General features: G+C 43.7%; 3 protein-coding genes and 1 long non-coding RNA gene across 4 annotated transcripts; 2 read left to right on the plus strand and 2 right to left on the minus strand.

Annotated features, from left to right (window-relative positions):
- The first annotated feature begins 7,567 nt into the window (after positions 1 to 7,567).
- Positions 7,568 to 8,515, plus strand: PTF1A (pancreas associated transcription factor 1a). The gene is made up of 2 exons (XM_072851519.1): positions 7,568 to 8,192; positions 8,313 to 8,515. The coding sequence occupies exons 1-2, from the start codon at positions 7,568 to 7,570 to the stop codon at positions 8,513 to 8,515; spliced, it is 828 nt and encodes a 275-aa protein (XP_072707620.1).
- A 14,530-nt stretch (positions 8,516 to 23,045) lies between these two features.
- On the minus strand, positions 23,046 to 70,952 carry C2H10orf67 (chromosome 2 C10orf67 homolog; the record flags this gene model as incomplete). The annotated part of the gene is given in 15 exon segments (XM_072851626.1): positions 23,046 to 24,904; positions 27,945 to 28,024; positions 29,904 to 29,998; positions 34,934 to 34,998; positions 36,258 to 36,265; positions 44,501 to 44,555; positions 44,906 to 44,970; positions 48,058 to 48,123; positions 51,737 to 51,795; positions 52,957 to 53,101; positions 62,174 to 62,323; positions 65,403 to 65,477; positions 66,269 to 66,412; positions 68,734 to 68,854; positions 70,705 to 70,952. Coding segments are annotated over 14 exon segments (1,329 nt in total), but the record flags the coding sequence as incomplete, so codon positions are not given.
- A 12,291-nt stretch (positions 70,953 to 83,243) lies between these two features.
- Positions 83,244 to 88,541, plus strand: OTUD1 (OTU deubiquitinase 1). The gene has a single exon (XM_072854439.1). It carries the CDS (start codon positions 83,469 to 83,471, stop codon positions 84,789 to 84,791), a length of 1,323 nt encoding a protein of 440 aa, XP_072710540.1. The 5' UTR covers positions 83,244 to 83,468; the 3' UTR covers positions 84,792 to 88,541.
- Positions 88,542 to 118,896: 30,355 nt separating this feature from the next.
- Positions 118,897 to 122,160, minus strand: LOC140647157 (uncharacterized). The gene is made up of 3 exons (XR_012040680.1): positions 121,833 to 122,160; positions 121,146 to 121,252; positions 118,897 to 120,511 (listed from the first exon to the last, which is right to left on the minus strand). It is a non-coding gene; the product is annotated as an uncharacterized lncRNA (long non-coding RNA).
- Between the last annotated feature and the right edge of the window lie 22,019 nt (positions 122,161 to 144,179).

A 144,179-nucleotide genomic window follows, 5' to 3' on the forward strand; every position in this document is an offset into this window, starting at 1 on the left:
TTGGGATTCCCATGGGCTGTGCCTGCTCTCCAGCTTGCCGCGCTGGCACCCCGGCCCGAGCGGCCGACAGAGGGGGGTTTGTAGACACGGTGACCTCCGCGATCTCGGCTTGAAAGAGCCTGAAAGGAGGCTCTTTATGGTGCATTACCAGCCCAGCGCCCAGGTACCAGCTCGGAGGGGAGGGCGCGCAGCCGGGCCGACCCCGGCTGCAGGTGCCTCCTCCTCCGCCGAGCGTGCGAGGGCCCGGGGCCGCCCCGCCGCCTTTGTGGGGCCGCCGCCCCGCCGCGCCGCGCTCGCCCCGGTAGCGACGCCGAGGGGGGAGCGCTTCTGCCCGCCTTATTGATGGGCCTCCCGCGGCGGCGGGGGACGGGGCGGGCTCGCCGCGGCCGGCGCCGGCGGCCGGGTCCGCTCCCTCCGCACCCCCCGGGCCTGTCCCTGCTCCGGGGGAGCCGCCGGCGGGGCCGCACGGGTCCCGGGCACCTGCCTCCGGGGGCCGGGGGTGCTGTGGGGCACAGCCCGGAGGCGGTGAGGGCTGGTGGGGCTTCGCTGGCCTGCGGGAAGCAAAGGAGCTCCCGCAGACGTCTCTGCAAAGCGGTTTTCGTCCCCCAGTCTCCGGCAGCGCGCAGACCTGCCCGGTGTCGGCGTGCGGTGGGAGACCCTGACCCGCCCAGCGAGGCGTGCGGGTGTCCTCCCATCGCCCTCGGAGCAGGACAGTCGTATAAAAGTTTATTACCAGGAAACACACGGTCCCCCAAGGTGGCACTGAGCAAAGCTTAATTTAAATTATGCTTTCAATGGTAGAAAGAACTGAGGAGATTCTGTCTTTTTCAATTAAATAGAGTGCCATTTGAGGTCAGGAATTGCGATAGGGTTTGGAGTTTTTTAATCCTTTCTTGGCAAAGTACAATGTGCGTAGATATTGGGCCAGCTCTGGTCCAGTCTTTCAAAAGCCTCCTGCTTCCTTTCTGCATCAACCCTTGCATCTCTGAAAGAGTGCAGCACACCACGGAATCCCAACAGGCGAGCTGATGAGTTTTATAATCTTGAGGAAAAAATGGCCATACTCGGTATTTGCCCCACCGTGGCTTTATGAACCCGAGACCTCTTGTTTAACCAGACACTGACAGGGTGGAGATGAAGATTTGAGAAGAATATTGGGTAGTGCCTGCATGGAGGAAGGGGGAACTCTCCCGGCTTGCCTTTCCATGCCTGTGGTTTCATGGCATTGTATCAGCAATAGGAGTTAGGAAAAATCTGCAGATAACATAAGAGCAAGAGCTGGATTTGAGGCCTGGATGGGAAACCAACAGACCTGGGGACCTTAGGGGACCTGGGGGGTTACCTTAGCTTTAGCTAACAGGTTTCATTACTCTGGAGTATCACATGAGTTTGGAGCTACTTCAGAAGACTCTGGACTGAAAGGCAGCGTGCGGGGTGTGGACCTCGCCCCGTCACCTGTGGCTCCTCTCCACCTCGGAGCTCGCTTCTGCTCACTGAACTCCACCTTTTATCCTTTCCCATCTCCTAACTGTTCAGGGCAAAACGTAGCAGGGAGTAGAAGCTGGGGCACGTACAGATGGGGAGTGTTGTAGGCGGCGGCGGGGGAGCTCCCCCGCTCCCCAGCCGGGCCCTCCCCCGCTGCCCCTTCCCACTCGGGGCCAGCGCGGGGCTGCGCTCCCCACGCAGCATCCCCGGGGGCTCTGTGGGCGCGAAGAGGCAACGAGGACGAGCGCTGCTGCTTCTCACCGCGGGGCTCATACCCCGGCGGAGGGGCTGGGGAGCAGCCCGGGAGGGTGCGGAGACGGCCGGTGCCTTGTTTGCGCGTGGGTGCCCGGTGGGAGCCGCTCGCCGCCCCGCCCGCCGCTAAGGCAGCCAGGCGCAGGGGTGTGCCGATAAAAAAGGTGTTTGTGGGAGTCGGGGCAGACCCCTGGGAGGTGCGAAGCCCGCCGGGGCCCGACCCCTCCGGCACGTCCCGCCGTGCTCAGCGCCGCCGGCATCGGGGCAGTCGGCGAGCCGGGACCGGTTTCCTTCCGCGCTCCGTGCAGAGAGCATCGCCGAGTGTCGTGCGCGCTTTGCAGCCCCGGCGGGGCGGGGGACTGCTCCTGCTGCCCGGCCCCGCTCCGGCCCCGAGAGACGCCGAGATGAAACCTGTCGACAGGAGGGAGTGGGCGCCGGTGGGCTGGGCACTCTTCTTGCCCTGGAGAAGCAGAGCCGCTGTGGATTCCCAGCGGTGCTCCGGGGCCCCTCGCCCGCGGAGGAGGTCCTTACCGCCTTCCCGAGCCAGGGTCGGGCCCCATCCCTCGCCGAGGGCTCGGTCTCCTTGGGCCGGGGCTCGTACAGTGCCGAGCACCCTGGCAGAGGCAGGGCCGAGGACCTGGCAAGCCCGGGTGCTCCGCGTCCCCTCGGTGCAGGGTGCGCGCCCTCCCCTTATTCCTTCGGGGGGCATTGCGTGGGCCCACGGAGGGTCGGGAGTGGGGGCCGGTGGGCCAGACCCCGCATGCAGCCCTGCCCTGGCCCCGTCCCCAGCCCCACCTCTGGACCTTTAGCGACTCCTGGTCCCCATGAAGGTGGCTGCCAGGTAGATTTGCCGCGTGACCATTGACTCTTCCTTCCCCCACCCCGGTTCCTGCCCTCGGGGAATTGAAATAATGAAGTGTCAGACGCTGGTCATGTACTTCCTTTGCTGGAGAGCGGTGCGGGGAGGTGTCGTTCCCGTGAGCACCCCGCTAGCCCTCAGGGCGGGCAAGAGGGCGGCGGGCGAGACACCAGGGCAGGACAAATATTGAAAGAAGGGCGTTTGCGACACAGGCGGTGCTGGCCCAGGTGCGTTGCCGTGGCCCGGGCTGCGCGGGTGCCGCCGGTTCCTGGTTTACGCAAGTTTCCTTTTCGTAACGTCTTAGGCAACCCGAGAGGAGCCTTCCCGCGCCTCAGGCTGTTCCTTCGGGGACGGTCCGTACTCATTTCTCAAAGGCAGATGTATAAAACTGTTCGTCTTTAAAGCCATCATTGCCGCAGGGGCGAGGGCTGAGCTCGGCACAGCGCGGGGACCGCTTCTGCCCCTGAGACGGGCATCGCACCGGGCACCGGGCGGCGGGGAGAGCCATGTTTCATCGCCTTCGCACCCCAGCGCACACGCAGAGCTCCAGCCGTGCCCGGCGAGGGGGAGAGGGGCTGTACGAGACCCGTCCCACGCACCGCTTACCTCCCCTGGGGCACTGTTCGCAAACTTTCCAAAGATCTGCTAGGTCTGAACGGTTTCAAGACAAGCTCCAAGACCCAGCAATTTGGAAGCAGTGGGTTCCCAAAATCTCCCATTGCTCCCATCCATCACCGGGAGCTGCCGTGCCACCCCCGCGGTGTGACATCCCCTGCCAGCGCTGCAGGGCTCAGCCCGGAGCAAAGCGGGCACCGCCGGCCCTGGGGAAGGGGAAAGACTCCGGGCGTGGTAAATGGGCTGGGCTCCCCCAGCCTCTCTGGACACATACTGTCCTTAGATCAACAGCGGAGATCCTCCTTTTCCTTCCCCATCACCTCCTGAAGCCTTCAGCCTTGGCCCTCGGGAAGATGCTTCACCAGCACGTTAACGAGAAATGCCCTGGTGTATGCCTCGCCCTCAGGGACAAGGACGGGGCAGGGACAGACCGCGATCAAAGAGCCGCGCTGGGAGAAGGCTGGTGGTAGAGGCTTTGGAGGAAAAAAGCCTGTTTCGGGGGGGTTGCTCCCCCTCTGGATCTGGCGCGCTTGATCTGTCTGACCTGGGGAACATGCTGCAGGCGGGCCGTAGGTCAGCGTCGGAGTGTGTGTGTGTGTGTGTGTATCTCGAGTGGGTGCGGTGGTGACAGGGGCCACTCGACGTGGTTTGCTCATCGCCTTTGAACTCCCCGGCTGCAGGCGCAGTGTGGCAGGAGCGAGGACTCGCCATCCCGTGTGTGATGACTCCTGGGGCATGCAGGAGAGGTGACAGAGCCAGCTCTGTGGCCAGGAAATCCCCACGCAGTCACCTCAGCGTTGTTAAGATTTAGGGTTTTGCTTTCTTCTTTTTCTGGGTGTTTCGGGGTAAGAGTGACACGGATCCGAGAGGGTTTCATGTACGATACCTGCAAGATTTATGCATGTGTTTCCGGACAGCTTGCCTTCACACGCAGCGTGCGTTCGTTCGTTCCCCGACTGCACTCATCCCGGATAAGGCCATGCCAGGCAGGGAGGGAAGGAGCTGGCTCACTTGCTTTCAGAAAAGGACATTCTCCAACCGCAGGCGTGCCCGGCATGCCCGGTCCGCCCGGCCGCGGTGCGCGGGGCAGCGGTGGGGAAGGACCGGGCACACGTCCAGGTGTGCCCCAGCTGAGCCAGCGGCACCGGGGACGAGAGGGACCTCGGGCCGAGCTCCTGTCCCCCGGGGCCTGCACAGGACTGGGGGCCGGGCTGCTGGCGGGTGACACGGCACAGCGGCGCGGTCCCCGCGCCCCGGCTGCGCAGCGCGGCTCTGGGAGCGGCTGTGGCTGAGCTGGCGGCTCCCGGGGGCCGTGGGGCTGCGGGGCCGGTCGTGGGCTCCCCCGGACCACCCGGCCCCTCCGCCCCCCACAGCAGCCTCAGGGGCCGGGCACGGCGGGTCCCTGCCCTCCCACCAGCGCCTCACGCCCGGCTGCTGTGGGGCCGCCACGCATCTACCCTCCCAGCGCCGGGAGAGGGGATGCCCGCGGTGTAAGGGCGAGCCCCGGGGCGGGGGAGGGTAGATGCGGTTCCCGTGCGCGGTCCGCAGGTGCCGAAGCTGCGTTTGCTCCCCCAGGTGGGTCCCTCGGCTCGGCGGGACAGGGCTGCTCGGGAGGAGCGGTCCGCGGGCGGGCGACGGCTCCGCCAAGCCGCGGCTGGGGGGGCCGAGGGGCCTCCTGCCCGCCGTGCTCCGTGCCGCTGGGAGCGGTCCCCGCCGAGCGCCGCTGGAAGGGCTGGGGTGCTGGTGGGCAGCGAGCTGGGCGGGAGCCAGCCGTGTGCCCCGGCCGCGCAGGATGCCAGCAGCATCTCTGGGCGGCGTGAACACGATCACAGCCCAGGAGGCCGAGGGAAGGGTTATTCCCCACGCTCGGCACTCGTGAGGCCGTAGCTAAGTACTGCGGCCGGTTTTGGGACAGCCGGTACAGGAAACACACCCGTGAGGGGCGAAGGACCGCCGAGGCGGTGGGTGCTGGAGCAGCTGCCCGGGCTCAGACCGGGACAGAGGCGGCGTCGGGGGGAGCCCGCAGCACCCTGCCAGAGCCTGCGGGGGGACATCCAGAGCCCGGCTCTTTACAGCGGTGCATGGTGCCGCGGTGAGGGACAGCGGGCCTGAATGAAACGGGAGAAATCCAGACTGGACACTCGGAAAACCTTTTCCACCGTGAGAAACAGGAGAGATTCGGACTTCATACCCATGAGGGAACACTTAACTAAACTTGGAACCCCGAGGAGGGTGAAGCAGCAGCACAGGTTGCCCTGGGAGCTTGTGCAGGCTCCATCCACGGGGGTTTCAGGACCCGATCGGATAAAGCCCTGGTCCGGCCTCGCAGCTGCCCCCGCTGTGAGCAGGAGGTAGCGCTGGAGCCCTCCTCAGGTCCCTGCCGGCCTGGGTTGCCTTCAGAGGGGAGTGGGCAGCCCAGCAGGGCCGCCGGCGCTCCCGGGCGCGCAGCTGGGCTGGGGCAGGCGATGTCCGCCGGGCTGCGCGTTCCCCGGCCGCGGAGCAGTGGAGGCTCGCCCGCGGGGCGCGGTTGCTCCTGCTGGGGTTCGGAGAAAGTCATTCACGAGCCCCCGAGTCCGGCCCCGTTTCACCGGGAGGCTGCGGAGCCGCGCGCGGTGTTTCCTTCGGCGGAGGGGAGCTGCAGAGGGGCCTGCCGCCCTCCGACAACACCGGGCAGCCGGGCCGGGCTCTCCCAGCGCGGCGGAGGGTACTGGGCGGTGATGCCCGCAGCAGGGAGCCGCGGCTGGAGCCGCCCGCCCATCCCGGCCAACGGCCCTGCCCTGGCCGGCCAGCGCTCCCCGGGCCCGCAGCCCCCGTCTCGCCCCCCTCGTCCCAGCCCCCCCCCAGGTCCCCGGTCCCGCTCCCCGGCTGGACGTGAACGGGGAGCCGCCTCGCCGTCGCTTCGCCCCTCGATCGGGAGACTCCCTCAGTTTCCCCATCCCGGGGGGGTGGCAGCGGTCCCCGCGCCACTCGTGGGCGCGTTTCTGGCTTCGCGCGAAGGTTTCCTCCTTCCCTTCTCGGTTTTTCGCGTGGTCCGTCTGCAGGCAGGACTTTCCAAGAAGCGGCTCTTGCAAAGCTCTTTGTTCCCTCCCGTGACTCACGCGTTTCCCTCCCGTTATCACGGCGTTGTCAGCGGCTTTGAAGTCGGGTCATTTATTACTCTCCCGGAGCTGGCCCTGTCTTGCTCTGCTGATAGAGCGGGGTACGTTTCCACTCGGGGTTTGATCTCTGTCCGTGCTGGTGGCACACTGGAAAGTCACTTTCGATAAACTTCGACAGGCTCGGCCGGACAAACTCTTGCAGCGCTAATGACAGAGATAATCCTCCCCTAATCTGCCCGGTAATCCATCTCACCCCAGTGAGAATTTTTAAGGCTTTAATCAGTGAGAGTCAGTTGGGGAATTATTAACAGACCCTCCGCCAAACGAGCTCGTCCCGAGGGGGCAAGGGGAGTGGGAGAAGGAAAAGCGCGACAGGGCCCGGCGCGGCCGAGGTGGACGCACGGCCGGGCGCAAGGAGCTGACGTGATTTATTTTGATGTTACGACGGAACTGTCTTCATTTCAAACGCCGATTTACTTGGACGTCGCGACAGAATCGTCTTCGTTTCAAACGCCTCGAGAGACCCCGCGCCATCCATCGGCCCGGTGCCCGCCCCGACAGTGGCTCTGCCGGCGGCGGGGGCCGGCGGGCCCGGGGGAGCGAGAAAAGCGCTGGGGGGAAGATCCGCGGGGGCGGCCCCTGCCGGTGCCCGGAGGGAGGCTAAGCCGGTCGCGGCCAAGGCGCGCGTTTCGGCCGGCGGCCCGTGGGGAGCGGCGCCGGGCGGACCGGCGCTGCTGGCCCGACGTGCGGGGCGCGCCGCTCCGCTCCGCTCCGAGCGGCTCCGCGGGCTCCGGGCCCGTCCCTGGGCGGCGGGGCCGGGCGGGGCCGGGCGGGGCCGGGCGGGGGGCGCCGTCGGGGCCCGCCCGCTCCCTCTCCGGCCCCCGCCGCGGCACCGCCCCTCGTCCGGGGAGCGCGCGGTGTCCCCCGACGGGGGGGCCCGGCCCCCCCGCCCGCCCCCCGGCGCGCGCTGATTGGCTGGCGGCGGCGGCCAGCGGCACGCGCCCGGGGATGTCGTTATAAGACTCCTCGCGTGCCGGCCCGCCGCGCCAGCCGGCTCCGGCCTCCTCCCCGGAGAGCGGCGGCAGCGGCCCGGCCTCCCGGCCACCCAGGGGCGGGGAGGGCAGGGCAGGGCAGGGGCGGGGGCCCCGCCGCCGCCGCCGCCGCCGCCGCCGCCGCCGCGGGCGGGAGCGGCTGCAGGGCGCGTCCCGGCGGGGCTGCCCCCCCGCCCCGTCCCGTCCCCGCCGGGGCCGGGCGCGGCATGGAGACGGTGCTGCTGGAGCACTTCCCCGGGGGGCTGGACGCCTTCTCCTCGCCCCCCTACTTCGACGAGGAGGACTTCTTCCCCGAGCCGCCCCCGCGGGACGCGCTGGCCGCCGACGGGCTGCTGGAGCCGGACGTGGACTTCCTCAGCCGGCAGCTGCAGGAGTACTACCGCGACGGCGGCGACCCCGAGGGCGGCTGCCGCTGCCCGGCGCCGGCCGCCACCTTCCCGCCGTCGCCCGCCTCGCCCGGCTTCGCCTACGAGTGCTGCGGGGCGGCGGGCGCGGCGCTGCTGTCCCCCGGGGGGCGGCTCCAGGCGCTGGGCTCGGCCAAGCGGCGGCGGCGGGTGCGCTCCGAGGCGGAGCTGCAGCAGCTCCGGCAGGCCGCCAACGTGCGGGAGCGGCGGCGGATGCAGTCCATCAACGACGCCTTCGAGGGGCTGCGCTCGCACATCCCCACCCTGCCCTACGAGAAGCGGCTCTCCAAGGTGGACACGCTGCGCCTGGCCATCGGCTACATCAACTTCCTCAGCGAGCTGGTGCAGTCCGACCTGCCGCTGCGCAGCGCCAGCAGCGAGAGCCCCAGCCAGCCCAAGAAAGTCATCATCTGCCACCGCGGCACAAGTAAGTGGCGGCCCGCCCCGGTACGGCCCGGCCCGGCCCGGCTCCGCGGCCCGGCTCCGCGCTCCGCAGCAATGCCGGCCCCAGCAATAACCCCCTGCCTTTCTCCCCCCTGTCCCCCAGGATCTCCCTCCCCGAGCGACCCCGACTACGGACTCCCCCCTCTGGCCGGTCACTCGCTGTCGTGGACTGACGAAAAGCAACTCAAGGAACAAAACATCATCCGGACAGCCAAAGTGTGGACCCCCGAGGACCCTCGGAAGGTGAACAACAAACCCTCCCTCAACGACATCGAGAACGAGCCCCCCTTCGACTTCGTGGCGTGAGGCGCCGCGCGGGTGGCCCCCGCCCCGCCCCGCCCTGTACATGCTGTATGTAGAGACCTATATTGTAAATGTAATTTAAGATCCAGACTCTAAGGGCAATCAACTTTATTTATCTATTTATTACGGAGTAGTGATAATGAGGTAGAATCGTCTGTTTTGAATGTGTAATTTATATAATTTATCCTGATTTTTTTTAAGATATGCAATAGGTTTGCCCCACCAGCACCTTTTTTGGGGGAAAAAAATAATGCCAGAACCTGTGGAAATAATTTATTGCCGCACGTGGACTCTTCCTGTGTTCGTTAATAATAAACCCGGATTGTACCTTGTGGAGTAGTGTATTTGTGGGCAGCGCCTGCCGAGAGCCACACCGCGTCCCGAGGAAGCCCTGCGGCAAACGCCCGGCCGGGTGCCCGGGCAGGTGGGGTGAGCCCCGGGGCCCTGCGGGGCCGGGAGCACGCCCCAGCCGGCACCCTCCGCCCGGATGCCGGCCCCACTCTGCCCCTCCGCCGGCTCGGGCTGCTCTTATACAGCCGGAGGGGGACGGGGACGGGCGGGGGGACACTTTCCCGTCTCTCCACCCCTTTTGACGTCCTCTCCTGAAGTGCTTCCAACTGATGTCTTTGTCTATCTCTAGGAGGTCCCCTCCTTTCAGTGCCTCCGCTCTGCTTGTGGTTTCCAGCTGAAAGACCCGAGTCGCGAAACACCAACCTTCCGAGGGTGTCCCGTCCCCCCGCCCCCGCCGCCACGGGGATGGGCGCGCTACCCGGAGCCGGACAAAGCTCTTCCCAAAAGTGCCGGGGAGCGGGGACCAGGCTGGGGGCCGGGCAGGCTTGGCCCCTGCGGGTGCGTGGCCCCGCGCTGGGGCTCTGCCGGCTGCCCCCAGCCTTCCGGGGCCGCGCCTGGGAAAGAGCCCCCGCACCCCTCGCCCTGGGGATGCCGCCGGGGGCGGGGGTGGCAGAGCCATCGTGCAACTGGTGGCAGAGTCGCTCCGGTAGCCCCAGCTCAGCGTGCCCGGCTGCTGGGGGGGCGGCTGGGCTGCACCTGCCCGGGGGCGAGGGGAGGGGGCGGCAGGGGCCGGCCGGGCCGGGGGGCTGCAAGTGCTACCGGCGGGGGCGGGGGAGGCGGCCCGGGGCTGGGGGCCGGGGGCTCGGCCCGGCGCCGCAGGTGCTGATTTTCCCGTGGCACCCGCGGCTCGGCCCCGACGGCTCGGCCCCCGGGAGAGCCCCAGATGCCCGGCCCGGCCCACGGCCGGAGCAGAGCTGTCCCCGCGCCGTGCCCGGGCCGATGGGAACGGCCCGGGTGAGCCAAGGTGTAATTATTACTCATCGTATACTGTACATCTCTCCCTCTCTCATTTTTTTTCAAAGCTGCTGCAAAGTGGGAGCAATATGTTGTATGCATGCTAATTGCATTAACCTAGTTAAACACATTTAGTTCCCTAGCGCGGATGGCATGGATCTATTCCAATAGCAATTAGAGGAGCTACTTACCCACACAAACACGCCGAGGCTGGGCCGGGCGGGGGAGCTTTGCTTATTTATTTGCTAAGTTTTCGTGCGAGCCCGGGGCTGCCCTGTTGCGAGCCTCGCCCCGTCCGGCAGCGGGCGGGAGGCGGGCGGCACCGGTGTCATTGAACTTAAACGGAGCTCTTTGAGCGAGAAAAAGAGCCGACCTATAATTCGATCTTGTCCTGTATTAGGACCTCATTAAACACAGAAAGTCGCTTTTGCACAAATGCTTCCATCAGGCATGTAATCTCATTACACTCATTAGAAAGTCAAATGTTAGTCGGACTTCAGCTTAATTATAAGTTATGGAAGTGTTGTACCGTTTCCTTCTGTGTATAGCCCCGTCCGTCTCAATTGGCTCTGGTGATGCGGTCCCCCACAATTAAAACACTACAATCATTGTTATGTGGCACCTTTTCTTTGGCGTGCCACTTTTTTTGTGATTCAATGCTTCAACACATCCTTTAGTATGGTGCAGATGAAGCGGAAGAGCCGGCCTTCGCATGTAAAACACCAGGGTCTCTATCTTGTCACTCTCCCGTCTTGACTTGGCAAGTCCCTTTAAACGCAACCTTCAAAGAGACTGACAGCTCCTTTTGACTGACTCATCATCCATTCACCCCAGCGCCGCGCTCCTGCGACAAAATCCCGCCGCCCAGGGCAGGAGGGAAGTGCCGGTGCAGGTCCCCCGGGCCGGAGGGACCCGGCGGCTCCCGCAAGCCCGGCTCGCAGCCTTTGCGGCAGCTTTGGGGGGTTTGCCGGCGGGGAACGCGGCTCGGCGCGGTAAGGACCCGCGTGGGGCAGGCGTGACTGACAGTCACGCAGCCCTCGTTGCCAGCCGCCTGTCCCCGCTCCTCCCCGCGGCCGTGAGCGGGGGGACCGCGGTGATCGCCGCCCCTTCCAGCGCTGCCCCCCGGCGCGCCCCGGGCACCGGCTCCCCGCCTCCCCCGCGCCCCTGCTCTGCTCCCGGAGCCCCGGTCGCCCGCCCGAAACCCCGCACCGGTCCCCGCGGGGGCTGCCCCTCCACGGCCGCGCTGCCCCGACGGCGCCCCGGGGGGCGGGGAGGCCCTCCCTGGCCCCGGGCCCGGCCCGCCCCCCCCCCCCGCCACGCATCCCCGCGGGGGCTGGGGCTGCAAAGCGGGGCAGGAGTGAACAAAAAGGGGGGGAGATCCCCAGCCCTGCTCGGGGGGGTGTGTTAGAGGCACTTGCAGGCGGCTCGCTTCCCGCAGGCTCCCAGGAGGGAGGTGCGGGCTCTGGGTGTGCGGACCGGTGCTCTCCTCCCGGGGCCAGCGTCACTCGCGATGCTCCAGGTGAAAAGACAATTTAATCGTCCGACATGGGCAATCCCCCGTTAAAGAAAAAAACCCCACCTCCAACAAAACCCCCACCCGAGCCCAAAGGGCTGGAGGCACCAGCCCGCTCGCCTGCACAGCCAGCGAGGCGATGGGAAGGCGTGCGTGCCTCCTCAGCAGCGCTGTGCGCAGGCAGGGGCTGCCGTGGGCACTGTGAACCCGTCCCGCCGCGGTTCCCAGGGCCTCTCATCTGCCGGCAGTCGGGCGAGCGCCCTGCGAGGCGCGGGGCGTGAAGCCTCCCCAGCCCGGGATCTCATCCCTCTTCCATTCACGCATCTCTCGCTGGCACCGAGTACCAGCTGCGAGGTCGAACAAACACCAGTTGAGTGTCCCCTGGTAAACCTCCCGCTTTCCAAAGCATCCCGCAGCCGGTGGGAATGGTCCTAAATAACTCCACAACAACCCGCGCTGCCGGGACCTGGAAGCGTGGGCGGGAGGCGATTCCCACGACGGGGCCGGGGTCTGGCCAACAGGTGCTCGGGTTTGGCGGAGGGCGCCGGGGGAGCCCGGGGAGGCAGAGCCTCCGCTGCCAGAAAGCAGCCTGCTCCGGCGCCTCCGGCTTTACATGGCGTGGAAGCCGCAAACAATCGCAATGATATCTTTATTGCTAGGTTCATGTCCTGGGCTATAACATATCAATCCCTGTCGTGGTTCTCTCGGATGCACCTGGTATTTCAAACTTGTTCTTTTTGTGCTTCTGGGTCCTGGACTGCAGCTGCCTAAAGCGAGCAAAGAGAGAGGCCCTTACAATGTGTCCAAGACGTGTTGGCATGGTTTGCTTGTCTTTAATGTACCATTAACTATTGTCTTTACACAATATGGGAACTGTAAAGCATGACATGTGTTATAATAAAACACATTTTCAACGATACACTTGGACTGGGCGCTGGGATGCAAGCAAACAAACAGGCCCAAATCTTGTTTTGTCTCCCTCGCTAAGCCTACTGGCAATTAAACTTAAGACCACTGCTTTCCCCTGATCAGCCAATTAAATTTTATGTCTCCTAATTTTTCACATAGAAAAAAAGTCTCGGTGCCGGCCCCTAAAGACATTGATTTTCTTGCTATCACCTGGCGCTCAGACCTTAGTTCCATTTATCAAGAAGGGAAACGTCAGGCGTTACATAAAGTGACTCTGTTACCATAAGGCTCTCACCATCCTGCCCCATTGTTTTCCCTTGTTAATAACTCATTACCAGGATTTAACAAATCAACCATTACATATGTTTTGTGTCTCCATATTTTGATCCGTACGATTAAGCAGATGTTACGATTGAAAATTGAAAAGTCCAAGGCTACTCTCGTCTGAAAGAAAGAGGGCAGCCTCAAACAACGAGCTAACAATGAGATTCAGAAGATCTTCAGAAAAACATTTACGACCAATAAACAGACTCCAACCTGCTCCATTTCAACCATTGTGCGCCGTGGGGGAATAATTAAGTTTAATAGGAAGAGGTCCGCGGGGTTTTCAATGCCAAGCCCACAGGTGCGGGGTGGCACGATGAATGATCCGCCTGATTTTTGCCAGGCTCAAGGGCCCTTCTCCTGGCCGGGCGAGCAGATACGAAATATTGTCATTTCTTTTAATTCACGGCGTTACTCTCAGGGCGAACAAAGGGGCGGGGGATGAATGGCTCCGGCTGCAGGCGCGGCGCCCCCGGCCCGCGGCTGCCCTCGCCGGACCCCGCCCGGCGGGGCCGAGCGCGCCGCCGCCGCCGCCGCCGCGCCCGGGGCCGCCCCGGCGGGCACGGAGGGGTCTCCGTCCCCCCCCGCCGCCGCCCGCCCCCCCGCGCCGCCCCGCGCCCGCGCGCGCCCCGGCCCCGGCCCCGCGCCGCCCCCGCGCCCCGCGCCGCCGCGCCCCGCCGCGGGCCGGACCCCGCGCGGGCGCGCGTGCGCCCCGCCGCTCCCCGCCGCTCCCCGCGCCGCCGCCGCGGCCCGGAGGAGGCGGGCGGGGCGGCCCCGCGCCGGGGCGGCTCCCGGGCGCAGCCCCCGCCGCCGCCCCGCCGCCGTCGGGGCCCCGGCGAGCGAGAGCGGGCGGCGGCGGCGGGGCTCTCCCGCCCGCCGGCCCGCGTTGCGCATGGAGGTCTCCAAGAGGGGGCCCGGCTGCCGGGCGCCCCCGGGGGCGACGGCGGGGCCGCCCCTGCGCGGCGGCGGGGCCGGGGGCGGCCCCGGGGAGGGCCCCGCGAGGGGCCGCCGCGCCGCGCCGCCGGGCCCCGTCTGGCGGCGGCCCCGCCGGGCGGGGCGGGGCTCCCCCCCGGGCGGCCCCTGGGGCGGCGGCGCCGGCTCCGGAGGCAGCGCTCGGCTCTCCGGCCGCGGCCGCGGCGCCCGCCCGGGCGGCGCGGAGCCGGCCTCCGGGGGGGGCCCCGCGGGAGCGCCCGCCCCCCTGCCCCCCCCGCGGCCCCCCCGCCCCGGGCCTCCGCCCGCCGCCCCGGCCCGCCGCCGCCCCCCGCTTTCCCCCTCCACCTGCTCCGCGCAACCCGTAACGCCGAGCGGCTTGGAGAGGGCGGGGGAGGCCCGGCCCCGCCGCGCCCACCCCGCTCGGGGCGCCCTGCGGGGCAGCCCCGGGGCGGCGAGACGCTCCGGCCGCTCTGCCCGGCCCTGCCCTGCCCGGCCCGGACGGGCCGTGGCCGCCCCGGTGCCCGCGGCCCTCGCCGCCCCGCCGTCCCCCGTTGGCGCGGCGCGGCCCGAGCCCGCGGCCCTGCCGGGCAGAGGCTGCCCGCTCCCCGAGGAGAGGCAGCGCGGAGGGCTCGCGCGGGCGGGCGGGCGCGCGCCGCCGCCGCCGCTCCGCGCCCCGACGGGGGCCCCGAGCCCTCTGCCGCCGCGGGGCGCGGTGAGAGGGCCGGGCGGAGGGGAGCCCTCGGCGGCGGAGCTCGGCGTCCGCAGGGCGGACGGAGGCGGGTTCCCCTCTTGGGAAACGTCTCCTCCGGGCGCCCTCACCGCCCCAGCCTCCCGCGCTCCGGCCCCGGGGAGAGCGGTGTCTCAGGCGAGAGCCGCCGTCCGGCGTCGGGGCGGACGGCTCCTCCGCGGATGGCGTGCGGGGACGCCCCCGGGACGGGACGGGGACCCCCGACGGCGCCGGCCCCCACCCGGGCGAGGCCGCGGGGAGCTGCCCCTCGCCGCAGAGGCGAGAAGGGGCCCGGGGAGAGACGGTACGGGTGGGGAGCGCCCTGCCGGTCCCGGCGCGGCGCCGACAGCCCCGCTGGTGCCTGCTCGCCGCCGGTGGCCTCGGGCCGGCAGAGTTTTGGAAAGAGAGGGAAAGCACGGAGCCCTGGGGACGTGTCAGGACCGGGCGTGCCCGCCGGCGTGGGGAGCAGCAGCGGGCGCGCCCCGACGGGGCCGTCGGCGGGGCCGGGGGCTGCCTGGAACCCTGCGGCCCCCCCCTCGGAGGAGCGCAGCCCGCGACGCTGACCTTCCCGCGGGGGGGACCGGGACCCGCCTTTCACGGAATTAGCCGCACAGGCGTCTCGCTATGACTTGTGTTCCCCGCCACCGCCCCGAGACACCGCGCCCGCTCCTCCGCCAGCCCGTCCCGTCCCATCCCGTCCCCGACGGCTCTCCCCGTGCCCTGCCCCGACAATGCCGCGAAATGCATCACTGTCACCGGGCGCGGGTGACAGATGAGGCGAAGGCGCGGAGCCCTCGCCAAGGTCAAGTTGAAGATGCCGGTGGCGGTGTGGCCGCCGCCGGTTGGTGCCGAGCAAGGCCCGGCGCGGGGCCCCCGGGGGGGCCCTCCCCCACGTTACGTTTTTACCTTCCCCCCTTCCCCTTCTCCCCTCGGGCTTTGCCAGGCGTTTCTGCGGGGGCCTGCGGAGGCCGGGACGCGGCCCGAGGGGACGGGGCGTTGCGCGGTGCTGCGCGGGGGGGCGCGGAGTGTCGGAGCTCCGGGCCCGGCGGGGCGGGAGCCGGGCCGGGCCGGGCCGGGCCGTGCCGAGCCGTGCCGGGGCGCGGAGCTCCGGCCGCCGACACACGCGCGGTCGCCGGCTTGAAATAAACTGTTGCAAAACGCTCCGGGGTGGGTTTTAGCCCGCGTTCAGCAAAAGTTTTCCGAACGGGGCCTGGCTAAACAAACACTTCGCCCTTCTCCCGCTCCCGCTCTCCCTCGCTCTGTGATGATTGATATTTTTTTTTCAGCCAACTTTTATTTACCTTGCAAAAATGTTCGGGACAAATGTGATAAATTACAGATATGCAAATTTCTTTGAATGGCGTTGTAAGTGTGTCTCGCTGGAGCTGAATAAGTCCTTGCAAGTCGGTCTGCGCGCACTCAGGACCCCAGGGAGCTGATCAAAGCACCCTTTCTCTTTCATCCCCAGTATTCTCCTCCAAACTATTTCGATACAATATGTTTCCATGATGCACTTAATGTGCTAGGGACACAGAACTCATTACAACCTAGCTAGTTCTGCCGACCCCTTTGTTCAGAGGCATAAAGTTAAAAAAAAAGGAGGGGCGGAGGGGGGGAGCGCTGCTAGTTGCCAGCTTTCTGAAATGTTAAAGCATGCGTCATTTTTCACCAGGTCTCGTCTTGATATCCTCAAAAGACAAACTATGAAACCGGCCTCAGCCCTTTCTGGCATTAATTACGCTGCTGTCCAGCCGATCTGTTTTTCCTATTATATGCATTTCTCAGCAGGGATTTTTTTTTTTTTTTTGCAAGACTAATGCAGCTGCAAGTCGAAGTATGAAAGCGTTTTAGCGGTATAGAAAAAAATAAGTGGAAAGGCTGAAAAAGATGTCAAAGTCTATGCTGGTGTTTTTTCTCGCTTGCCCCTTGTTTCAGGCAGTGGCTTTGGAAAAGCGTTTTGGATCGCCCTGTTATGGTAATTGTTTTTGCCTCGAATTATGCGCGACTTAGAAGAGAAAAATCTCTGCCGGCGCCTGCTGAAAGCAGGTTACGTGTTTATGGAACGCCGGTGCACCCCACAAATCTCTTCTTGCCGGGGAAACACTTCCCAGTATTTGGGGAAATAGCTGGAAGTTGGCAGCCCCGAGTTCAGGGCGATCCATTTCAAACCCACGGCGAGGTGTCGGCTGGTTGGGGAATGGCCCCGGCGGGATGACAGTAAGAAATAAACGCTATTTCAGCGGATGGCGCGTTTGTTTACGGGGTTGATTGGTTGACGGAAATGGCTGGCAGCCAGTTCTGGGAAAGATTCCAGACCTGACTCCGATTAACCCTCTCTGGTGAAACTCTGCTGGAAACCAACTCACCAGCAATTGCCATTAATCTACTTACTAATTAAGCCAATTCATTTCTAAAGGAGAAAAATTCCTTTCTTTGGCCAAACTGATGGGAGGAAATTTGAAAGAAGCGCCAAACTGTGTAACTGTAATTCAGCCAAGGACTGCTAAAACAAGGTGTTGATATATAGCTGGAGATTTAAAACAAGTTTCTAGGGCAACAATCCTTTGGAGACGGTGGTATATAGTGCATAGTAGATGAAGCTCGAATAATGGTGGACTGCAGTGTGCAATTGTACGGACATTGGTTGGAACCAGGACTGCTTTTCCCAATTAAACCGCTCAAGTCTTTTACTCCTAATAATTTATCTGCCCCGTTTAAACGTTTCAGCCTTGGGCGACAGCCACAAAGAGCATCTCTGCCGGGACCCAGCGAGCACAGTTGTGGAAAGAGCACCAGACTTTTGCATGGCGACACCTCAGCTCTCCTGGCTCCCGGGCATCAGCCCAGGCAGGCACACAGGGACACAGGGACACAGGGACACACGCTCCCTTACAGCCCCGCCGTGCCTGCGAGGACCTGCCCAGGGTCCCCGCGGTAGCGGTGCACCCCGGCGGGGCCGCTCCGGAGGCTCTCAGTGAGGCGGGGGTATATTTTGTTGAGGTTTCGTCTTTAGGCGAACAACACTGGGCTTCTAAAGACACGGTCTAGGCCCGGGAGGCGAGTTCCAGGGAGGCTCGGCCCGGGCCGCGGCCACGGTGAGCTGGCCCGGAGGGCAGGGTGCTGGTTTGGGAACCAGCCGCCACCTCTTGCGCTGCTGGCAGCAGGTGAGGGGGGAGGCGATAAGCGAGGGGGCTTCGCCTGAAGGAGGCACCTGAAGGAGGAGGAGCAGCCCCGGGCCGCCCGCCCCGTCTGCCGCCCCGCCGCCAGCATCCCTGCCCGCCCCCGCCCCCGGGGCCTGGCCCGAGCCCCGCCAAGGGCGCCCGCCGCCCCGGGCAGAGCCGGGGCACCTTCGCCCCTCGCTGTTGCCTCTCACACGGCCCCCCGCCCGTGTCCCCCCCGGTCTTCCCCTCCCCAGCCCGGTTGTCCGTCCCGCACCGCGCCCGGAGCAGCCCCCTCGGGGCCGGGGGGGGCCCCGCTGCCCCGCGCCCTGTCCCGCCGGTGCCACCGGTGACCGGCAGCGCTGACTTTCCCAAACCGGTGCCGAGGGGTGCGGGGCCGGCGGCGGGCACGGAGGCCGGGACGCGGCCGGGAGGGACGGTCCGGCGCCCAGCCGCGGGCCGCGGCGCTCGCCCGGAGCCGCGCACCGCGGGTACCCGCTCCCGTAACGCCCGGGCTGGGCGGGGGAAGGGCGCAGCCCCCCAGGGTGGATGGCGTGCGAGAGATGACAAATTCAAGGGCGGATAATTCGAAATAAGTGTAACCGTTCCCGCCTGTTTCGTTTTTTTTAAGGTGCACGGCGGCGAAGGAGAATTGCAAGAGCAACAAATTAAGCGTTCAGTGAATCCGTCCCGAACAAGGCGGCAGTGGTCAAAGCGCTCGACGGGAGGTAGGAGGATGCTGAGCCCTGGACATGGACAAACCACCCTCCTGGAAAAGCAGCAGCCTCATGTCATTTCACTGAATGACAAGATCTCGTGAAATACACGGTACCACCAAGGGATGACAGCAGAGCTATGAACACAACCTGGAGAGGAATGGGGAAACTTTTCCTCCAGCAGCTGATGGCAAAACTTAGTACGTGGCTATAGGTAACGCAGTGTGTGTTCATATCTCAAACAAACACTCAACTTCTTCATTTAAGTCTCTCTCTGAGATCATAAAAAATAGGATGCGATACCCTAAAAAGACTAATGACATTTCACAGGTAATGCAATTTAGAAAGAAACACTTCCATGTTTTCTTTTCCAACAATGTGCATTTTTGTAAACTGCTATAAATTGCAATTCAAAAGCCCTGATCTCGCCATCCCCAATCATTTTTTATACTGATCAAATGAATGCAGATACTCCCATTTGGGAGGGGCGACATGACATTTCACTTGGCAGTTCTAAACAGGTCACGGACCTTTCACAGACCCTAAGGCAGTGGGAGGGAGCTCTTTACGAAACCGTGTAACCAAATCAAACCAATGGTTACCCCTTTTCAATACCATTGGAATGGTTTGCACAATGCTATTCACATAGCAGCAGAGAAACTGAAAGGATGGTCATCCAATGGAAATTTCTTTTCTTTTGTTTAAACTTGCAGAGCTCAAAAAATACTAGAAAACAATTACTTTTTGTATGACAAAAAGATAAACACTTCTATGTACAGCCGTACGTGTATACGACGGCCCTCGGTGCGCCTAGATGTTTATACACATATAGGCACACATCTGTGTGTGGGGATGTACATTTATTGGAGATGTTGCTTTGTTTGAAACCATAGGCACAAAGACACAACATGGCTGCCCTGGAGATGACCTATTGCTTTCAAGTTGCTTGAACACATCAGAATTTCTATTGTTGAGGTTGATTAATTGAAACTGATAAGTTACCATGAATAAAGATTGTTTTTCTGTTTAATGTGGTGGGCCTGATTTGGTAAATGCTTCATTCATGTAGCCTTGCAGTGCAGCATATGGGCAAGATTCATTCAGTATCGCAAACATATACAATTTATTATGCTTGTATGGTCACAACCAAAAGGCCTTTCTATTTTAATGACAAAGTTTGAATGAAAAATTCCATTTAAAGAGTCACTAACATTAAATGCGGGTTTGTAATTTATTCGTGTTGCTGGCTGCCGGGGAACCGAGAGCGTTGGAAAAGCGGAGACACCGCGGGCTGGGGCGGCAGACCCTGTGCTCCAGCCACTCTGGAGCCAAGCAGCCGCTCCTCACAGGCCTTGGCCATTGCACGCGTGGGGAGGACGCTCTGCTCCGCCACCCCTGCATGTCACAAGCTGCTGATAAAACTTATCACCGTCGTGCCCTGGCATGACCCCGCCAGCACAGCTCCCGCCTGCCCCGGTCTACGCTGGACAGGGCAGACCAGGCTGCTGGTGAACACCCGCCCCGGTCTCCCGCGCCTCCTCTCTGCGCAAAACCGCCCACGGGCCCACGAATGCCTCTGCCTGAGGCAGGAGGTGTCAAAAATGGTGTGTCCGCCTGGCCCTGCACACACTGCCCGTGGAGTCGCACCCTGAGGGCCACGGTGCCCTCCCGGTGCCCTGCGGCCCCGCGTTACCTGAGCCCCGCCTGGGCTCGGGTGGCCAAAGCCACGGCACGCGTGGGCAGCCGGAGGGGCTCCCCGGGGCCCTCCTGCAGCCCCACGGAGTGCACCCCGGCCCCAGGTGGCGGCAGGGAGGGCAGCAGGGAGGCCCGGCAAGGTGTCTGCGGGTGCTGAGTGCCTCCTGCCGGCTCTGCGGATGCCGAGGAATGGGTGTCCTCTCCTGCCCTGGATGCCACCACGGGGGTGGTGTAAAGCAAAAAAGGGTTCATCTTCAGTATATAGGCTCACATAGGGGTTTGTGTTGATACTCAAGAGTGAAGTTAAGCACCACTGCGACCAAGGGGATTTTTGCCTCAAAATTTTAAACACTAACCCTTCTCCTCTTATTGGGTAATCACTGTTTTAAAAGTTGCCAATATGGATGACTCTCAAACTTGACCTCATTTCTGCTTAAAAAGCCCATGCCATTTTCTGCATCCTCCACTCTCAAGTAAGGTGGCTCAAAACAACAACAAAGCCTCACCCAACGGGGAAGAAAGATCAAACTTGAAATGAAGACGTGATGAAGACCTGTCAGGATCTACTGTGTGGCGCAAATCACTACACTTCAGTCCGCGTGTAGGGGGGTTGATCCTGTTCCTGCCTAGTTGAGGGGATTTGTAAAACAACATTCAGCAAACCCAGCATATTTGACAGGCAAAGTAGAGCTTATGCACCATCACAAATAAGCAATTAAGCATGGCGTTGAAATTTATGAAAAATCCCTTGAAAGAGCCCTTTCAAGCATTTTTTTTTTAAATATGACCTCTTAACCTCTTCGTCCTCGATTGACAGAGTAATTTGAAACAGAAACAATGTAATCTATCAAAATAAGTTGTGTTACTTCTGTAAATCAGATATTTATGTTTGAGCTTTCTCTTACTGACAAGCTGTAAAGGCTCACTGTTATTCCAAGGTTTTATCTCTGATATTCTTGTCTTTTCTGCTCATTAAGAGTCTGTCTACAGATTACAAAGTCAATAGATGCAAACACCGGACTGTGAGAAAACTCTCCCTGAGTACATAAAAATCAACAGCAGTGGATGCTATACAATGGAAAGCATAGATGTTTTTAGCTGTTTGATTTTATCATCTTTAAACAAGGAAGAGAGTAAATATTATGGCAAAACTTCACCTTCCAGTGTTGCACACTTCCTTTTGCCATTCCTAAAGGTGGATCTCTATGCATCACCATTTCTGAATGGCAGATTTAGCAAACAGTTTAAGTGAAATATAGTTTGCAAGTGTTCTGAGTTTTCTACACATAACTACAGTGCTAACTACCAGTCCACCTACCATACAGTGGACCTGGACAGGATGGCTACAGCTACTTTTATGGACTATCCTGTAAAGGGATGCCTGAACCCAGTGGAGCTCTTTCACTTCGTTAAAAGACTCGGAGGGATCCTGGGCCCTGGATGGGTTCCTTCAGTCGTTGAGAGGTGCCTCTAGGTGCAGATTTTCAGTATTGCCTGCCCCAATGCATCCAAGTTATTATATGCATATTTTGTTAATGCTGCAATTTGGACATTCCCAATATTCCTCTGTGCTCGCATGTTAAAGAAGGACCGAAGTTAAAAACCAGACCAAACCTTCAGCTCCGACCCAGTCCCCAGGGGAGGGCACTTAGTACGTGCTCAGCCGGATGGATGTTGCCAAGCTATTAAAAATCAAATATTAGTTTCAATAATACCCTTTTAAATATCTGCAAGCAGTATTGTGGACCATCTTTAAAAACCGGCAAAAAGAAAAATAATGTCCATAACTTTCCAGTGGATACCGGCAGGTCTGTGATGGGGAATTACTCAAGAGGAGTCTGACCGCTGCAGCAGGACCGCCGCTGTTGGTGAAAGTTGCTGGCGTCCCGCCACGTCCATCGGCCGCGGGGCCTGGACGCTCGCTCTCACGCCTTTAAGAGCCAGGCACGGCCAGGCCGCAGCGAGCAAGGTACAGCCTCGGAAAGAGCACTTAGGCAATCCTGTCACACGCTTACAAACTACGGCTGTTTATCGGGTATTTTTAAAAGGAAGAGGTAGCTAAAGTCACGAAATAATCTCCCGCTGCCCAGAGCTCAGGCAGCCCTTGCAGGATGTCGTTCTGCCCGTGGGCACACGGAGGCCAGCACAGGCCGGAGCCCCCTCCCGTGCCGCGTGTTGCGCACCGGGATGGCGTCTCTCCGAGCGGCCGCCGAGCCGAGGCGGACAGCGGCCTGCCGGAGGGACAGGACGGCAAGGCCAGGCCACGGCTGCCCAGGCCTAAACCCAAGCCCGCCCGAGGCCGCCGACCCGCCCGCGGCCGCGGGGACGCCGGGTCCCGCCGGGGCGGGGCCGGCAGCGGCGGGGGGCGGGGCAGGGGTGCCGCGGCCCCCGGGGGACGGGCGCTGGCTAGCGCGTCAGCAGCCGTCGGCTCCGGGGGCGAGGCCCGGCTCGCTCTGTACCGCGCTTTCAACGACCGGCTTAGGTACCTTTTACATCCACGCTACCTCAGCGCGTCCTCATTGCCCAATGCACACGCGGAGGGGGCGATTCGGCTGCAGACGCGAGTGGAATCGGCCCGTCCTCGGCTTTCCCCAGCAGCGGGGTAGACCTGGCATCTTCCCTGATGCGCCCGTTCACTTTTGGAGGGGAGGGAGGGAGGCAACGTTAGGACAGCCTGTGTAACTGCCTGTGCCTGATGCTTCAGAGCTGACACCTCATTTAATTCGCCTGAATTAACCCTCCCTGACTATCCTGTGCAGTAGTGTCATTCACGCCCCGCTCAGATGCGTGGTGCTTGTTCTCTTCGTGCACAATACCAAACAGTCACTTCCCTGAAACAGCCTTCTCCACGGCAGAGCTTCACGTGGGCTGTGCTTACAACTCACACTTGTTACACGCTACAGTTACGAGTGTAAGCTGTAAGTACTTGCTTTCCAAAAGTGGTGAAAAAGAATTGAAAAGTTTCTGTTTGAAAAAGAAAAGGATACAGGTAAGGTGAAGGCAGGTGCACGAGCTGGAACCTGTCTAGGGTAAAGAGGTTTAACACTTCTCCTAAGCATTTGTAAAATATCTTGTTTTGCAGGAGGTTAAACTAGAAGATGATTTTCTCTTTTACCTTTAAAGAGGTTTAACATTAGACATCATAAATTTTACATAAAAATATATTTGTATGGAAATAAAGATTCTATGTTGAAGCTAATAAAGTGACAATTACTTGTACTATACATTCTATTGAATTATTAAACTTGTATATCATACATTCCTAAGCCCCTGTTTTTTCACATCTTTGCTTAAGTAATTATTTATTTCATTAAATGTCAGCAAACATTCCCAGAAAAAACTATGCATTAAAGCATTGCGCCTTTTTCTTGTTTCGAGAACAATTTCCCAAGCTGAAAAACTTCCAAACAATGAGCTCACCTGAGATTTACTGCAATTAATTCTACCTCAATATACGCAATTCACTGGATTTATCTGCAGGTATGTGGATGCAACCAAGAGATGATTTCACTGGTGCTTTGACATGGAGCGCTGAAACTGTTCTCACTTCCATACTGTTTGCCAGTGTCATCAAAATGATGCATTTGACCATTTCACAAAAGAAATTAACATTCATTTCTCTAAATGAAAATTTACGAACTGATGTCAATAATCTTTCCATAAGTTGACAGCTTGCAATAAAATCAATCAAGGATGTTTTAAATAGGAATCATACACCTGAAGCATTTCTTTATGTTTTCACCAGTTATGAGGGCTTCAGTATCTTGAAAAGAAATTCTAGCTTGTTATTCTTGACATAAAGCTGATATTTTAAAAACCAATTACCTCTGGATCATATAGACATTTCTTTCTTGAACTGGGGTAGCAGTGTTCCAAGTATATTTCCTTGGAAAGCTCGAACATACTATTTTCAGAAAAACTCACCAGGGTTTTTCTCCCTGAACATCCGATCAGATGATTTGAAGCAAATCAAGCAAATTAATTCTATTATTGGAAGAGTAAATCCTTGCCCAGTTTTGGACAGAATATCTACTGTGTTTGATAGCTTAAAAAACTTATTTCAATAACCTCTATTTTCTGACTGGTACTTATTTATTGCTGTTGTTCGTTAAGATAGGCTGTCTCTCTGTTACAGTAGAGATACAAACCCAAGAACTCAAGACTGGGAATGTAAGGAAGCCCTTTCCTCATCCTCGGCTCACAGTTATCGTAAGCTCTGGCAAAAACATTCTGCGTGGTTTTTTTTTGTTTTTTTTTTTTGTTTTTTGTTTTTTGTTTTTTGTTTTTTTTTTAAAGTCTTCAGAGGACTAGGAAGGTGAGGTAGGAGGGCAGGTTGGACAGTAAGGACCTGCATACACACACAAAATAAATTAATCTGAAGACAAACAGTTACTGATAACTTTCTTCTTTTGGTATGTGCTTATATATACATTCATATGGTTTGTGACTCCAAGCAATGCACCTCCTAAAACTCCATATACCCAGAGAAAGGTCATGCAGTCAATATGGAATAAGGACTCTGGGACTGTTCTCCCATATGCAGCCTCATGTATCAATACTTCAGCAATAGCAATGAGACATTCTGCAAAGAAGCCACTTACACCACTTGAATTCTATCCATACATACTATGACAGCTGAATGTTCAAAATCTTCACAGAAAGCCTGTGGCAATAATTCCATGAGAGAGGAAAGGTAAAGCATTTTGCAAGTGTATCTTGCAATTAAAGCTAGGAGGGCCAATACTCAAAATCAGGAAGAGGTGTGAGATAGGGTTTTTTTCTTCTTTAAAAGTTGTTCATTTTCTTAGTACCTTTTGTGCCTTGTTCATTCTATCAGCAGCAGTATCCATGACAAGAGAGGGTGTAGGGGTACAAACCAGAAAATCCATATGGACAAATAGACTGGACGCTGTCTAATAATTCACTTGGATATGGAAGCATGGATGAAGTTGGTTACTACAGAAGATTCAACACAGAGTTTATCAGTTGTCAAGAAGAGACTTTGCAGGGCAGAAGCGTCATTGAAAATATCAAGGATTCCTTCAGAATATCTCATATCCTCTTTGAGGGGATCCTGTAGGGCAGACATCACCCAGCAATGCGGGTCTATAACTGGAATGACATTATATAGCACTGGTAATTAGAACAATTATTTCTGTATAGCTTCAATTATGCATGCAGATGTTACACTCTACAATCTAATCAACTATTCATGAGAAAGATATCAGGCTCTCTGCAGAAGACAAAACATCACTATATGTTGGAGGAGTCTTCCTTTGAGTCACAGTTTTCAGTATATTTCTTTGCATAACTGAACCGATGAATTTATTCTAACTATTTTTCAATCATTTTTAAGTATCAGGGTTAGGATTGCTTTAAAGGAAATCAATCAAGAACTTTGTTTTGAATCATTTTCTCTAGTTCAGGGAATATTTTCCTTTCAGTAAAATTGATGCTGCAGTGAATATTCTTGTTTGGCTAACTAATGCCTTTTTCTTTTTCTTTTCTTTCAAAAGTGCTGAAAACAAAACACAGTACAACATCAAAAAACACCAGTCCCTGGGGTGGCATGTAGAAACTCAAAGTTTCTCAGACCTTAGAAGCATTTTCCAGTGAAAGAATTCAGGTTACAGGAACATTTCCCACCACTACTTAGTGAAAAATAGTTTGCTTCCTTAAACTAAAAAATCAGAGCAAGACATACTAACATCTTATGTTCTAGACTGCTATGATGCCAGAGGTGGGTCCTATGGACAGTGGGATCAGCGCATCCTCTACCCCAGCTGGTCACCTTGTCTACTCCAACAAGTTCCAAAAGTAACCTGAGCTCTTAACTTTGAGCCTTGGTACATATAAGGTCTAAAATAGCATAGAGCAGGCATTTACAAAGTACCTACGAATGCTATAAATAGCTTCATATAATATAAACATTGAGCATCATCAGGATGAGTGGACAAGCTGGTCTTGTTAAGGAAACAACTGCTGAAGTATTTCAGAAATAGAAATATTCTCAATCACATTATTTTTCTTTGTGCTCCACGTTGCCCCACTGAAGCTAGCAACAATTCTTTCAAACTGCCAGCAAAAACCGATAACCTTGCTGCTGAAAGTGTGGTTTCTTTCTGCTTCAACAGTCACAATTCATCTGATCACCTTTCAGTATCTCAAAAAAAACCCTACATTTTTTTCTTCATTCAGCCAATATTCAGTAAGAGTGATAGGTTTGAAGAATTAAAACAAGCCCATATTACTATTCTGTAAGCTGAAATGTGCTTCTGGCTTGTTAGAATGGAGAAGATTTGCCATGAGTTCTTGATCACATTGAAATGCAATTGCATTTATGTTTTGCTATGCTTTGTTTGAAGCCCCATAGCTTCCCTCTTCCCCTGAGCCTTTGGCAAGCAAAAGACTGTGAAGACTGCTACATAACATTTGGCACCTAGATATGGGATGGAGTCATAGATTGCACTTGGAAAACCAAAGAATCACAGGCTCTATTATGCCTGGTTTTCCTCTGTTCATCATCTGTGAAAACCTCAGGTGGAAATTACTGTAGTAATGGTGGTAGAAAGAAGGTAATGACCAGTCAAGAAACTCTCCAGATCAGTCTCAAAAGACTAGCAGTTTGGTGTACATATTAGAGGTTGAAGAAAGGAGAAAAGGAAGGAAGACAGTTCAGAAGTCCTTTCACATAGATGAACACCCCTCCTTACCTAGTAAAAATAAAATGTTCTTTTAACGGCTGCCTCCAAGCCTTCTGATCCCGTGTCTTGAGTAACAGAATTGTGTGTCTGAGACAACCATACTTTAACTTAAAATTTGGAAACAAAGAACTCTTTTCCCTGCTCCCCAAAGACTCCTTCGCTTGAATTCTGGGTCAGCTAAAATGGTCACTGACAGCATGAATGCCACCAAATGTAACAGATCCAAGCCCTTTTGAATGTAACCATCTCTGTTCTCTTTAATTTAATTTCTTTCTTGGCCTTCTGCATGGGGAAAAATTTTGCAGAGACTGACACTGAAATCAAAATCATACAGAGCTAACTTAGCTCTTTGTTCACAGCCTCAGCAAAGAGCTGACTAGAAGGAAAAAGAAGATGGTTAATCAGAAAGGTAAAGTACTGTGACGTACAATGTATTATCTCTTTCTTCGTGGTTGCCCGTATCACTATTATTTATCAATTACAGCACAGCCAATGCTAGCTGAAAAACAGCAAAGACGACTAAATGTTTCCAGGACCAAGACTGTCCCAGGGACCGAGCCTGTCAGAAGAAACACCATACGCATGCTATCTAACTCACTGCAAAATAAAAGTAGCTTTTACATACAGAATCAGAAAAAGACTGGAGAAGAACTACAGAAACAGAACACAAGGAGTAGAGCAACACCCAAGGTAAAAGCTAACATTGGTTAAGGTGTATAACAAACCCGAATAGAAATGTTTAAATGATATTTGTGCATTTAGAGATATAAATGTAGAAAAGGTAGCAATTCTCTAAATTTATAAAGTCAGTGAGAAATACTGAGAATACAGCGTGAAGAATTACTTACAACAAAACATTTAAGAGCCCATACTTGGTTTTAGCCATAAGAATAGACACTGGACTAAAAGAGTGCTATCTACGTGCTTGATATTAAGCAGATGTTTTTAAGCATCTTTCTGGAGAAGGACTCATAATGCTTGAGTAAAGAAACTGTGACATTGTATGTCAAAACAAAAAACTTGCTAACTAGCATTCTAAGAGACGTAGCGAACAGTGTTGTGCTTAATGGTTATTACACTTTTTATTTTTTAATAGCAGAGATATTGAAAAGAAGAGACATTAGTATTACAGTTTTGATGCATTATTGTTGAAGTATGGTTTTGATACCTACCTCAGAGCAAACAAAAGTAGAGGTTAAAAAAGTTGTCATAATGTTCTTCAAATACAGAGTTTCGTGGTGATATTATTATAATTCAGTATTGGAATGGAATTAAGTTCATCTGTGATTTCTCATGGAAAGAGATGACAATACACCAAACCCTTATAAAATCTTAAAAGGAAGAGAGATCTGGAGAAATACAGTCATGTTCAACTATATGCTAAGCAGTTAGAAAGAAATACTTAAATTGCAGAGTAGGTTACTCTGCATCACAAATTTCAGACTCACCTTCTTCAAACACTGTCCATTTTTGTTGCATTTGGAAGTCTAAGAAATTAATCTTTGTCTTCTTTCTGCTCTTCTGTAGACTGGGAATATATTGGGGGTTAGAGGAGAAATATTTTCTTATCAAGGTTGATTAGAAGCTATTGGTTGACTAAATAACTAGAAAGCCAAGTTACAGTTAAGTTCTTCTGAAATCCAGGAAAAAGAAATAAATTTAAAACTGTTTTTAATACAAAGAAACACTAAACCACTATAAAACACAGAAATGAGACTTATATAAACAATTCTCATGCTTAGCTTAGTAATGAGTGCTTGAAGAAAACCCCCTGAGAGAGATTTCAGCTGCCAGCATTTAAGCCAAACCTAATATGGCCTTAATTCTTGAGAGACTATTTTAGGGCCTGACTCAATTTTAATTAAAATAAGCACAAATATTTCCATGGAGTTTTGAGAACTGGAATTGTTTCATACATGCTCTTTTCACAGGATAGAACATGAGGAATTTAATATTTGCATGCATATTTACAGATACATATATTTATATATTTCAGACAATTATATACAGACAAGTCAGTATTTCTGTTTATATCTCTATCTATATTTATATCTCTACATGTATTTCTGACTGGCAATTTGTTATGACATGAATAAAGCACATTTCTATCATCTTGCTTAAGGAACTAGTTCTATTCAGTTCAATAATTTAAAGAAGGTCATGTAATCATGGATACAGTGAATTTGACTGCTTTTAGAAACAGACACACTAGTATACTATGTAGACTATTAATACCCATAATTTTAAGCACTTAAGCATCTAATATTCCTTTTAAATAATTTCACTTTTTGAAAAGAATTGCTAAGGTGTTTTCATGTTCTCTTCCTAGAGAAGCATCTGAAAGTCAATTTATCCTTTGCTATTTGCAGAGACTTGTTTAGAGAATTGAAAAGAGATACTTCAGGATGTTTTTCACTGAAAATTGTTCTTTATTAACCTTATGTGAATTGATGGTTAAAATGGAAAGCTCATTATTTTTGTAACTTTGGTATCTTTTCTGTAATTACCTATAGCAACCAGAACAGTATCTTATTCTTCACTAGCCTTTACTTAAATGTGATTTTTTTTCCACCTGAATATCTTCTGGCGCTATGTTGGCCCCTGGATCCCTGTCATTTTCTGTCATAAATAATTATATCGTATAGGCCTTCATGTTCACATTCCATTAGATATCAGACTTTCAAACAATAATCCCAGTTGAGTGACATATATTTCTCGTAAAGATGTTACCTGTGCTCACAAACTGGGTATAGAATTCTCCATCCCTTAAGCAATCTGATAATCTACCCACTGAGGTTGAGGTATTAGGCTTAAAAGGTAGCAAGACAAATTAAACTCTTACCGGTTAGGCAGCTGGTGGGGTTCGTAACTTTAGAAACCTATTCATTTCTCATGTAAGTCATTTTGGTCTCCTCATTTATTTTAGTACTGGATGAATCAGGCTTATACTGGCCTTGCTAACCACTGAGACAATACTACTTCAGTTCATATGCAGATGGTTGCAATGGCACATAATTTTTTTCTTTTTTATATTGCAGCTGGCTTTAACAGTGAAGCTGGCATGCTTTTCACAAATACTTGTTACTGCATGCATTTGAAAACAAAAAACTCAGAAAATTTGAATAAGTTAAATATTTCAAAAAATAAACAATAATATAAAATGCATGTAAATAATCGTAATTAATATTGTAGAGAAATGGGAGATTCCATATATGTCTGCAGCAAGTCATTGACACTAAGAAACTCTCCCATTGAAACAATCTTCCATTATGCAAATGATAAATGCTGACTCTTGGATATATAAAGATCTTATCCTGTACATCACAAAATTGACAAAAATGTTATCATTATTAAGTACAGAACATATTTAAACATTTATGTTTAGAAAAAAAAAAGAAGTTACATACCAAAGTTGAAGGCAAATATAACCCAGCTCTGAATCCCTTCATATCTCTTGTATAATTTTCAACACAAACAGGACAAGCCACCTGTAAGTAACATGCTAATCACAAACAACACATTTCAAGAAAGTATAGCTTAAGACATGTAAGCTGATCAGTGAGAAATCAACATTAACAAAAGATTTTTAAAAGTAGGTAACATTTTGTTGACTCTAATTGAATATGGAATTGCCATCACTGTATAATAATTCTTAAGTCAGGGGATTACGTTTTAACTTGACTGTACCTGAACTGTACATCTTTTACATTGAGAGTTGAATATATTTGCAACTAAATTTGATATGTGACTTCAATCAGGAAAAAAAAATCATTGGAAGGTACTATTTAAATGCAACTCTGTGTTTGAACATTCATTATGCTAGTGATGGTAAACTCAAAATGTTTTCAATTTGACAAGCTCCACCCTTGTTCATTCTCCCTGAAATTCTTACCATGCTGTCAGAACAGCATGAAAGGGGACAAAACACTTACAACTCCGTATGAAGAAAATAAAAGTAATTCTTCTGTTTAAGACCAACTGCCATGCAATAAACGAATTTTAAACATTTACACCTGCCAATTCTGTTCTGCCAAAATAATTTTCTTAAATTCCTCCAAGCATGGTGTATTGCGTGTCTGATCTGCAAGAACACAACCTAACATGAGTTAGAGACAATATGAAGTTGTGCTAATCCAGGTCCATCCAAAGGGGGGTTGACTGAAGACCTTTCTGAAATCTAGAGGATTTAAATTAAATCCCAAAGGCCTCTGAGTTACTAAGGAGCCTCCTCCCCTGACCCAGGGAGTAAGCAGCCTGTGCTAGTCCTGCACCTAGACTAGAATGTGTCTTCCCCTATTTAACTGCCCTGGAAAAAAGAAGGACCAAAATTTCACTTTCGCCTGCTGTACCCACTTGCATAAGAGGAGGGTAGGTGGCTTTTTAGTAGCGGCTGCCCTTGCTGTGTTAAGACATACAATGTGAGTAGCCCACAGAGCGAGTAATATACCAAACCTTACAGTTCCTGATCTCTCTGCCTTCTCTCAGGTGGATAGAAGGGGCAACCTACAGCACAGGTCTGAATTCACAAACTGGCCGAAAAAGTTATCATTATGGTTCATTCATATACTGCAGATGGGTGTTACGTTTACCTAGTGATGTGTGTCAGCAAAGGCACAATTTATGTGTTATTTGTACACACAAATTATGTACACAAGATAGTACTGCATGTTTCAGAAGAAGGTTAAGATATTGCAATCAATACTCTCCAGCACAACTTGAAAATAGGCAGTTACAAAAAATGTACTTTTTTGTATCTTTTTCAGGCCTCAGAGGAAATAATTAAGCAAACACTATCGATCAGCAAAATTAGAACAAATAACCAGTAAGCATTCAGCAATCCATGGGACACATATACATTAAAATGCAATTAATTGCCTTAATGCATTAAATGTATGAGTAAAGTAACAGACCTTATGCAGTGGAAAAATCTGTGAGGAGTAGAATACACACTTTAAATTTAAAATACCATCCTTTTTCTGTCTGTACATTTACTATAACTTTAACCACAGAGTGCTGATATTTTATCTAATCATTGAAAATTGCTACCTAATTTCTCAAGGTCCAGTTCATGAGGTAATTTGAACAGCTGTAAAATTTTTCCTCTTTCTTTACAAATAAAGGTATTACACTGCAGAAACAGAACTTTTTAATGAAGGGAAGAAAAAAAACTCAGAAAAGATGAAAAATTGTATCAGGTGATAAAAATTTTTCTCAAATAAGAATATGTAGTTTGGATTGTTTGGATTATTTTCCCTTGAATTTGTGAGGAAAGAGTGATAAGTGGCAATGAAATATAGCCTGTTCTGCCTCAAAATCACCGGAGTTCAGCTCCAGTTCAGTAATAACTAAAAGACAGCTCTAACTGATAGTCATGTTGGGTCCTATGACTCAAATCATTGATAGGTATGAAGATTTTAAAGTAAAAAACCCCTGTATTCACAAAAACCATTTTACATTAACTAGCACCTTTCACAGCAATTATACCAGAATGGACAAAGTTATTAGAAATCTTGGAGTTCTGTGTCCTGTTTGTGTCTGGTTACAAACCCAGAAGTTCATAGGCATTTTAGCTACAAACAGTAAATTAAGAAAGATGTAAAGGAAAACTTAAATGGATTTAATTGTTATGAAGAATGAAGGAGAACTGACATTAGGAGTACTAACTAAACACATTTACTTCAATGTTCTCTAGATATTTTTCAGGCACTTCGTTCACCAGGCCACACAGGCTTTGATGATTTCATAAGACACATAGAAGATACTTTGGCCACAAGAGGGCTCATGTTTTGTCGTTATTTTTTAAAAAATATGAGTATAATAAAATTATAACAATGTACAGGCTAAATTAAAGAAAAATATCTGCTGCCCAGATAGTCGCACTGTCATGAAAAAATAATTTGCATGGTTCTTTAACAAACTGTCAGAAAAAAATGAAGCAAAAATGTTTAGTCTATTCAGATCTCACCATTAATTGGCTTTTCGTCAAAATTAATCTGTTTCTATGATGTTACAACAATTAGCTATATATAAAATGACAAATTAATCTCTTATTTAAGCAAATAATTTTAATGGTCTCTCTTAAAAAAATCCTCCAGTACCTACCTATTTAGGTAACACAGCGTATACTCATTAAAGTAGACCTGGTAAGAATAATAGAACTTAATTTTTCTACAGAGACTTGCCTTATTACTAAAAACACTGATACCACTGTCATTATATTATCAACATAGTCTATTCTCACCATTTTCAGATGAGAAGATAACTCAGGGCCTATTTCAGTGAATACTGAACTTAATGAGAAACTATCCATTGACCTTAGAGATACTGTATCAAAATAAACAAGCATGAAGTACAATACAGAGAGTTTGCTGTGCAATGGATGTACCTTCATTACAGTTCACCATTTGTAGGACAGGAATTTCTGCATTTCCACACCTTTGATTGGTGTTGTGGAGATAAAAAAATACAGGAAAAGAACTGTCTGAAATACAGTAGAATGTGCAGGTGGTGGGAAATTTTGTTCTTTAAAATTTGGTATCAGTCCAGATGGATTTGAAATAAACTTGAAATTCTGAAAAAAAAAAGTCTTGGAAAAAATGAAATATGATGTTTACAAGAGTAAAGAGAGTCCACAGGACTCCATAAATTTGAAATTAAAGTTTGTCTGATTCACCCCTATAACAGTAGCAAAGATACCACCAAGAACATACTGAAGTAATTTGGCATCTGCTAGGGCTCTCCTATCCTGCCATTCCAGGCAGCACTCACATACAAACTACCTTTGGCTGTAAACCCTACAGTTTCCACATCTTGTCCCAGAGCTTTCAGACTCCAGTTCCTAGGTTCATAGTAGGGACTCTGGAAGCTCTGACAACCCTCGTTAGAATGGATGCTACCGAGGTTTTCCACCCTATTTGCGTGCTGTTGAGTTCAGTCTTAGTAAATCCTGCATGCTTCTTCAGACAATAAAGATGCCGAGTACCCTGCGTAAGATATGCACTACTGAACGATTTTGCTGCAGGGAGAAAATCATAGACCTAAGACATGCCACACAACTTGTTGTCCACACTGATCAGTACTAGTGACCTCCAGAGTGGACTGGGTGCATTCATACTGGGCCAGGTTGGGTCCCACGGGGCACATGTGTGGATTTTAGATATTCTAGGTCTGTAGTTTTGTACCTAAAATAGCACTGGGCTATGTCATGGCCTATGAGAGAGGTGTTTTTATAGCATGGTGCCAAACATATATGTTGCATGTTCTGAGATGTGGCCTGGTGTTATGTGGGCATGCCATCTCATCTGTATGGCCTATAGGGAACAAACTAGCACCATAACTGCTCTAGGATTTTGTCTTGAGGAATTGGTTGCTCTGTTCCAAAAAAGAATATGAGTGAAGCAATAGAGACACACTGAGGCTGATAGAGAACCAAGACCCAAGGACAAATGTGAGTGTCCACACCATTAAAAATTATTTGTCAGTATAGATGTAGTCCTAGCACATCTGGCTGTCCAAGTGCTACTTGCTCAAGAAACATCATCAGCCTTTTCCAATGGGCAAGATTTATACCAGGATCACCTTTAGACTAAGGGAATTCATAATTTTTCCAAGGTTTTCAATCTCAGTCACAGCTTCATGGCAAATCAGAAAGCTATGTCCTGAGTAGTTGTGCTGGAGCTGTGTGACCTAGAAGCACTACAATTCTCAGCCCGTCTCTATGACTCTGAGCAGAGCTCGATGGGAGCCTCTGTGTTCTTCTGCTAGAAGTTCATTACATTTGATGATCAGAGGGAACTTGTGGGTTTCGACAACCAGCATTTTTCAGCCAAAATGTTTCAGAATATAGAGAAGGAAGATGAAGATTCTAGAGAAGATGGATAGAGCAGAGGAGAAAACTGGCTGAGGAAAAAAGTATGCATAAAGGAGAACTGTGACCACATGAAAACCAGAAGAAAGCACTGTGATTCTGGGGTAGAGAAAGTGTAGTGACAGAAAATGGTGAAGTATGACACAAGGGAGATGAAAAAGAATTCTGGGAAGGAGGGGCATTAGGAAAGAAGACAAAGAGAAAGAAATAGGCTAAAAAAAGAGTATTAACAGCTTAAAATCTCATTCAAGACTGCCATAAGAGAGACATTAAAGAAAAAGGTAGTCTAACATCACACAAAACAAGTTTCGTTTTTAAGAACTGAGTACTATTAACACAATCGTACAAAATTACCTGTCTGAAGTGTTTATCATTGTTACAAGCAGGTTAACAGTATATTGTTCAGTCCACTAATATTTAATTCCAGTCTTTTAAACCTAGCTATTACATCCTCAGGTGCTACTGACTAGGTAACAGAATAATGCATATAACTACCTTAATTTTCACAAATATAATCTGCAAAATCTATAGGCCTGAAGTATTTTATCAATGCAATCAATGCAGTAATACTAAAACTGTTCTGTAGAATCTGGAATTTCTTTTCCCATATTGTATTGCTTTGCTCAGCTTCCTTTCTAAGATAGAAAGAAAAAGTGTAAAGAGAAGTTAAGTCAACACAGAGGCTTCTCAAATGTCTTCAAAGCACATCTTAAAAATTTTCGCCACTACCTTTCTGTGGTTTGCCCTTCTTGACCTTTTTGTTTCTTCAGTTTCTCAGTTTCAGCTTGCTGCTTAGGTACTACATATGTTATCTGAAAGTAAGTAAAACAGTGCTTATTTTCTTTGCCAGCTATGCAAAAACAAATACAAAGTTTTGCTCGTACACAGTGCTATTCTTGGGACAAGTTTTCCTGTTTGGGCTGTTAGATATTTCCAGTATCTTGTCAAAAACGGAAAGGTTTTGTAACCTAAGCCTGTAGTTCAAAGTCGGCTCATTTTTTTCTTTGTTTCTAAAGATTGCGACAGGCAACATTTTGGCAACTATAATAAAAACAGCACTGTGGATAATTAAATGCAATCTTGTCCTATGTATATGTGTCTGAACCTCATCTTACTGCTATCAATGGTGAAATTGCCATTGCCTTAAATGGACGAGGACTCAAGACCTATCATCACAAATTCCCCATGGCAAGAACAGTAGTCTGTGGAAAGTACATGGTCAAGCGATTAGAACAAAGAATTGAACTCCTGACTCAGGCCTAACTCTGATTTTCACGATTATGTCTATACTTGTGGTCCAGGAATGCTTCCTAATCTTTGCTTCTGTGTGGATGCCCTGACTCAAATCAGTCCCATGTTAAGTGTAAGAGCTAGGAAGATCCAGGTACCCAGGCTAGAAGGGAGCTGTGGCACATTTCCAGCCTGGGTGATTGGATGGAAGTGCCGATGCAGGTGCCCACGGAGCACCCATGCCATACAACTTAGACACAGCCTGTGTGACTTTGGATCTTCACTCTCCTTTCTGGGAAGCTGATTCCTATTTCTCTCAGAGAAATGTCATGAGAAATTCTGTAAGGTCCTGGGATAAAGCTGCCACATAAATGTCTACTACTACTATTACTTTAGCAACTAAAATGTTAAAAGACGCAGTAATTCTGTGAGATACATAGACTTTTAAAAGGCCTGTACATAAATATATATAAAACATATACCTAAAAGTTTTAGCATGTAATAATTAAAAGATCACCTTGTCAGTAAGTTCTTTCTTCTGTTTTGTAAGATATTTCTGTTTCATAGGATGTTCCTTTTCCAATTCTCTTTTCTCCTCTGGCATTATCATTTCAGTTTTACTTGGCTTTGGCAGATTGGTCATTACAACTTCTTTTTCTTCTACTTGCAGTGCTGAAAACTGACCAAATAAAGTCTAATGAGCACACAAACCTGTTTTAGTTTCCTGTAATACTTTTATCATTCAGGAAAAGAGACACCATTGACTAGGCATGCCATATCAGAAATCTGAAAGAAATTAAGCAACCTCAAATCTTCCATTCTCTCTCAGGAGGGTGTCATATATATTACTTCTCCAACTGTAAATTATATTCTACACAGCACAGAGCAAATCTGAAAAAAACAAAGATGAGATGCTTGTTCAGTCTTCTCCCCAGCCATCTCCTCCTGCTTCTTCACATCTCACACAAATACATATTCCCTCCCCCAAGAGACATTGCATTCCTATTACATTTCCACAGATCTCCGCACAGACACACTGGACATGAACCTGGTAATTCAAATACGTTATCCACCTGTCTGTTTGAACAGAACTTCCAAGCTTTTGGTAGTGTTTTGTATTAAACCCTAGCCCTATCCAGATCAAGTCATCATTTTGTTTTTTCAGCTGCAGATACATTCCGCTTTCTCTCAAATACACACGTTGGTAGCTATGTGGCTAGTTCAGACGTGTAAACACCAGAGTTAAAGAATAGATAGTATTGCAGATACATTTCAGTATTAGGCCTTTTTAAATAAAGAAAAGTCATTCTATCTACATACTGTGAAGGCTGCAAATGAAATTAACTGTAAATATTAATTATTACTAAATGACTGCAAAACCAATTGCATGGTCAAATTCTCCTTCTACACATGGATTTTGTACTGGTGTAACACCCTAGATTTCAGTTGCAATATATCTGGGTAAATGGAGAGTTTGCAAAAGAAGATTCAGGCCCATTGCAGCTACACACAAAATGGGCTAGATCTCAAGCCGTGGGATAATGGTGCAAGGCGGCTCTAAAGCCACAAGATTTGATGCCCAGCTGCTTGAAATATAAGCATAATAGGGCTTCTGTAAGCCGTATTGATACCCTCACTGACTGCTGCGACATGGCAGGGTAGAAAAGACCATGTGTAAAGACTTTCCACAATCTGAAGATCCCCAGCTCTTGGGATGGTCCCATGATGAAGCGGTGGCACTTCCAAACTCCAGTTCAGTATGGCAGTCAAAAAGAAATTAATGACAGTCACACTTGTGCTTCCTGTAACATTTGCTATGAAAAGATTGTAAAACCCCCCCACTTTAAAACTAATGCTAACAGCAGCTACTTTCTAGGCTTCAACCAGTTCAATTTTAAACATATAAATTATCTCCATTACATTTTTCCAGCTCACTCTTCTTCCTCATTGCAAACCATTACCATGTTTCTCATTAGATCACTTTAATCCCTTCTGTGCTTTGATATTCTTTCTACTTTGTTTTTATTTACTCCTCTGAAATGTCTGTCATCACGTGCATCTCTCAAAACTACGCTCTTCCTGGCCGAAAAGAAGAGCAAATCTCTTTTCAAATGTGGAAAGCAACCATAAACTGGATTAAAATTCAACTTTTGAAGACAAGTGAGACTCCTGTCCCTTTTTAAGAGCACCTCCAGCTGATTGAAGCGTGTTCTTAATACGGAAGGAGTCTGGATCAATCTCTTCATCAGAAAAGTCCTTGCTATTTAAACCGTATTTCATATTCTTCAGCTTTAAAACCTCAGGCAGGCCTAATTAATATTTTATTCAGATTTATATATAAAATTGTTAAGGAACACTAAACACTAATGTAAGAACAATTAGCGCATTAGTGCATTGAAATTTTTGCCTTTCAAAAGTTGGAAATGTATAATTCTAAGTATTTATTACTGTCACTCATTCAACTCACTGCAGAACGATGGACTAAATTTTATACCCTCTTTAAGCTGACTGAAGCTAATGAAACAAATTTCTGCCTCCTATTGATCTATGCAATGAAACCTGGGTGAAGGGCTAAGCAACTATTGCTTTCTTCCTTCCATTCAATTTAAGGTCTCATGTGCCTTCGTTTTTTTACATTAATGTTGTTCAGAGTAGGGCACCAGGACACCCCATAACCATAATCCTACTGAATATTCGCCACTGTGAGCTTCAGCTCTCAACAACCACCCTTGGCACATATGCATGGTCTTTGGACTGCCTCAACACATGACCATCTGTCATGATTGCATGGTGCCTCTCCACAACTGGGTCGGATCCTTGCCTGAGGGCATTAGGTTCCAGACAATGCTGGTTTAGATGAACAGTTTGGTTAACACTACAAGGGCCATCTGTTCTACAGGAAATCCTTTCTCTGTGTCATTAATGAAGTGTTCCCAGCACATAACTATATATATTTGTCTCCTTATATAAGCTTCTATGTAATAGGAATTACGAGGGCACGTTATTTGCAAATGAATAGCTTGCAAAAATACCAAATTTCATTACATAAGTTTGCTTGATACACCTTTTAGTACAGATGAAAACTAACCACATATTTGGCAGAGGAAGTTATTGCTTAGGTAGTGTTTCAGCATGGTTACAATACCTCAGTACCTCAGGCAATGTGAAAGAACTGAACCTTGATCTAAACCTTGCAAATAAAGTCTATTGCCTCCTGGAAATCAAAATATGAATCCTATTGAACAGGATTCCAAAATTTAACTTTGGTAAGGAAGTTGAGCTCCTCTGTAGCCTAAGTTAGGATGTTGCATATTAGCAAGGTTATTGTAAGAACTGTATTTCAGGGAAGACCTTTGATATATTTCAGATATGTAACCAAATACATAATTAATTTTTAGCAAATTAAGCATGGCCAGAATCTAATAACTAAAGTTTTTCATGTTTACTAAGCTTTTCATCCACTGTTCAAACACACTTAGCTTTCAGACACTGGAACTGTAACTTACTGAGTAGGAAAGAGCATTCTGCAACTCGTCTTTTGGTAACATCTGCCCCTCCTCCCAATCTCATTTTCATCTTAAAAGGTGAAAGTTTGGAATACAACATATCCTATTTATCTCAGTACAAAAAGCTACTTACAGCTATATTGCTAAAAATGATTAACTACTGCATTTCAAAATATGATTAGATTTCACCCTGGACAAGAGTCCTAATTGCCTAAAACTAAACACTGTTGGCTCAACAGCCATGGAGGCCTGGAGGTGGATGAAGATACAATGGGTTTATAGACTTGCTCAGGGGGCTTGATGGATTTTCACTTTATGCCTAATCTAGAAGTATGTTGTAAATAGACACAGTGACCTGACGGAGAATCTTCCATTTTGGGGAATTTCAGGAGTACTCTTTCCTCTTTCGTAAGCCCTGAAATTACAATTACTTGAGCCATTTAAAAAAAAAATCTAGAACCTTAAGATTTATGTGCAAGCCAAAGGTTACCATCCCCTTTTTTGGATATATTTACAGCTTCCACTACTTGCAATACAAGTGGCATCAAAATGGTTTTATGGTCTTTTAAGATCATACAGAAAATTCACTCCTGTTAGTCTACTTAGGTTCAGAAAGATTGGGCAAACCTGAATGAGCCTCAACAGTATTAATAGGACAGATTTAAACCCTAATAAATATTTTTCCCATTAATTATGGTATTATTATAATACCATATACAATGGTTTTACAATAACAAGGAGTAAATCTTGAAGAATATAAATAGTAATGAAGAAAACCATTCAGTCTGTCCTAAATATTAGGAATTAAGGGATGAATTTAGGGATGTTAGAAAACAGAATGAAACCAAGAGATGGAAGTACAAATGAGAGACACAAGGATATGAAACAGATTTCAGGGGAACTGTGGCAATCCTATTATCTGTCACACTCTTTCTACTCTACTGTTATACTCTTCCCATCATGATATTACTTGGATATGAATTATTTGCTCTAAATTAAGAAAATAATGAGAAACATTCAATAAGAAAAACCTCCCCATTGACGGGACTAGCTAGAATGATCTATGGTTGGATTTGACGATCTTAAAGGTCTTTTCCAACCTAAGTGATTCTATGATCCCATGATTCTAATATACTTTTCCATCTCTGGAATTAGTGTTTATCTGTAATAAACACTAATTCTTCTTGCGTATGTATCCTGTTTTATCAACAGTGCAGTATGCAGTCATCAGCTGAAACAGAGTATAAACATATATCCTATTATTTTCAAAATCTTCAAAATGGATTTTCCAGTGTAAATATAATCCCTATCTAGATACATAAAAATTTCTATAGGTGAATGCAGGTGTCCCCTGCTCTATCTACAAAACAAAATTACACAACCAAATCTGCTACAGTACAAACACCAAGCAAAATATCAGCTAACACCGTATGTGTACTTAATAGTAATTGAATAGTAATTGAAAAGTAATTGAACTTTACTGAATGTGCTATTGTGTGTTCCTTCAAACCCACATTCAAAAATTAAAAAACTATACAGCAGAACCTTACCAATATCATTCAGTGTTTTACTCATTAACAGCAGATTGTATCTTGAAAGCACTTCAGGCCATACCAAAGTCTACGTGGTTTCTGAGAGGCACCGTCCTCCCAGGACTGGAGAGCTGGGGGCAGGATGTCAGGTTAGGCCTGGACATCCCCACACCCCCTTGTGATGGCCAGTCAGGAGCGGTCAGGTCTCCGCATTTATCCGCTTGTTTACGAGACCAAAGGGAATAAATGTGCTTTGCTCTTTTTAGAAGGGTGTGTGGAGGAGGAGGATTCATGTACTCTCTTGCAGGATCAATACAGTATGGATCAATATCAAGACAAAACCATACAGCTCTGATAAATGAATTTTTAGTTCACCAGGTTAAAATCCTATTCTCTCTGATGTGTTTTAAAGCACAATAGCAATTATGAAGGTTGTAGGCACTAGAAAGAACAACAGTATGAGTACTAGTAAAACCATAACAGAGCTATGGTTATTATGGATGGGATATTCTTAGAAATTCAGCTAACAGGAAAAAAGATTGTGAAATAGCAGCAGTAAATTGGTCAAAAAATATTATACAGCCAAGGATGACGACAGATAGAAAAGGAGAATCAGGTATTAGAGGAACACAGAAAAATGTTAGCAGTATTTCTAACCCCTCAAAACATTTCTAACAAGAGAAGAACTAGGCCAGGTAATTTTAAAGGTGAAACTGTAATCAAGTGCTCCTTCGGTTCCTCAGGTATATTCAGACAGGTACAGATTTGGTCCATGAATAGTGGATTTTTGACACATTTATAACAGGAAAATTCACAAAATACTAAAAGATGCAAGAGGAAAAAAGCATTTGCAACCACAAAAACCTGATAGAATACTGGAAAAACTGAAACTCTTATTTTATCAAATTGTACTAGAGTAAAAGATGAGATCTAAAGAATGATTCATGCACAAATGTTAAGTGCTATTGTTTTATATAAGCTGGAATCTTTTAACTGGATTCTTTTAACTTTTCAGTTTTGTATCTTTCCTTCCCTGCCACTGGCCACATTACCTTTAGCCAAAAGGTCTACTCTTTTCAAACAGACCAGCCCAGCACTGGGAAAGGTTTGCTGGAAAAACTAACAACCCTTCAGTAAGAGTCTAGGCATGCAGAAGCACTTGAATGTAGGCTTTTTGAGTACAGAAATGACGTAACTATTGCCTACAGCTCTTCATCCCCTATACCCCTCAACGTCACAGCTATATGAGATAAGTTTCTGGTGAAGACCTAATTTTCAACCCCTACATAAACTTCAGGGGGTAGGATGCACATCTGTGCAAGACCAGGGAAAATTCTGTAGCAAGACATTTCTCATAGTATCAAAGCATTTTTTTTGGTTTTGAACAAAAATCTCCCTCTGCTTGAAGAAGATATTGTCCTTAAAAGGACAGAAAAAGGCTTTGGAGGTAGCATGGAGGCTGATTTTCTGTCAAAATTTTACATTGTTGCTACTGAGCTTGAAATTTTATGTTATCGCTGCTGAGATTTTACTGTATGATTAAAGCACTAGGGCAAGTAGACATCTGGGTAAGTGTCAAAGTAGTACTTAAATGATACTGAATCCATTAAACATGAATATAAATTAAATTCTTCAATAAAGGATATTCCTCTATGTCTATAACACTTCAAGCCGTAAATCTAAGTAACAAATACTACCAACAGTATACCAATTTTTTGTTTTAATACAATGAAATACCACTTTCAAACATCACACATATTTCAACTAACCTAGATGTGCTCCAGTTCAGTTTATCTCAGCATATGGCTTGTTCTCACCACATGCCATAGATTTCCAAATCTAACTATGATTAATAGGATATGTCAAATAACTGTTGAAGGAAATTCAGCTTCAAAAAGTGAGGCTAATTAATAGATTGATTTAGATATTAGCTTCTAAACATTCACTTTTTTTTCCTATTATTTGAAGTTTTAGGAAGATCAGGGATATCAACAACCTTTACTCAAATAAAGGCATTGTGAAACCTAAACTCGATCTAACTTTAAGAATAATAAGACAATTAAAAAATCCTTTGTTCTTATAATGGTTCACTACACTTATTCTGTATTATAAAAATATTCTGCAAAAGTTAAAGAGTGTCCACAAATATATATATATTAATTTTCCCAGCAATTATTTTTCTGAAATGTTTAAAATATAATCCATAGCAAAAGAGAAATCAAAACAGTTTGACTTTCCTCATACCTTTGGTAAATGACTGGATGTAGTAGTAGGTACAGATGACAAATTACATTTTTATTTGATTATGGTCACATTCAGAAACCTCATAGTAGAATGAGTTTTTAAATAGTTTGAGCAACTAATGGAAATTGGTTATAGATTCGTAAATGCTAATCATTCTTACAAGGGAGGAAAGAGCATTTTTTAAAGGAAAACCTTCAAATCCTATTAAAATATTTAAAGATTTTTCCTTACTACTCTTACATGTTTTTCTACTTAAAGGATTCAAAAGTTGGCAAGTGTGCAGAAGGACTTGCAAGAGTAAGTCTTTGGAAAGGGAGGATGACTTACGTAAAGCAGATCACACTTTTTCTCTTTCTCTCCATAAATCAAAGTGGTTTTGATCATTCAGCATGAAAAAAGGAAAGAATAAATAGAGAGTTACTCCCTAAACATCAAGAATAACACAAAGACATATAATTTTCTTATAAAATGAGTTAGGCCACTGCCACTGGAATCCCCTCCCATGACATTTCAAATGAAACTAGAATTTCATGGAGGACAAACGAATTGCTTGAATGAACTGCTTTGTCGAGTTAGTACATTTACTTGACCATGGGCATTTTTTTAAAGTGTTTGGGAGATAGATGGCTATAGGCTTTTGAAAATTATACTAAGCATTAAAACCATTTAAAAATCTAGTTATGTATATATTTGCAGACTCTTCTATACCCCAATAACATTTCCTGTTTTGCAAAAATCTTTACTTTCATCTCAAGAGAATTCAATGTTTTCTTAACAACCTGAAACAGCCTTCGGGTGCTGACAGCTACAATGCAGTAAGATCACCTTATATATATTTATCTGTTTGTCAGATTTCCTTCAGCTGTATATATTTATGATGCATACACTATTGTTCCTTGAAGGCTGGGACAAATGAAGTGCACACATTTGCAAGAATAAGCAACTACACATCATATCAGGTATAAAAACATAGAGAAACTGGAGGACCTCCACGGCAGTTATTGTGGTCATTTCTCAAGAGCCTCCTAGCACCACTTAGGACCTAGATACTAGATAGGATTTTCCTGCTAGTTACTAAGTCAGCTGCCAGCTTTACCCAAATGCCCTAGCAGCGTTTTAAATTCTGCTTCTATTTCCACAGTCCCTTCAGGATCACATCCTACCTAGTTAATCTTGATGAAGTAGAGGAAAGATTTTTCACATGTGAATAAACATGATTCTCAGCTTAAGCGTCAGAAATAAAAGTTTATTCAATACCTGGACTACCTTTTTTTAAACTTGCTGTGTGCAAAACACTGTTCTAGCACAGTAAGCTGTTGGTCTTCTGCAATACTATGGCATGCGCTTAAAGTAGAATTTGTGCTGGTTTTGGTCTTGAAATATGTAGGTATTATGTTAAACAGCAAGAATCCCAGTTTTCTGTCCCTGTGCCTCATGGCATTGTATTTTTTGGTACAGCATTGCTGTCTGTGGACAAAACTGGGATTTGGGGTCTAACATTTAAATGTTTTTCAGTATTTTTAGCCAGCTATAAGGTACAATGCTAATAAAGGGATTTCTTCCGCCAGACTCCTACCTTGTCAGTTGAACTGATTTCAGCTGGATAAACCCTGAGCTATGCTTACCCGGTAATTATAGCTGTCAAACATCGTGCCCTGTGATCTGCCATGTTCATTCTCTCTAGATTAAAGGACAAGGAAAAGCGAGGACATGTTTCAGTTTGAAGGGGTAGTGAGTAGAAGGTAAGGGCCAAGTCTAGAAGTGATGTTACTTAACTCCATTTGGATTAAATGGAAAAAAAGACTGTTTAGAAGAGTATAGTTGCAATGATAGTAGTTACTAGTGCAGTGTAAGGAAAGTATTTTCATTACTCAGTTAAAACACAAACATAGGTTTAAGAGAAATCAGTGGAAAAAGAAAAACTAGACTATGACAAATAGAACAGACGTATGACATAAGCAGAGCACTTTGCAATATTAGCTAATAAAATCTATCTATATTTTACTTAGGAAATAAAGATAATGACATACTTTTTTCTGTGCCACACAAGGACACTTTGCACTTTTGTCTCGGTGTCTTCTTTCTTCTCCTGTTGCTAAAAGGAACCACCAAGAAATATGAGCAAAACTATAGGCATAAACTTTTGGAAAAAGTCTAATATTAACCCAGAATTATAGTTTATTGAAAAATTGTATTAAAATGTGAAAAGAAGAAGTCATCTGTAAATAGCATATTCAGAAAGCATACAACTTTTTGCAGATTTAAAGCTAATTGTATTAGCACTTTGATCTATGACAGTGAAAAACTGTCTTTCAGTTCACCATCTGGGGATGTAATAACTAGAGAGAAAAATACTTACACTTTTTCTTTGAAAACTCAGTTGGATATAAGCTGGGACTGTCAACAACATTAGAAAGTGACAGCAACTCCTTGGCTTGTACTGAGTTGTAACAAAGCCAGCCCTCTCTGTGTTATGCTCAGCATTGCTCATAGATTACTCAAATGAGGGGAAAGCAAAAATTTTGTTTATAGACAATGAAATGAAACTGAATATTGACAGAATCATTAAAGATGACAAAAGGGGAACATTTAATCAATTGACATTTTCCCCCCTAAGATTTGTTCCAGGATTTTACTATCAATTCACTTTGCTAATGATTCTGTTCCGTAATTGTTTATTTTCATCTAACATTGTTACATTTTCCAGAATTTAAACTATTAGGAAATGTCATTTTATATCACTAACATTTTTATTTATTGTAATAAAGTAAAAATATGCAGAATTGTATGGTAATACAGAAAATACTATGTTCATGTAATAGTCTTCATGAAATGGCTTTAAAAACTTGTTAAAACTTAGAGAAGATCTTCTGAGAGCATAAATGCTTTATTCCAATCATATGTCATAGGATTTATACTTTCAGATTCAACCTTAGTTACAAATTACTTTTTACATTCAGTGTTCGTTCCTCTTTCTCTTGAGCACTATGTACTCTGAGAGTGTTTTTATTCTCCTGCTTGCCCATCTTTCATTTCCACATTTGTATGCACTCAGAGTATCAACAAGGAGTCTCAATGAGCAAAGTATTTAAGTTCTCACTGAGTCTACTCCTTCCTTGCTGTTTCCCAGAGGATAAGCATTCCAATTTCAATCTTATTTCCCATTCACTGTGCATATTACTGCTCTGACTTATCTAACTTAACTGCACTACTGCTATATTTCTTTTGTGTTTAATACTGATTTGTTTGATAATATGCAATCAAAAGATAAGGCCACAAAAAGTTGCATGTTAAATACTTAGGTATTGCAGATTAGTCAAGGTATCGTCATCACATTTCACAATTAATCGCAATGCATACTCTCTATTTTGGGGCACTAAAAGACCTTAGAACCCACCTCATAAATATGTTCTAGATATTTGGCAACTGTGTGCTCGATTTCAGAACTTGGAGGAGAGGGAAGAGTGAGGCCAAATCTCACTCAACAGCCTTTGCAAAGGTTGGACTCCTAGGTACTCATTTGTTTTGAACTCAGACTGTTACTGCATCTGCGCAAAAAAGGTTTTCCCAATTCATCCAAAAAGATCCCCTTAGTTGAAGCACTTCTAGGTAAAAATTGGAACTAACTCTGGAATAATAATAATAATAAAGAAATAAACATGTCTAACAATCAATTTAAAAAAATAATTTTATTTTGAAAACTTATTTTTCTCCTGAATTAATAAAAGCTTTCTAGTGTCTAGTTTTTTTTGCATACGTTAAGGATATATCAAACCTGACTACTTAAGCTTTGATGTTAAACATCCCGCTGGGATTTCTAGAACTATCACAACTCAATTTGTGACTTAAAATGATGTTTCTAGGTGCCTCAGCTACAATCCAGAAGTCTGTCTAAGCTGTTTTCATGTTACATATCAGTTCAGAAACAGGCTGTGAAGCCAAATCAACCCTCAGTTATATCATCTTACCATAATGCCTTCAAATGCTTTTGGCAAATATACAAATCAGACTGTAACTTTTAGCATTAGCCAGCATTCTCAGCTGGTACATTCATATCCCAAAAGGTTTTCCTTGAAAGAGCAAAGTCTATACCCTGGCCTAAATTCAGACAATCAAATTTTAAAATCTTTTATTTATAATTTCCCAGTTCCAATACAGTCCTGCTTACATCTTCAGGTTAAAGAAATTTTCTTAAAATGTGATGAGAATTATAAACCATTTTCATTATGAAGGTGCTTATTAAAGTTTATTTAATAGGCAACTTATTTTGTAGGGTTTTTTTTAACCTTCACAAACTGATTTGAAAGACATACTCTATAACATTATATTTTGTTTTTTCTCTAATTTAAAAAAATGCAGTCCTACAGTACTTACCCAGACGCACTGAAACTGAAAACTAAGTGCTGCAGGATTGGCCCCCTATTAAAAAAGCCCAAGACACATGGTGCTGAGATTAACAAAACAAAGTAAAGCAGCTATGACTTGGCACAAAGTTTGACAAGCTGCAGAAAAGCAAATGTTTAAATAACTGAAGTGGTACTGATTTTCTATTCACAACCTTTTCTCTTCTAAACAGTATCATATTCTTTTCCAGCACATTTAGATTGCAAGTCAAGCTGTGTTTTATTTTTTATTATAATAAACCCAGTCAGTTTACTGTAACAAAGACGTACTAGTGGTGATCAGTGTGAAAGCCAGTACAAAATCAGGCTAGGAAAAAAAAAAAAGTCAAATGGTAAAATAAAGGACCAGCCGTCTGGAAAGTTCCTGGATCATGTAAAAAGAAAATAAAAGGCAGTGTTCTTATGAGACTAATGCAGAATACAAAAATATTTTAAGACAAAACTGTATCATTGCCTATGACATTTGTAAACAGCAGCAGCAAATCCTTTCAAATAATGTTGCATTTCTTAAATATTTTCCAAGTCCTCCTAATCAAAATAGTAGCATTTAAAACAAAAATATTTCTAGTAACATTGTTTACATCTGTTCCTCTCAAAATACAGTAAGAATAAAATTAAACTGTAAAGTATTTTTGCTATCTGTTTTCACAAGTAAAACAACTTCCCTACTTAAAAATAAGTTTATTAAATCTATGGGATATTACAAGGGTTTTGCATATTATATTAGATTTGCAATAAATGGTGGTTTACAAAAAATAATGTACACATACGTATCTTACCAGATTTTTAACTAATGATCTTTCATTTTCAAGTTCTGCCTTCATTTGTTCTTGAGTTTCAATCAACTAAAACATAAACATGTGAGAATCAATGTTGGATTTCATTCTACAAACAGGCACAATTCTCTAAAAATCCTTTCTAAATACAGTCTCCCTGATCCAGAGACTACAGGTGGACATACACATGTTTTTGTATCATAACTGGTAACAGATAGACATTTTCACTTATAGTTAGATACTTTTATGTGGGGTTTAATAATGTCACAAGAGTCACACATATGAAGTTTTTCTGACATAAGCAGAGTAGAGTGTGATGTCACAGGAGGTAGGAAGATGACGAAAACATTAGAAATGGAGACTTCAGTGACTTAAACTCCCAGAAAAATGGGTATTTGTGGAAACCTGTTGCAGTCAAACAGCAGTGGCAGTTTGGCAACTGCAGGGGCAATTCCACTGTTCTGCTGTAAATTTGTAGGAAGATCAGCAGACGGCTACATCATCTGCAGCAAGTTCTAACGTATCCTCGCGAGACAAACATTGTCAGGCAAATTACACATCTAGACTCACTGCGGACAAAGAATTGTGCCTAAAGAGCAATTTAAGCAGAATTCTTCAAGAATTCTTCAGAAATTCCAGAATCAAACTCCCTTAAACAGTTACATTGCATGGCAAAGCTTCCTTGGCTCTGCTGGGTTTGAGCTGCCTGGGACTTCTGTCAGAGCTACTGTCACTTGGGACTTGCAAGTTAAACATCTATATTTCTCAGTGTCACGAGGAGTAGAGTTTGTGGCTTACCGTATTTGCATTTAGAACATATTTAAAACCAGACAATGTTGAGAACAACGCTGACATTAATTTTCTTTCATAAAAATGGAGAAACGCTCCCCTTCAGCATAATAATCTAGAAGCTAGAATGCTCAGCCACAAATCAGGGCAGCCGACATTGTATGCTGCTGGGAGTTTTATGGGGCTTGATTACAATATCCCAAAGTCATGGAAAAGTAGCCTAACTACCCCTCTATGATGAGAATAAGCCACCAGTTCTGTTCAAGCTGTGCCATTGGACACAAAGAATATGAAATTCATGAGACTAGATACAGAATACTCATGCACCAGCTTGACGACATACCAAAGCTGTGACTGCATGAGAAAGGGACAACCTTGTGTTTTGACTTGCTAGATCATTTATGCATTTTACATTAGACCATGAATTACAAGAAAACAATAAACACCCCCCCCCAAGCAAAAATACTCAGCAAAAATCCAAAGAAAGAAAGAACAAATCTATAGAAAAGTCCCTTCCTCTGTGCTGAGTATCCTAACATGTAGCCTAGAGATTATGGCTCTTCTGTGCTTGCTCTCCCTGTACCCAGCTTTAAAGAGAGTATTTTCCCACCACAACACAGTGTAAATGAGCAGTGAAGACATTGGTATGTGGAGCTACAGGTTCAAAAGTCCTCAAGTTCAGCAATGATCAGAACCCTGGGCAAGTGCTCTATTCCTTATGAAAGACTCAGTCCTTGCCTTCTCTTATGATGCTTTGAGAGAAATTCGAGAGGCAATTGCCCACAGCTAGTGCACAGCTTGGCTGCCTGCCCACAGGACGAAGACCCAGACTCCAAGTCCCATCTACAAGAAATCGATCAGTAATTTCTAGTTAGTCCAGGTAAGAGGCAGTGCTTCCAATGTGTTTCATCATCATTTAGTACTGATTGTGGCTGCTTTGAATCCCGTTTTTAAGTGTTAACTTTTCCTTATACAGTGTATATTGGATACTGGTGTCTGTATCAACTTCACGACCTCCATTTCTGGAGTGAAATCTCCAACTGCTGGGCACTACAGCAGGTGCCTTCATGGCCAGCTCCTCTTTTTAAAGATCAAAGCTTTTTAACCAAAGAAGATTTTATGCACATTCCGGCTATCAAGACAACATTTTGCAATGGGATATGCAAAGGAGGGGGGAAAAAAAGTCAGAAACTTCAATCAACATAGTTAATCTTTTAGAATTGTAGTTCTTCTTTTGGGAATGGAAATATAATTAGATTCATTATCAGAATTATAATGGGAAGAGAAGGATTGCTCCAAAGATTTCTCACAGCACTTCAGTTTTACAGTTTAGCTCACTTGACAGACTGCGCGGCGACTGTGAAGGGCTACCTATCCAGGTAGCTGTACTGGAGGCAGTTTGGGAGGAAGGCGTGTGATCCATTTTTACACAAATGTAGCGCTTCCGTATCACGTGAGAGGCATACAGAAAGGAGTTCCTATGCTGCTGCTCAGATCCACAGACTGAGGTCATATCTACGGAAGATACTAGACATAAGGTAATGTCCTCCATTGTATGGAGATGAAGGGAAAGCAAGGAAAATATAGAGTAAGTTTCAGGAAAAATTTCTTGTGAGTGAAAGGATGAAAAAAATGTACTATTAAAAATATTCTTTGGACTTTGCAAACGAATTAAGAAGAAATGTTCAGTATAGGAACAGATGCCTGGCCCTTCCTTTCCACCATAATGAGACTTCAAACTGAAGCGGGATTCCTGAGCACTGTCAGACCTAGATAGAGAAAGAGAAAATCTAACAGAAGACACATCTTTTCTTTGATAGACTAGTGCACTAGACAGATAAATTAATATTCCACTTCTGATTTTGGATTTCATGTACAGAATCTTAATGAACTTAAGGAACCTTTCAATGTTCCTGTAAAGATAAGTAGGTATCACTATTTTCAGAGTGGGAAACTTGGTCATAGAAGAGAGATTCATCTAAGGTCATAAGGAAAAGCAATGAAAGGGATGATTTTTAGAAATCCAGTGCCACAGTCCTCACAATTTTTTCTTTTAATATGAATTTGCATGAGAATTTAGTAATCATGGAATTAGCATATAGAAGTACCACTATTTCCCTTATATTTCACCACAAAGTCGTGAGTTATCTACAAAACATTTTGGAAATGTTTCACAGAAGGAATTTTTGTTATAGGAAAAAGTTCTGTGTCTATTTCTTAATTTTCAGAATGACATTGTAGAAAAAAGTAATTTGAGAACCATCACAAGACAGGAAGCCCACTGGAAAGATATCTAGATGTTATACTGGGAAAACATGGAGAGCTGTCAACCTTTTATTGAGATCACTTATTAATTAATAAACATTGGCATTGGAAAGTTTTTTTTAAAAGTTGACTTTTACACCTTGTTTGGCTATTGTTTTGCTCAGATGGCATATAAATAATAATTCACATACACTAACAGTTCTATCCAGGAATAGTGGAATATTTAACAAGTCACAGGTTACAAAAACCAACCATTTTCTTTTTTGAAGTTACTAGCTATTCACCTATACAAATCTTCTTTCCCTGCCTTCAAAAGCTTATTGAATGTGTTACTTCTTTTATTAAAGCATTTGATCATTTTAGTGTAGTTTATTGAGGTTCAGAATTTTCACTGTGTTTTAACAACATTATGAAATATGACAGGGTGAGAAAATCAAATCACGATATTCATTAAAGGCATACCAATTCATTATTACTCTACAGTGAGTTATACTGCCATAAACCAAAATGTAACATAATTCAAGTTAAAGTCAGCTTTCTAACATTATTTGGACTATACACTGCCAACAGTGCAAGGTCGTTACTGTTCTGCCAAGAGTGTAGCTTACAAAAGTAAAAATTACAGCACCTTTTGAACAGTTTGCTCATCAGCTTCCATTTTTGATCACATTCTTTGAACTTGCTTATCTGAAAACAGGAGGGGAAAGAGAAACCCCATGAAATTACATGCCTACATTAATGTAGTCAAAATGTTTACTTCAGGTCAGTCTCTGAACCCAGTGGAATGCACCGGGGATGAGAGTCCTGGAAGAACTGTGACCTTCACCACCGCCCTTGACATTCACAGCCTTCTTCCCGCTGTTCAGCCGGCTGGACAGATAGAGATGAAGAAGTAAGTTCAAGAGCCAAGTGTGACTGAGTGCCTACAGCTTTTCATTAATACTAATTCTGGACATCCTTGCTGTTAGTCACAGCCAATACAAAGTGTTTTAGCAGGTGGTTCTTTATTGCTCATACAAAACTACCAAAAGATAAGAAGCACCATTGAATCAGATGATAAACAGGAATCGGGAATATTGTCTGTGTCAAATTCATCTTGCCGCTATTAAAGGTGATACTGGGTTTAATCTACACGGACATAACAAAGCTAAACAGCCAAATTCTACTCTATTGCTGTAGTTGCTAGTCCTCCATTAAATATTTCAATCTGGCAATATATGAGAAATAACTTGCAGGTAAAGACTGTACATTGTATTTATCAGGGAACAAACCCTCCTTTTAAGAACTATAATAAAGCACAGGTACCAAAAGCAGTGATGGCTTATTTGATAGAAACTGATTCTCTTAGAAACTTCCACAGAAACACAAAACTAATTATATGAAGAAATGCAAATTCAAGTATTTTGCAGAAGTTCAAAAACTACTCTAGAGAGAGAGTAGGTTTTAATACAGTTCCCTTAAGATAAAATAGTAGATGATCATTTAAAAATATAACTATCTACATATGATAGTTTTCTATTTCAGTAACTTTACAGCATGTATCTGTCACAAAATATGAACTCTAGCCACATTGCTAGGCAATCTTAGAAGTCTCAAAAGCCACAGCAAATATTCCTTTGTAATAAATTAAAAATATGTAAATATATGCATTAAAATTAGAATAAATATGTATGAATTTCTCTACAAATACATACAAAATTAGCATTCAATACCAGAGAAAGACAATAGTCCAGAAATAAGTCGCCATCCTTCTGTAGCGTGTTAACAGTTAATTCCAACTTCAGTAACATTTCTTACATGCTGCATTTAAACTAGTCATCTTGACCTAACATCAGTGTAAAGTTTTACCTAATAAATACTTTTCTTTTTCAGAGCGTTTCAGAGCATTTTCAAGACGAGAAATCTCATTGTGCGGTTTAAAAACCTCTTCTTTGAAATCCTCATTCTCTTTTGCAAGCATTTTGTTTTCATGGTCATCATCTTCAAAGACAACCTGAAAGATTGCAATGCCTTGAATTTATAAGTAAGGACTCAGGGATTTAAATATGCCGCACTGGTGTAATATTATACAACACAGTATCATATAATTTCTGAATTCTATTACAGAGGCATAATATGAATAGAAAAAAGTCGAGACTCTAAATAGGTCCCCGCTAGAAGAAAAGCTGCAGTACATTATATACAAAGACCATAACACATGGGGACATTTTATTGACAGGAATAATGCATATCATACTGTTTGTGTGCCCTCATCATTCAGGTCAATTTATTATGGAGGCTGTGTCCAGGAAGGCAGCTGGGGCCTATCCACCCACACTTCCCCCCGTGTTTATGAAGCGCTGTCCGTAACTAGGCAGGCAGGAGAGACTGTGGACAGGCAACACCAGGGGGTTGCAAAGTGCATGGCTAAGGAGGGGGGCTTGTTGCCTTTGTGCCATTTCTCAGTGACAGTGCTGCCAGTGTCATGAGGAGCACATCACATGTCAAGGCGGTGAAGTTTTCAGGCTGGGAGCCGCATGGAGTCCATCAGGCCTTCTGATATCAACACAGTTGGTTTTCTACTTGGTGTCGGAGCCACCCAGAGGCAATTCATATTCTGAACATTAACATGGCTTTGCATGCCTGTCACACATAGACCGTGCAGGGGTTTAATGCTATTGAAGACTACGGTTTAAATCTCTATGCAAACAGTGATTACCTTGTAAGAAGGTTCCAGGATAACATGCAACAAAAGACTTTAAAGTTATAGTTTTAGTAAAGCAAACTCATTTACATTTTTATTATGCGTGTCCTTTGTTTAAATCTTGCCACATCCATTATGGAAAAGACTTCTTATGCAATGAAGCTTATTGGGACAGCTACTCTTTTTTTCTTGTTGGTTTCAAAGCTATTGAAAACATTTGAATATATTGTCTTATGGCTGTCTAGATTTTACTGCCACATATTTCTTTTAAAATTATAGAAAAGCTTTCAGAGCTGGCACAGATCTTTATAGTAATACCAGAATATTAACTAACTCCTGAAACCATTTAAAATATTAACACAAAAGAGAAGACTCAGACAGCAGTTGCTTCACTTACTAAAGAAAATTTAGGATATTATTTGCTTTGCTTGGTAAAAATATGAACTCCTTCAAAAAACTACTTCAAAATAAAAATGTTAAAGGACTTGGAAAACAAAATTCCAAGGTTTTCAAATGGCATAGCAACTTAAACTATAATATATTTATGGGTAAAATTTAGTCTATAACTATTTGTTTTTTCTCAAAAAAGGCATTTTTGATCTCCAATTTACCAGAACAGATTAGCAATGTACATACAGTTTTGGCCACAAAGTTTTCACTGATTTTATAAGAAATCATGTAAATAAAATGCCAAGTGCTTTGGAAAGGAATTAATTTTAGTTTGTGGTTCCCCTTCCTTTACTGAAGAAACAGTAGCAGTTTACAAAAAGACCAAGTATGAGTAACAAAAATGTTACTTTTAATAATGTAAATTTTTAATAAATCCTAATGAAATACTTCAACAGTATTTCATTTTAGACAGTCTTTACGCAGCAACAGCTCTAAAATGAATCTTCTGAGATAATTATTAGATTTCATGTTGTTATTGAAAACTTTTACCAAATCCCGTAGACAGAGGAGTATGCACTAGGGAAAACAGTAGCATTAGGAAATATTTAAGGCAATATTTAAGGCAATGTTTAAGTAATTAGCTAACATGCTGCTCTGGCAGTGGTCAACTCTAAACCACTGCAAAACGAACTCAGAATTTCAAAAGCCCTTTTAAGTAACTGTTACAGCTCTTAATAGGCTTAAGTATTTGTTCCTTTGCTCTGGCTGTATTTGAGCATCAAGAGCTGATGCGCAAAGAAGAACCTTCACATAAAATAAACAAAAAGTTTTTAATTAATCCTGTGACTAAGTTTTAAATGGCATCTCAAATATAAGTGTAATCATAATCTTTTACTGTTTTAAGAGTATAAAAACCACACAAGACATTTTCTCCCCAAACTTGTACTTTGCACGTCGCTCAGACAAGCTTTAGCTCTAGCTCCACCATCTGCTAAAACCAAGAACTGCAAGTAATTAACTATTCAGGCTCCTGCTGCAATGAGGACACTCATTAGCAAAATGAACAAAGGGACAATTTTCTGTAGCTACAGTCATCTGTTACACTTTGAGTGGCAGGTTTTGTAGCAATGTTCTCTCTACCATCTGCCCACAGCGGTAGCGTTTGGCTTGCTTAAACTAGGGAAGTTTTAAGTTGTAAGAAAAAAGGGCTAGAGGTTGGAGGCGATTATAACACCCCTTATCTAGGAGGCTTCAATATTTCTCACCTTTTCTGTTTTATTGCCTTCATTCTAACAGTTTTATTAAAGGAAAAACTATGCATATTTTAGCCTTAATAAATGCTACTATATATTTGCTAAGGTTATATAGTGTAGACTTTTATGACTGCTTTTCTAATAATACTAGGCAGATATGCGTACATAATTTTGGAATAGAATAAACTTCAACTAGATTAATCCACTCATACTCATAGTATTCTAGCCAAATAGGTAAAGGTGAGAGAATAGAGCTGTTACGCAATTGACAAATATGCATTGCCCTTTGGTGCCCTGCAGTATTTAACATACAATCAAAATAATAAATTGGCCTTTTGCATAACAGCTATGATTTTTGCACTCTTATTGCAAAGAAATATGATGCAAATTACTGATGCTCTCCTATGACATGAAAGAAGAAAATATTTGAGCATATTCGAGTTAAAATTATAAATGGAAGTTGTTACTCTTGTTGACTTATTGGGAATTTGCCTTGAAAACAAATCCATTCCCGAAAAACCTGTCATCCAAATTATTACATACCTTTCCATTTCTAAGCTCTACTTTCGGTATTTCAAGTCTGCATATGTAGAACACAAGAGGGTGCAATTGTACAAGCTGTCATGAAAAACAGTCATTTACAAATACACCAGTTTTGAGTTGCAAGGGAAATGATGATTTCGATATTTATTTCTATTTATTGTTATTATCCATAATATGTTACATTCGTATGTTTATAATTTTAATTCTTTCACAGTTTATACCTATACATTTCAAAGAAATGCAGCTTAAGGTTGAACATGAGAACCTCTAGTGTGGCCACTGGTTGAATACAAGCCTTTACCTTTCAGTCAGTCACTGTTGCTGCACCCCTATCTTCAATTCAGCTAATGCCTATATTCTTCAAGGGCTTCCGGTCTTGAAGATTTCAGGAGATCAAGATGCCCTCATTCGTTTGACAACACACTCTAATCGACAATCATTTTCATAGCAGTTTCATCTTGTAGCCACTGTATTTGATTTTGTCATCTATGGAGGTCTTTTAAATGTAACAAAATGTAGATGCCAGCCAGGAAGGGACTAACAAGTTGCTGCTGGCCCAAATAGCTCCATTTACCTTTTTGAGGCATGTCAGAGCTGGAAAAAAGATTAAAGACAGCATAGCTTTGGAGGAAAAAATAGGCATTTCATTGCACACTCTTTGACAGAGGAAAACAGCGAATGTTTCTTGTTTCTGTTTTGTATAAATGCAGAAATCTTGGAGAAGAAGCTGGTGATGACAAACTCTGCTGTGTGGATCAGCTAAAGATTGCATAGGTACTGAAGCAGTCCTCGAAGTGCAGCCGAAGGATGAAGGGTTAGCCAGCCAATTTGACACTAATTGTTTATTCCAACCAGCCTTCTCTACTTTCCCTTTTTTCATCTGTTCAGAAGCATGTCTAGGACAAAGATCAATTAGAGCATTTCTGTGAACTGTTGTTAGAATACTTCTTGCGACCTGGAGAGAGACTGAAGTTTTCGTGTACAGCACCTCTTAAGAGAATGCTGCATAGATCCCAAACCCTAGGCAAATTCCCATTTGCCTAGGCATAGATCCCCATTTGGCTAGGCATAGATATTCCCTAGGCATAGACCCAAACCCTAAGTCCTCTCCTTGGCAAGGTATTCAGATTCTGTAATCAAGTAATCTCAAACTATTCGATAAATAGATTTGAGCCGAGTTTTTCAATTTAGAGCATTTTCTCCAGCTTTTAAAAATGTTTTGACTTTTTCTTGTTCACTTCCCTAACTGTGCAGACTAGGACTAGTACTCACAAGATTCCAGAAATCAAGTATCTCCTTACACTTACCTAATCACTGAAGTATTATATCAACCCTTTTAAAAACTGTTGTAAACTATGAGTCTGTGTTCAGTTGCCAATGTACTCCACCCCCTTCCCCCTTTTTTTTTTTAGATACTGAATTTCTGAAGATAGCTCCCCATTTTGTAGGTATGGGCTGTGTTCCTTGCTTCTCAAGGTATAACTAATAATTTGTTTCAATGGACCCAGTGCACCACAGGTTGCTACAACTGCCATGTGCTATCATTACTTATCTATCACACTGTGTTGCCTACAAGTTTAATCAGCAGTGTTTTAATTTAATTGCAGGTCACCAATGACTAATGTGAAAACTTGATTAATTAGTACAGAACTTTAGTAAAGTTCTGTAATAATAAAAGGGTCCTGTAATAATAAAAAACAAACAAACAAGACCTGTTGATTCTTCATTTACAGGTAATTTTTTTATCTTTCATTGTTGAACAGCAGCTTTGCCCAAAGAAAATGTCTTTATCTGGTTCATAAATTATGCAAAGGGCAGGACCTGGAGAGCATCCCATCTTTTTGGAGTTAAAAGGACAAATGGCAACAGTAGATATTTACCCTACAAGCTCCACACTCTAAGTAATTAATGTAACTTTGACTGAAGTTCCTGAGCTGAAGAGGAAGCTTTACTGCTGTGCCTCCTGGTTTTGTCCTGTAGGCCTCATCCATGTTTGCTTACCTCTACCTGAGGTCTAAAGCTACAGACTTTTAGGAGCTTCCCACCCCTTAGTGGAAGATCACAAAACTAAATTTTAAGGCATGACATACCTTACCGTAGCATATTGAATAATATATTTTAAACAGTGATACTAAATCAGACACCTTGCAAAAGTCTTGTCTTCACAGGTACCACTCAACCAAACTTGTACTACTGAAATAATTAAATCAGCTTTGTTGGAAAAAATCTATTTTGTATAAAGCCTTTAGTGCTGATTAGGAAAACCCATATTAAGTTTTCCATTATGTTAACATATCTAACATAAGCAGGGCAGCAGTCTCTGGGTGACCCCTGGATCTAAGCTATCTGGGTTTCCTCATCTAGAAATATGTACTCTCTACATTTAAAATCCTTTCTGGAGGTTAATAAATCAGAAAGTAATTGTTAACCTGGGATACAAACATCTTGTTCTGCTTCCTGCTATATACAGGACATCCTTTTTTAAATTGCCACCAGGATTTTCACATTATTAATGATTCTAAATTTTTACCTAACAGTAAGATCATACAATTGCAGCCACTTCCTTTGCTCCCAATACATTAAGATTATTTTGTCCTTAATGGTGCCGTTTATAGTTCTTTCCCTGATACATTATCCATCTTATACCCTCCAGAAACGTCTAATTATATTAATTGCCATTTTTTTTTCCCTTTTCCCACTTTTGTTATATGTTGCTTTAATTTCTATCATTTGCTAATGTCATCTTGCCATGGAACTAAAATACACTTTAGTAAATGCTGTCCTCTTCCTTGATTATGCGACTGTGGCTTTTTGGTCACATAATACTTTTTTTCTTAGAGACTTCAGCTTTTTTGTTCATATTATTGTGTTCAGGTGTTAAGCCTCAGTCAGTTTCCCTCACCAATGTAAATCAAGCTTTTGAAATATTGCATGTATGTGCATACAAAACCACTCACATACACAAATGTGTTCATATACTTATGGCATAAGTTATTAACTTATCATTCACCTTGGCCTCACCTTGAGTACTGTGTGCAGTTCTGGGCCCCACAATTTAAGAAGGATGTGAAGGTCCTTGAATGTGTCCAGAGGAGGGCAACAGCGCTGGTGAAAGGGCTGGAAGGCATGTCCTATGAGGAGCGGCTAAGGACTTTGGGCTTGTCTAGTTTGGAGAGAAGGAGGCTGAGGGGTGATCTCATTGCTCTCTACAGCTTCCTGAGGAGGGGAAGTGGAGAGGGAGGTGCTGATCTCTTCTCCCTGGTATCCAGTGACAGGACACGTGGGAATGGTTCAAAGCTGTGCCAGGGGAGGTTTAGACCAGACATTAGGAAGCTTTTATTTACTGAGAGGGTGGGTGGTCAAACACTGGAACAGGCTTCCTAGCAAGGCAGTTGATGCTCTAAGCCTGTCAGTGTTTAAGAGGCATTTGGACAATGCCCTTAATAACTTTTGGTCAGCCCTGACGTGGTCAGACAGTTGGACTAGATTATTGTTGTAGGTCCCTTCCAACTGAAAATGTTCTGTTCTATTCTATTCTATTCTATTCTATTCTATTCTATTCCTTAGAAAACTACTATAATCAATAAATTAGGTCAAAAGCAGCATTTGGTTATGCTAATTTAAAAAGTTGGGATAGAAAATTCTCATTTCCTGAATATATTTCAGGAAGAAAAAATTTCTGACATACCACCTGCATCTTCACATGATATGAAGAAGTACTTCAAGAGTTACTCATCCTCTTCTCCAGTTTGACGCTTGTAACAGAACCTCACGAGAGAGTTATGCTAGCACAAGTTCAGGATTACAAGAGTCTTAATATACAGTTACCAACAATTTAAAACCCAAATTTTTCTTTGATGTTGAATACTGTTCCTCTCATTATTTAATTTTTTTAACTACTTCATGTTTTCTATAAAGCTGTTTTAGTCAAAGATTTCAACTTTACAATACAGTTCTACCAGATTTCAATAATGTCCCTTACAACACATTTCTTCATGGGAGTATGACTATGCCCATTTCCCCTCCCCCTTGCTTAAATCCTATAATTAGTATATAGTCAATTAACATTTTCCTTCTCTTCACATCCTCTGCCATTTCAAACTAACATCATTTGCTTGTAACGTAACAAGTTGGAATACTATTTACCTTCTTTACTTTCTCTGTTTATGTTATTAGTGAGAATCTACAAGTATGATTTTTTTTTTTTTAAGGCACAACTCAATGTTTTAGACACAATGCATATATTCAGTATACTGTATCTGGCTCCAGAATACCACCAGCTGACAGCTTGGGTGTCTTTACAGTGGGTTTCACAGCCATTACAGTGGGTATACACATGCCATTTTGTTAAGAGGCAGAGTCCAAAATCTGCATCAAAATCCCTGATGATGCACAGAAGAATTCTGCATTACAGGCACTAAAATCTACAACTACCTGAACTTGTACCACTAAAAGCTGCAAGACAGTTTAAGTACTGCTGCCAAACTATTTTGAACCCTAATAGCAAGGAAAGGTTTAAGATCTAATTTCCAGTGGAAGTTACAAAGGTTTCTTTACAAGCTGCTTTCTGATCCAGCTAGGTGTTCTAAAAGTACTCCCACCAAATCAGACCTTTTAAAAGATACTGAGGAGGTGATCCTGTACCCCTAGAATTCCACAGGCTACTGTGATAATGACAACCCTTGTTCACATCCAGCCTCTTCCTCTTTTGCAGAAGAAATCTGAGCCATAAGGAATGCAATGGCAGCCTCTTAGTATACTCACATGGGAACCTGGATTGCAGCCCTCATTACAGCAAACATTTAAATATACATATTTTCATAAAGTAAAACAGCCTCATTGGGACTTATTTAAAGCAAAAGAGAAATAAGCCATACCACTGTTGACTGTTGTAGCTAGCTGTCTGTTGCAAGAAGGAATTACTATCACTTCCTTCCATACACGGGAATGACTGACCTGGCTTAACGATGCAGTTCTAGAACAGGCTGCATAGCTATGAACTCCAACAAGGGAGAGATACCTAGTTTCCTCAGAGGGTACACGGTGGAACCCATATTTCTCCTTCACAGGCCATTCTGTCTACCTCAGGTGGCTGCCAGCACAGTTAGATGGCATTTTCAGATCTCATTAGTACTATACATCTCAACGATGCATAGAGAGCAGAGATGAAAAAGCAATCCAGTGTTAGGCTTAGCTAGAACCTTTAGAGCCTGAGACTGCTTTTTATCAGCCTAAAGCAGATGTGAAGTTTTGAAAGTGTTACAGATCTCTCACATTTCAGTGAACTGCAGATGAGTATAGTTAATTTGGGTAGCAGAAGGACATGTTTATATTACAGAAGGGATACAAAGATGATGTATGGACATATGAGACTGAATTATGTTTTCCATTTGAAGACTACAGACTGAATAAGTAGGACAGTTCTTAGCCATTCCAACTAGCTATTTATGTCTACATTTGGGTGGGAAAAAGATTCATAATTGAAAAGGGCTTCTCATGTCTATTAATGGTTGTACCCATGTAGCTGTCATACTCCATGAACTTCTATTGCAGGAGTTAAGAAAAATCAAAAACTTGAGGGATTTTGTCTTTTATTTTTATATTTTAAATGAAGATATATCTTCATTGCATACTCGAAATGCCAATTTAAATGATTAACAACACAATTCTTAAGAAATAAAAGAAAATATTTATTTTAGAAGCTATTTAGAGAAGTAGGAACAAAGGGAAACATGAGAAGATGTAAGTACTTCTGTAAGTAGCAGTAGAACAGAGGTGGACTTCTCTGTAACTGAGAGTTAATGCACGGGATAAGAATAGCACTGAGAGCAATATTTTAGAAAAGTTTTATAAAAGTTTTTGAGTTGATTTTTTGGATGTTTTTCGTTAAGTTTTTACAAAAATATTTTACAAAATCTGATTTTATTTTATTAAAAATAGATCAAAAAAGGTGGTACAACTACCAACTCTTGGTCAGACTATCACTGATATAAATTTGTGTGACATTAACAGACTACTATAAATTCTTTTAATCAAAATACTTATAATAGCACCAGGTAATCCCAAATAGCGTTCTAGTACCTTCCCAACCTAATGTTTCCTATAAAAATAATGGCACTAGAAATACACTTTGTTGTATACGTTTAAAGATTTCCACATTTGGATAATGAGTTTATGGTCTTTTACAAAAACATACCATTTTAGCCCTTCCTTTTTCTTGGTATTCCTGAAATTTTCTCTCCAGTTCTTCAATTACAAACTCTTTCTCATGTAGCTTGTTACGTAAAAGCTTCAAAAGTTTTCCTGGTGAACATTCTGTGTCTTCTCCATTTGTGTTGTAATACTTCTATTACAAGAAAAGATTCTTCAGTGAGACTCTTGCATAAACCACATAACCCTTTTTGAAAGCTATAGAATATTTTTTGTAATTTGAACACATCATAATGCATATTTTATATTCGAGTTTTGTTCTAGTATCAAAAATAAAATTTTACTGTATCTGACATTTCAAATACTTAAACAAGTGTGTTATATCTAATACATAATCTATAATACTAAAGAATTCAAACGCACAGCAAAGAAAAAGGAAATTTGGAAAAAAATTAAATATCCTATTTAAAACTATTAATAAAATAAGGAGAAAATGCAGCATAAGCACAGAATAACAAAATAAACTATTAAAATGTTAACTTTGCATTACTGGCATTTATTTTTGCATCTTTTTGATTGCACAAGCAAAGTGTTTAAATTGCATCAAAGGATAAAAAAAGAGCACCTACAATGTATGATTTACTTCTTATGTAGTCAAAAAATAAGACTTTCAAAGAAAAACAACATGTGCAGCCTCCCATTATACAGAAATGTCTCTCTAAGGTGGTGTACTGCCAACAGCTGGCCATCGGGAAACACTAAGCTCAAAAGTGTGTTTGAGATCTTCCTTCAGGAGTACCTAGATACCTAGTTTAAGTTCTTTTCCAAGGTTAGGTGATTAAATACTGGTCAACTTCTTTAAAATATTAGTATCAGCAGAAATTACTCTCTCTTGTGTAATACATTAACATTTGTAGCAGTCGCTGAGGAAGAGAAAGAAGTAGGGTTCAATTATTTCCTCAGCCACAGTGGAGTCAAACTCAGTTCTCCTTTCTCAGAGCACTCTACCTACAAAGCTATACACATGCTTGGGATGAGGTGAATCTCTACCTGGTTGCTGAAGCTGGACCAGCAGAATCCAAGAGTAATGCAAGATCTTCCAAAGAGAAAGCAAAGCAAAGGGAACCTGACCCTGCAGTCCCCTGGTGAGAACACTGCTACTATACGCTCCAAGGAATTAATATGCATTTTTTACCATGGAGTGATTACCTGAGCTGGATTTGGGAAATAAAACTTCACACACAAAATGAAGTTTGCATTGTTCTAGATGGTCTGTGCAGCAGTTACCTGGTTGTAGGTAGACACTCACATTTTAGCTAGTCAGACTTTGTTTTTTTAATAGCCTGTGAAGATTTAGTTCAAAGTCAGACAAGTCCAGAGGACGACTCAATTCACCCTTAAGTATGTATATAAAATTGATCAGATGAACTGTGTCCTAAAAAATACCTATTTCTCTGCCTTGACTATCAAGAAAGCAAGGCCAGCACAGTTGCATCATAAACACGGCTACATTATTGATGAAGTGTTACAGGAGACAAATGTCACTCTCTTAATTTTTCTCATAAGTGACTATTTCCCAAAAGGAGTGTTTCACTATCTAATTTTAAAAGGGAACATAGCTTTTCTTCAAATAGTCTATATAGTCTACAGCGCTCTTTTAAACCAATCCTGCTTAAGACGTTAAAAGTCATTGCTAGGAAGATTCCACAATTCTCATGGAAAAACCCTATTTTACACTTGGGTTTGGAGCAGAATTTCTTTCTTCAAGTGATAGTGCTACATATCATTATTCAGGAATGAAGAACAAAAGTAAAAAAATTAACATCTTTGCTCTCTGTGAAGTCCTAATAAATCTTGTAGTTTCTTTCTTTACAGAAGCTACCCTTTTCTTCACTGCTAAAGCCTAGCTTTTGCCTTCTAATCACCCTCTTTAAGCTATGCAACTTTCTTGAAATGCATATCATCTTCTGTCACTTGCTCAGTGTTTTCAGCATTCTGATTTCTTCTCACATCTTTTTAGAATTCCTCAGTCTTACAGTTCCTCATATCTTTTCTGTGAACTTTTCTCCTTTGCTTCACATTTCTCTATCCTATTCTCTGAAACATCCACATGATTAATGCTGGTTTGAACTCATTCACAAGTGCACCTGTTCTCCTATCCCTTCACATGTCTAGGAGATGAGTCGTTCTGTAAAAACACATTCTTTTCTCCTTCCAGGATTCTTTATGATTTTCTATATTCTGTATTATACAGTAGATGCTGCTAACATACTGTACACACTTCCCACTATATATCTCCACTTGACTGTGCTATGTATAAACAACAGTAGAATAACCATAGATAAATATTTTTTTGCCCACTACCTTCCACAACTATCCATGTAGGTAAAGTGGTTTATTTTTTTCTTTCATTCTTTCTTTTGTTTTTAAAATACGGACTTTGTTTTGCCAAGAAGTACAAACTTGCATGCTCCATTTGCATGTGGGGGAAGAAAGATGAAATTTAAGTTCCATACTTCCTAATTTGGATTATTTTTACTGTTCCAGTGACATCCTGAAATCTGTTAATAAGACAGTTTGTGGCACAGTCCGTAGAGGGCAGTAGAAAGCCGGCTGAGGTGCCCACGATTGGTCACCGTTCTCTATTCGGTCACCTAAGAGTTCAACTACCAAATTTATCAAGACGTTTTCATTTTTTATTGAACCAAAGAGCATTTTATGAGATTGCTATGTTTCTGCCTCCTAACACACCCAATCACAGACTGTCAATTAAAGCAAGTTCCCTTCATTTGCTGTGAATTAAAGCACACTCATCCCTTCATTTGATTTGACTGCCCTCAATAACGTGGAAAAGTAAGCACTGACTGCATATTTGGGTCTAATCCTACACTGCTTGAGTATTTTGTGGTCAATTGCTTTTCACTACTCAATAAATTAAAACATGACATTTTTCCTTTCTTCCACTGGTATCTACTAACATACCTCATTCATGTTGTAGTAACTATGATGTTACTCATCTAAAACTATACTCGAGTATGCTAAACTGCATAAGGGGGGAAAAAACAATACTTGTAAGAACAATTATATTTTTGTGTTAATTATTATGTTTCTATTCAATATAGTTTAAATGGTTAGTCTTCACGAAAAATTCAAATACAGCCTTCTCCAGGTTTTGAAGTGGTGTATTTGAAGGATTTGAAGCTATTCTCTGTAACTAGTTTATGACATATTAATACTCAGACCAGCAGTCTACCACATTAATGATTAAAACCCACTTCAATATTTGCTCTGAGAACAGCCAGTGTATCACATAACTGTTGTAGGTAGCTTTGTCGAATTTGAACCTCTTTCTGCAATTCAGTTTGTGACAAATTACTGAGAAATTTGATGTGCAATGAAAGGACACAAGCAATTACAAAATCAAACCAAACCAAACAACTTTCATATATTCTTCTTTTTCATTTAAGAAAATTAAATGCTATCCAAGCTCTTGAACTTAAAAAAAATAGTAAACTCATGTTCCTTTTCTATCACTTTTTTTGCCGCATTGATTTTTTTAATATTGGGTTTTTTAATGTTCATATCAGAAGCTTGAAACGGAGGCTTTATGCATATTTCTCCCTTGTAGTGAGTGCTCACTAGTTGCAACATGATTGCCTAAGAGTGTTAACGCTGGCATGGGCTGTGAGTTACTACCTAAAGATCATTGACTATATATTTTCAAAGAAATACATGGGAAAAGAACTGTAAATAATTTATACACACAGGAAGTGTGCTACGTTTCTTGCCTATTAAAATATTCTTATAAAGTATTTTACTAGAGATAACCACACTACGATTTAGGAAGTTTTCCTAGATATGGTTGTTAATATGCCAAGTACAATGTAATCCATCTTCTGTTAATTGTCAATTTGCAAAAGACACTTTAGACAGTCACTTTTAAATCTATATTAGCACTTTTCTTTATTTCCTTATTTTCAATACTTCTGTGGATTACTTTTCATTAAGTAAAACACTGTAAAATAAGTAAAATAAATAAAAAATCATTAAGTAAAATCAATCTGCACAAAGAGGGTATATAAATTAGAACTGGCATCTAGTGAAGATTAACATGTAAGTGAACAAGAATTTTCCTCTTTACCCGTTTATGTAAAAACTCAATGTTTTTCAGTTGATCACTTCTGTATTTACAAAGATTTGAAGCCTGCTCTTCAATTCTTTCTTCATATTGTGCTTGAATGATGCTTTTGTAGATGAACAAATCTTGCTGGAGGGAGTGAATGAGCTAAAAATCAAATTCTTAGTATTATTTATTTTTATATACAAAGTAAGCTAGTAAAAAGAAAAGTATGACTATTCCATTACTCTGTTCAAGATGCTGATGGCTAGATTCATTCACCTAAACACAAGCATCTAATAGATTTCTATGCCCTACGGTATCCTCTTTGGTCTACAACAGTCACTTGGGCATGGGTCTCTACACCTGTCAGAGCTCACAGCTTCACATCCATGCTTTGGACATCCTAGGCTGTCAGCAGGAGTTTCCATTTGCAGAGTAAAACACCTAAATTTAGGTGTCTACATAAGAACTAGGTGAGTAAGTTTCTGTTACAGGCAATGAAGGCAATGGAACTTGACGCAGTTGCCCATGCACACATGGTTTAGTGTCAGAAGAAATGAGGTATGAAAGACATCTTATGCAGGGCTGGCAGACATGACACAGGCCTAAAGGAAACCTGTCCCTTTCTGAAACCAGAGACAGAGGCCAAGTAGAATACCTTTAGACATCTCCACTGACTACAAAGACAGATCTGCACTGACTATATGGGAAGTTTAGATGCCCTTCTCAGACAAAGGGCATGAGACACCTAAACATAGGTTTCTTAATCTTGAGCTGATTCTCACCCCAAATAACAAATTTCACTGTTAAATAAAGTCTTGGTGAGCCTTCTGTAATGAAAATAAGAAATATTGCACCATAATGTTCTCTAATGAAATTAGAAAGTAATTATATGAAGAAAACTAATTACTTCTGCAGAACAAAACATAAATCACAAAAATGTGCCAAAATGAACATATATTGCCATGTCAGAAGTATCAATGACATCTTTGTAATGTTTGTTGTAAGCACCACTCAATTTTTTCACTCCTGTGGATGATAAAAACTTGGAACTGACATTAAGAAAACTGTAACTCATGAAATGGAAGATCTGAATATACAGTATTAAGCATATATTTCAGTAGTCCCAGGCAAGGAAAGCATAATGAGAACTGACCCTCGATATCAATATACTTTGTATCCAGATGTACAAAGTGTTCTCTGTTAAGCTAAAAACTCCCCCTCCAAACCTTCAGTACTGCATATTTTAAAGATATTTGGATACAGTATTTGACAGGCAGAGAATATTTATGCAGGAAAGATATTTAGCTTTCTCAAAAAATAACTAATTTAGGAACACTCAAGTATCTGCTAGATGGTAACTAGTCAGCTTCTACAAAGGAGACCCACACATATCTGTCAATACAGATATCAAAATGTAAGCCCAGAAAGTAGTCAAAACTTGTTTATAAATCCTAATTCGACACTCTGCAAAGTACTTTTTACCATAAAGAATAAAAATATCTGCATTTGAGCAAGAAGTGACAGAGGAAGTGTTAAAGGAAATGCATTCTGCTTGCTGCTGGCTCAGATGAGCAAAATACTCCGAAGTCTTTCAGGGATGTGAGGTAGAATGAGATACTGCTTCTAAAAATAGTATCAAAAGCATTAATTTTAGTGCTTATCTCTATATATACCCTCTAAGAACTAAAAAGAAAAGGGTTTTTTTTCATAGGAAATTAACCTTTTTGCGCATATAATTATTTTATATCCTGAAGCACCTTCCTTTGTAATTTCTTACACAGTAAAGGGACGGATAGAAACACCTCGTTTTGATGGAACAGATCTCCCTCTGCAGGTCTCTAGAGGCACCCGTCTTCCATCACAAATTGCTAAGGCATTTATGTTAAGCAGACTGCACCGTGCCTCCTTATGGACTGCGCCCTCCCTCCCAAGTCTCAGCATTAAATTTCACTGAGACACTGCTTAAGGTACACATATAGTTGTGCAAGAGTACATAATACGATTTGGATCTTCTTTCTAATTTTCTTTTGTATGTGATTTGCAGAAGCACTGCACTATTTTATTTAATCTTTATCAGATGTGTGAGGTGTCCTTAGCCATACTCATAACTGGTATCAGGCAAGTATCAGTGGAACTGACAGGCCCACATTCATTTCCAGACTCTTAGCCACTATTAGATAGGTTTAAGCCTTCAGAATTTTCACTAACGTTTATCTTTTTTTGTACATTAAACAATGTTAATCCCTATGTAATTTTCTCTGATTCAGAGAGTCAAGTAATGCAGTCTCTAATTCATCTATCAATACTTGTATATTATTCTATTTTGAAAACAGAAATGTATATAATTTAGCTGAAATACATATACGAAGACAGAAGAAAAGCCAAAACAGATTCCTTCGGAATTACACAGAACAGATGACAGTGACAAAAGTACATGTTCTATAGCATGAGGAAGACTCTGTTATGATACTATCCTAATTTACCTTGATTAAAGCTTGCGTAGCAATAGCTAGCTCCTTTCATTCCAGTATTTCTTTGATATCTGTTTGCACAGCATGATCTGTGCTGTAATATCCTATTTTTAAGTCATCTGAAATGCAAGGCCTGCAAAGCCTGACAGAATGGAAAAAACCACTTGCAATATTACAGTACTTGTATTAATCAAGTTAATCGATCTTCTGTTAATAATGGAAATTCAGAGGCAAAGTGCCTATTTTTTTTTTATCATTTCACTTGTCTGACTTTTTTAAGATAGAGGGGAATTTAAAAGAGTGTAATAGACACATTATCAGTTTGTTTCTATGTTTGTTTCATGAAGACAAGTTTTTTTATTCAAATAACAAAAAGTTAAACAACACTAAACATTATGCTAAAGAACATAAAAGAAAACGCTAAATAAAATAATGTGTTCTGTCAGTAAACAGATTATTTTCAGTGTTCTGTAGAGAAATATCAGTCCAGAAATCCTGGACTGTAGATTTGGTTAGGAGCTGGATTTTCCGTCTCACTGATAAATTTGATTATTTTGATACTATTAACATAGTCTAAAAGACACTTAACATTGTTACATTTTAAATAAAAAATAATAACATCGGATTGTTAAAAACATAATATTTTGACTCTGTCAAAATTCCTTTCTGTTAGAAATGGATGGTGACAGAAAATTCTTGCCCAGGTCCACCTAATTAACAGATCATCCCAAATGGACAAATAGGTTTAAAATTTTAATAGCATTCAATTGGAGGTGTTCCTCTTTATTTTATGAACATTCAGATATATTCCAAGTACTCGCGGCCCAGAAAACCAACCATATCCTGGGCTGCATCAAAAGAATCGTGGCCAGCAGGCTGAGGGAGGTGATTCTGCCTCTCTGCTCTGCTCTGGTGAGACCCCACCTGGAGTACTGCATCCAGCTCTGGAGCCCTCAGCACAGGAAAGACATGGACCTGTTGGAGCGGGTCCAGAGGAGGGCTGCAAAAATGATCAGAGGGATGGCACACCTCTCCTATGAAGAAAGGCTGAGAGAGTTGGGGTTGTTCAGCCTGGAGAAGAGAAGGCTCCAGGGAGATCTTATTGCAGCCTTCCAGTACTTAAAGGGGGCTTATAAGAAAAATGGGGACAAACTTTTTAGCCAGGCCTGTGGCAATAGGACAAGGGGTAATGCTTTTAAACTAAAAGAGGGTAGATTTAGACCAGATATAAAGAAGAAATTTTTTACGATGAGGGTGGTGAAACACTGGAACAGGTTGCCCAGAGAGGTGGTAGATGCCCGGAAGTGTTCAAGGTCAGGTTGGACGGGGCTCTGAGCAACCTGATCTAGTGGAAGATGTCCCTGCTCATTGCAGGGGGATTGGACTAGATGGCCTTTAAAGGTCCCTTCCAACCCAAACTATTCTATGATTCTATGTGAAACTCCTCACAGTTGTGATCCCAGCTGTAAGGCTGCCCTGTAAGATGCACAGCACCGCCAAAAAGTATGAATTACCACGGGCTATGTTAATTTTAATTCAGTGCACAAATAGATTACTTTCAATCAAAAGTACAAGTAGATTCTTCCAAAACAGAAGAGAGAAGTGTATACCAGCTACAGCCTCATCCTTCTCAGTCCCTGGAACAGCAACAAAACACAGGGAAGAAAGCTCAGCGTATAATTGCTCCAGGAGCATTACCAAGAGCAAAACTTGGCACATGTCCGGTTTCATGGTCGAAAGCACCGTGAAACGGGGTCCCGTTAACAACGTCTGGTGTCACTCGAGACCCATCGGGAACCGCCCTCGGCCCCTGCAGTTGTAAAAACAGGCGGGATCTCCGCAGAAAGCCACGGTACCCACACAAGCCAGGGCTTGCACACCAACCCGCCGTCGCCGAGGGCTGCATGCGGCGCAGCGGGACGCCAGGTCAGGCCCCGGGCCCCGCCGCCCGCCGCGCCTCAGCGCCGCGCCACCGCCCCTCACCGGCGCTCGGGCTCCGGCTCCTCCAGGCAGCACGGCAGCGCCAGCAGCTCCAGCGTCTGCGGGGCCAGGCGGAGGGCCCAGGCCGCGGGCCGGCAGCCCCCGGCGGCGGGGCGCTCACGGCGGCCGGGCCCGCCCTCCGCCGCGGCGGCTGCGGGACGCCGTCCGCGGAGCCATGGCAACGGGCCCCACCCGCAAGGCCTGCCGCGGCGCCGGTTGGAGCAGCGAGGACGGCGACACTTCCGCTCGCGGGCGGCAGGAAGTGACGCATGGCGCGGGGTGGAGTGGCGGGTGGCGGAGCGGGGGTCCGGCCCGGGGGGCCGCCGGTGCTTCCCCGGCCGCGCCTTCCCCCGGCCGCGCCTTCCCCCGGCCGCGCCTTCCCCCGGCCTCTCCTTCCCCCGGCCTCTCCCGCAGAGGCAGCCGCCCCGTCCCACCGGTCCCTGCCCGCCAGCGCGCTCCCCGCTGCACGGACGCTCCGCCAGCCCCGCCACCAGCCTCCGTCCCTCCGCGGCCCCCATCGACGCCCCTGCCGTCAGCGGTTGCTGAGCAGGCCGCCCGCCCGCCTCGGGAGCAAACCCCGGCGGCCCGTTCACCCTCGAAAACCTCCCCTTGGGGAGCAGATCCGTCCAACTCGAGCGTCCCATCTCCCGAGAGGCAGAACGTTGTCATACATTCCTCGTATTTGCTCCTGTGGTCCCGCAAGTGTGAGGTCGTTTACCCGGTGTGCGAGACGCCAGCAGACACACAGGGCAGAGGTATTTTTATTTCATGCCTGCGCAGAGATGGGCGCTAGGTGATAGCTCCCCAAAGCTAGCACGCAGTTCGGTCATACAGGTATAGTAGTTATACAGTCCAGTTATGCATATGCATAAGTTATTATACAAAAGAGTTTTCTATTGGTCTACATTTCTCTTATTTCAATTTAAACCTACAGTGCTACTTTAATATTCTGCGCATGCTCAAAGGTGAGGGGTCTCTGCTTGGGCCGGGGTCTCCAGCTCGAGGGGTGTGACTTTTAGTATTACAATGAGGATAAGTCGCATGAGGGTGCTTCTTATCACACTTCTACTAGTTGTTTCAGATGGTTCCGAAAACATTTTAATTAGCTTACATAGTTGTTTAGGATGTGCTTCTCCCCCAAGGACAGTAATTCTTGTTTAGATGTTCTGCTTTCCAGCCTGAATCCTCCTTATCAGCTTTATGTAAGCCTTGGCCTTCCACCAGCTCCTGTTAGACTATGCTGTTAGACTGCACTACCAGGCAACTGTTTTTCCACAAATAATCTCACTCCTGGATGTTTTTCTCATTCAATACGCATTAATCTACTTCAGTAACCTCTTCCCCACCTTCAGCCAACCTCCCCGCTGTTACGAGCATCTGGCTAACTCAAGACTTCCTATTTAAGCCAGAACTGCGGTTAAGTTGAAAATATAAATGGTTAGATCTTCACTGGAGAGTAATTATCTGAGGAGACTTCATGCACTCCAGGTAGATTATTGTCGGGTCAAGAAATATTTCCCCCGCATCATGGCATGTTTCAGAGAATATTGCATATAATGTGGCACCCAAGTGCAACAATTCCCACCACACATTGACCATCCTGAACTTTATCCACCTCTGCTTTCTCCAGTCTGTTTGAAAATAGAGGTGAGAAGTTCAGATGAGCTTCTTAAGCTACATAAGAATGAGAAGAAACTGGAGGAAATATGAAATAGTGACTTAGGTGATGGAAGTAGAAGAAGAAAAAAATCTCAGGCAGTTTATGACTGCGGGCTAGAAGAAGGTGATATCAAACACAAGTATAAGCCATTATGAGTGGCCTGTTTGCTTTCATTGTAATACCAAACTTACACTTTGACATTCTAGCTTTTAAATGGTTAGGAGACAATAGTGTGATGACCAAAAGCTATGCATACTTTTCTCATAACTCTCCCTTGATAGAAGTCCATCAGAGAGTATGGGCTAGCTGGAAAAACTATAAAGTTATTAACCTGTGTTTGAATACACTGATCTCTAGTGCTCTTTGACATCAATAGTTATTAGCATTTGCACTAAAAATCACTTCAACTTTGCCTGAACTGAAGTTACACCTAGCAAGATGGCAAGCATTTAAGATCAAACATCACAGCTATACCACATAACTTTATAAATATAGAAGCAAAATAATGACTTATCTAATAGAAACAGTAAGGATTTTTAAACAGGATGATTGCTTCTAATGGAGTTGAATTTTGCTAGAATTAGCACCTGTGTCTGTTCAATGAGATACGTAATTTTTATGGACCAGAAGTGGTTACAGACTTAGCTTCCTTTATGCTAAAGAATAAATCACCATTTGCAATATTTGGACTGATTAGCATGGATAAAACCATTCCAACTTCTGTGAATCCACAGAAGTGTCAGGGATTCATATGGCTTATAGGAAAAAAGTGCCTCTATTTTCAAGAATGAAAATAATTTTATTAATTGTACCTTTTCTGCAGGCTCTGGGCACTATTTCATTTCATCCACAGAAGAAATATGGAAAGCGATACAAACTGCCAAGATAAAATTAAATGCTAGATTTGTTCTGTTCCTTGAGCCCAAGCCGAAAAAGCGATAAAACAGTGATCTCTTTATATTAGTGAAACGTAATTGGTAAGAAGTGTAAGAAGTTAGATGTACTACAGGAGATAAGTCATTGATACATTCACAAGTGTTACTTAAATGAATATAAAAAGGGAGATTTCATTATTAAGTCACATATGCTGAGTAATAGTTTAAACTGATCCTTGTAAGTCAGGTATTCTTCTCAAATGTTTTCTTTCGCTTTAGAAAAATGATAAGGGTAATTAAGTGAAAAGCAGAAATTGTTACTTGGCTTACAAAGAGCCTTTGTAAAACCTGTCGTCTTACTTGTAGGTCACCTTCCAACAATAGTAACGTATAGAAGAGTGCATTTTGATTTGGGAAAAAGTGTAATTTGCCATTGTAAACAGAGAAAAAGTTTATTAACATGGGCTGTAGCATGACGTGGCAAAAACTGCCAGAAAATTACATCAAAGTTTTTATGACATGTAGGAATCAGATTAAAGGTTAAGAAAACTGGTCTTCTTGATCCCGAATATTGCTTGGATACATACTAGAGGAGCAAGTTGTATCCATTAGAGGATCCAGGGCACTGACCAGAAGATTCACATTTATTTATGAACTCTGAAAAACACTGAAAATTCAACACTTTGCTTATGATATATTTCATCCTGTGTTGGGTGTTTTCCTGTTTCTAAATACAGTCGGGTCCTATGATTCTAACTACTATCTTTATGTTAAGTAGCTTGATGCTTCACACCCTAATTACCTACTGCAGTCATAATAATCTTGTTTATTTAGAAATGTCTTTGCTGTCTAGCCTGGGCAAAGTCAGCTATTGATTCTTTTAAGATAATAATCAAAAGATATTTGTTTATAGCCTTCATTCACCAAATTCCCTGAAATGGATTTTATGGTATTTTAACCTAGTTAGGACCTGCTGAAAATGGATTTGGAATGGTACTGGTGCCAAATCTTAAAGAATAGTATTTATGGCATAATAAAATACTGGTTTTAACTTTGCAAAATGAGTTTAGCTGTCATCTTTGAAAACTAGATCCTACTTGCCTCTGATTTGTGTCCCGTCTCTCCAGGAGCGTTGCTGTTTTGCTGGCCAGGGCTTCTGCTTTCTGTGGAGGGAACACTGTGGCACGACGGGTGAGAGACTGAGCTTCTGCATCAGCACCGCTCTGTCTCACCATGGCTTCCCACTCAGTTTAGATGAACTTGACCTCTAAGGAGCTGATGTTTACAGTTGCACATAACATCTTTTTAAAACAAGATACCCTTTTATTGCTTAACTAAACCACACTATTTAGGGTCCCTTATGTTAGAATGGAACAACAAAGCTTCTGTGGCTGTTCGTGATGTGTCTGTTTGTCTCTTTGGCCTGGAAATGTTCAGATTCAGTGACAGAATGGAACTGGCAATGCACAATAAAGCTCCTCTCCCCTTCCAGCTACCTCAGGTTTTTGCTTCAGATTCTAACTGTGATCATTTTACACATTCAGTCTCTTTTGACTGAAGTTGTCAAGAGTTGATGTTGGCTCATTAATTTCTGACTGAGTCTCCAAGGTAACCAGGTTTATGTGCTAACAGTTCTTGATATTTTTTCTTACAACCCAGAATCTCTTAGTCCTGTATTTAAGAGAAACAAATAAATTTCTAAGTTAGAGTGGGCCACAATACAAGTATGACAATTAAAACCCTATACATTTCCTATATTTCCTCGTTATCAACAATATATCTATTCTGTTCTCACTGGCTTTGTTGGAAAAAGGGAACAGATCTTCAGGCATATAGATCCTTCTGCAAGTCTGATAAAGCAGCAGCACAATTCATAAGAGAGAGTTGCTCTTTGTTTAAACTAATTACACTAATTCCTTGGACAATTCGGAAGAAAAGAGTGTAGCAGCATTTTGAGAAGAGAGCTATATTTGCAGGGGGAGAGAATGACAGATCATAAACCCCCAGGAAACAGAGATAAATGGAACAAAGAAGTGGGACAAGATTTGATTGCACATTCAGATCAAAGTCTTTACCAAGCTATTGCCCTACTGTTATCATTAAACTGTAGTAGTCCTCACATTCATAGGCCATCTGATTTCACCATGCTGCTACTAGTATTTTTTTACCAGGATCCTTTCATAAAATTATTTGCAATTATGTCATATCTGAATGCCAAGGCTGTGAGTCAAGACTGAATTTATTCATTGCCAGTTTGTATCCATTTCTTTTTGGCCAACACTGTGCTTTAACTTAATGAGCACTTCTCACTCCCTCGTATTTCATCTGTGATGTATTTATAGAGATCCCTTCTTAACCTTCATTAGATAAAGCAAGCCAAGAACAGTTAGTGTCCTCTTGTTAGACAGTCACCAGTGCCCTGATTGTTTTAATTTCCCTTTGCTCACATTCCAGTCAAAATTCAACATCCTTCAGCAGTGTTGACCAGAAATGCAGATGGTATTCCACATGAAGTCTCACAAGTCCTTTCTACAATAAATACTTATTTATTTTGGATACGTTCTCCCCTGCTCTATTCTAGGATCCTATTTATCCTTTTGAAAGCTACATCACATCAGAAGCTGCAATGATTCCGCAGTTGAATAGCACGTGTGGGTGTTTCTCCTCTCGTGATGGTTTCCAGAGATGAGATTCTGCTAATAGCAGAAATACTGACCTGCCACCAGGTGGATGATTTTTCTGTTGAATTTCATTTAGTCACATACGCAATTCCATCACTAATCTTCAAAAGTTTCCCATATGACATTTCAGAAATCTTTATTGTAAAAATGCTGCTGAGCTCTGAGTCATAGTGCAAGTCAGTAGCACACTAAGTGCCAGGGTAATTAATGAAAATATTAAAGTCAGTCCCAAGTTGGATCTTTGAAGAGCTCCACTACCAATTTTCTTTCAGTGTAACAATTCCTTTAAGTTATCTTTAGTTGTCTCTTCCCTAGCCAGGCCCATTGCCACCTTTTATTTCTTATTCTAATCCCTATGTTCATTGGTTTGGTAATGCTTTGTATTATGCAGTGTCAGAACCTTTATTTAGACACAGCAGGATTAGATATACTAAATTTCCTCTAGTAATTTTGTATCAAATTCAGATGGACATGCACAAAAATCCCTGTTCAGTTGAAAGGCCCAGGTCTGATACAGTATGCTGATTATATTTGGGATTCTTACTCTGAATTACTAATTGATTAACGTTTAATTTTCATAAAATTGCCCTTGTATATAAATCACAATTTGAAGAATGCTTACATTTTCATGTATGGATAATGTAACTTATAACCAGTGCTTCTTTATAAAAATGTTAATGTTTCAATTACGCTTGAGTAAGTACAGCAACTCTCAAATTAGAACTTTGAAAGTGTCAAATCAGAAAAATAATTCCATATTGTACATTTAGGTATGGAAAAACTAGGTTAGGAAAGGTTTAGTTATTTACACATATGAGTGGGACATCAGTCAGGATGAACTGATGTCTTCCCTCCTCTCTGATGGCTCTACCTGCATTATTTTTTCTTGTTAGATAGTGGTGTTAAATAGCTGTGATCTGACCTTGCTGTAACAGTTAGCTCTGTGCAACGCAGATGGAAACAAAGCAGGTTTTTAATTGTGATGAGGTAAGTTCTCTCCCTACATTTCATCAGGGCTAGGACATGACTTGCTGAGCTGGTTATGTAGCACATAACCACAGCCCTTTCCCACAGGAAGGACTCGGCAGTGGAACAACAAAGCTGGTTAATGTAATTATGTCCTATTCCGTGCCTCTCAAAACATGAACGATGAAATGTGGTTTTCTGCTACAATCACCTCTCTGTGAGAAGTGACGATTCCTCCTTTTGCTGCTTACTGATGGGAGAAAGGTGAGGAAAGGTGTGCGTTGCAAAGTTGTGGAGGATAGAGGGGATAACACTTCCCATTGAATCAGTCTCAGTTTCCAAAGCCTTTCCGTTGCGAGGCCACACATGGAAGTGCTGGCTACTTGCTACCTCACCGGAGTATTTTTTCACTTCAGGAGTAGGCCGTATTGCACCTTCTTTTCCACCATAGTTCTTACTGTTTTTATCAAGATTAATCTATTAATAATATTTCCTGTAATTGTGAGTGGCAATTTCCTGCTTCTGGTATTTCTGTATTGCCTACTTCCCCTACCTCCTTCACAGTCTGTCCTTGTCAGAACTCTGTTCTGCTCTTGGTATTTGCCAAAATATCTCCTTTCCTCAACCCTAAATTTGCCATTAACCAACATGAAAGGGAGAGAAGGTAACTATTTCATTTCCTATAACTGATAACGAAATACAGACATTGCAAACACTTTTATATCTTGCAAGGTTTATTAAAATAGGAAAGATAACCCTTTCTAAATGTCATACACGTTATAAAGCTTGTTTACATCACATTATTACCACTAGTTTTTCTCAGAAGAAGCAGCATTGTAGATCCCTTTTCTTTCTGATAGCATCTTAAGGCTCTATGCAGAATGACCACCACAAATGCCATCTACACTTCTAAGTAGAAATGAGAGACTTGACCTGCGTCATCGCTCACATTCAGAGGCTCACTTATCAAGTGGGATACCACCCGAGACCTTGAGATATGAGCAAATGTCTATATTTATCACCAACAGCCGTTTTTCCACAAACTCTTGCCACATGATGTCATAGCATGGATTACATCTCTAAGGACTAGTGCACCCATACAGTGAATAAGATTTTAACATGAGAGTATAGCAGAAGCTGAAGAACAAATTGTGAGGCAAAGCTCTCTGAGACACAGCCCTTGTTTTATGCAGCATATTCACACCTCAGAAGTAAGTGTGGATACACTGTCTCTCCTTTTTATGTTAGTGGTACGTTTAGGGTTGAACGTAGTAGGTAGTCTAGTTAATACCAACACTTAATCCATCACAAAGCAGCTGGCATCAGGAGAAGAAAAAAGAAAAAAGAGTGGGAAAGAGCAGAATTGGTTCTTTTGACAGTGCTGTTGGCTCGTGACATCTTTACAGGTTCATTAACTATATCCCAAATAAGTTACCTGTAACTTGGTAATTTTATGAAAGGAATGATATGATATGATATGATATGATCACCTGCAGGCAACAGAGGATAAAACTGATGATTCAGGAAGTTCCTTCTAGTTCCAGCGTATAGGTATGTTTTCCCTGTGTTGGAAGATCCTTGATATATATTTCTATTTTCTATTAATTTTTAAATTTTGTCCTTGATATACCACTTCAAATTATTAATAAAAATTAATTAAAAAAACTTCATTTCCCAATTACGTACAAAGAGGTATTAATTCATTAAATACTTCAGCCAGAAATATCTTTGGCTGAAGGGCTGTTATGTTAGCATTAAAAAAAAAAGAGCAGTGGAAATGCTTATTCAGTGTCATTCAATACATCATTTAAGCTAACTTCTCCTCCCTTCTTCACTAACAAATGATCTTGGTGATGTAATTAATTTGTTCCTTCTATGTCAATCATGTATCTACTACACATTAAAGTTAAAAGTAGTTCGACTCTCAGGCATCTAGTTTTACGTCAGTGAATACCACTGTTGTTCCACAGCTGGTTTTGTATCATGGTTTGCCTTCTAAACAATCTAAACAATTCCTGGAACGTGCAGCGTAACCAGCGATAACAGTCATGTCAGGAGAAACTTTAACCACAGGAGATGTTCATGCTTTATTACTACAGAGATTGTTCTGAGATCTCTTCTGTATTAGCAAAGGACTGTACATTATCCTATAATGAGTAGACCAGAAGCCCGGGATCGTTAATCTACAGAAGACAGTGAAAGGTATCTCTGTAGTGTGTTCTCCTTGCTTTCCAAGCTCCTCTAGTGCCTGTGAGGCCACAACATGCAGGCAAAAGTGACAGAAGTGGCAAATGCAGGAATATTCTGGAAGCAATCAATCGGTGTGTCGTAGTTTATGCAGGCCACACTAAAGCAAAGTTTAGTTTTTCCCTGGAATCAACAGCAGCTCAGAGAAACAGCAAAAACCCATAGCAAAAGGCACTAAAGGCACAACCGCGTACCCCTGGCTTTTATAGATACCCTTGCATTGAAGACATTCAAATTCTTCCTTGAAATATCTTTTTCACAAGAACTGTATTCGTAGCACTTGAACATTCCTCTCTGGAGCAAACCACGGTTTAGGACGTTATTGTTAAAACCAGATCTCAGACATCTAAGAAAATGACCTTTTAGGTAAGTGCTGATTTCTGGTAACTGCTAGTATGAAAGCTGAAAACTAGCCACGAAATGCTTGTGCTGCAGCCGTTCAATGGGATTTTTGTCATCGATCATCCAGAGAGACTGGATTCCCCCCAGGCCAAGTATGTGTGACTAACTCTGGGTGCTCAGTTATGGAAAATGTTGGTTACATTACATTGTCACTATTTAATAACAACACGGGTAAAACACACCAAGGTGAGCTTCTCTTTCCATTCACATGGGAGGTAATAAATATGTTGCAAGTAGTATACTATTAACACTAAGACAGTGGTGTAAATGTTTATTGTGTCTCTCAGTTACCTAATAACAGATTTTGATTGTATTTTAACCTTATTAGCAAGCTTACTATGTGCATTTTAACTGAAAATATAGGAAAGACATTATATCTGTTTATAAATGAAAAGAGAATAAAAGAACAATTTGTCTGCTACCATTACCAAGAACTGCTGGCATATTTAGCATGTATTTCAGGATACTCCTCAGGATTTTTGTTCAGAGATAAACAAGCTTTTTTGTCCAGAATATGCTATAGTAGAGCATCAGAATACTAACATGATGGTGCTTTGGGCATACATAATAAATCTGTTTCTTTCCTCAAATGAAGCACCAGAAGCGTTGTACCTCATTGTAACTAACAATCAGAATTAAACAGCTGCCCATCTGTTAATGTACCACTGTTGCAAATAACCTATGGTTTTGGAGAGGCGAAAGAATCATTAGCGGGAGTTTCTGTAATATCCTAGAAGAAAGAAAATTGCAGGACTGAGTATTCAACATGCAGCACTCACTTATGACAGAAGTGCTCTTATTCTGCTGGATCCATTTACTATTCTCTAACAGAAAGAGCTGCCTCCCTCTCTCCCTCTCTCTGTTACCAGTCTATTGAAGACTTTAAACCCACCATCCTGTAGTCAGCTCTGGCATTTACTGGCCGACAGACCAAATTCACCAAGCAAAACCAGAGAGATCCCTTTTTTAAACTAAACAAAGTAGGCAGAAGGGCTGGTGAGTATGAAGTGATGTACATCTTTATTATAATAACAATGAACAAACCCACAATGAACAGCTACTGGCACATCTAAAACCTCCTAGGAGGGGGCAACTTCCACTGATTTTACATTACATCACCTTTAAAAATACTAGAACACATTTTAACTTGGAAATACACCTTGTAAAGTTTTGACTAAGAAGTAAAACTAAACAGGAATCTTTCCTTTGCTCCAAGCCTTCATTTCAAGGAGGAAAGATTTCAATTTACCACCACTTGATCAATATATATTCCTCTCTAAGCAATGATTAGTTCAGAAATAAAGACTTGCTGACTGATCTCACAAGCTATATTTAAAACAAAGTTCTGAACATTCTGAAATACAAGAGTCACTCTGTAATTTCAGAGCAGTTGTAATACCTTATCCCCCTGTAACAGGCTGCCAGAAATGCTCCTGGCTAATGCCCATCACCATTTGTTCTAAAGATATCAATTTTCTGGCTGTAGCAGGTAAGTCAGGACATTTGGGCTTCAATTCCCATCTGATATACCTCTTGCCTTTCAACTTCAGAGGCAATAATTTGGAAATACATTGACTCTCTAAATTTTTATTAAGAGGTTCTCAATAACACATGGAATTACCTGCTGCGTTTTATCCAAAACAAAAAAGTAAGGTGGGTGTGAAAACTGTTCCCTTAAATATCCAGTTTTTAGCACCAAGGATTTCAGCATTTTTCCTTCAATGTGCAAGTTAGCCAAGGAGATCAGAATACATTTTCTGGATAAAGAGAATGAAATTCCATATTGTGTTGCTGGTAGCCCTGGAATCAGCTGCAGAGATTGAAGATAGGAAATAGATCCCTGGACATGGATCCAAAAGACAACCAAGGCTCCAAAAGACAACCAAAGTTCCAAAGAAACAATTATTTTTGACATTGCAGTCTGTTGCACGTGATTCTCTTAGTTACGTTTTTTAAATTAGTGTAAATAGGACAAGGAAAATAAATTTTTCAGAATATCCAAATAGAGGTTTTTGTTTTGTTGATTTTTTAAAGTTCTGCAATCTGCTGGGATTACTAAGACTTTTCTGAAGATATTTGAGACTATGGGATGGAATCCAGAAATTTTTTAAAGTATAACTTTGAAATTACATCTATCAATACCTTTTTTTTCCATTTTGGTAGGAATAAATATGCATTAACATTTGATCATAGTGTAAACTGGTGTTTCTTGGTCAGCATGCCTGGCAGTACATAATCAAATCCAGTGTGTACAGATAACGTCATCGTTCATGGACAAAGGGTTAGATAGGACTTTATTTATACCACAGCTAAGGCTAAAAGGCATGGCTTAATATTAAGACACTACAGGCACTAATAAACCAATTATCAATGATCTTTGAAACCTATATTTTAAATCTGGTCTCTCCTGTTATTATTGATGATTTATATCATACTTTTTATGTATGCATGCACTGCATTTTCCGAAGTAGCATTACAGGTGGGCAAATAGCAGCTTGTGCCAGTGACTGTCAGAAAACTAATGAATGAATATTATTCCTAACGCAGCTGCAAATTATGAATCATGACACTGATTATACATAGGCAGAAGCATCATTCCTTTTCAACAATAACATGGATACAACATAGCAGGTAGAATGTCTCTGATAATTTATACTTGATGATCAAGTCTAAAAATCAAACTGCCTGGCTAACAAATTGTTTCACGAGAAATTGCTTTCGCTACCTTCTGCGGCATTTTCCAGGTCGGCCCCTGAGAACACCCAATGCAGTGTTCCCCTCTTTGAAGTTTCCTCAACACTTCCCGTTATCAAACGATTTCACAGTTAGTACCCAGTAGCAGAAGTTACGTGCCGACAGCCCGACACAGAGAGCAGGCATTTCTCCCCGAAACACTCCTCAGGCACCGGCAGCCGTTTCCACGAGCCTTCCCGCGCCTCCCTCCGGCAGCGGCCGGCGCGCACGACCCTGACACAGCCTCGGCTACAGAGCGCGGCTACCCCGGCACCGGCTCCGAGGCGGCGGGGCTGAAGCAGACCAGGGAAGCGGGAATCCGTCCCCACGCGCCAGAGCCCAGGCCGGGCAAGGCCAGGTCCACCACACACCGCTCGTCCCTCCCCCGGGGACAGGGGAGGGGACCGCTCTCAGGCCCGGACCCCCTAGAGGCCACGGGAGCGAACGCCCTCTCAGGCCCGGACCCCCCAGAGGCCACGGGAGCGGACCCCCCCTCAGGCCCGGACCCCCTCTCAGGCCCGGACCCCCCAGGGGCCACGGGAGCGAACCCCCTCTCAGGCTCGGACCCCCCAGGGGCCACGGGAGCGAACCCCCTCTCAGGCTCGGACCCCCCAGGGGCCACGGGAGCGGACCCCCTCTCAGGCCCGGACGCCCGGAGCACACGGCAGCGGCCGCACCCCCAGGCCCGGCCCCCCTCAGGCCCGGCGCCGCTGAGGGGCGAACCGCCCCGCCCCCGCTGCGGCCCGGCCCCGCCCCGCGCCCCCTTCCGCCAGGGGGCGGGGCGGAACTCGGTGAGGTCACTCACTTCGTCCCCGCCCCCCGCGCGTTCCAACGTGCCTTGGCCCTGAGGTAAACACGGGCGCGGCCCCGCCCCCGGGCCCGGCCTCTAGCAGTTTCCAGAAGGGCCTGAGCGCCGCGGCCGCGCGCGCCCGCGAGGGGCCGGGCCGGGCCGGGCCGGGCGCGGCGGGGCCGCGCGGCGCTGGTGGCGCAGTCGGAATTGCCGGCGGCGGCGGGCCCAGGCGGCAGCGGGGCGCGCGGGGGCGGGGCGCGGGCGGCGGCGGGGGCGGCGGGGGGGTGATGCCCTTGTTTATTTTTACCCGGGCGGCTCATCCTCTCCGGCAGCCCCAGCGCGGCCCCCGCCGCCGCTCCCCGCCCCGGCTCCGACGGCGCCGCCTATAAAGCGCCGCGCGCGGGGAGGCGAGGATGCAGCTCTACAGCTCCGTGATCACCCACTACCCGGCGGGCGGGACGGCCGCCGCCGCAGCCGCCGCGGCCCCGCCGAGCGCCGCCGGAGTCTTCAAGGTCTCCTTGTCGCCGGGACCCCCCTCCGCGGAGGCAGCGAGCGCCGCCGAGGCCGCGGGCCCGAGCCCGTCCGCCGAGAGCCCCGCCAAGGACGGCTTCGTTCCCGGGGGGGCGAGCAGCAGCAGCAGCACCGCCGCCATGCCCGCCTTCTCGTCCTGCCTGGAGGTGATGCCGAGCGGCCCCGCGGCGGGCCCCGGCGGCCGGCCGGCGGGCGGCCCGCAGTACAGCTCCTGCGCGCAGGTCACCGTCAGCCGCCGCCGGCCGCTGGAGCGGATCGTGCCCATCCGCATCGTGCAGCGAGCCGAGGCCCCCGGCGAGCTGGTGCCGGCCTCGCCGCGCAGCCGCGCCTGGCTGGAGGGCATCCTGGAGAGCATGCGGCAGGCCGGGGGGGACGGCGAGGCCGCCGCCCTGCCGCCGCCCGCCGAGGAGCCCAGCAACCGCAGCCTGCGCCTCAGCGAGCACTGCCAGGCGCTGCAGGCGGCGGCCGCCGGCGGCCAGCCCGGGCCGGTCCCCGGCTGTCGCCCCGCGGAGAGGAGCGGCAGCCAGGCGCAGCCCGCCGCCGGCCCCTCGCTCGGGGAGGAGGAGGACGGAGCGGGTCCCGATGTGAGCAGGGGGCCGGGCGGCAGGCCGGAGCGCAGCGAGAAGCTGGCGCTGTACCTGGCCGAGGTGGAGAAGCAGGACAAGTACCTGCGGCAGAAGGGCCGGTTCCGCTTCCACATCATCCCCGACGGGAACTGCCTCTACCGCGCCGTCTGCAAGGCGGTGTACGGGGACCAGCGGCTGCACGGCGAGCTCCGCGAGCAGACCGTGCACTACATCGCCGACCACCTGGACCACTTCAACCCCATCATCGAGGGCGACGTGGGAGAGTTCCTCATCGGCGCCGCCCAGGACGGGGCCTGGGCCGGCTACCCGGAGCTGCTGGCCATGGGGCAGATGCTGAACGTGAACATCCACCTCACCACGGGCGGGCGGCCCGAGAGCCCCACCGTTTCCACCATGGTTCACTACCTGGGGCCCGAGGACCCGACGCGGCCCAGTATCTGGCTGAGCTGGCTTAGCAATGGGCACTACGATGCAGTGCTGGACCGCATGTGCCCCAACCCGGAGTACGAGGCGTGGTGCAGGCAGACTCAGGTACAGCGCAGACGGGATGAGGAGCTGGCCAAGTCCATGGCGGTGTCCTTGTCCAAGATGTACATTGAGCAGAATGCCTGCTCTTGAGACCGCCTGGGCCGCAGGCTGGGAGCTCTGCTGCGGGGACTGAGACAGACAGAAGGTGTGCTGGCTGTGATGGTGATGCCTTAATCCTTAATGAAGCAGCAGCACCCCAGACTGAGAAGGCCTGTAGATTGTGGGGGATAAATACAAATGTGTTTGTAACATTCTGTTGTAAAAACTTAGCCTCGGATTATTTGCAAGCAGATTCTCCGTGTGTGTTGGTGTCTCCCCGCCCCACTGTCTTATTTTCTATAAGAATGTATTTTTTGCACAATATTTTTAAACTGTTACCTCCATCTTCTACATCTTACATTAGTATCTGGCTTTCAGCTGTACAGCCAAAAACGTTTGTAAACAGTTTTTGTAAATAAGGCTTATGATGTAACAGCTATTTTTTGCTGTGTTTTTTACCCATAAACCTTATATTTTTACCAAATGAAGTTGATGTCAAACTGACCCTCCCTAATTGATGAAAGCATTTTGAGTGTTTTCTTGCAAAACTAAAACAATGGTTTTTGTAAAAGTGCAGCAAAGTATGAACGGACTGCTTTTCAGAACAATTGCTTTCTCTGCCTGGAGCACAGAACAGGTCCTTTGAGCCAGTTGGAACGCAGCTACACATGAACAGTACAGGGAGCAATTGACTCTTCTGTATTTAATCATTATTTTGAGTAAACTGGCCCCTTGTTGCCTGGTTGGCTCACCCTCTGCTCCATTTATATTATTTATCTGTAATAACAGAACATTAACTTGCAATAGAATGTTGTGACTAGATAATAGTCTCCCGCTTTGGCAGTAATTGCCTTGGCTGCACCTCGGTGTTTGTGTTCTTGTTTCTGGGGTTATGGTGTCTTTTGTATAAGCCCTGCTTCTTTTCTGGCACTGGTGTTGCACCAACAAATCATTATCTGATCACAACATTTTATTCACTTGAAGTTATTTTCTAATCAAGAAATCAGGAATGGTATTCTACATTATGGTTTAAAAGGAAAAAAAAAAAGTATTTAAATTGAGGTTTGTATGGTTTGCTGGGTCAAACATTTAAATGTTTCCAATCTGAATTCTGTCTCTTCTACTTTCTGATTAACTTGTTAGATATATTTATTAAGTAATACAGTTTGTACTTTTTTATTTTGTAATATATTGTGATTTTTGGAATTTATACTGTATTTGTATAATAGGAATATTCACAGCTAAAATGGAATGAATAAAGAGTATAATTTTACTTGTGCTCTTTTTTTTCCACCCTTTGCATTCCTGGTGTGGTGAGGAACTGCAAGTGGGTTCCCAAGACCCTTTATTTAGCTTCTCTGCCTTAGTTTCCCCAATTAAGAGGTGGGAAGAAGAGTCATGGTACTTTACAAATGTCAACCACTGATAACCCTGGTGCCTGTGAATATGTGAAAGAAATGCAAGCATTTAAAGACAAGTATCTGTAATTCTTTTGTAACTTTGAGAGATCTTAGCATATCTCTTTGCCAATGCAAACCATTTTTGTCTGTTAATATGCTTTAGAAGAGGGGTTCTCAAGCATAGTACCTGGGCCGGTAGTGCCAGTGGTTGTGATGAGCCAGGTCCCTGCTGGGCCATGCACACTTGGGCTTGGACTTCAGTAATGGGGCATATCCAGTCTGCAGCCAGTCATTTTAGATTTGCCCTGTCACCAGCGATACCTCAGCAACCCTCTTCTTGCTACTCGAATAGAGGTAATATCATAGGAAATAACAGCTTTTTGTTCCCCTTACAGGATGGAAATGCCTTGCAAGTTGTTAAACAGTACTCTTGTTTGTGTGTGCATGCGTGCATTTACAAATCTACCCCCGATCTCCAAAAATACTAGAAGGCCATCCTTAAATGACAGAAGGGTACTGGGTTAAAATTAGGGTTAAAAATGAACTCGATAGCTGTAATGCAGTGGTCTTAATTGAGATCACTTGTGATAAAGAGCTGCAGGATTGATTGTGTGTGTATTTGGTACTGTTTTATGTGATGAAAAGAGTAGATTTAAATTAATTTATGTTATTTCCAAAATACTGATAAATGCAGACTATGTTTTTCCTCATTTTCTTCACACACAATCATGCTTTTTCTTTAAAGGTCAAATAATGGTAGAAAAAACAGTCTTGCTAGTCCACTATTGCTTAACTTCACTGAATCTGGAAAGCTGAGTTCTGAGGTGAGAGCAATGCAAAGATGCAGGCATGGATGAGTTCATGAGGAACAGAGATAGTTGATGAGGAAAACAGCTACTCGGGTGGCCGTAAGCACAAAAATATTAATACGGCGTCACTAAATATCAGTGATGTGCTTGACTGATTAAAAACTTTGTATCCAGACTGCTTAGGCTTTGGGTTGGATATGATAAATTCATTCGAAGTTGTCAATATCCCAAATGTTTTAAAAAACATTTTTGTCTTTTAAAATCACCATTCTCAGCTATATAATGAATTGTGATTACAAGTTTTGTTTGTGTTTTGCGGCACAAACCTTAGAAACACTCATAGAGTAAGCTAAGCAAAGAAGGATTGATACTGCATAGTGTTTGCTCTCTGAGGTATAATTTATATTAAAATATCAATAAAAAAGTAGTGGTAAAAATGAACCACGCAGAACTCTGGGATAAGTTCCCACAGGGTTCCTTAGCAATTTTGGTGCTACTTCATGAGTCACGGGGACATGCAGATAACTTTAAGGAATTTGAAAAAAAACTAGGTTACTTGTTGAACTAGTTTGCAAAGACATTGAGGATGTATTGCTGAAGCATGTAACAAGGCACTTTTTGCAGCTTGCATTACATACCGTGCCTATTCTAAAAGGAAATGACAAAAATGGCATGTCGGACATTTCAGACACATGGAAAGTGAAAACTTGTAATAGCTCTGGTGTTTAAAGTTCAGCCGAGACAGAGTTCAAATGCAAGCTAGTGGTGTCTTGCCTGAGTAATAGTAGAGGCAGTTTTATGGAGTGGTTTTATACAGGCAGTGATCCTAATATGGACAAAGCTTTCCAAAACTGCTTGTAACATTGTCGCTTGCCCCCAGCAAAAGCGCAAGTAGATGCAAGTTTTCCCTTACTGTCCCTTGTTCAACAATTCCTGTAATGGGGGAAGGACAAATGTTGTTCTTGCTCATAATTTCAGTACTCGATTATTTTAACCTTGGCTAATTACTTGCATAACCCAGCTAATCCTTAGACCTGTCTGGGGACGTTGGTCAACAGACTCTTTGTTAGTGACAATAAGAGGAGGAGAGCTTGATTTTCAGTTTTCGGTTTTGTGGTCCTTTAAGTCAGGTAGAAAATGCTTTAATTGTAAACTGAGCAGACTCCTCATCAACATACAACTTTGCAACGCCACCTTCGCTTGTATTTCATGATACAATTGTGACTTAGCTGACATGCTGGATGCTTCATTTCAGGAGTTTCTTAGGTTGCTGAGACTATGTCATTCTGTCAGTAAACGTGCAATGGATTTGTTAGAATTTTCATGCGTATTGAACAGACTCTTACGCAAAGCAAGGTTTGCAAGAACTGAATTGGTTTGTACGTACAATGATGCATCACAAAATAAGGGTGGTGGGCAAGTGGGAAAGGGAAGATTTGTGTAAGTGTCGTTGTTCTTCATCTCAGTCAATGGTTTTCTTTTCAGAAAGTTCAGTGGATGATTCTTTGTGCTTCGTAACTTACTTAGAATGCATAAAAGTTGCCTAATGCCAGCTACTGGGTTTATCTGTCCTGTTGTACTTGGCTGGTACATAACATGTGTACAAGATAAATCTGTTGCATTAATGTCATTTGTAAATAAAGGTGTATTTCAGTACTCCTTGTACATGTACAAAACCACGTGCATCCACATGTTTCTTTTGTCTGCTTTTGCTTTTATTATGTCAGAATTAGTTGATAGGATTTTTGAGGGTAAAATTCTAATTTTGGTTTCGTGGTGTGTCAGTGCACACATACATGGCTTCTGAATCCAAGCAGAAAATGATGACAGATCTCACAGCAGGGACAAGTACCTGGCATTAACAGTTTTTTGCTTATTTTTTGCTTACACTCTTTCATACATATTTAACACTTTATTGATATGCACTGATAAGTGTTCCTAGGATGTTGGTGCAAAATGGTGCAAAATGAAAAAACCCTCAGCTTTGGTGTTAAAAAGATTGTCCCATTTCTGAATGGCATGGTTATATGAAAGTATGCAGCATGCAGAAAGGTTGTGAAATAACTGTTTGAAAGGACATCAGCTCTGCCAAATGCAATTCTGTAGTCACTGGGACTTTTTTAAAGAAGCAGAAAAACTTGAACTTTGAAATTTTTAGTAATATACAGGCTGATTTATAACACATACATGTGCGTTTTAGTTGGAAAAAAGTGGCTTTCAGTTTTAATTTATAATCTGTCTTTTTTAAAAGCAAGTTTATGGTATTCATGGGTAGAAAGCCATAGCAATGCAGTAATATATTGTATTTCAGTCATTTTTTTCTGGAGTTAGTATTTAAAATCTTTTTTATACAAGGAAACCCATTCATGGTATTCAGACTGCGAATTTATAGAGTTAAAACGCTGGCAAGTTCCAGGCTTCTGTTGCACGAGTGGTTATTATTCTGTTTCTTCATACATTTGTCCTAATTACTGAATAAGATCAGGCTTCTCTGGAGAAAATGTGAGTGTGCAATTGTAGTAGCATGATGCATGTACACACAGAGAACTAATCTTTCCTGTGTGATCTTTGCATTTTTAGTGTGTTCCTATGTTCCTAACTCATAGTTAGTTCCTATGAGGCATGGTTAATAGTGTTTGAACCTTCAGCACTGTAGCACAGTTAAGTGGTGTAGAGAGAGGCATCTGCAGTGAAGGAGACTGTTGCAGGAGGGGAGGGTAGCTGAGGAGAAAGCTGGAGCCGGGAGATAGCTGTGAAGGAGCCAGGGTTGTCTTCCATCCTGTCGTCTCCTGTGTTCACCCACATCCCAAGCACGGGGAGATCCCGACTCGCTGTGATGGGCAGTGGGCCTGTGCTGCTGGCCTGGTAACAGCGTGCATCAGGCTCACTGTTGTTGCTCATTGCTGTTTAGCTACGAAGTTCTTATCCTGCTAAGCTTTGGGGGAGCTGCAAATGGAAGAAGGGATGCAACACTCTATCTCAGAAAAAAAATGAAAAGAATTTCACAGACAAAGACATGGCATTTTTCTTGCCTGTGAACTTTGCTAAATATCAATGAATTAAAGCGTGGTTGAATATCAAAAAGGTTTGCGAGGACCAAGATAATTTAAAAAATCACATAAATCACATGTTAGCAGCTTTTTGAGACTCCAATAATGCTTGAAATACCTTTTTTTTTTTTTTCTTAATCCATAATTTCATTATCTAGACCATATTATTTTAACAGGTACAAAGATCCAGCATTTTTTCTGCACATAACTTCTATTTTTTTCTGACGGTAAAACTTCATTTTTCAGCTGTTCAAGTAACCAACATTTCTGGGCAAAAAACCCCATGGCTTCAGATCTCTGGGTGGGATTTGGAATTTAGTAAACTCTGTCACTTTAACCTAATATGGCTAAGAGCAATACTTCTTCCCATTGCTGAAGCTGTACTCAAGTTTAGATGGCTGCTTTTAGAAATAAAATGATCTTTGGAACTCCAACTGAGCTGCTTTTATTATTTTTTTAGAGAGAGCCTGTGGTCAAAATGTACTCCTTTTCTAAATAAATAATACAGTACATTTTATATCTAAATTGCCTGTCTTCCATATGGCTTAAAGATTGAGCTTTGACTAAACAATTAAGCAATTAACTAACATGTTTATATGACTTTTTGGCTTTCTTACCGAACTTTAGCTCCATTGGATTAGGTTACTCACAGGGACTGACCTTGCCTTTTGTGGCAATGACAAAATTATTGTTTCATTAATTACTGACACAATTCGTATTACTCCTGCAAACCCTACCTGCAATCTTTTAATTCCTTTTCATTTTATTTTTTGTTGATTGTCAATTATTTGCCCGTTCAAGTTTAACCTTGTAAACTAATCATGCTGTAAACCAAAACCTAATTCAATAAGACATTTGAATGAGTTTAGGAGTTGACAGCTGTTTTGCTGTTTATGTATAATTGGAGGGAAAGGTGGTGCCCAAAATGAAGCAGTTGTGAAAGGACTTGTTTTGCTCTGAAAGGTGGTTAAGGCAGCTTATAGATCAGCATTGTGACGGCTGGTTCTAAAAGCTTTAATGCTCTTGTGTTTATTATTTCTTAATAAGAAATAAATAATCAATGCTATCTCACAACATCTTACATTTTTGCTAAACTGAGAATGGAGACACAAGAAACTAATACCGTTAGATTAAAAAAGAAAATAATGTTCTGCTGTTAGGAGCCAGGAAGTAATTGCTTTTTTGCATTTATTTCCCACCATGTCTAGTATCTGGTGAAAAAAAAATCTTCAGGTAAGGAATGTTTGTGCATGTGGCCTGCATCCTTCCTGAACTGGTAAGTTCAATACATGTAGAATAAGACCTTTTACTTCAGATTTATACCCATAAAAGTGGTGAATAAGAAGTTTCCTTGGCTAAATGGTTATCTTTTATACTGTAGAGCATTTAGCACAACAAAGCTGCAATCCCACTGGGACTTCCATGAGAAGCAGTATTACTAACAGCACACGCTTTGCTGATATCTGAAAACTTAATCTCCATTTCTTTTTTTTTTTTGGCATGCTGCTTATCTGACTTATCAGGAAGTAAATATTTATGGATGTTTTCTCAGTTAGGTAGCTGTCCTTCTGTATATACTCACAATAATTAATGTAAAACATTTGCCTGAATATGATTCCTAGTAGATTTCCATTTTTCAGTTAGTATTTTACAGCAGTTGCCCTGAAGAGGCCCTGTAACATCTGAAATTGTTGGAAATGATAGCAAACAGTAAAAAATTCAGGTATTTGATGATGTATTTGATAGCATTTGTGTAGTCAGTTTCCTCTCCTTGTAGAAGAGTTTTATATTGCTCTGGCCAGAGACAAACATGTTGCAAAATGGACAAATAGGACAAATCTGGGCTCTGTTAGGTAAATTAAAGAAACTTTTAATGAGAAATAGTTATTGTGGAAAGCTTGCTTCACCAAATATGTTATTGCAAAGGGGGCTGTTGGAATACCCCAGTACATATGTTCTTCAAAACACTTTATTGTCACACTGAAATTGTTTTAACAAAAACCCAAAAGAATGTCATCTTTTACAACAAAATGTTGCCTAAAATGACTGGACAGGATTGCAATAATTCTCTAACCTTTCTATCCTGTATGGCATTGTCACAACAAGTTTCCTGCTATATTTGCTTCTGGGAGTCCTTCAAATTATCAGTTAAGTGATAATTAACACATAGGATAACATTTTTCTTTATCCTTGGCAGGCTTGGTGTGTGGAAGTGAGGAGGAAATATGGTTCCTGAACTGACTAGTGCTTGTTTGCCCATATATTAGCTTTCTCCAGCTAACACCAGCAACACATTCTGCATTAACCAGTGTCCGAAAGCTCAGTGACACTTAGGTTTATATACCTATCACAAAAGCCTCCTGATTTCAATTAAGAAACTTGGCAGAGATGCATGACTAGACTAGAACACCACCTAACCGATGCAGGCTCTGTACCACACTGGGTATTAGTTGTATGCTGACACCTGAAGTTGCAATATGTACCTGAAATACACTCTGATTGCATGTAAGGATCACCAGGCAATTACAGCATTTATCTGTGGAGCTGTGCATCGTGGGTGACCTCAGATTTCTTTGGGATGGTTTGACCAAGGTTCTCTCTGGCCAAGCCATCCGTCCCTGGGAGCAGTCAGGCACGTGCCCCCCAGGAGCCGACGTCCCAGCCCAGCATCTGCTGGCTCAGCGGCTGGGTTGGGACAGGTCAGAGAAGGAGCGGGGTCAGCGAGCCCCGAGATCGGTGGGTCAACACCACTCCTGGAACTCCCCTTCAAAACTACTGATTTCTGTGGTATCACTTGGTGAGTAAATAGCAATACAGTAAATACCAGAGAAAATCTGACTTTTTTTTTGTTGTTATGTGGAAGCACACATGATGTATTGCTCTGGACCCATCCTCAGGTGACAAAAGAGAAACTGCTCTGGGTAGGCTGTATTTGAAAGGAACCATGGCATCCATCATCCCAGAGACAGGTTATACAACATGAACCTTGGCAGGGGCCTCAGCCTTAACATCTACAGGAAATCATTCTGCCAACCAGGCTTCTAGCCTGTGAGAGCAAGTAGGTAATAGCAGATGCTCTACTTCAGTCAAGGGATTGAGTTAATCTCTGCTAAGACTTTTGGTGCTTCCTCAAGCCTTTGAGCTTTATCTCAGTGCTCTCTGGATTGAGCTCTAGCCAGCCAGCAGCTGTATCAAATCTCTTTCGGTCACTTGATATTGATAGAAGAAGTAAACAAGAAGCAGGTACTGTCGCTGTGTAGGGAAACTTGTGCTCTAGTAGATCTCATTGGTTCTCCTAATAGTGTCTTATATCACTCCTGTCTAGTATGAATTGTGAGGAAAAAGAAATTATACACCACTTGAATACAGAATCAGTTCTTTCTCACTACTCACTTAAAATCTCTCAGATAAAAATCTTCAAATCTGCTGCAAGCCAGTTATACTTACTTTTTTTTCCCTAAGAACTATAAATATATCACTAGGAGTTTATAGCTAGCCATGGAGGCATTTTACAGCTCTGAAAATGCTACAGACATTTTGTCACGTTGAGATCTTCACTGGGATGCAATCAGGTTTTCTACCAAATTCAACCCTGGATCCAGATTTATCTGCTGCTCGGATATTTGTTTTAGTCTATTTACTACCACCATTATGTATTTAATCCCCTCATAAACTTTAAGTGTTTATTCTCCTAGCATAGGGAGGAAATGTTGGGTGTTGTTTCCACTGATAGTGAATACTATCAAAGCTAGAAAGGAGAGGAGAGTAGCACCTTATGGTAGGGAATGTTACATGACTGCTTAAAACCAAGAAAAAACGCCCCCCAAATTAGTTCTTGACATGGACATTTTAACTTCCAGTCTTTTTTTTTTTTTAAATGAAGCTGTGATATGAGGCCAGACCTTATGTATAGATCCCTTTTCCATGCAGATACCTGTAGTGATTGTGGATGAGGAAGGAAAAATGCAATAAAATAAATAAAAATGTTTATATACACACCACACCTAAAAGATTAGGAATGGATTTCTCTTCTCTCATGACTAAAAAGACTGTCACTTGGAGAGAATTGTTTGCCTGAAGACTTGAAAGCCTTCTTTAGAGAGCCTTATTCTTGCTAAATATTCCTTATATTGAGTGCATGCTTATGCATTTGCTAAATGCTCTGAAGAGAGGATCAGGACTGTGCCAACAAAAATGAAAGCAATGTGTCTGTCTCTGAAATTAAAGCATAGCATGTGAAAAGCAGGGCTTCCTCAATGGCCTGACCTGTGGGTTTTGCATCTCACTTATAACTTTGCCTTCACTTCCTTGGCATAAAAAATGCTTTTCACACTTTTAGCAAAACATTACCTTTTCCCACCCAGAGATTAAGTATGAATAGAGATCTTGGCTCTTGGGAGTCAAGTCCAAATTATATTTTAGAAATTTTACATCTGATAAGATTTGATTTATGTATTGTTTTCAATTTTACAAATTTTCTGGTGTAATTCAAGCACACAGCTGTGAAAAGTAAATTTGTAAAGAACTGTTAATGCCACCTTTATAGCTTTTTTAAGTAAGTGCTTACAGCTGTGTTAAGTTTGATAAATAGTAAGGGAATTCTGAATGGGAAATATTACGTGAATAGGATGTTACAAAATCTGACATTTCTTATTCTTATGTATTTTATTGTAAATTTCCAGATTTAATTTCTTAGGGGGAAAAAAAGAATTGAGAATGGAGCTTATTTGGGCTCTTTGCTGCTGTGCTGATGGGCCAGCTTGTCCCAGCAAAACCCCGAACCTTGTCGCCTTCCTGAAAAAACAGCCTTTGCCTCTAGTTATTGCAGATGGGGTATTAAATGCAGAGCCTGTTTACACAGATTCTTGAACAAAAATCTTTGAAGGGGAGAATGTAATAGCCACAGCTGTACGCAAGGTCAACATCATCACCTGTACAGTATTTGAAATGCCATTTCCTGACTTTTCTTCCTTCTGTGCTGCCCAGTGAGATGAAGAAAGGAAATTACTCCACTAGTCTTTTGGGGTATGTCTGCACCGCAAAGCACAGTGCTGTGCAGAGACACCCTGTCGAGCTCCACGGGGGCAGCAATGTCGCAATGGCAGCACAGTGCTCGTTAGGTAGAAAGAAAAAGCAGGTCTCTGAAGGAGGTTAGTAGGATCCTGAGCCACAGGGTTGTTCTGCTGTCTCTCCTGGTGCACACGCAGGGTCCTGGGCACTCCGGTGTCAACACTCGGCAGCACAGGTCAGCCTGCAGGGATTTAGCTCTAGAGACTAGATTTCAAGGTATTCTTATTTTGTGCAGGGCTGCTGTGCAACAGTCTTAACAATACCAAGCTGCAACAATTGTATGAGGAGTATGTAGCCCCAGGAGAGAGTTGAAGATACTATATTAGATGTATAAAACTTCCATATATAGCCAAATTGCCATTTAATAGGAAGCCGTGGTGACTACAAGCAGGAAAATGGTATAGCAGTTATAAATAACTAACAGAAACCACTTTTCAGCAATTCTTGTGGAGAGGAGAGGGAATTACATGACAACAGCTCATTTCCAAGCCCTAGCTAGTATGACTTAGCTGCTTTGCCAATCCCTGGGACTCAGAGGTCTGAACTGTCGCCTCCCACCCCTCCTTGGACCCCACTTACAAAGTGCCGTGTTAGAGCTGCAGGGCTCAGAAGGGTGGCTGAGAATAACAAGGTGTTCTACAGTCATATTTCTGTGAAACATTTAAGCTTTGTTCTTTTTTTCTGAAGGTTTAGGAGGAAGTTGCCTGTTTCTAAATCGTGCAATTTTTAAAGGTCAAAACACATCCCCTGATGCATATGCAAAAAAAAGTTTCTTTGCTCTGGCTACTTGAAAATATGGCTTTCAGCCTCCGTCATCCCAGGCAGGGCCGTCACTGTCCCAGCAGCTTGTATTCCCATCACTGCCTCCTGCATTACCTCCTGCTTTGCTCTTACCCTCTCAGCCCCTTCTCCCTGTCCTTCTGCCACCCTACTGCTGTGCTCTGATCCCAGTGCCTCTCCCCTCTCGCAGCACGCATCGCTCACAGTGGTGGCGACCACTTTTCACAGCATCTGTCCTGCTAATGTTGGATCTAACCTCCCTGACCCACAGAGTGGCAGCTATTTTTCAAGAGGGCATAGCAACACTGCTCGTATTAACAGCAAGCCTTGTTTTTACTGGCGATACCCTGGTAGGAACTAGATCCCTTATTAATGATGGGATCGAGCGGCCATTTGGAACAAGGCAGTCTTCATCTTCTTTCAGTGAGCAAGTTAAACAAATTACAAGTTTGAATGCAACCACGAGCCTTCACAGCACTGCAAATCCCGGAGCCGTTGGCAGGATCACTGTCGCGGAGGGCGGGGAGCGGGGCAGAGAGGACGAGCCGAAGGGGCCAGGGCCGGCTCCGCGCAGGCCCTGGCAAAGCTCAGCTCTCTCCTGCTCCAGGGACGAGGAGGCTTAGGCAGCAACAGGAAGGTCTGAAGACTGTGTTTTTGACCTGCTTTTTCTAAAACGCATCAGTTCTAAACAAGTTCAGTTCATTGCATGGTCGCTGGTAACTGCCAATAGCTGTGACAAAGGCTGTTTTACCACGGCACTCTGCTTTGCTTGCATTGCCAGAGAGATCAGAGCTGTAGACACTGCGGACAAATCAGTCCACCGAGAGGGCCACCAGCTATCCTGATGGACCAGAGCCCGCAGCGTGGTCTGAAAGTAGGGAAGTGGGGCCCCCGAATAAGCAGAGCAGTTGGTTAGCTGCTAGTGCCTTACCTATTGCTCCCTGGAAGCACGGAGGTCTGACAGGCTACAACACCTGCTGCCTCTCCACCCTTGGAAAACATGGTGTTTTCTGAGGTCCATATTATTTTATGGTTTTTAAAAACTGTGTTAGACTGCAAATTCTTCTGTGTTTGGGTCATCTTGTACTCTACATGGCACCTTATAAAACTGTCACCCTGACTGGGAACGGTAAGTTAAAATCCCTGCAATAGCACAGCTTTACCCACAGCTTCATCGGTGCCCGTGGCTGTGACAAGTCATGCAGCTGCTCTTGCTCAATTTCTGCATATCAGAGATGCAAGGAACAACTTTCCCACAGCATTAGCATGCCATGAGCTACAACTAACAGCCTTTATAAACAGCAGAAAGTACAATAGAGCTGTATGAGTCATGGTAGATTTGATACACGCACTTTATTTTTCCTTATTTTCTGTGCTTGTAAATTGCTAATTCATGATAGATGCGATTGAAACATTTGACATTTCTAGTTTTCCATTCTGTTAGGCTCCTTTTGCTGTTTTCCTTTAGGCTGTAACCCTTTTCTGGCAAACTTGCTTTGCATTTGTTTTTGAGTAGGTACATGTGCATATGTCTATTTATGTACTAAAATATAACATCTATTCTCAATGTTTTAGTAGGAGAGAAATATAGCGTTTACTCATGCATCTGTAAGTATTTGCAGATTAAACAGAAAACTCACACAATAGATCCAGTTATTAACTGTTCTGCTAAAAAGTCTTTATAAAAGCCAAAAGAAGTATCTTATGTTCAAATATGTGACAATTAAAATCCCTTAATGAGCATAACATTGTAATGCTAGTCTTACATTTGAACAGAATGATGTCTCTGACACAATTTCCATTTTAAAAAATATGAATTTCATATAGTTATCATTAAAAACACATTTATTTCAGTGAAGTTCACAACTTTCAAAAAGACAGAGACTCGCCATCCGTTTCTTTGTATGCACAGCCCTGATAGGACCAGTAATGCTGTTTGTACTTTGGCCAAGGCAGAACACTGTGCCAGCTCTTTGGTTAATAATAATTTGCAAAATAAGTTCCCTCCTCTCAGGCTATTTCATATCACTAATTTGTTTTAATTTGCTGAATGAAAGATTTTATCTCTATCCCAAATATGATTAGGGATAGAAACACGTTCACAAAGCTTTTTGTCCCTAAACTTATGTGTTGTTTATTGTAGCATCTCTTCAATGCCTTTAAAAAACATAAGGAGATTAAAAATCTCAGTATGTTATATTCCACTGACAGATGAGATTGAGTCTTTTTTATCTTACATAACTGGATAAACAATTTTGTAGGAAAATAGCATTACCATCATATGTTCTTCTCTCAAGCAGTAGGTACATAAATAATCTTCAACAGAAATGACTTTAAAAATAGCAAGGGAAAAGTGGGTTGTACTGTGTACCTTTGGCTTTCAGTTCTACCAGTACAGATATATATTGAAATACTGCGAAGCTGTGCTATTTCAACTCTGCAGAAAAACTGGACCCCGTAAATAAGTGTCACAGATATGGCTGCGTATCATTGTAATAATAACTCGTGCTTACTTCTCCAGTGTTCAGAACTCTTGTTCCTTACAGTGCTGAACCTGTAAATAAGTGAATCAGACACCTAAATAATGGGAATGAGAATAATAGTTATGTTGTTCGTGATGTGTCTCGTGTTTCATTACTCTTTGCAGTTCCTCACAGGATTTAGTCAAGCAGAAGTCTAGCTCAACTGTAAAAGCCAGTGTGAGCTAAGTGTGCTTTTGGCTAAACTTCATTACCTTCCTTCTTCATTGCTTTCAGTTAGTATGCCAGAAAAGCTCACCAATCTTGAAAAGAGTGACCATCTTAATTTGTTACATATGTCACTACAAACAGATGCTTATGATGGAGGAATTCAGTAGCTTCTTAAAGAGATTAACAGATTACATTACAGTTTGAAGGGAGCATTATTAGAGGATGAGAAACCTCTCTTAAATGACTAAGATTAAAAGCATTAAAAATCTAAGGTGTTACATTGCTTGATTTGCAAAGATATGGGTATGTGGGTGTGCACTTTCTAACCTTATGAGTAGATGTGGTTTTGGCTGATGTGGAAAGCATTATTGGTGCCAGAATTCCTAAACACACCCAGAATACCTATTATAAACATACCGAGAGCACCTACTGTTGCTGCTAGAGAGGAGGACAATCAAAGTTTAGCTTTACAACACACTGAAAAAAACCTGCTGGTGCGGTGAACTATTTTTAAGTATAATGTTTATTTCAACAAAAATCAAAATCTACATGGAAAACATTTTTTGAAGTTATTTTCAATTATACTTTAATTAAAGAATGGAACAGACTTTTACTAAAGGGTGCTGTTAATGCCATATGTATGGTGTGGTTCTTAAAGGTCATGAATTTGTTAAAAGCTATATGAAAGTGTGCTTCTTGTAATGTTCATAATGTAAAAATTACATTGTAATGTAAAACTGTATGTTTTCAAACTTCTCATTTATATAATTGAGACCAAGCAACTCCATTCCTCTCATGATGGATACATGTGTAGGGATAATGGCAATCATTATGGCAATGCATGCAAAATAGTTGTTGCAACAGCAATCACTTTGAAGAATCCTAATGGGTTTGCAATATACAGCTGGGCCTTTGGACCCAAGTGAGAGGTATCTGAGCTCAACATTTTCAATATTCAGTTCTACAATGTAAAAGTTTTAACCCCAAAACAATGCTCCTCTGAAATGATCGCATTTTTCAGAGCTATGGTTTCAATACAAAACTAGACCCCTAACAATTGTATACAGTTTTGGTAGCTTGGAACCAGTTCAGAAAATAACTTAATGGTTATAACCTAGATCAGAAAAAATTCCTTTCCAGGAATTTTTCCAGTCTTTCCAAGAATTGCCCCTTCAGCTTCAAACATCTCTGTTTCACTTAACTTCCTTTTAGAAAAAAAAGAAATATCTGCAGTGAATGAATCCAGACTGTGCCTCAGCAAAAAAAAAAACCTACCACACCTCCATGGCTGTGACAGTCCAGATCCTACATCTGCATTTTGCAGAATAAGAAAATAGGGGTGGCTGTATTGATTCAGAGTGAGCAGACACCTGGAGGGAAGACTAAGAACAGCCTAAGCATATGTGATATTTCCCCCTAAAATTTTGCCCACACCTCACTATTCACAGCTAAAGGGGATTGTCTGTTGGGTTGGTCCATTTGGTAACCCCTTCTCTTGCAAGCATACCCGAAGTAACAGGCAGTCTCCCTTGATTTCCCTTGCACCTACAGCTTCCTTTGGCCATGCATGGCACCCTTCACATGTCTTGTATCTCACCCCATGCGCCGCATGTCCTTGGGGAAACTGCATGGGTGAAGCTGAGCAACTCCTGTCCTCAGAACGGGCAGCACTGGTGGGGGCAGAAGGTCCCAGCTGCCCGTTACCAGCATTTCACACCATCTGCTGTGTCTGACCTCTCAGGCCTGAGCAAGAAAACCTGTTAAAAAGGTGAAGCTGAACCTTCAGAAGATGAACTACAGCTGTCCATGTAAATAGAGAAAAAGGCTTTCCTTCAAGTTCCACAGGCAATAAATGACCTGTTGGTCCCGTTTTCCTGGAGGAGATCAAGATCTCACCACCTTGCCTTGCTAACGCTGTCCTGGAGACTCCAGTTACCTTTTCTCTCAGTTGATTAGCACACCTAACTAAGCTCAGAGGAATTTCTTCAGCTTGTATTTAGCTTTGAATATCACTGCCTTGTTTGAAGAAAGGCTCACATACCTGCAAGCTTTTTTCCCCTCTATATCAGCTGCTCTATGGAAGATTTTCCTCTTCCCATAAACTCTCCCTTTCTCATGCCCTTGGGCATTCATGGTGGTAACAACTACTGCCAAGGAAATGGCTGTCAAAGGAATGGTATTATTTGAATTACTGCTCACTCTTTGTTTCATTTTTAGGTTGTATTTAGTGTCAGTAACAAAGACTTAAGCTTTATTAGCACTGAATCCTAAGCATAGCGGAAGTCAAGGCTATGAGGTTAGGATAACTGGGTAAGTAGGCCAATAAGTAATTATGATAAGAAGGTTAGGGTAATTAGTAGCAGTAATAAATGGCCAAAGTTATCCTACTTGAGTTCTCTGTTCTACATTTTGTCAGCGATCATTTTCTTAGGACTAGTTACCAGAAGCAGCAATAACTTGTTAAGCACTGTTGTAGTCATAGAAGTTAAAATTAAATGACAGTGATGGGGAGGGATAACTGTGTTGTTGGATGTAAAAAGGATAATGTAACTGGTGTTAGTAAAGTGCAATATTTTACATTGAGTGATAACAGTAGATGGACATTACTGAGCACTGAAAGTCCAAACCCGAAGTTAATGCAAATGGAAAGATAAGAAAGGTTTAACCAGCAACTCATTCAAAGTGAAACAGCCTGCAGCTGACGTGACTAAAAAGGGATATTAAACAAAAGCACATGGTTAGCAGTTTGGTGCATCTATGATTAATATTTGCACACGGACTGTGCTCAGCACTGGAGATATGAAATTCCAGGTGAAATGTAGTTCTTGGCTTTCTTTCAATGCCTTTTCTTCTATTATTTTTAGGGTTTATATCTGTTGTGCCTAGGCTTTTCACTCCAGCTCCTCTTAGTATTGAAGTCTGGGTGACTTTGGGTCTAGGCTAGCGTATGTGGAACAGACTATCCTCTTTCAAGTAGGATGCAAGTCAGATGGTTCATGGGCTAATAATTGTCCTGGATCTTTCCTGTAGTTTGTCTCAAAGTGAAGTATGTTCTTCCTTAAGTGTCACGGTTGCTTGGTGGAGCATGTAAGTGCAAAGAACCACAGACACACATGGGTAGAAAGAGAAACAACAACTACACAAAGAAGGATGCAGCTTTGCCATGAAGTTGCCCAGCTGAAATGCCAAAGGAAACTTTCAGAGAACACATCACAGCTGCGTATTCTGCTTTCTTGCTATTGCTGATGTTTTCTTTTTCTGTCCACATTATGCTAGAAATTAAAGTCAGAAGTAAAGGCTATATCCTTGTCCCAGAGATTTCTGTCTGAAGAACTTATAGCTCGATTAATAGTTTTGTAGCCTGGCGAACGCATGCCAGCTTTTGTTTTCATCTATGTTAGTAGAAGTCACTAGGCAAGGATTATACTGTAACATTATCTTAAAAGGCAAGGAAAACAGTGATCACTGAGTGTGTTGCTACATCCATGTCTTTCTGAATATGCTCTAAGAACAGTTCACTTGCAGCAGGGAGGAGAGGACCAGAGGAGAAAATATTATTGTAACATGTCTCTCAGCATCTCCTGAGTTTGCAGGAGTACACAATTCTTTTTTTCCCAAAACAAAACAATCAGCTTCAGAGACAGGCCTAAATTTAAAGTTTGCAGTTTGCCTGCAGCCTGGAGGAGGAACTGAGAAATTCCCCTTGCTGAAAGGGAAGGCATTGGTGACAAAATGGTGACACGGTGCTTGAATTCCTCATGCTTCAATCTGGTCCCGTGTGATATAGTCATAGTCAAGGCTTGGGAAAGTCCACTTTCTTCCTAGCATATTCTTAATCCTGTTCGTTTAACAGACTTCCTTCTTTCTGTTCCTTTTTGCACAAAAATATATCACTTTATAGAGTCGGGGTGTGCTCAAGCTTTCAGGAACTGAACAGTGCAGTTTCTGCAGTTCTTTGTGGATCCGCTGATGGGGCAGGGTAACCCCCTGCTCTTCCTGCTGCATTACTTGGATTGCGAGGGGCCTCTCTGATTTTTAACTTCCCATCTCCAAAACTATCTGGTTATGGAAGGCTGCATTTCTACATCTGATCTCATTAACATCCACTGGGGTTTCCTTGAACCATAGAAGTTGTTGGGCTTCAACCTGAAAACCAAAACTGCATATGCTAGTTTGATTTTAGTGAAAAGTTTCTCTTTTTCTTTCCATAAAACAGAAACTGCAGGATCCATCCAGTTCTCAGAGGGATAATATTTCCAAGAAAAAATTATTCAAACCACTGGTCTTCCTGAATGTCTTTTATTTTGCAAGTGGATCTTTCTCTTTGAGAAGACAAATACAAACTCCGCGGGGATATTAGACCTACCAGAGTAGGTGTATGCCTGATCTGAATGGTGGATGTCTACATGGGAACAGTTTTGCATAATTTCAGTTTAGCCACGGTCAGGGTTCATCAAGACCTACAGGGAAGTGTAGATGTATGCCTAAACATGATCTCAAATAAATCGGTGGTTTACATGCCTATACATACTATGTAGAGTAATAACATATAGGAGCTCCTGACAAAGATTGTTAAGCACTGTATAAACAGGTTAAAAAGTCAGTCTGCGCTTCAGAGAGCTTGCACAAATGCAAAATAAGTTGTTGCAGATGAATGAAGTAAACCAGATAGTTTTTCTGTGTTCTGAGAAGATCAGAATAATGAAATGAATAGTTTAGTCAAAGTATCAGCTGACTGCTTGGGGATACACTTTATAGTTGATGCTGTGGCATCCACCCTTTTGAAAACAAAGCCTGTAAGTAGTATGTATCATAAGACATTTATCCAGGCTAATAATACAAATGTATCCATGCATACACATATATATATCCACACACATGCACAAACACTCAGGTGCTTATCATAGGTCAAAAGACGTTGCTGACAATAATTACAGGTTCAAAAATAACATTACATTTCTTTAACTTAATAGAGCCATAAACAAAACGAAATACAAGCTTTATGTATCTTTCCTTTTCCCAGATCTGAATTTTTCTGAAGTTTCATCTTAAAAATTCTTCATGTCTGCTGCTTTGTCATGAATCAAAATGTATCCTGCATGACTAGTAAGGAGTGATTCACCTGAAGTTTTGATACCCTATGGAGCACAAAGGATTCAGCAGTGAAACGTATTTTAGCCAGCTGACCATTACCTCTGAGGTTCAGCAAGAGGCTGGTGGGTTTCCAACAAGGCTTGTAATTTTGCAACATGAACTCAAATTGTGCATCTGTAAGATGTCTTGGGGCGTCAATCTCCTTTGTGCTGTCCTTTCTTCAAAGGTTGGGGTTGGGGCCTTTGGCTTCTCTGCTGAAAGCTTCTCTTATGCTCCCATTTAGAACTTTTTGAGAAAAAAACATTTTTTAAGGAAAGTTTTGAGAAAAAATCCTACATTTTTTTAAAGGAAATTTTTTCTTCCTTTAAAAGAAAAAAGGTAAAGAATGCTTAATGAAATTACAGGTGTTAAATGCTGCCACTCCTTTATGTAAAAAATAAGAAGCATGGTAGTAATCCTGAACAGGCTAGATGAGGTTTGCAAAATGATTTGAGACTGCTAGGGAGGTGAGGTAATTAATAAACCTAAGTACTGGTGCTATTGCTTGGACAGACTCGGCTTCTTACTAGGTGGCTCTGCATATCACTATGGAAATAAATCGTTATAGTGGGAGTCTTGTTTACTCTTTGGATGACTCTTCTCCCAGTGACTGGTAATCTCTAAGTAGTGGGATGCTTCACTCTAACACAGGAGAAGCACACAGGGCGAATCAGCCAGCGATGGAAGGCAGACTCATTTAGTTTGTCATACTTTTGTCTTGCAAAAGGCAACAAATCTTCAACTCTCTGAATGGAGAAATGACACCCAGCAGCTGTAATTCTTCCCTAATGTAATGTCAGCTTCATATTTTCCAAGCTGTCTTCTTTTAAACTTGAGCCTGACCCTGCCGACTCTCCCAATGTAGTCAGTGCTTTGTACCATGTACCCACTGCACATTTTTGGAGTTAAATGTCATTATCATGCAGCTTTAAAAAGTTCAGACAATGGCTGTACATCTTTTAAGCTGCCCTTCCTTGGCTGATTCTTCCTGCATATGCAGATGAAGTTCCTGTGTTTCACTGAAGGAAGAGAGATTTGAGTATTGGATGGATAGTTATTAGAAAATTAAATAGCAGGAAGCAATGAAAAGAAAAATTCCTCAGAGAAAGAGAGTAACATGGCTGTTTATATAAAGCAGGAAAACATTTGTCCCTTAGAGAAATCCAGAGCAAGTGACGGAGCAGAGGCAGTTAAAGGGTGGCCAGGGAGCGGGGTGCGTATGCATCTGCAGGAGAAGGAGCTGACTCCAGCTGCGTGCAGGCTGCAAGTGTACAGTTGGGACCATTCGTTGAACAGAAGCAAGACACTGGCATCAAGTACCTGCGGGAATCCACGCAGATGATAAATTTCTGCGTGGATTCCTGGTTTGGGTTTTTCTTTTTTTGCTTTGGATCTTGGAGATCTTCTCTAAGACAAAGATCATGGCTTTTTGCATTCAGCAGAAGTGAACTGGCATGGCACAGCCATGCCGATCTTCTGCTAACCCAGCCTAACAGCAGAGCAGTGTTGTCATCTAACTGTCTAATTTTCTGTCCATCTATTTATTACTTCTAGAGAGCAGCCCACCGTTGTGCCTGTATAACCCATTGAACTACTCTGCTTTCCTCATGGGTTCCTCTCGGCCCTGTGTGCACTGCCCTGTGCACTCCTGCTGCCGCTGCATTCATGCCTTCCTTGCCTTCTGCATCCCTTTTGAGCAAGTCTGAGACGCTGCCCACGGGGCTTGGTCCAGAAAGCACTGGCACATGGCCGGTTGTTTTCAGTGTGGTAACTGAGAATTCACAAGCCTGTGTTGTGTAAAACAACTTATAAGAATGGCTGAAAGATATTTATTTTTAAACTTTTGGTCAAGATAATGTATTACAAAATAGTTACGAAAACTTAGCAGCCCTTACTGCATCGGGTAGATTCTGTAGGTCTTTAAGGCTACAGCTACACTAGTAATCTAATTAATGCCAGGATCTAAGCCCAGGCTAATAACCAGATTGTTAGTTCAGTTCCTGGCACAGTTTTGACTAGCACTTTCCCCCCAAAATCTTGGATCCAATCCAGAGCTCAGCTTCTGCTGGGGACTACTCCCCAAAAGCAGGACCACCCTCCTTTCCTGGAAATGTGAAAAAGTTTACCTGCAGAGATGTGAGCCATCCCTCGGTCTGAAGGTGAGAGGATGAGCCTTGATCTCTTATGTTTACTAGTATAGTACTGGCCTAATAGTCTTAATGTGGTTTCCAATAGAAAATGCCAATGTCTCCCTGTCAAAAGAGAATAGCTCAGGACTGCCAGCATAGACTACAACAGTGGGATGAGTTCCAACTTTGTGAGGGACAGACTGAGCATGCTTTCTATATTGTTATACAAAATGACCTGTGTAAAGGTCACTCTCTCATGCAACCAAAGCTTAATGTGGAATTATGTGAAGAATTAATGATGGAGAAAATGTTCAGTGTAAAGGAAGTCTCATACAAGAGTTGGCAGAGAAGAAAGAGAAGGAAGGGAAGCATTCCTGAAAGCAAAGTGGTGCTGCAGAGGCAGCAGTACCGTGGTGGCAGTGGTACAACAGATTGAACAGAAGGGGAAGGTCAGCTGAAATCCAAACAGTAGGAAAAGGTATAGACAAACCTGTGTACAGACAAATCTTCTGTGTACAATACTCTTGTGTTACAAGCAGTGCTCATTTCTGTGAAGGCTTTATCTCCTTTTACTCCTTTTACTTTGTTATTTTCTTTTCCGTGTTCAGGCTTGCCTTTTCTGCTGCATCCCAGCCCCGTGTAGCCCATCCCATTGCTACCCGTGCCCGTGGTGAGGCCACTTGGAGAGCGGCTCTGCTCACTGCGCTGGAGATGGTGCTCACTGCTTGGGAGCTCCTGGTTGTACCGTAGCTGCCGGCCGCTCGAGGCGGCGGTGCTCCTGAGCTCCACCGGGCAAACGCTGACCTGGAAGTAAACTCTGCGGATGGATGAGCTGTCAGAGCCCTTTGGGACCTGCCCTGTGACCACCCAGGTGCCTGGCTCTGGGGAGGAGGCTTGTACTGGGGCTGGCAAAAAGGTGGGGGGCTGCAAACACTGCAAGTGCGGTGCCTGGAACAGCTGCAGAAGCGGAACCGCGGTGGGTCCAGCTGGGGCAGCGGGAAAGAGAAACGGGATTCTCCAGGCCCAGTGCCCAGTGCAGTCATCCGAATCGTATTGTACATCAACCTGGGTGACGGTGGAGAGCGCGGAGCAGTTGGGAGGAGTAGCTGGGGATGATATTCCCCTGCTCGGCCAGCCCTTGTCACAGCAGATGGACAGTAAATCGGAGCACTGTCGCTGAGGTGAACGAGAGAAAAGAAAGAAGAGTAGCAGCAAAACCAGGGGAAATGATACAGCCTCTTGTCTCCTTTTGCTGCTCCCTTCTGACTCTGTGATTGATGCTGCTGCTGGGAAACCCGTGGCTGACTGAAGCCATGTGTTGGACTGAGCAGGTCGACGCTGTTCAGCGGCTGGACACCATGCAATGAAAATGTAATAGTGACTGCTTGGTGAATTAAACATGCTTCTTAGCAAGTTTTTTGTTAATGGTGTCAGAAGTGATCTAGTGAATCATATTTACCACCAAAAAAAGATGTTGGACCTAAACCAACCATAAAAAAATAATAATTTCTTTATTTTCTTTATTGTGCTTACTTATCAAGGGAGGCTAATCCTGATGAGTTTTTGGCATGCCTGTTTAATTTAGAGGACTCTGAATTGAAGCCTGTACATATTTGCAGATTGAAAGAGGAGGAAATACTAATCTGGTATTACTGTAATGTGTACACAAGAGTCATAATAAAGGTCTGATTACAGAAAGTAAAAGTGTTAAGGTAGCATATGATTTAAAATAAAGAAATAGGTTGTTGTATTTACTGGATTTTGAACAGGTAACAGAAAATAAACAAAGCGTATTTTGTACGAATCTTAATTTGATAGAGAATGGTTTGGGGCGGTTCTCTTCAACATGGCCAGGTGTATTTCAACATTTGTGGCATCGCTAACTCCAAAGTTATGATTTGGAATTTAAAGTCAATGAGTATATGAGGGAATTTAAAAAGTTCATCATAGAAGATCGCATCCATGCAAAATATTTTAATAATCAGCAATATTGTGAGAGGAAAATAATATGTATGACAACTTATTGTGATTTTTGGTAACCCAATTACATTTTCAAAGTTTGCATAATGCAGTGAGAGCTCTGCAATCAGCCTCTGCTCAAAAGGTTGCTCAACTCATTATCATCACCATTTTTTGAGCAATAACAATAGAACATTTGTCTTCTACGTACAAAAATGCTGGTGAAAATTGTTGTTGCTGCCAAGTGTATACGGAAATGAGATTCATTTTTTTAATGTGGCTATGGGCAAATATAAACAAAAATTTTGAACCATAAATGTCAGCATTAACCTTTAGCTTGAGCATCTCTCTCAGCCCGGAGGGAATGTTGGATAAAAGAGAAATAACATTGAAATAGAATAGAAATTCTTCACAAAATGTCATTTTTAATGTAATAGTATTATAATTTAAGACACAACCAAAACCATACAAATAAATTCATATTAACATTAAAGGTGTCTCTAACTTAGCTGTTTAAACAAAAGGCCACCGCAGACACCGCAGAAGTGCTGCATAATGAATTAGTGTTAAGAAAACTAAGGTCAGTCTCTCAGATTCAGCCAGTCGCTTCCCCCTTAAAACAAAACCACACAACAAGAGCAACAAGAATCAAAATAAATCAGTAAACAGAGAACTCAAATTTAGGAAGGTGTAAGAGGAAACTTTTTTTTTCCACAAAGAAAAAATTCCATCTGCAAAAGAAGGTAAATTGTTACATTGCCAGCCTTACTAGCTGTTTATCGTTGCATTATCATCATGCTTAAGAATCCTGCTGCTAGAATCATTCAGATACCATAGAGACTTTATTTCTGGACATTCTTAAGCTGAATAAATCATTAAGCATTGTATATAAAATCCACAGAATAAAAAATTTACTATTTGAGTTAATTTTTTAATGGAACATTCAAGGCCTATTAAAGTTATGAGCTTTTAGGGTAACGTAAAATGCTCTTTAATAAGCTGCAGCGCATTGTGACTCCTTGTTTCACCTGTATTACTTAATGATCTTAGGTCTTGCTACCATTAGGCTAAATTGAACAAATGATTGGAAACTTTGTTAATTGGGAGGAAAGGGGGAAATGTCAATCATTAGTCATTAATCATTTTACTTTTCATATCGGCCTTTACAAAAGCACTAGCAGAATGTACTGGACACTAAGTATGTTTTAATTAGAAGAGAGAGATAAAGCCATAGCATCACGTTGAAAGAGAGGCATTTTACCTGGACTTTAGTGAACTTAAGAGTAACAGGGCATTAAGACAATTTGCGTTAGGAGGACCATTCTAAAGCTAATATTCTTAAGGCTTTCAGCTGATCAGTAGTTGTCATGTGTGAACTACTTGCACCACATTTAATACCAGCTTGCTTGAAACAAAGAAGTTAGCATTAAAAGGAAAAATGCTACAATGTTTATAAAACTTAATCAGTTGCCCTCCTTGCAGAAAAAGCAGCTTCACTGTGTTTCCTCAACTGATGAAATATTTGAGGCGTCCCAGGCTCCTGTAGTGACTTTAGCTCATTGCAGATGGTATTAAAAATGGAGGTTGTAACGCAGGCACGTTCAGGAAGGTGAGATTTTTGCGACATGACTCCTGATGCTGCAAGCACTGCTGTGTATAGTGTTGTATGCACACCAAAGTATTATCAGGATCTGGTTACAGTGATAAAAATCCCACCCCCAGTCAATGTCCTCTCTTCTGTTGCCTCTCCCAGCAGTGGAGCTGTGCTCTGCCAGCCTATGTGCAGAGCTCTAATGGCTGGTGTAGAAAGCAGAGCAAAGTGTTCAGTAGGAAATGAATGATGGATTTTCCTGGAAATCTCTTCTTGTTCTTAATGATTATTTGTTCTGTAGAGTGCCCTGATTTGGCAGCCTGCCTACTCAATGGTATTCCCTGAGAATGCCCCCCCGGTGTGCTCTACTCTGTGGGATGGGATAGGGCAGGGTGGGATGGGGTAGGATGGGATATGATGGGGTGAGTGTCGGAGTGGACTTTCTCATCCAGGAGTGCTGGATGCTGTTTGTCTCGCTCCCTCTGATGGCAGCTGCTTTCTACTGCCTACTGCTGTGAGAGGGCAACTTGTGATGTCCAGCTTGATGTCCTGTGGTAGGCTGTCACACTACTTGTTAGAATAGTGATTTATTTTGCCTTGTTTCATATTTCAGTAATGAGACAATACTAGAAAAGTTTTACAATAATCACCGCCTGACTATTTAGGCATCAAGACTGTGGTTTGAATACATTTCCACTCCAGGAGATGGATCCTCAAATGACAAATTTTAAAATACATGTTTTTATTTGTGGCCACTTCCCTGAGAAATGTGCAGTTTGCATTTCTTTCTCAAGCAGTACTGAGCCTGAGAATCAAGTTTAATGTTGTTTTTAATAGAAAGGTCAGTGATAGCTGGCTGTATTTCAGAAATTCCTATGTGAAAGGACTTAGCTTGTCTCTTGACAGAGCTGAAGATGAGCAATGATCCAAGCACAAGAGAGGTCAGTTCAGCTGCCTAGGGGATCAAGATGGCTCAGATTGTAACAGGGATTTCTGAAAAAATGGGCTGTGGTTTTCTACAGATCAGTCAGCCAGGCCTGCTGTCTGTGGAGAAAAAAGAGCATTATTTGGAGTCTGAGATTTGGCACTGGATTTTCTCTAATGCTCATTATCCTTCAGCTACTCTTGAGCACCAGCCACTGCACTGGCACTTCATCCACACCTCTATCTTGGTGCAAGCCCTGCTTTACTCCAGGTCTTCCTCACCCGTTGGCCACCAGCAAACTGAGTGCCCTCAGCTTTGATTTGGTTACAATTCACTCTGAATTCGCTGTGATGCTGTTTATAACTTTTTTCTTCCAACAAATACTCTCAGCTCAAAAAATCTTTCAACTTTTGGGGACTTTGTTTCATTGGAATCTGGAAATCTCTATGCAGTCATCTTTGACACTGAAGCTTGTGGTACCAGTCATAAAGACTGCTGCAGCTCTTTGCAGCAATCCTTGCTGACACTGACCTTTTCTCACCAACTGAAATCAGGATCTCACTTGAGAGATGTCTCCTGTTGAGGAGTATTTTTATTCCACTTTTTGATTGCCTCCACTTAATAGAGGTCTTTTCTCAGCATTTACTAGTTTTTCATCTGGGGAACAGGCATCATATTGCCTCAGCCCAGAAGACAGGTATCAGATAGGTGGGAATCTCCTCCTGGGAGAAGGTCTTTGATATATTCTGTTCAGATTAATCCTGCCAACCTCCCACCTTCCCTGCTGTTGCAATATCCTGTTTTGGATTCTAGGCAATAAAGTAACAACATTAGTTTCAAATGTTTTATTCCCAGAAAGGTTTAGATGAACACAAGGGCATGCAAGGTTATGACCTTGCATGTGGTCCTGACCCAAACTGCTAGTTAAAGATGCCCAACTTGCATGGGGAGAGCAGAAACCCAGTGGGTGTTTAGAGAAAAATCTTCCCAGGGGAAAATTGGTTCTTGGAGGGTAAGCAAGTGTGAATAAACTCATCTTTTTGTGGATTATTTTATTTTCTCCTGTCTCATTTCCCCACCTCTGAAGAGATTTTCTTTCTCTGATTCAGTGGTCATGGAAAGCTGTAGGGCAGTGGAAGATAAATATATTGTGCATTGAAAAGTAGCTAATATTGTATGCCAGCCAGGGAGATGTTCTGTACCATCGGTTCGTCCTATTTGATTTGACCCAGGGACACTTCAGGCAATCAAGCAGTGCATTATCATTTCAAGCTCAGGCAGAGATACAGTATTAATCTATGTGAGCTGCAGTCAGACTTGACAGGCAGGGGACAAATCCCTAATCAATCTTTTAATCACCCACCTGGGGTGATTTGAATGAAGTCAATTAAGGGATCTTTCATCAGCAGGAAAAGCTGTCCTCAGCTAGTTGAGGAAACATATGTAAGATCTCCTTTGTGAAGATGGCTTTAGAATAAAACTCTGTGGGTATTCTTCTCTTCCCTCGTTCATTTAGTGGGGAGTATGCTGGATGAGAAAGGAAAGATGAGTGTAGAGTAACTGTATAAAGTTTCAAAATAATATAATCACAAATATGTATTTGGAATAAATTTCCTCATTCTCCAGAAGCGCTGCAAATATTCCAGAAAATGCCAAACTGTAAAGAAACATAAATACTGAATATTTATTTTCATAGACCAGCTCTGTACAATATCATGGTCAAATAATTGGATGAGGTATTAAAAGATTGCTTTTGCTATTGTAGATAGTGAAGAAATATATTGTGTAGAGATTGACTTTTGTAATTTTCTTTTTCTCTGTTGGCTTTTCTGATATAATTTGTTACTAATATTTTGTATTCAAAACTCCTACTAGAGCTACTGAAGCACAGGATGTCCACAGAAAGCAAAACTTGGTTGTAACTTCTAAACAGAGATATTATATTTTAACTCATTGGGATATGCCTTTAAGTTTTGAGCACAAGGTGATTCTTTTCCATTGAATCTTGAATTGTGTGGGTTGCTTACTGAGAGTTAGTATTTGCAGGTCTTTGAACATGTGACCTTTTGTGCAATTGATTTGGTTCTGCAAAAGGTAGGGCCACAGTGTTGTAATCTGTAGTGTTTGTCATTCCTGTAGTCATATAGATTTGAAGTTCAAAAACAGCTTAATCTTACAACCACCTGACAGTCTACCCACAGTGTGACCATGAAAATGGGATTAAAACTAAAAAGTAACTTCTGAGGGCATCCCTAATGGAGCCTCTATTAGTGGGGGAATAAAATTGCTGAGGAAATTTTCAGGATAAACATGTTAAAACAACTCATCTCTTGTGGTTGCTAGACTTTTCACTCAGACTTTTTTTAAGAGCTTTGTTGGACAATTTGTGCTCTTCATTCTTGTTTGAAATACATCCAGGATTAAACTTCTGTCACTTGTACATCGGGAGGGATCAAACCTCTTCAGTTCTGTGATAGTGCTTTTTTTCTTCCCCAACAGAGTCATTTTAGTGCTGCATTAGGGACTTAGCGGTAAAGGTTGAGCAGACACTTAAATCATAAACTTCTATTTTCCTCTCTACTTAGATCTTAAACTGAACAAAATTGCCAGCTCCTGGTAATGTTGTATCTGATTCTTATCTCTGCAGAAGTCTGAGATAAATTTCAAAAGAAACAAACAAAACCTACTTGAGAGGGACCTGAGAGAGGTGCAGGATTGCAGCAACATTTTCTGTAATCCACTTTGGCATGCTTTTGATACTGCCTTGTGTGAGCAACTAAAACCACCTCCTTTCTGAATTGCAGGTGTCAGTGCAAACTGAACCCCAGGATCATGGGGATGCTTGGAAAGCTGGCTCAGACACCTGAAAATCAATCATGTCACAGCTGATGGGAGTCATGTGTCTGGTTAACGTGAGCCACCTTTACACACCTGGGAAAAAAAAAAACCAGACCTCTTCTCTACAGTTGGAGCTACATCCTTGCTTTCATGGTGGTTGCTCTGGTTTGGATATGTTAATTTTGAAATAAGAGGTGGAATTTGCTGGTTGCTGCACATGGTCAGTGGGGCATTAGCTGCTATTTCAGATTTTGTTTTCCAAAGGAAGGCAGGAGCCAGCACACAGGATTTGACTCTGCTTCTGTTGAAACCATAGGAGAAGATGGAGACCACCATGAAGGACAGCTCACAAAAACCCGACAACTGCACCGCAAAGCCCATGGGAGCCATTGGCTGCATGGAGGAAGGTCAATTGAGGCTTATAAAGGCAAAGTCCCTTTTCAGTTCTTCTGGCTTAGCTGTTTCTGCTTTCACTGATTTCAGACAAATTACTTCATAGTTATGCCAAAGTAAGAAGAAAACCAGGAGTTTGCACAGGGGTTCACATATGCAGGATTTATTGACCTGGAGGAGCCACAAAGCCCGTGTGTCTCCTCACTCAGGACCACTTTCAATACAAAGGCTCCCTGGGTGTGCTTGAGCTGCTGGTGTGACCTCTGCTCTCCCTGCAGGGACACGTACCCCGTGCCTGAGGGCAGGATGGTGGATCAGAGAGTTGCTCTCCTTCTGCTCTGCACCACTGGCTGATGTTCCCAGGCTGCACTGTAGCAGCACAACATGAAGTAGAGCAGCCCCAACCTACCTTTGATCTTGGGCTCAGGTTAGGTCAAAAGCACAGTACCTGAGAGTGTCTTGCAGCACCTGGGACTACCTATATGCCCTAGCACGTCCCAGCATCCCACTGAATGGAGATCTGAGTGTGCACCGTCCCTTTGTAAGGTCTGGATTTCCACGGGAAGGTGATGGAGCCCATAAACCACCTCACCCCCTTCCCACTACAGTGGGACACCAGGGCATGGGAGTTCAGATATAGTCTCAGGCCCTCACTCTCTCCAGACTCAGGAGATAAACATTGTATTTTACCTTTCACAGGCATGGTTCTTACAGTCAGAACCCTGACAGGCAAAACCAAACACCTCTATGATTCATATTCTTCCATAGGATGTTGCTACCCTCTATTTGTGCAAGAGCTCAGATGGCAGCTGCCTTCATGCAGGTTAGGAAAAGGGTCATGGGAGTGAAAGAGTGGCCTGATTAAACCTTTCTTCTCTGCCAGTCCACAGCAAGTTTTTGAATCCCGAGGAGATGATAATTAATGCAGTTCTTTAAATAGCTATTTGAGAGAAGCAATTGAGGTTGCATGTAGTAGACACAACTTTCATAAGTACATGGAAAACAGATTTACTCTTTAGAAGGAGGTTAAGTTTAATTCTTAATTACAAATGTCTTTCTTTTATATAACAATTTTTTTAATTACAGTTCCTTGAAGAATGAATATTCCATAAGGCTGGATAACAAGGCTATGCCTAATTTGTGCCATTTAGATGCAAATGATTATTCTGGTGTGTAAATACCCAAAATCAAGCGGAAGGTATGCAGACAATGAGGGCACAAAAGAGCAATATGAAAAAAATCTTGTTTTTTGATTAGGGTAAAAGTTTACAGGGTTCTGCTCCTCAAAGCCCTTTCTCATGCTAGTCCATTGACTTCACTAGGATCCTCTCATAAGAGCCCATGTCACTGGGGTCATTCCCATGAGAAGATGGTGTTTCAAATTAGTGTAGCTTTTCTATTCTTAAACAACAAAAATCTGAGATGATATGTGCAGCTGACTTAGGATTTTTGGAAAGTAGAACTGCAATAAATCAGTGAGAGAGTACATAGAAAACCAGAAGATTAAATAAACCAGGAAAATGTGTGTTGGCAGCATGGAGACTGCTTCAGAACACCATTTTAGAAGCATGGAGTAAATGTATACCGCCTACCAGAAAAGATTTTTTAAAAGACTGAAAGGAAAACAAAATGTTGGCATGGTCAAACATCAAGGCAGTGGAAACTACTAAATGACATCGAAGGCATTTTTTAAAAAATGGAAGTCTTATCTGAACAAGGAACACAGAAAAGATCATAAACTGTAGCAAGTTGAGTGTCACACTGCAATAAAGTAGGCCAGTTAGGATTTAGAGGGACAACCTAGTAAAGGTGTGAAAGCTGCTATAAAACCTTTTTCAAAAACATCAAAGGAGGAAGCTGACCAGAAAGTCAACTGGGTCAATACATGAGGAAGGTGTAGAAAAGGCACTTTGTGAAGACAGGACCTTGTAGCAGAGCTAAATATGTTTCTATTAGTGCTGCTTACAGGAGAGGTCAGTGAGGCTCCCACTGGAGTCATTCTTCGCAGGAGATGAGCATGAGAAACTCTGATTGGAATAAACCAGTAAACTGAACCTAACCAGTCCCCAGGACCAGAACAAATTCATGCAGGAGCTTCAGGTGTATTCTGGTGTGAAAGTATGGAACCGCAACTGTCCTGTTTGAGTTACTGCTTAAAGCACTTAACGACAAAAAAATGGAAGGCTGCAAATGGACACCAGTCTTTAAAAAAGGGATTGAGGAATAATCTGAAAAACTATGGACTAAGAATTTTGACAGCCATAACAAGGGCATAAGTAGAAGCTATTGAAAAGATAGTGGGAGATTGAAGGAGCAACTTTCCCACTCCTAAGGAGGCTCTTTCCATGGATCCTTGTCTTCATCAATGGCCAAAGACAACAAAACAAGGACCCGATACCAAAGACACCCCTAAGCACAGAGACACAGGGACAGCCAGAGTGAAGCGCTCCCCTCTCTTTCACAGATGTTATGCAGCTGGCCTGGGCCAGCTTTGTCTCCTCATGCTGCTGGTAGGAAATTTCATGGGTGTAGTTTTGATGTATGTTGATGAGGGCTCTGGGCCTCAGCTCACCCCGGTGTGTCCCCCCCTTTTGCACCACACCACGCCCAGGAGAGAGGGTGGTTTCACAGCCTGCAAGAAGACACGTCGCAAAGGGCAGGTACGGTGCACAATGTGGAGGAGCACGTAGGGCATAAAGATTTTAGAGGAGGACTCTGACAGAGCCTGCTTCATGTTCAGGTGTTTACTGACTATATGTTGGAGAAAACAGGAGGTTATTTGTGAGTTATCACCTGGATTTGGGCTTATGACTATGCCATTTAAGACATAAAGGACATGGTAAGAAGAGGTGAATAATGAAATGAGTGACAGTAATGCAGATGATAAACCAGAATATTTTCTCAGAATAGTCTGATCTTAAGCTAGCTGAGCAGATTTGCAGAGCTGACTGATTAATGAAATGGCACATGAAATTCAATGTCAATAATTATAAGGTAATGCATACAAGAAAAAAACCATACATTTAAGTATAAACATAGTCAGTAAGGGATTTAATTCCCTAGTACCACTCAGAAAAGAGACATGAGAGTTAATGTGGATCGTTTTCTGAAGGCATCAGTTCGATGGTTGTTGAGATTCAAAGGCAGATTGAACCAGACAAACTTTTAAGAAAGGAACTCATAACAAATGAAAGCATATGTGATTATGCTCCAGTGCAAAACTGTGATGCATCTGCACTTGAGTGCTGTGGATGAGGCCCCAGGACTGGGAGTCCTCGTCTGCAAAACCCGAGGGGGGATAATGCCGAACCAGGAGGAGGGTGCCTGGCTGCCCATAGGGAACAACTTGCAGGTTCGGTTTTACATTTATGTCTTTGGGCTCTTGCATCAAATACTGCATATGTGGCTGATTTCTAACATGGTTAAAATTTGTGGAGCTGATATGTCTGAGGCTCTGTCCCTGGAGGAATACTGTATGCAGAGTCCTGAGGCCAGTTTAATTGTCGGTGCTGTTATAGGAGGGAATACAGAGATAGTCCCCCCTCTAAACTGACAGCTCGGTTACACACTCAAACCATGGTCAAGCCTTTTGCATGCAATTGCTGCTGAGACCTGAGAAAGTGGGTTTTTTTGGGAAACCTCTCCTCAGTATGTGGTCTTCTGACCTCATCATGGGGTGAGACTTTTTTGATGTTTCTCTTGCCTTGGGGAGGGAGAGAGGGAGGACAAAGCAACCTGTCTGGCGTGTATTAATTTCCTCCTCCTGTCAGAGTTACAGTCCTGAGCTGTTTGGCCTCTGTCAAGATGGATGAGATGGGCTACCAAATCCAAGTTAGCAGTGACATTCAAACTTTTCTCTCACAGACTTCCTGCAGCAAAAATGTATGTTCATTTTATTCTGCTGCTCAGTGCATACATCTTTCTATATCTCTCTTTATATAAATATGTCATGGTTTAACCCCAGCTGGCAACTAAGCACCACCCAGCTGCTCACTCACTCCCCCTCGGTGGGATGGGGGAGAGAATCAGAAGAGTAGAAGTGAGAAAACTCGTGGGTTGAGATAAAGACAGTTTAATACGTAAAGCAAAAACTGCAGGCAAGCAAAGCAAAATGAGGAATTCATTCACTCCTTCCCATGGGCAGGCAGGTGTTCAGCCATCTCCAGGAAAGCAGGGCTCCATCATGCGTAACGGTGACTTGGGAAGACAAACACCATCACTCTGAACGTCCCCCCCTTCCTCCTTCTTCCCCAGCTGCATATGCTGAGCATGACGCCATATGGTCTGGAATAGCCCTTTGGGCAGTGGGGGTCAGCTGTCCCAGCTGTGTCCCCTCCCAACCTCTCGTGCAGCCCCAGCCTGCTCGCTGGTGGGGTGGGGTGAGAAGCAGAAAAGGCCTTGACTCTGGGTAAGCACCGCTCAGCAAGAACGAAAACGTCCCTGTGTTATCAACACTGTTTTCAGCACAAATCCAAACCATAGCCCCATACTAGCTACTATGAAGAAAATTAACTCTATCCCAGCCAAAACCAGCACAAAATATAATGGGCTGCAAGGGGAACATTTCTTTCGTTGATATTGCACAGAATACAGACAAATTACAGTAAGTCTGTGCTGTATACCCAATGTAATGCCAGAGGTTTTTTTTATTTTGGCTTGATTATTTTCCTTAATCTAGAGGGGTGAGTGAGTGTGCTTAATTTTTGTATTAGTATCAGTGGTAACCTCTGGCAAAGGAATGATAAATAGGAAAATATTAGCTTGCTAATAGTCCAAGTGGTTTAGCTAGGTGAATGTAGTGTAAAATTGCTGCGATAAGGTAAATCTGTGTGGTATCTTACACTGTGCTGCTTTACCATTAGTGGTCCATTGTCTGATGCTGTGATTTGTATAGAAATAGAATGCTAAGCTATGTTCTGTGGGACAAATGTATATTTTAAAAATGAAAAACAAAAACTTTATTACAAGTAAAGATACAGCCTATTTTCTCTCCCAATAATGAAACAAGCAGTTTCATCAGTTTGTCCTTTTTCAGTACTTTAAAATTGTTGCTCATATTATGTTGCAGCAGATTTGAATTTTGCAAGCCAAGGACTTTTGTTGAGCCCTTCATCTTCAAAAAGTGCCCTTGAGCTGAGCTTTCAGCTAACCTCTGTTGAAACCCAGCTTCAATTACATTTTGAGAGATTAGGAGCTGTTTGTGATGTCTTTGGGAATGGCAACACCAGGCTGTAGCAAGGGTGTAAGTGTGCTGTTCTTGAGTTTGCTGCTGTTTCTCCTCACCGAGGTAGCTGTGTTTTGTGGGCTTTGAATTTGTATAAAAGCTGAAGGGACACAGACCTTTGCTATCCCACCAAAGCGAGCAGACCTGCTCAAATGAGTAAGGACCACATAGCCTGACTTAGCAGCCTTGCACACACGAGATTCAGCGATGAGGCACTTTCATCCATTAGATCTTTATTTATCATTATCACCTTGCTACTAAATTATAAGCAAGAACGTACTTATTCTCCATAAAAATGCTAATAAATTCCTCTTGCACTCATTTAAGCACCAGCCAGATAGCTTTACGTTCCACAGTGACACTTAACATACCAAGGTAATTGTTTTACTGCGGTGTGTTTTCTGCACTCTGAGCAATCAGGTTTGCCCTGTACTTGTCGCTTGCTCAGCATTTTGCTACGCTGAACAAACAGGATGTCACTGAGAAACCTGGGAATCTTTAGAGTGTTTTAAAAGACTTTAGATGGAGGAGCTTAAACTCATCTTTGTATCTTTTGGTATCTGCTTGTTCTCGTTTTTTGCCCTGGAGCACCAACATTCATACTTTATTTACAGATCTCAACAGGCTTTGCCTTGTCAAATATTTTGAATTCCGTAATGAGGTGTGTAATGTCTCTTATATAAGCTCTGGTTCTTGCTTTCCTAGGATGCCTTGCTGTTTTGTGCTTAAATGGATTTGCTTGTTCACTTTACTCATTCTGCTTTTTACGAAGGAATTAAGAAAATAACATTCAGCTTCTCTTCTCCCACCATGTCCTAACTCTCCCCCTACTCCCAGAAAATCCCAAGCAATCACCCTGCTTCAGATCATCAGCTTGGTTGTTTGGAACTAGTATCAGAGATATCTTTTTGATAGCAAATATTGTAATAGGCACTGAAACTGTACATCCAAAAATGAACTGTGAGCATGTAAGTTGTCAGTCGGGCACTATATAATAATAACTCTCTCAATTACTCTATTGAGAAGAGTCTGAGGTCAGAAAGGTCCGTTTTGAACAGTGGGTCTGAACTGCTGTAGGGTTGTGCCAGAGGCCACAGAACTTCGCTTGCTAGCAGCAAGCCCGTACCTCCTCACTGGCATAGAGCCTGTCCCAAAATCTTCCGACATTAATGTAAAAGCTTTGAGTGGTGGAGGATCCCCTAGCAGGCAGCTGGCGTGTGTGAGGTGCAATAGCCCTAGCTGTATCTACACCGACACATGCACGGGCAGGGGCTGCCTGCTGGTAGTGTGTGTGTGGACTGGGGAAATGGGCACGTGTGGGATTCATGGCTCATGTTGGGCCATCTGTGTGGCACATGCGTGCTGCAGCCAGAGGATCAGATCCACTGCATGTGCCTGATATGTTTTTCAGCCCACAAATATGGCATTTCTGGCTTTCCCAAGGTAGTTTAGATAGATTTTCCCTTCTAGCCTTGTCACCATGAGATAGTGTTGAAATATATAATCTCACAAGATGTTAAAATCACAGAAAATGTGCAAACCTATAAGGTATTACTGAGAGAAGAAGTCACAGTTCCAAGATGCAAGTGAGCTGAGTTGAAGGTGGATGAATGTCTCCAGCAGGAAATGGGTGCACTCATTTGTCCTGGATGAAATCTTCATTAATACTGTGATGGACTAGATATACAATCTGAGCAATTTCTGTTTATGGACTGGCTCTACAATTCATGTTTTACGAGTTTCCTCCCAGGCAAAGCTGCTCCGGTTGGTTCATTAGTGTCTTGTCAGAAAAACAATAGAGAGGATGTTAATCTGAAGCTCAAATACCATGTCAATTAGCAGGCAGGGGTTTTGTACTGTGGAGTTCAGAATGTACTTGGCAGAAGAAATGCAAAGAAACCTTTTATCAATGCGAGAGCCTTAAAGTAGTAGATACAGACACTTCAGCCCCTTTTCTAAATATGGTCGCAAAATAGTTTGCACCAGATGCCAACTGTGAATGACACTTTGTTAATGTCATTTTTTAGATAAAAATATTAGAACAGAACTTAACTTTCATAGCAAATATGTGGATATTTTGATGAGATACTTTGGAGACAGAAACAAATGAAAAGCCTGCTCTACTTCATGATATAGAGAGGCAAACGAAGAGAAGGTCACTCCTCTGGAAGCTGATGATAGATGCACTTTTCAGGAGCCCCGCCCTGAGTGTGGAACATACTGGTAGCAATATACTGTGGGAGAGTCCTGTTTTATTAGCAGGCAAAAAAAATCATAACTTCTGCATGCAATCATCAGTAGAATCTGTGTGAAGTCATTTCCTTTCAGCACAATGGGATAAAACAGTGCACTTGGGAAACTGTGAGGGGAGTGAAATCCAGGGATTATGGATGTGCATGTCGGGGCTGTCTCACCTGGTGCCTTGGCTCTCACTGCTGGGAGGAAACAACTGAGCCTCAGCAGCTCTTCTGGTAATATGTGCTGCATCTGGGGGAAGTGCTTCCATCTCTACGTTCAGTTTCTAAATGTTTTAAATTAAAATAAATACTTCAGTATTTCAGTCCATTAGAAGAAGCTGGCTTTGATGCAGTTGCATTAAGGTCTGAACTAACAGTGCCAGAAACCTTTTTCAACCACTTACACTGGGTAATGTAGGCATAAAATGCTAGTCACTAGAAATTGCAGTGTCACGTTCATTTTGTACGTGCACATAGCTATGCTAGCTTGAAGACAGGAGACAGCTAAGACATTAATTTCTTAGCTAGAAAAAACACCTGCATGAGGTTTGAAATCGTGGTCTCACTGACTATGTGTACTGCTTTATCAGATTGCTCCCGGGGACTGACCCAGGAAAGCATCCCAGGCTGGAGTTCACATGCACATTTCAGGCCCTTGCCATACTTTCCAAATGCCCCAGATGTGTCCACACAAGGTTGCACTGAGTGTCCTTGTGATCTCCTATTCTACAGCGCTTTCAGCAATATCAGCAAGAGAAATGCTTTCTATGTGACCTACCATGTAGCTCTACCTAAGTGGCCCTGCTTGTGTCTGTTCATGATTGCCAGTAGCAAAAGTAGGGAAAGAACCTTTCTTTAGCTTACCTGGGCCTTGCCTGGACCTGTGAATTCTCAGCTGGTCCCACTGCTTCCCCAGAGGTTGCCTGTTTGAAGCTGCTGCCAGCAAAGCCCCACTGGCTGAGCCTGAGCCCCCACCGGGATCCCTGGGGCCAGGACAGTCAGCAACCTGTGCCTTCCCTCTTGCTGTCCTTGTCTCAGGCTCAGGCTCTCCCTGGACCTTAGTCACAGCAGAGGTCCCCAGCACGCACATTTGGCAGCACAAACCCCCTGGGAGATGAGGAAGGTGAGACCCTTCCCGTGTGCGTGCTGCAACTGGATTGTTACAGCTTCCTCATGGAACTGAGTCATGAGAGAGAACGTGCGTTGCCAAGTGATAAACGCTTTGGGCAGGATTCAGCCTGGGACACTGAAATTAGTCATCTAATGTATGTGTAGATTAGATTTCTAAGCTCCCATTATAGATGGTGAAGATCCAGTCCACAAATCTGAGGGGAGGCGTATTCATCAGAGAGGGTGGGGTCTGGAGACTGAGTCTGCCCATGGTGAGGAAGACACTAAGAGGCTCCATTCAGTTGCCCTCTAACTAATACTGATAACTGGTACCTTTGAGATGCCCAAGGCTACCTTAGGCATCCAGATGGGGCTTGCACATTTGACACAGCACCTACAGGAGACCTTAGCTCTTCTGCTGCAGCAGCTGGAGGCCAGCCAGAAAACTCCAGGGCATCTTAATGGCACCAGACACCAACGCTTTGGCAGCTGAATCTGACTGCAGTAGGAACTGTGATGCCCAGCTCACAAATAAAGGTTTGCAATTAGGTGCTTAAATTTAGATACCTCAATCTCAAACTGAATCCCACCTTTGTTTTCTGGCAAGAGCCAAAAGCCACTCTGAAGACATTTACATCCATAACACACAGAGAACATAGACCAAAGACAGTTCCTCACGGCCCACGCTCAAACCAGCATCCCCTTGGCCTCTCTCCCCTCTGGCCCTAAGACTGCCCAAGGCATGGGGATGCAGCCCTCTTCCTTCCCAGCCTCTTTGGAAACCTCTGCAAACCCAGCCTGAAGCAAAGACTATTTGAAAGACAGGCAGCCTGGAGAGAAATCTCTCTGGCTGTGGTCCTTCACAAAGATTTTAGAATCAGCTGTGCCCCCACAGAGCAGTGCTTGGGCCTGAACAGCATCAGATCATCAAGAAAGGGCACCCTGCCCTGCCCTTCCTTCAGAGCAATGCAGGTGAAAGCCTGGCTGAAGGCAGCGCTTGCCCAGTTAACTCATGTGGAGGAAGTGACCACTGCCACCTCCTTTCCCCACAGGTGGGTGAGCAATTGGTCCTTTCCACCCTTACCCTTGGTGTCTGGCTGGGGACATCTCACAGCCCTGGCCTCAGCCCCCCGTGCCAGCACAGGGCTGCGAGAGGACATTCACGCTGCCTCTGAGAGCTCATCGTGTTGAAGAGGCAGCTCCCCTCATCGCTGCGGGTAAGACACAGGCTTTGGCAATGATCAGGACCGGGCACAAAACCTCCCAGTGAGGAACTGCCATGAGGTTTGCTTACAAGGCACAATCTTCTGCTCCCCTTGTGCTGTAGCCTTTTGAAGGCCACATGGTCACTGTCAGCCTTTGATGCAGTCAGTGGTTGTACCAGTGACCATGCACCATGACCTTCAATGCCCGGGGACAAGACCTTGTGAGCGCAGCACAAGGTCTGATGTGAACATGCCTGTAGTACCTAACAAACTTCAAAAAATTCTGTCCTCTGAGAAGTTACTGCAGATACTCTTGGTGATGTGGAGAAGAGTGACACCAGATTTTTATCCTGGAAAAGTTGCATGGTACTTAGACTTCAAAATAGCTATTGGTTATGTATCACCATATGAAAAATAGCTCTGATTACAGGCATGAATAATAGTGTATTTCACATTCCTTGTAGGTTCTATTTATGCATTTGCTAACAAAATAATTACTATAGTTGCACTGAATTATCTGGGTATAAAATTTATTAGTACAGAGGATAAGCTCAGTCAGTGAACTGTCAAGCTGCACATAACCTTGCCAGTATAACCAACGTCGTGTTATGCTTGTCATAATTGTTTGATAACTCCATTGTTTGATCCTCTGACAGAAGAACCTGTATTTGTTATTGCTTATGTTCATTCTTATTATCATAATAGCCATTCAGATCCATATCTTACATACAGCATACACTGAACCTAGCAGATTTGTTTGGGGAAAAAACCCACCTTCTTAGCAATACACCAGCTCAGTGTACCCCTCCCTACTCCTACTTACCCATTACCTTCTCAGCAAACACCCGATTGCCTTGTCAGTCCAGAATGTGCTTGGATGCAAGAGATACAATTAACACTGTTGAGAAATGTTCAGGTGTTATCTCCTGGGTCTGAAGAGTCTTGTGTTTTAGCGATAAAAGCTACCATCAAAGAGAAATGCACAGGAATGCTTTTGTTTGGGCCTTCACCAACAGAAATAGTAGAAGTTATTCAGAAAATGAAACAATTAGGTAAAATTGAGACTATAAGCAAGAAAGAACTGAAGGTGGCACTGTAGGAACAGACATTCCCCTTTTTAGAAAATAAAGATGGTAAATGCCTGCTTGCTCTTTCTCTTTGAAACGAGAAGAAAAAGAAGCGAAGATTGTCAGACATGAGCCATATTCTCCCATAGCTTTTTCTCACTTTTTGCTAGTGAATATATATTCAGTCCCCTTCCCCAGAATGGGAGGGCTTCAAGGAGAGCGTCAGGGCGCTCGGTGTCCTTTCCCGCAGAACAGGCACAGGGCTGTACAGCCCGCAGCGTGCAGGCTGCCGGCACCGCAGCAGGGTGGTCAGCTGAACGTGGGGAACTGCAGCCCGTTTGGTGCCAGGCTGAGGAACCATCAGCTACGGCACTTTTCTTTCCCAGGTGAGTGAGGGCTATGGCAGAATATTTACTTTCCACAGATCTACCCCTAATGCTCACTAGAAGGGCACAAAGAGAGGCTTATCACAAGCGCATCTAAACCAACCAGTCTTTACACAAAATGCTGAGGGTTATGACTCACGCCTGCAACTCTTAATTCCAGTCAAGCCTTCAAACTAGCTTTGCCTAAACTAATCCCCCATCCTTTTCTTTGCCCCTTTGTTCCCACTCCACTGTAGGTGGTGGCCGTGCTGGGCTGCAGGCAGGAGGGCTTTCCAAGAGGAACCCTTTCGTCCTGCAAGAAATCACGGCTGTGTTGCGGAGGGGTTTGTGGTTTTGGAAACTATGGCCTAGAGCTCCAGAAGTGTCCAGCACCCACTCTGGGGACACACGGCAAGGACGAAATCCCGAACCGCTGCACAATTTGACCACAGCGTAAATGTCTAGTTTTGGAAATATTACAGGCTAGATGCACACATCTCAGAAGAAAACTTGTGGATTATAGCCAGCATCTGCATCTACCATAGTGCTGTTTCATAGTGCTAGAAAGTTTTTTAAGACAGAGATCTGCCTTCCTGCTCAGCCACAAGAACCGGACTCCTGTGTTAGGAAGTGGCAGTGGGACCTGGTCTGGGGGTTAGCTTGGGCAGCGAGAGCACAGAGGTGGGTTTTACATTTAATTTGGATTTGGTGCAGTTAGTGGGTATTTTTACTTTGTTTTGGACTTGTTTTGGATTATCTGAAGATGCAGCCTTTTCTGGTCACAAGTCTGCTCCTATTGATCAACAATATAATGTGTTTTTTTTTTCACGAGAAAGACAAATCATTTGTCACTGTAGGCAGAAGCAGGCATGAAAGCTTTGAACATCAGGAAAGGGACCTTGAGCTGGACTCTGCACCAGGAGCAGGGTGCAGAGCAGTGCACCAGTGCACAGTGCGTCAAAACGAGACAGACCTTCAAGCAACGGCAGCTCCGACACCAGTTAGCTGGTGGGGAACCAAAAAGTGTAGCAAACCTGTGTGTGTGCACACATGCATATAACACAATGGAAGTTCAAGACAACAATATCATACAAAACAAGAATGTTTTTAAATGTATATGCTGGAAACTGAAAAATATAGCCATTGTGTGGAGGATGTATGTTTCTGTGATGTATGATTCTGTGGATTGTGTTCAGCCCAGGACGCCCCATGCCTGTCTTTGTGAACCTGGGGACAGCCAGTGACATCCCCACCAAGGACTGTTGCAAAGGCTTCACAAATGCATGAGAGCTGTGCAAGGCGTTTAAGCACTAGTAAAAACAAGTATCTAGGGAAACTTGTTACTTGCTGTAGCAAGTTGCTACAGCGTGTAGCTTATTACCTGTTGTAACAGGTTTGCACAGGGTCTGGAGTTGCCTTCTATGAGGTTGCTACAAGGTTTGTACCACGGAGGTTAAGCTCCATAGCATTTTGCCAATGCTAAATTTTACTCTCAAGGAAAAATGCAAAAAAAGACTTTGTTGGGGTTAATAAAGCTGTGGGGACAGCCCAGCGTCCCCAAAGTAAAAACCATTCCTACCTTCTTGCTTGTAACCTCTGCTGCTGAGCAGGGTGTTGTATTCGAGCCATCCAGGGTGTCTTTGGGCATAAGCTTTGTTCCAGGACCCAGAGTATGTGAGCGTGCCATGCCTCTGAGCCTGGGGGTGAAGCTGGTGTGCATCATGATGACAACTCGGGTAGAAAGAGTGGGGCGTTGTCCCCAAAGGGCAACTTGCAAGGCACTTGTGAAGATTTCAAAGGTGTAACTTTAGGATTTAACAGACTGATGCCTCCAACTGAGGGGTCTGTTGTGAGGGAGGGGTGTTATTCTGGGTGTTTCCTTCATGTCGGCATTGCTGCTCTCTGAAGGTCTTTCTCTGTAGGAGGGAAAGGCAAGCTCCTTCCATCACTTCGATAGGCGAACCAGGAGCTTTCTCTTTCCAGGGCCCAAGGTGTGATGGAGTGTGCTCCAGGGAGCTCCCCTTGCCCAAGGAAGCATCCAGCTGAGGTCCTGCAGCCTGACAGAGATTTTAGGGCCCTCAACTTCATCTCTGCTTCTGACACCACAGTGCCCTAGCTCTGAGCGTGTCTTGCCAAACAGGAAAGACAAGCAAAACAAGCACATGGTGTATTTTTCTAGAGATGCCAAGGAAGACTGTGTAGGCAGGAATCTGGTATCAGCCTGGATATTGTCCCCTGGGAGACTTCTCTCTATAAGTGATTCTCAGTTATGGCCGTGATGAGCACATGTTGATACCAAAATCTTCATCAGTGAGCCACCACATGAAAGCGTGCTTATTGTCCGGGTGTATGTTAACTGCTCAGATTACGGCTTCTGTGAAAGTGTTTTATTCGCATGGGAAATGCCAGGACCGCTGTGAGGCGGTACTCATTGTGGCTCATAGCCTGCCTTGCTTCGTGTAAGAAATGGGAGATTTGCATACAACACTTACGGCATTTGAATTATGAGAAAATAGAAATCTTTTCTATGTCTCTCTCTCGCTCTCTCTGACACCCTTCTGTTTAACAAGTCCCATCATCCTCAATAGGAGGCAGTTCATATGTCAGCGGTAGGATAATGGCTGGCTCTAAGGTAGCAGATAACTAATCTGCCTCTTGAAGTTCTACAGAAACTGTCCTTTCTATTTATTTTACTTGACCTGGAAAGAGCAAAGTGCTGTTAAGCCAGCAGGTTTGATTGATTGCAGATATATATCTATACCCAGGAGTCTCGCCTATCGGTAAGTTACTTCCAAGTAAGCACGGGTTTGATTTGCAAGCTTTGTCCTTAATCTAAAGCAATGTGTAACAGAAAGTTAGACCTCAAGTCATAGGCTGCTAACAGTTATAAATAAAGGTAATCACTATGAAACAAAACAAGTTACTTGTTCAGATGATTTGTTAAAATAAATTAAAATATAATGTGCTAGGGCTGCTCTTTAGATGCTTTTGAACATCCTCCATTGGTCTCTGTCATCTGGTGACTTCACTCAGTAGCAATTGATTTTAAGAAGGAGAAAAATACAAATTATTCATTTGGATGTTTCTCTCCCACACATTCACGAGAAACATCTGTCTTTAAGTACTGTAATATGTCTGAGGCTATGACAGCTCTGCTTTCTCAAGGGAGTATTTACCACTAACCTGGGGAGCTTGATGATTTCTAGAAAATTTTGAAGTATGACAATTATGAGACAGCATGTAATAGTCGTTAAATTGTGTGTGTTTATTCTGGTCATAGATTGAGCAGTGGTGTATTTTAATCTTTGATTTTGAGCCACCTAGTGGCAATATAAATGAGCTAAGATTTCTATGCTTAAGAGTTCTGGACCTTTCTTGGCAACTGTGTACAATTTAATGGGACTAAGCTCAGCAAAGTGAATAAAACCGCTGCATTGTATAAGGATCCTGTGCCCATATTTAACTTCTTGTGGTGAAGATTTATTATTTGTGTGTGTGAAATTATTGACGTCAACGTTTTGTCTCTTTTGCTAAAGAACTGGTTCTTTTGTCAGAAATACAGTAAAAATGTCAATGTTACCTAGTAACAAGGAGGTAAACTGTTCCTTCAGATTGATCCTGTCACTGGGCTGCTCCAGGTCTCTGCTGAGGCTGTTTCAAGCCACTTGTCCCTCTGGCAGCCTTGCTGGGGACCTCCCGGCTCACCAGGCGCTTGGATGGTGCTTGGCAGACGTGACAGCAGGGTGCACCTACTGCCTGCCTCACCTCAGCCACTGCCCCTTTTCCACTGGTGACACAAGCCTGTGCAGAGGGTCAGCCAGCCTGGGGCCACATCACTCTGCGGCCCTTAGGCAGATGGTTGGAGAAGATTCCCCAAAATATCCTTGCGTAGGGTCAGGAGGGAACTAGTGTGAGTGGAACCCCCTGACTCTGATCCTGGGCTTTGCCATGTGTGTCCTCAGCGCTTGCTGTTAGCTTTCATTCCCCAGAGCCTTTTCATCCAGTGTATTCTAATATCAAAATCTGATCTTAAAAATAGTATCTTCCAAAATTGAGCAATTAATCCAAATATTACACCCTATAACTGAGCTAGCATTAGCAGGGAGCGTTATATACCCATATATCCACGACAGAGCTGCATTTTCCAGGCCTGTTGTCTGGATGATAATCAATCACATGTCCTTTTGCACTCAAAGAACCAAAGTTAATTACAGACCTGCTCAGTGGTCTATGAGATACACTCAGCACCTCAGATATACTGTAGCTAATTTTAGGTTTTTCTAAATGGGAACTGTAGATCAAAGTATCTTTCATTTTGTCCATGTTCTCATATAATGGTCTCAAGAGCATCCAGATCACTAAATCCTTATTGCTAATCTTGCAGGTTAGAAACCACAGTCACCTTTCTTTTCTGTGCTGAATTCTTGAAGCCTTTCTACTCATTGGCCATTCCCTGATGCCACGTTGCATACATCTTCTTTTATGTTCATATATCTCTCAGTTCCCTAAGTATAACTTCCAGATGCTACGACTATGTAGCATTCCAAAAATCCCCTAAATATTACAGCCTATATTCTCATCTGGATTACCAAAATATGCTTTCAGACCAATCTTAAAAATAAATAAAATAGTTCATCCTCTGTTTTTAACATACAGTCTAGAAAAGCAGGGCTCTTCTTTAGAGAGGAGAAAAAACTTTGAATATTACGTCTTTAGTGCTTCCTGAAGGTTAAGATGTTCAAATAATCCCCAGAGTGTTAGCAAAGAGAATATGTCTTACCTTCCGTTATGGACTTCCCTACCCATTTAGCATTTGTAATTTCTGTGCAATACCTCAAGCTTCTGATATGTCATGTTTCTATTTCATTTTCTCCTAAATTGGGTACCAGAAGCATGGGGCCTATTAAGCTGAAAGATAGTTACAGGCAGAGTATGGAGACAGGTGCTCGTTAATTCTTGTTAATTCTGAAAAACCTGTAGAAAGCATTATAAGAATTCCTTGTAAAGTAGGCGAGGAAGGAAATGTCAGCTGGGACAGGGAAACCACAGGAACGGCCCAGATGGGAAAAGAAATTCAGCCACATGTTTGTTATCATGTTGAGTGCAATGAAGCCAAACACCAGGTTGGGGATGAGCCTGGCTGAGGAGAGGGATTTTCTCTCTTCTGCTGAGGGGCTGGATCCAGAAAAAGATGCGTCATTTCCAGATGGCCGCCTGTGTGGTCTGAAACGAAGCTTGGCGCTTACTATGCCGCCTGTTTTCAAGGTCGGACCGGGACAGCTGGGTTCCAGCTGCCCTCACAGCCAGCAGGAGTGACGGGGGGAGTGCTGGAGTCCACCGCCACGACGGGCCTGGGGTGCCGCCCGCTCTGGCGTGCCGTGCCCTGCTTGGACACTGCTCCGAACGCCGGAGGGAGAGAGGCCGGGCAGCCGCTGTGGCTGCCAGCTGATCAACCCGAACCTGGGGGCTGCGGGGCTGCAGTGTTCTCCTCCAGGCGGGAGTTTTTCTCCTGACCTCTGTCACTCCCAGGAGCTTTCTGGCTTTGCAGGGAGGATGAGGGATAGGGGGACAGGTAGGCATAGGAATGGACACCCTGGCTGGTCCTCTGAAGGGGTGGTGGAGACCAGCCCCTCTTCCAGTCCTTATGGCAGTACTGAGTGTGAAATAGCAACCCCCAAATCACCGGCAGTTAGATCCAGAGAGGAATTTAGGAGTCTCGTTCAGACGAAAATCCCAAGAATAAGCAGGCTATCTAAGTGACTGGGGAGGACAAGCCCCACTGATTTTCTGTGCTTGTAAGACAAGGCGACAGTTCTTTAAAACCTGACTTTATCTCTTGCCAGGGTTTGTTTGCTCAGAGGAGATGGAAAATTCCTCAACACTTCCCAGGGGCAGGCAGCAGGATGGAGACACCGCTGCCTCCCTGGAAGGGAGGTTTTGGAGTTGCAGCCATCCCAGGTCTCCTGGCAGAGCAATGGCAGTGGTGGTTCCACCTGGCACAACCGTGGGGTAAACTCTGCCTTCTTCTGACCAGAGAACATGGGAGCATCTGTGTAGAGATGCATGCAGTGAACTTGGGCAGGCAGTTATCGATGCAGAGGGGAGAGAGGGATTTGGGAGTTTGCCACCTGGCCCCTTTACACACCAGGGCGGTGCACGGAGGAGACCCTGAGCAAGGACATTTGCTGGGGACCTCCTGATTTCTCTTTTAGGGCGTTTCACCAGAGAAGGGCTGGCAGTGGTTCTGAGGTAAGCCCTGCCCGATGGAGGTGTACTGAAGCCACTGGGGCTTTTCACCCCTCCTTTAGTCACCTCCTCCCTGGTGTCCCAGTGTCCCCTGCTGCTCTTTGCAGGCGGCAGTGGCGTGGGCTGGGGTGCAGACTGGCACGGGTGCTGGGTGAGCCCTGGGGCAAGGAGATCCATGCGGGGCTCACACCGCTAATGCCACCAGGTCCTGAGAGAACTGGCCAGGCTGCTCTGCCTGCCTCTCCATGGCCACAGGGAGAGCTGCATCCACAGTTTTGTGTGGCATCTCATCACAGGGCATGTCTTGGGCTCACATTAGGCAGCTGAGTGGCACCAAAATTAACAGGCAAAGCTAGAAAGGAGCGATAGCTGGAATATCAGAGTAGAAAATGCCAGACTGGGTCTGCCTGCTCAAGAAAATTGTGTGCGGATAGAAACTGTATAGCAAAGGATAGACTGTTTGAGACAAAGCTATTGAACTGCCATATCTGCCAGTCCACACAGTTCTGGATGTAGTTTAGCTGTGTTACTCCACAACCAAGCCTGAGCAGAGGCAGAGTTGATATTGCTGTGCCACCCCGGTGCCAGTGAACAGTTCCTGGGCTTGTGCTGGTAGCTGTGTAGGGCACCCCGGCTTTGTTAGCTTTGCCATTTCAGCTGTCCTTTAGCCCCATACACATCTGCAGCCCCATACACAAAGCAGAAAGGTCATTCCAACTTGGGGGCTCATGGAATTTGTCATGCAGGATGTATGCTCAGACCTTTTAGATGCAGCACAAGTGCTGGACTGTAGCCACCAAGTAACTTCTATTTCGTCATGGGGAGACCTGCACAAGACCCTCCAAATGTGTCTAGGCAAGGAATAATTTTATGTTCCCATCAAAGACTTACACAGACTCATAGGTATGCATGTATGTATTTATCAATCCAAAAATCACAGTGACACTTCAGATGACAGTATATCACTGGGAGCTCATGTTCAATTGGTTATACACAATGTCCCCTGCAGGGCAATTATTTTCCAGAGAATATTAATGCATAATGTAAGCCACCTTTTTTATTTCTAGATGTATAATTTTGCTTTGGTCATATTCAGAATGTGTGTTGCCTGACACCATCTCACTCACTCTGCATTACTGACCTGTCCCCATTCTTTACTGCTCACCAATTTCTCTCAGCTGCAGGATAAACTTTACATTTTCTTCCTAGTCACTGATGATAGTGTACAGCAGCTTCTCAACCAGAGGAAGGAGCAGTCATGCCAGCCTGTCAGATCCCTGCTTATTAACTGCGGCAGCCAAAAGCCCATGCAGCTGTAGCGAGGCTGCCTGGCCTTCCCGGCACTGTTTCAGCAGCAATACACACTGTGTCCCTTTCCTTCTCACACACTTTACTTTCCCTGCAGAACATTGACAATGATGCTTCAATTCATAGTCGCATTCCTAGCAAAGCGATTAAGCTTAAAAAAAAAAAAAAAAGGAAGCCCAATTGTTTAAAGAGGGATGGATTTCATAAAGGGAGTCCACACTTTTCTGAACTGCATCTGAAGAACAAAGAGAAAGAAACAAAATAATGTGCAGCTAGTTAAGAAATAGCTTTCGGAATTTATTTGGTTGGGAAATGTTTTAATGTTGCTAGTCATGGTTAGACAATAGGGGCATGACCTGAACAGCCTAGGAAAATACCAGCTGCTCTGAAAGAAAAAAAATTACAAACATATGGTGAAAACTGTAACACTGAGGCCTTTAACTTGACAAATTTCACATAAGTTAATTCTGGTGGTAATGTTGTTTCTTCCTGAAACATTTATTTATCTGCACACTATTTTCCTAAGTGAGTTACGCCCAGGCTTTTTCACTGAGGTTCATTGTCTCTGGGGAATGTCACTCAAATTTAATGTTGCTCAGAGTGGTCTCCAGACATACTGCTCCAGCTGTGTCTTGAACAGCACAGTGGTGTCTCTCTTCAACCAAGCCCTCCCTCCGCTCTTCACTGCCTCACTTTCCAGCCTACACCAAAACCTTACTAACCTTCTGAAGGATCTCCCTCCTACCTTAAACACCTTTTTTGACTGTTTCCTTCTCAACGGTATGCTTATTTCCCTTAAATCAGGCTTCTACTTCATTCTCCAGGCAGGTATCTTGAATCAGTTTTGACACTGCCTTTCTCTCAGCTCTCTCTGATGGGCTGCAGGTTGCTCTACCCAGACCTGCACCAGCCGCTACTCTGTTGAAATCTTTAATCACCTCCAAATTACCACATGACTTGACTATTGCGATTTTTGTTTGTGATTCTCCTAAATCTTTGGTGTCTAAGCTCTGAGGTTTTTGGGATGCTGCAGTAAGGCTCCTCTTGGTCCTTGAACAATGCTACTTCCAGCATTGTCAGTGGCCGTCAGTGCGTTATTTTGCTTAATATATAATGTTATGTAATTTTGTGTGGCCTCCATATTTTCTACCATAGATTAGTGGCTATGTCTGTTATCGTAGACAGGCTGTGGGCAGCCTGTGCAATGTTAGCCACCAAGCGTTTATTGTATTGGGAAGTAAAAGCTAGATTTATGCTGCACTGTTAGAGGGGATGCTGGTTTGGAGGAGTCCCTCCTGGTTTGGAGGACTTTATCTTGCTCTGCTTCTTGTGATCTGTCCTACCTGAAGTCACTCTTAGCCCAGCTGCTCCATCAGCACAGGCAATTCCCTTCTGGGAACAAAACCTGCCTCACAAACCTCTTTGCTACTGTCCCTGCCTGTAAATTGCCTGTGGTCACCTGCATGAGAAACTGCATAGCTTTAAAAGTTTGATATGCAGTTCTTTACATATCTGCCCAGCATAGGAATGCATTTTTCCTCCTCTGTGTAGACATATTGGCTGCCTTGTGATTTTCTGAAGTCAATCATTGAGATACTGACTCCATCTATAACTACGACTTTGTTTGGCTCCTCACCTCTCAAAATTTCACAGATAATCTTCATATTCTTTTACTGACACACACATTATTAAGTTACAGAAAAATGAGACAGAAATTGGAGGTCTATGGGTAAGAAAGCTGGCATAGATCCATATTTGTATGTAATATATATGAAAAAGATGCCAGTATAAAAGAAAGAGTGGAAGTATCAGGGCAGAAGTTTCTCCATTGCAGTTTTTTTCATATTAAATAGTCCAAAACTGAGGCTGGGAGAGAAAATAGCACGAGAAGAAACAGATCAAATGGATGGGAAAGCAGGCAGGAGAGGCAAGGACATGAGAAGCGGTGGTCCAGACAAGGCTGGACGGTGACTCTTCATCCCTTTTGGCCTGCACAACCCCTGAGATCTGCATGCGATGGGAAAGGGAGATGGCAGCCAGCCCCAGAAGCTGGGCTGTGACGCTAACACAGGGCTGTTACGGGTCCCTGGGGTTTCCAAGGGAAAACAAGTAGTTTAGCAAGCATCTACCATAAACCTCCCTTAATCTCAAACTATTTCTTTCAGCATATGGAGTACATTAAGAGAGTATAAAACCATTCTCAACAGAGGTTTACTGTGTATTATACAAAAATTGAATTGTTGTAATAGCAACTGCAGCTGACTACTACCTCTAAAGATGCGGCATAAATCGGAGTTTTAGTGCCCCATATAGTAAACACTTAGTGGGTAACGTTGCACAGTCTGCACAAACAATGCTATGGAGCAGAGCCTCTCTGCTAAAACAAACACATTGCCACTAATCTACATTAGAAAATAGGAAGGCCACACAAAATTACTGAAAAAATATATTAAACAAAGCAGTCCATTATTAGACATATAAATCTAAGTTGTGAGATGTTGTCTCAGCTATAGCAGCATCGTAAAATGATCCTAATAGCCTATACAGCCATTTGGCTTGATATAAAAATACACATTCCTTTGACATATATAGGAGTGGTGGACTGTTACAGTAATTACCTTAATCTGGCAATTGCCATAAATAATTCTCCTTTTCAAGGATTTGAAGACGATCTGAGTGGCTACTCAGCTTTGTTCTTACTGTAGTATTTTTCTAGTTGTACAAGGCAATTATTTAGAATTTAAATGTGTCTAATGAATCTGCTATATAAGGGTATTTAATTGTGTATAGATTATTAACTGTGGCTGGAAAGAGGAGAAATAGAAAAAATAAGGACCCAACATACAATTGTGGTCATGTCTTACGTAATATCTAAGCATATATTTTTCTGATTTTCCAAATTCTACATCATTGTCCCACATTAAAAGAAGCACAAGATATCCCAATTCTTCTTCTGTTTGGCAATATGTTCTTAATTTTTGATTTATGCTGGAAATATACATAAAATCAAATGTTCTGATTTCTTTAAATTGACAAGTAAAGATAAATAGAGAAAAAGATTTTTCTTAAAAGTCTGATGAATGAAAAGAGAAAATATCACTGAATGGTTAAAAAAAAGTGTTGACACACATAATCGATCTTTTTAATCCAGCAACAACGGAAAATTTCATTAATAGAATAATGAGATAAAATAAATAAAAGATGTCACAGGAAGGAAAAGCTTTAATATCTGGAAGAATCTTGCCACTCCATATCTGCAATATTAGAAACACTCTGCTGTGTATATATGTGGTGATTCTGCAGACTATGAAAACAGTAACTCCTCTGTAATTTATAATCTGTAAACTGTAAAATGAAGTCTTTCTCATTTCCCAGGTGAGAAGTAATATTCAATATTTCAGTATTTCAATACCTGAAGTTGTGACCCATTGAAAAGAAGTGGAGGAACATAACAAGGACTGAGCTCATGAGGAGGGGCCTGAACGAATGGAATGAATTCAGAGTTCTCACAAACGAGTGAATGAGGATCTTCCGAGTGTGGACCCGAGACATGGGTAGGAGGTACAACCTACAAAGATAAAAGTGAACATCACAATTATTTACAATTATTACAATGATTTGAGCCAATATTAGAAATAATAGAAGACATAACAAACAATCCATTTACTACTCTGAGGATGACACCATTCTGGAGCTATATGATACACCACTAACATAGTACATTCTTGCATGCTAATACCTGTAAGAAGCTTCTGAGGATGCTCAACCTGAACTAGCTTCTAGGAGCTTAAGCAGAGCTGGGCAAATTTGAGAAAATTAACCAGTGGAATTGCTTCTCATCTAAAACTTACCATCCATTAAAAATAAACCGTAATAATAAAATCCCCACTAAGCATGAGGAATGGGGAATAGGAAGGTGACTGCAGTGTCATATAAAAGCTATGTCTGCACTGATGAACCAAATGGGCCCAGGATGGTTCCCGGGAACAGAGGGCAGCTGCCACGAAATGGCCCATGTCTCTGCTAAATTCCCCCAGGCTTTGGGACAAGGTGTCATATCTGACCTGTCTGATGGGAAGGAACCCAGGCTGTGCTAACTCCCAAAATTAGTCTAGGGATAGTTTGAAAAAGCAGGAGCTGGCACAGGCCAGCCTTGAGCTGGAGGCAACCCTGACAGCTCCAGTGCCTGGGAATGCTCCCTTGAACTGTTTAATTTACTAGTACCGACATAACGAGAGAGACAGTCCTAAAATAATAGCTAAGTTATGTGTGTGTATGAGAATTGTAACAAAGTCTTGAAGTCTAACATTTTTATCGTCTTTCTAAGTATGTAGGTTTAAATCCTGCAGTCACTCCCTTGAACCACAGTCACCAAGAACCTGGTCCTACAGATGGGGAGAGTGAATCTCTAGAGAGCAATTAAGCGAGCAGGTATTTGCAGTGAACGAATAAGCAAGTGTCAGCAGGATTAATATCCAGGCACCTCTGCTCACCATGCCAGCACATTGGCATTGATTAAAGTCCACTCTTAATTGTACTAGTACCTATTGTCCCTGCGGACAAGACTCCAATAGTGAACCAAAGAAACATAGACAGCACAGAGCTGCCCCATGTCTCTCCTGCCAAAGCTGCCCGGGGTCCCAGCACTGCCTGCAGCCTGCCTGCCCAGCCCTGCTCCTGCCTGCCTGCCCTGGGCTGCTGCTGCCACCTTCCTTGCGCTCCCGGGGCCTCTCCGAGCAGCCAGTTGTGTCTCCCATCGCCCAAGCTCTGCCTCTCCAGCTGGCTTCTGCTCTCCTGGACTCCCAGTTACCCCTCCCTCACCAATTAGTCACATCCTTCCTCCACAGTGCTTTCCACCACAAACCCAGGCTTTTTTCCCTCTGGCTCAGCCCCAATCCATTTGGGCAGCCAGTATCCTTCTCTCCTCCAGCGTCGAGCCTCAGCCTTCCTCATTCCTCTCTGTCTCCTTCTTCTGGCCGTTGAGTCATCTCCGCTCCAGCACGGAGAAGCGGCTGAGCCCTGAACACCCGTGAAAGACAAATCTACCTTGGCTGGGTGTCGCGGAGGCTGTGAGTCATGCCGAGGGGACAGCATCCTCCCAGTTGCCGGAACAGCTTGAGCAAGACCAGAGAAAGGGAAATTCTTGGAAACTGCACTGAGAAAATAGAAGTCTCCACCCAACAAGAACAAACTGCATTTTTTTTTCCCCCAGAAGTTTAAAAACCGGCAAAATCTGGGCAGATTTTCACAGGGCAGAAAAAGTGCAACTCAGAAGCAGGAATCAGCCGTTGTGTCAGAAAACAGTAGCACCGGACTTGCCTCTTCTGCAATCAGAGTTTTTAACACTGGTAAAATAACAGATCTCTCCAAGTCTTGCTCCCTGAAATGATAGAAACATTTGGGCAGCAACACTCAAACCAGACAGCCCCAGTAACAAATACAGCCCGAAGCAAAAACCCAGCATAGAATGTCTTTTAACTGAATGGGCACACTTCTCGAAGAAACTGAAAAATAGGATATATCGGACTGCCAACCTCACCTTCCATATAAAACCATTCTCATAATGTTGGTTAATATGGATTACCAGAGGCATTCCAGTTTGATATCGAGTGGATTAGCTGGTTCAATACCACATTCTCCATGTTTATACAAATGCTGGATACCCACATAATAAAGTTTTGCTGTTAATTTTTTATAACTGATTCTTTGATACCAATGCTGTAACATAGCCTAAAGCAATTGAAATGATTGACTAGCAAAATGTGCTAATAACTTTGATTAGCTTCATTTATTTGCATATAATTATTTGCTAATTTCTCTGCAGGAATTAGGACTGTGGCACATTGCTGACATGAATTTTTTAAACAAGAATGCTTTTAGTAATATTCAAACCTGTTTTGTGATTTCCAACTGATGTTTTCCATAAAGACAAATCAGCTTCAGGAAAGGTATTTCTGAAATAAATACGTAATTCTAGATTTTAAGCACTCATTAGAGAGAGGTTTTGCTATGAATGGAGATATTCAAAATCCAGAAGACATTTCTCTTGAGGCTACAGCTCAGTCAAGATAGATCACTGTTACCCGTCAGGTAGGAGTTGTTGCCCGGGAAATATGGAAATGACCCAAAGTTCTGCACTCAAACCCCCAAATGGGTTGGCAGAAAATACTGGCAGAAAATAATGCATTCCTGTAGTACCCTAATAAATGTATTGCAATTTGCCACTCCACCTGTGGCATTTAAGTAAATTTACTGTAGTTAGTAAATTACTTACTAATTACACATACTGCATTTTGGTCAGCAATTCGCCCTACCAAATCTTTGGTCTTTTTTGGGGGTGACTTATGATGATGTTACTCTTGTAAAAGTATTTAAATGCCGATTTTTCTTTCGCCATTTTAAATCGCATATATACTGTGCATTACTGGGTACTAGCCACTGAAATGTTTTTTACAGAGATAGTCTGGATATTAGTGTCTTTTCTTATCTCTCATTAACATCAGGTTAGCATACAATTCAGAATCTGGTTTTGTGCATATGTTCCTGCAAGACAGAAGAATAAAAGTCAAAGGCAAAAAACCTGTATTCTGAAAATCATGACTGGACAAATGTAAACTTTCCTGAGTGCTTTGCCAGCCACGTAACAATTTTAAATAGAAGACAGTGAACAGGTGAAGAAAGCAATCAAAGTCTGCATTAATGCTGCTGCCTAAACAGTTTAGCTGTCTTTGCTCCATTTCTTCCACAGCTATTGCTGACTGTGACTACAGATAAGTTGAACAAGGATGGAGGTCACCAAAACAAGAAATGCCTTAACAATTAAGGGCTCAGTATGTTTCACAAATGCACCTTCTTTTGTGTCTGCTGCCAAACAGCTGTGGATCTGTGATATCTTGTAAAAGTAAATTAAGAAACCTGAAAGGCTCTACTTGTAATCTAAATGTGGAACTGGAGATGCAGAATGAGGATGAAACTACTAATTACTCCCCCCAAGCTCATACTTGCAGCATAATCAAATCTGTCTACCGGGCCAATCTGCACTTAATCAATTGAAGTGTGATCTAACCTTGCACTTCATGATAATGTGAAGCTAGAACTAAAAAAAGCCCTGTCATTGTTATGAGCATACTTTCAAGGCACAGAATTAGCAGGCTTCACTCCCCAAAATGTGCCCTTCAACATTTAATTAACTGTAGTACGCTGCAAACGTTTGTTAAGGTCTGTGCATAGCTAACAGCTGAGCCTGCCAACGCCAGCCAGCCCTTCCTCTGCTGAGAATGGTTTGCTACTGTGATACCTTGTTCCAGCACACTTCTCTGGTGGTAAAATGTTAAGTACTCTGCTTGTTTTAATGCAAATGATGACTTGTTAAGTAAGGGAGCGAAGCATTTTACATTTTCCACATTGCCGTACCTTAAAGCCTGAAGAAAAGGCTAATCGTGGAAGAAAAAAGATTTTTTTTTTCTTTTGTAACAGAGACTATTCTGATAGCTGAAAACCTACATATAATATCAGCAGCCACTTAAATGCTGTGTTTGGACAGATAGCAAAATTTTGTTGGATATGTGTTTAAATCTCAGGGGAGCTTCTCTGCCTGTCACATCAGTAGCTGGCAGTTTGAGAGGCAGGCTTTTCCTCAAAGATTCACTTGTCCTTTAATTGTGGGGAGGTGAAATAACATCTGTCTGGGGGGTTTTATGACTTCTACTTCCAGATGAAACAGGGAAATACAAGGACATGAAAAAGAGAGAAAGATTGCAGCTTTCTGAATCTGTAACGCTTTGGTTAGGAAACTGAGTGAAGATTCTGTGTCAGCTCTTGTTTATTTAGATGTGCTTACGCTGCCCTCACAACCGGTATTCCTACTCCATGCCCATTTCCATGTTCCTTTCCAATCAGCATTTGAAATAGTAGAAATATTGGCAGAAAACACTTTGCTTTTGTTTGCCATTTCATTTTTAAAATTGTTTAACTCCCAAACTTTGATTTGGAAATGCTAAACCAAAGAAAAATTGTTTTCGTAACATTGCTCTGTTTTGAAGTTTCCAAAACAAAGTTTAAGGATCATTCTCTCCCTGAAGAGGCTGATAAGGTGGCATTTTGTTTGAAGATTGAAAGAGAGATCAGACTATCTGTTCACTGGGGCTGCAGGAGGTTGCCTCTGTATGGAAGGTCTCCTGTCCTGATGCTCTCAAGCCCCCATCACTCAGTTCAGCTGTGGTGTCACCAGCTTGCTTCCCTCTGCTGGGTGCCTGACTTTTCTCCACTTTGGCTCCACTTTGGAGGCCATCCACTGTGGACATGGCTGTTGTCTTGACAAACTACGGAGAATAACTTACTTGCATGTTATTTGCATTTCATCACTCTTAGGGAGTCTTTAATACATGTTTGTGTTGATTTGTAATATTGCATCTTCGGTTATACACCTTGGGTTCTGCAGGGAGAAGGGAGGAGTTAATCCAGCAGTGTCACGGCAGAGAAATGAAGGCTCTGGCAGGAGGAGCAGCTCGGATGGAACCGGCTGTGCCATGTGGAAGACAAAGCGTGTTGGATGAGTTCTCACCCGCTGTTCAGGGTGGTCAATCCCTTGCACCTGTGCAACGCCAGGGCACAAGCCCCTGGTCCCCTGCTGTACCGTGTCCTGCTCCGCACGAGTGTACGTTACTGCGTAAAATGCAAGAGGGAACATTGGGCCTAATGTCTGTGTTTCTGCTGAAAACAAAATCTGTCAAGTGGTAAAGATAAAATGCTGTGCTGAAAAACCTTCACATTTTCTGCATCTGTTTATTGTGAAGTCTGTCACGTAAAGAAAGGAAGGCCAACTTTATGCCACTGCAGAAATGAGCAAACTACATGTTTCTGCTTTCTAAGTCCAACACAGCCTGTGCTTTCAGAAAAATATTATACCAGTAAGCAAAATGTGAACACAAAAACATGATGACTTTTTGCACTATTTTGTCCTATCACCTTCTGTCAATCTCCAGACAAGTGAAACAATCTTTGTAATTTTAAAAAAGAATACAATTCCCTGTATGCTTCCTTTCATTGAACAGGAGGGTATTAGAGGAGGTCAGCTGTCTCCTTGACTTTTTGTCAGCAAAATAAGAACATCAGAATTATGAAAATGTCCAAACTCAATCAAGTGTTCATTAGCATTCTGGGGAGTCACTTCAATTAAAGAAAACTCATATTTTGTCTGCCTCACTAGAGAAACGCAGGCTAAAATTGGAATGTAAATGTGGCTATATTTTATAATAATTTAATGTGACAATCTTCCTATTTGCAAATGGCCCAGCAAAGGGTCACAGTTTAACATCAATTCATAAAATAAAATGCAAGTTCAAAAACATGTCAGAACAATTTGCAGGATGTTTTTCAATTATCTGGCAAAGGACACATGGAGATTTCTTATATTATTTTATGTTTCTCTGACACTTTATGTGCTGCCAGTTCTGAACCACTAGTTGTTTGAATTCTTAAATTCCTGTTTGGGAAGTTTGCTAAAATGCTAGCAAGAAGCTCTAGCAAAGTTTCCCTTCATTTCCAAACCACTCCAGGTGGGCTGTCTTTTCCCACTGATGGGATAAATGGGCTGAGCATTTTCAGGTGCATCTCAGATAAAACTAACCAAAATCAAGCCCTTAAGGCTCTGATTTTCAGAGTGCTTAACACTGATAGTGGTAGCTAAAGGTGATTGAAGCTGCTGGGGCACTGTATCCCTGAAAACTTGAAACAATGCTGTCTTTATGATGAGGATGGTGCTTGAATTGTCAGACCTGCCCAGAGAAGTGAGGTAGGATGACTTGGCACATACTGCTTAGAGTAGCTCTATGCTTTAAATTCTGTCTGGAATCTGGCTGATCATGCTTTAACATGCTGTGCACCTCTCCTAAGCAGTTAGGGTTAAGAACGTGCTCTAGATATCCAGGAAATAGACACAGAGGTTCTGCCCACCCTGAGGAGTTTCCCGGGGGGAGGTCAGGCGGTGGGGAGGTGTCCTCTGCCCCTGTAGGAACAGGTGGGGCAGCGGTTCCCTCCTTGTCTGGGGATGGGGCTGTGTGCGTACGCGTGTGTGTGCTGGGCTCCTGTGCGTGCAGGGGTCCTGATCTTGTGACGCTGGACACCTTCCAGTGTCAGGGGAGAGCAGCGCCTGCTCCATCACACACCATGCAGGAAGCAACGGAAGCAGAGCCAGGGACATTTTGTAACTCTTAATTTCTTCTATGGGAAGACATTGGGAAGTAAGTAGTAGTGCTATTCCTGGTACTCCTGAGGTCTGTCTTTTTTTTTGGGTCTTTAAACCCTTCTAGATTACCCTGTCTTTATCAACCCCCAGGACAACATGTATGGAGTTCTTTGCCAAGTTCCAGTGTAGCCTGGTCTATTTAACAGCAAGATCTTGAAACTATTTTTCAAAGAGCTGAAAACTCTTTTGTGCAGCTGAATGTGACAGAGACTGGTGGCCAAATGTATCTCAGTCGTGCCTGTTAGTGTGAGACCCCTACAGAATCTCAGGCTTGTCCTCAGGTTTGCTGTACCTCTGCCATTGATGTGCCCATTCTCAAACACCTTGATTGTTTCTCCCAGCTAGGGCTCCAGAAAAGGACCAGGACTCACTGGCATCAATGCCACCAAATAGTGCCACCCAGTATTACTAAAGTCGGTGGAAGTAAAGCAAGGTTCAAACTCTGAGCTCCATAGCTGGCAGTCTGTGGTTACTACAAAGTGACAAACCAAGACTTAGACTACCATCTTGGTATTTGTTGTAGTTAAAACTGAGGAGTATTGTGACTGAGATGAACTTCATTTGCACCTAAATTGGTATGTCAGGGCCAACACAATTGGCCATCTTCAGTTGCCATGAAGACAACCATGCCATGGTTAGACCTCCCGTTGAAGCACTGCTCCTGTGTCAATTTGTTGGTAACTTGCATTCACTTATTTCTTTCACAGCTGATATTGTAGCTTTCAAATGTGAAACTTTTGAAACTTAAAGTGCCACTGAAAAAATATAATCACTTTCATAGTCTGGTGGGGCTCTGTGCTCATTGTCTTTCAGTGTGTCCCATACCAAATAGGTTTACTTTACTATAACGAAAAATGAAAGTACTTTATTAGCTGTCAGACTTAGAAGCTGGAGTGTATTGATTAAGCACATGAGAAAGTCTAAGCCTGTACAGCCAAAATATTCATTCAATCCATTATCTTCTCTCTGATAGCAACCAACTGTTGATGCACTGGGAGGAGTACAAAGCCAGGGCAGCTGTAAAACTCTTCCCCAACATAATGTCTCCCCAACAGGCTTTTAGTGACCTGTGGTTGCTGGGCTATACATTTTGTCCTCATATTTAAAAGAGCTGGATGGATTTTTTCTTACCCTGATTTGACTAGTCACTTTCAGAAGTCAAGGAAACTTTGTGAAAGACTATGGAAAGACATTTCACAGCTGACTCTGTGTGTTATTTCTTCTGTTTGTTTTGAATTTACCAGCTTCCTTTGATACTTCCTGGTTCTTGCATTAGAAAACACAATGAACACGAGATCCATATTTATGTTCCCTATACACTTGTGGTTTCATAGACCTTTCTTATAGCCTTGTGTAGTCATCTCTTTTCAGACTGAAAAAGCCTAATCTGTTTAATGATTTGTGATGCAGAAGCCATTTGATACCTTTGTTGCCCTGATACTCCATCTCCGAATGCTTTTTTCAGACCTGCTATATACTTTGGAGACGGATGGACCAGAACTGCCCACAGTATTCAAGGTGTGGGTGCCCCGCATCTATGCAGTGTGGAATGATGTTCTCTCCCTTCTTCTCTTTTCCTTTCCTAATAACTCCTAACATTTGATTTGCTTTTTTATTACTCCTGAGTATTGAGCTGACACTTTCATAGACTGTCTATTATGTTT

This window comes from Ciconia boyciana, chromosome 2 (genome assembly GCF_034638445.1).
Source record: "Ciconia boyciana chromosome 2, ASM3463844v1, whole genome shotgun sequence".
Classification (NCBI taxonomy): Eukaryota; Metazoa; Chordata; class Aves; order Ciconiiformes; family Ciconiidae; genus Ciconia; species Ciconia boyciana.

Excerpts from the sequence above, each read along its gene's own strand:
- PTF1A (XM_072851519.1), top strand. The coding sequence starts at position 7,568 with ATGGAGACGGTGCTGCTGGAGCACTTCCCCGGGGGGCTGGACGCCTTC. Across the intron at positions 8,193-8,312 it reads CATCTGCCACCGCGGCACAA|GATCTCCCTCCCCGAGCGAC; the intron begins GTAAGTGGCGGC and ends CCTGTCCCCCAG.
- OTUD1 (XM_072854439.1), top strand. The coding sequence starts at position 83,469 with ATGCAGCTCTACAGCTCCGTGATCACCCACTACCCGGCGGGCGGGACG.